The sequence below is a fragment of the Frieseomelitta varia genome, unplaced genomic scaffold (genome assembly GCF_011392965.1).
Source record: "Frieseomelitta varia isolate USP_RPSP 00005682 unplaced genomic scaffold, Fvar_1.2 scaffold_646, whole genome shotgun sequence".
In the NCBI taxonomy this organism is placed as follows: Eukaryota; Metazoa; Arthropoda; class Insecta; order Hymenoptera; family Apidae; genus Frieseomelitta; species Frieseomelitta varia.
In genome coordinates this window covers 182,654-326,832 of record NW_025110419.1, presented here as the reverse complement: position 1 = coordinate 326,832, position 144,179 = coordinate 182,654, and the positions used below count along the sequence as shown (strand labels likewise).

Here is a 144,179-nt window from a genome sequence, read left to right as displayed (position 1 = left end):
TATGATAACGCCTGTTTCATTTAAATGCCATCACGTGCATGTATTTATAGCTAGTATCTCAGTTCGTTGAACGAACTATAGTATTCTTCAATATGTAGTTCGGATTTTTTTTACCAGAAATATATTCTGTTTTTTATTAATGATACTACGGATTCGAATCTTTAGTATGGGCAATCCATACTCTTTTTATGGCCATCTCGTTCATTCGACTTAACGCCTGAACACTATTTCTCATAAAATGCAATAATGAACTCAAGCGTATATTACACTTTAACCTAAAGTCAATTTAAAGTATATAGAACTCCACCTTTATTTGAACCAAATTTTAATCAATACTCGATTAAACGAGTATCTTTGAACCTGAACTACTATTAAATGAGTGAAAATTCATTAGTAAAAGAAAGAATGAGTAAACTTCCATTACAGAAAAACGATTCGTTTATCCGAATACATCAAAGAACGAAATCGTTGGAATAATTGAATACTTAAATGACTCATTAGCTAGGAGATGATAACCACCTGTGACTCAGTATTAACTAATTCCTGCAAATACGGGATACGGTTAAATGAAGTTCTATATGAATTTCAAAAGATTGGTCTCTCGATAATATAATTCATATAAACAAAATTCTACTGTGTTGTTTCCTTGATTTAGTGATTCATTGAACATCAACTGTAAATAAACCCAGATCTTTCTACAAAAATTAAAAAGTAAATAGTCTGCCTATCTCTAACGATACTAAACGATCTTTATCCTCGAAGCAAATAGTCTTCCTAACTCTAATGATACTACCCGATCTTTATCCTTGAAGCAAATGGTCATTGTCACTACTTAATTATTAGTAAGACGACTGAATCATTAATACTTTATTAAATAGAGTAACAGCTTTTACTTGAAATTTAATATTCTTTTAATATCATTCCATTTAAAGAAAAACAAAGTTAAAATTCAAAAAATATAAAATTATACAAAATAAAAAAAAATTCAAAAAATACAAAAAGAGTTTCTTTTTACAAAATTATTATAGTTTCAATACTTAGTATTCGAATATCAATGTGAGTCACTGTACATATTTATTCAAATTTATGTCATTTTATTCATTTTAATTAAATTTATTCATTGTATTCATTGTATTTTAATTAAATTTATTCATTGTATTCATAGACTACTAAACGTTTTGATATACTAAATGAGTTGTAAACATATCTTCTTTACTTAAATTATTCAAATTTAATACCCTACTATTTTTTTTAAATCAAATAATTTTTTCAATTTTTAATAACATTATTAATAATTATACGTATATTTACATTAATTGCAATTGCAATAATTTATTAATTGCAGTATTGCAATATTTATTTCAAATATGTATATCAATGTTCAAACCTTTTAAATTAATTTTGTATAAAATATAAGTTATAATAATTTGTATTTCTCATTTATATATTAAAGTCTTATATATTCGTCATGTCAATATTTAAAAAGAAGATATTAATAGCATTTAAGCTTGTTGGTATATGCACTTATAAATTAACTTTAATGTATTATAAAATAAGGTATAATTTGTAAATTATAATTTACAAATATTTTTCTGAAAAGTCACATCATTTAATGTCAGAATATATTTATTTAATTTTACATATATTTTAAAGTATCTTTTAAGATTTTGGAAATTAGATTATACATGTTCTTTGAGAATTATACAATACAAATTTTTAATTCTATCGCACTAGAATGTTTATAATATTTTTATTAACTGTTTTCTAATTTCTTGTACAACATATAGGTAAATATATATATCAATATATTATTTTTATTTTTATATAAATAAATGAATTTATTTTATAAATCATATTTCAATTTGTTTGTACAATTTGCTAATTGCAAAATATAAATTAATATAAATCATTTCGAACGAGAAATAATTGATAATTAAGATACAACCTTTTTTATATAATAAGTTTTTCTATATAAATTTTATATATGATGAATTTTGGTAAGAGTGTAAGGTTGTAAGAAATATTTTTCGAAAATTTATAGATTTTATAAAAAATTAAAAATTATAAATATTTGAAATTTCTATCTTTCTTTCTCTTTTTGCCCTCCTCCTCTCATTTGTTTACGCGCATACATACATGTACAGTGTATAATAATATGCCCTTAAAAGAAATTATACTCATTGTTGCAATTGAAAATTGAGAAAATATTATAACATTACATCTTCTTTGTTTATTTTACAGTATTGTTATATCTAAATTAAATTATTAAATTTTGTCGAAATAAACAAAAGATATAAATAATTAATTAATAATTATTGTACATGATATTGTGTAATTAGATAAAATATAAAAAATGTATATTTCATGTAAAAAATAGATTACATTGATGATATATAAATTTTAATGCTTTGGGCATAAAAATATTTATATGAAAAATTGGGCACAAAAACTATATATCATCTTTGTTTTTTCTTATAAGGGCATGATTTCATGAATAACTTATTGCACATAAAAATTAATGAACAATACGCTGTGCATATAAACTTAATCTTAATACATTTCAAAATATGCTTTCAATCATAACTAAATATTTGTAAATTATTAGTTATAAATGTTATACATTTCATAATTTTTCAGAATACTAGAATAGTACATATATTATGTATCATACATAATATCATAATTCCATTGTATTAATTTATCGAATACTAGTAAAAAGATTTAATACAGACTTGTTTTCTTTTTGACTACGTGCTTTGCTGAACACATTCCAAAAACGCAAGGTTTCATCTCCAGCACCAGTTACGATAGCTTCACCATCTGGTGACATTGCTAAATACAAAACTCTGTACGAATGTCCAGTTAATTTTGCAACTTGAGTCAGACTGGGATATTTCCACACCAAAATTTGGTTTTGAGAATAACCATGTGTACTAACTAACTCTGAACTATGCTTACTCCAAGCCAAATTACAAACTTGAGAACCCGTATCTACACATTGCATTGGTTGGCCAGTTAACGTGTTCCAAAATCTGATGCATCTATCAGCTGTGCCACCACCAGAGGCCAAAAGGCCATGATGATGTGGAGACCATGCAATAGCTTTAACAGCTGCTAAATGTTCGGTGTATGTTTGAATAGGTGACAGAGAATGTAAATTCCATACGTAAAGACGATTGTCATTTCCACCAGAAGCTAAGTATTGATTGTCGGGAGACCATTTTAGTCCACATACTTCCTGCCTGTGAGCTCCCAAACGTCTTTCACTTACAACACAAGGAGTTCTAACATCTCTTTGCAATATTAACCTATCTCTGCTACCAGATGATAAAATTTCACCGTTCCAAGCTAATGCTCCAACTCTTGCATTATGCCCTTGTAATTTGCTTACTTGTTTGCTCATAGCTACATCCCATACTTGAATATAGCCTAAATGCGTTCCAACTGCAACTAGATTCCCTCTTTCATTCCAAGCAACTGATGTTACACTATTGCCATCACTGGATAAATCACACAGTCTAGTCACCTGACTGGTACACGCAGACCATAAATATACACAGCTACCTAGGCCAACACTGAGAACATTCTGAGAGGACCAATCAACAAGATTTAAATAAAAATCGTCCTGCAATTCAGGAGCATCCAATACTTTAAAGGGTATTCTAGAAATTTTCCTTGTCGCTTTCCTGGGAGATCTTAAAAGTTTCTGACTTTTGGCACTCAAAGGTGATAAAGAATAAGGTGAACTTTGGTCTGACACTGCATGATCCTTTGTAGGTGTAATGTACTTGAAGAGATTTCTGGTCACTACCGGCGATAATATTCTTCGTTCTTCACACTGTCCTTTCACATCTTCAATGCTTGCTCCAAGCAATTCGTTTTTTAATAGACATGAATAAGCAATGCCATCACGATTACTTTCACCATTCTCACGAGTTTTCTTTGTGACTATACCATTTCGATTGTTTTCCGATATCATTGAAAATGTTGTTTGATAATTGTTACCAGATCGTGTTGGTATAAATCGATCGAAACTATTATTCATTATTTTAGTCGGTGAAAAATACACTGACGGGTGAGGTCTAGAACTGGCTAAATTATCTATGTGGCTCTCGCTGTTTGATTTCAATAGTCGTTTCTCGTATTCGTGATGAAACATTTTTTTTTAATGTTGCTTGCTCACAATTCGGTCACATAATTATACAACATACACCCTTGTTTTCGTTTAAATCACGTAGATTATACATTCATTGTCATTTTTCATACGAAACAGTGTATTAATGAAACGAAGCAAATTGTCTCTTTAAATCTCTATTCAACGTCAACTTGGAAAATTTTTGATATGGAAGTGAAGAGGTTGAACGTAATTCTCCAATCGAAATGCTTAGTTCAAAGCACTATGTTTGGAAACAGACGGGCAAACGATTGTAAAAAACTGCACTTATCCACCTAGTGTCGTACTAATAAAGTTACAGTGAAATGTTGTTTTTACATAGTATTATACAGTAATTTATATAGTATATACAGTAATTTCAAAAACAAGAAACAAAGGCCATTTATTGTTAGTAATAGTATGTGTTTTCATTTTATATAAACAATTTTACTATGTTAGTTTCAAATTTTATATTATAATATACTATATGCTATAATACTGTAATTTATACTATAATTTATACATACATACACACACACACACACACATACAATAATTTACTTTTATACTATAATAATATAAATCAATGACATTAAACAATGTTTTAGCATTGGTTTTAGAAATTATTGTTTATTGTTTCAGATTTCTATTTTTGAAATTAAAAATCAACAGTTTTGCAGTTATTATATATAACAATAATTATATATAACAAAAATTAAATAACATTTATACTATATGAAGTACATGATCAATATATAAAACATTTTTATATATTTTATACAAGAATTCCAAATTTTCATTTGAATTATAATTATATACATATGACATGATATATATGTATGTACTTAAAGTATAAAGAATAATTTTTTCAGTTTCTTTTTTTTAGATTTATACTGTCCGTATATGTGTATTATAAGTGCGCTTTTATATTATTTTGTGTGGTTTGCATATATATATAATTAAACAGTAAATATTTTGTATTAAGTTTTAATATTATAATATTATAATTATGTACATACGTAAAATTTCTATAATTATCTAAGAAAGATAAACTTAAACTTATCTAGAAATATAAGATATATACACATGTGTCAAAACTGACGTATATATAGCTGTGTGCATACGTATATACATGTATTGTATATTGTATAATCGGACAATTTTCGGATCAGTTTTCAAGGTACGTTCTTCTAGATATTTTATTGTCATGAAACTGTAAACAAAATTTTTAAACTTTGTTTAACGAGTCAAATTAACATTGTAAAATGATGGTATTAAGAACTTCATTTTTAAAATATGTACATGTCATGTACTAACCTCAATGTCCAATTTACAACTTACATAAGTTGCGCAACTGAGAAAAGATAAAAAATAAAATGGTAATTATCATAAAAATATTTTTGTTTTTGTACTCTAAGTACAATATAAAATGCGACTGAAGCTTTATATAAACAATTTTATTCTATAATTAGAACTTAAGGGACGTTTCTCTAAGAGAAACAATCTGTTCAATGATTATTATATTATTGAGTGCATTATATAATTATATCATTACATGCGATTATTTGTAGAATTCTATTTCTGTATCAAATATTGTGTTGATTATCCATCAAATCGTCAACTAGTGGGTGATTCGAATTACTTTTGACAGTTGCAAGTAAACCAAATATCTAATGATCTTTACATTATATATGAAGAGGAAAAAAAAATAATATTCTAATAATATATAAATTTATGATTTTATTTACTAACTAGTACAAAAAACAGTATTTTGGATTAAAAATGATGTGATTTAACTTTGCTACATGTTTGGAAGATCATTTTGAGAAATAGTATATTGTATATGTCATGAGTATATATTGTATTGGTACATTTATTGATACATTTAATATATACATTATTCATACTTATTGATATATTTTTTAAGGTGTGAAAGGAAATGTAATATGAGCTGTGTAGATAATCAGATATATTGAAGTTATTTAACTTTTAATGATTCTTAAAAGTATATTTCAGTGCAAAACCTAATACTCGTAATGAATTGATAGAAAAATTAAAGAGGCTGCTAGTATTATTAACAACAAATGCTAATATGGGATGAATGAGACCTATAGATGCTTACTTATGTGTATATTAGAAATAAAAGGTGATCATTTTGAATTTGTATAAATCAGTCTGAACCATTAAAAATAATTTGAAATAAATTATTAAAAGTTAAATAGTTTCAATATCTTTGCTTGCTCATGGCATTACATTTTCTTTCATATTTCTTTCATATTGTAACTTAGAGTTAAAGGATTATTCTTTAAAATTCAGCTCTCAGAGAGCTAATTGTAAGTTAAAAATAGAGAAATAATTTTTTAATAAAAATGAAATATTTTTTGATATATTAGAAAAAAATGTTTCAATTAACAAAAATTTGCAGAAATATTAAAAAAAATATAATATCATTTATACAGTATTAAAATCTGTGATCTACAAACCTCTATATCTTTTTGAAAAGAAATTGTAGAGCTTTTTGCTTAGGCTCATTTTAAAGAATAAAATCTTTATTTTCAGAATTCACCTTAAATTTTTCATTTGTAAAATTTCTACATCATGTAACAGGTGGAAAGTGAAGATACTTTCTTTTCTAAAATTTTATAACTTCAAAGGACATAACAAAATTTTCAAGTCCACCATAGATTTAAAGATTGGGATCTCTCTTTTACACAATAATCTTTCGAAAGTTGGTGTACTATTGTGTAATCTTCGAAAAATTAATGTACTATTTTTTTTATCACTTTATCACGCTTTAAATGAAAAATACGCCACTGACATTAGAAGAATCCAAAATACACCACGAGTTTGTACGATCGCATTTGTACTTCATTTGTATATGTTTAATGTATGTTAGTGAATACGTGTGTGCGCGCGCGCGCGTGTGTGTGTTTTAATATTCATTGTGTTCTATCAATGAATATTATTACTTCGTTATCATAACTTTTTGACTCTTTTATATTGATGCAATGTCATATTGTGCACTCATTGAAAGATGCAGTTTCAAAGTCGCCAAACTGTATCTTCCAATGCATTTAATATCACAGGATAACTTTGATATAATTTATCAATTACTTCATGTCAAAGTTCATTATTATTGTAGAAAAATTACAATCTGTTTTTATGGCAAGTATTGGCTGGTTAAAGCAGAGCCAGATAAAAAGAATTCATTGTATAGGAAGAAATTATTCATAGTATTGGACAATTCTACAACATATTTAAAAACTACCGAAAATTTTCGTTTCTTAAATAATTATAAAAACATTTGAAATTTAATTGAAAATATACATTTCATAATCATAGAGTGACAAATTTTATTATTTGTAGTTTCATAACATATAACTAGTTAAATTATTAGAAATTAATTCACATCTTACAAGTAACGCAGACTTTACAACTGCTTCATTGAAGCAGTTTGGAGGATAAGCAAGGATAAAAGTATATTTATACCTTGAATTTGTTACTAAATTGGCTATACATTCATGTCAATGAAAACATAGAAAAACATGAAATTAAAAAAAACAAAGATTGCCTTGAAATCTCAAAGATAATAAGATTTGTAATCATCGCAGGTAATAAAGTAAATTTTACTTGAAACATTTTCTTGAATTACGAATAGTTCAAAATAGAAGACAATTGTAATGTAGTTCACTTAAAATAGCATACCTTATACAACTGCGAAAATTACAAATTACTTTCCTGTACACTAAAATATTTTAAATTTCTTTTAAGAAAATTTAATTAGCTTATGCAAAATAATTTATTTGAACATTTGTAAAAATAATTACAAGATGTAAAGTAATTCAACAAAGGATAGTATTCATATTAATAATAAATTTATTTATTTCGTTGTTACATTCTCTCTATTTTAATTTTCAAAAAATAGATTCTTCAATTCAATATATTCAGTTCCTGAAATATTGATATTTATGAATTAAATTTGATCACTTTTAGACACTTATTATAACATATATTTAAATGTCTAAACATTTAATTGTAAATTAATAATTTAATTTCAGGTACAAATTTCTAGAAAAGATGGGAGGTCACGGCCATGGTCATGAGCCAGAATTGAAAATACCGAGCCCTGATATATACAAAGTAGAAGATGTGCCAGAACTTAAACTGGTTCAAGATGAATTAGCTAAACTTGGGTTGAAAGACCCTTGGTTAAGAAATGAGGTTTGGCGTTATACAGCACTTCCTGGTACTTCACATACCCTACGAGTAATTAGGGGAATTACAAAGGGTATGGTAGTTGGGTTTGCAGCATTTTTAGTAACATTGGGTGTAGAACATACTTTTGGGATTACTTACAAAGGAGAACATCATGGTGATGGTGATCACCATAAGGATGGTGATCATCATTAGTGTTGCATAAAAACATATTTAGTACATATAAGAAAATTAAATAGTGTTATTAGTATTATATGTACTATAGCTTTAAAAATAAATTATAATTTGAGTTACAAATGTGTCTTTGAAGTAATTAATTTTTTTACTACTTTTAATAAATATATAGTATACAATGTTCTTACTTACAGTGTCTTGTATATAAAAGTATTTTTATTTATCTATTGCATTATACATGACTTGTTGCAAATTTTTCGTCCATGCAAATTGTATAAATGATAATTATTATGTATTAATATAAATGTATCAAATTATCACACAATATTTAAAATTACTTACATAAAATGAATTACTTACATAAAATACAACTTATCTAATAATGTATGCTTATTTAAATTTTTTTTACCATTTTGTTTTATTATTGCAGTTAGCAGCATTGATATTGATACTGTAATTATAATAGCTAATGTACAATCGTTGCATAGCACAATAATTAAAGTAAATATTGAAATTTCAAATGTTGCAAATAACCATTCATTTCCATATAATAATGTTTGATTGAAAGAATAATTATTATCTGCAAAAGAATATATATAAATTATAATTAAAATTATTTTCTTTTTTCTCTTAAAAAGACATTACCGATATAGAAAATTGATTTTTCTTTATTACGAGAAAATATAATATTAAACAGTTTTTCAAAGAAATGTTGTTCTTTAATGGCATAGTCTTCGTCTGTTATGCAATGATCTATATATTTATATAGGTATTCTTTTATTTTCAATTGATTATTAAAAATATATTCCCAATTTATAGAAGAAGAATAGTAAGTTTTTATAAAATTACTTCGTTCCTAAAGAAGTAAATATAATCAATTAACAAAATAAATATAAAAGTAAATATAATCAATTAACAAAATAAATTTTTAAAATATAAAGGTTGTTTTATACATACGATCTTCATTAGTTCTAAACTTTTGTTAAAAGTAACTCTGAAACTTTCTGTTAAGTATAAAATAAAAGTTTGTTGAGTTGTTCCTGGTAAAAGACCTTTATGTGCGCATAAATTACTTTTTTCCATATGAAATCCATTAATTAAAGTTGGCAAGTCTGTGTCTGCAAATCCATGGACTGATCTGTCATAAAATATTGAAAATATTTACAAGCATTTTTTTGCAAGCAATTTATTTTTTATGTAATTTGATCATATATATTACCTCCCATGAATATAAAAACCGTAATAATTAAATGGTAAAATAAATAAGCTGATATTTGCAATTGAACATAGATTTATAAATTCTTGCATTTTATTTGTAATACATTGTTCATAGAATATAACGAACGCTAACCACTGCATGCAATAAGTTAAAATATATATTAAGACACATATTGTGAAATATAAAATAAAATTATAATCTTCAGAAAATGTATATATTCCAAAAATCCATGGATACAGTCGTATGATCTATTTAAAATGTATAATTTAGTTTTAATCATTCAATTTTTTTTTTATTGACTTACTGTTCTATAAAAAATATACATAAGAATTTACCTGGAAAATACATGTAACTGCAAGTAATTGTATCTTTATATTTATTTTTCTTTTCGTTTGAAGATTTAACCATTGATTTGCAATAAAGCATGTTCTCCATATACTAATAGGTGCATTATCAAAATTACTATTCTTATTTATTATTTGGGCAGAAATTTTTGATACTGAATTTGTAGTTGGAATGTTAGTTTTTTGTTTATTAATCAGATATTTATTAAAGTTTTTGAAATTATTATGTTTATTTAACTCACACGCAATTTTTTTGCGTTTAGCTGTTATTGTTTCTGATGACATTTGAAAATGTTTCAATTTACTTCTTGAAAGTTTATCAATATAAAATTCATTTATAGACATATATGGAAGATCGTGTTTACATTGATTGTATATCGTTTTTGATTGTTCCCAATCAATAAAGAATATATCAATATTCCAATATTGACAAATAAATCCAAACATTCCTATAAGCTAAATTAAAATTAATAAGATTGAAATAATTAAACTAATTAAATGCAATTAATTACATACTTATATTTTATGTTTAAACACTTACTTTAGAAAAGAATACTGTTGCAGTGAATATTTTTATTACCTTTTCATTGATATCTTCAGAGAAAAGGATATATGGTATTGTTTCTTCTTTATAAAATATAAATAGATATAAGCATAAAATGACCAAACATAAAATAATTATGCTTCCTATGGTATTCATAGTATAAATAAAAAACCAAATAAATACAAATATGTTAATAGATGAAGTGTGGTGGCGTTTACTGTAGCTCCATGTTTTTATTCCAGATAAAATTAAAATTAATCCTGATAAAATCCCAATAATTATCTAGAAACATATAGTAGTATGCATATAAAATATATTTCTTTGTTATTTTCTTTTTATTAGTATTTTATATTTTTACCATAAAATGTGGATCAACATTATCATCTTTTAGAATAAATTTAATTTTATAATCCAATGTAATTTCTGTAACTTTATCAATCTGTTCATATGTTAATTCAGCATATTCAATAATTAATAAAGGAGGAAATATTTTATTTTTATCCTTTGTATTTTGAATATTAATTCTGCAAAAATTATTATAACATAAAAGTTTGTTATTTTGATAGATAATTTGCTTGATAAAATCAAATAGACAATAAAAAACAAGTAAACTTACATTACGTTTAGAGATTTCATATAACGTAACACAGATAATTCATCATGCTTGTTATTTGTGAAATTTGATAATCTTTTAAAACCACTGATATTATCAACAACAAAAAATTTTCGAACTAACTGCCAATCTAATTTATTATTGTTCTATAAAATAATTAAAATTATACATTTATATTTAATATTTTAATATTTTTATAAAATAACATTTGAAGCGCTAGTTAAAATTTTATGCAACGATTAAATATTTATATTTATAAATATTTAAATTTATTGATTATTTCATAATTGACACTCTTACCTGGTTTATATTTTTAATGAGTACAGGTAATGCATACATTAAACTACTATTGTTTTTTGTAAATGTTAAATAAGGAGACATAAATTCTATTTTTGTTTGCATTAAATTTTTAACTGCAATTTTACATTTTTTTTCAAAATTAATACCAAAATTAACATGTTCCAACAAATTACATGGAATGTTAGGTGTACCAATTGATTTAAAATAACCATGTAAAGAAAATGTTGTAACTGTAAAATTTAATATATTATCCTAAAAAAATTAATAATTTATATTACCAAATATTGTATATTTAAATAAATTATTATAAATACATATGTGTTACGTACATTATTATTCTTCATCATGCTATAATTTTGTGTAATTTGCTTACTATTTAATACCGTTGTAGTGTCATTTTTATTATAAAATAACCATATAGGTGGCTTTTGTTTTTGCATAAAGAACTTACATGCATTATCATTAGCATAAATACTCAAGACACATATATTTGATAAATGTTCACATGCTAATTTATCTTCTTTCTAAAAATACGTGTACATTATTATCTCTTTACTCTTATATCCTTATTTATATATCCTTATATCCTTATTTACTCTCTTACCTTACAAAAATATATAGCAGTTTGAAGTTCACTTCTAAAATAATAACTATCTATGTTTTTATTCTTAAACTTCACTTGAAATGCAGTTTTTGGATTCTCTTTATCAAAATAAATATTTTTGTGTAAACAATAATTCTGTATTTGTGTATAATGGTACTTTGTTAGATACATATCATTTTCATAATAATTATATTCAAAAGTTTTACATGGTAAGCATTTAGATCCATCCAAAAACGGATAAGTATTATTAGGACATGGAATGCAATACATAGCATCCAATAAAGTTCCATCTAAACTTCTATCTACTATAAAATCATTTGAGTATGATTTAAAATAGTATAAATAATTAAAAAATAATATATCATAGATTGATGTTTTAATTATTACCTTGTATTTCATTGGAGCCACATGTACACAACGTATTGTTACATGGTACGCAATCGTTTCCATCTGAAGTTACAGTAGCGTTAATACCACAAAATACACATACAGGATAACCATTTTTGAAATCAATTTTTTTACTAAATTCATTACATATACATCGCAATCCTATAAATGAAGTGATTTAGGTATTTGTATAAAATATTACAAAAATTAATTTTATACTCACGATCGACAGATGGTTTTAAGTTTTTATCAGGATCACATAATATGCAAGAAAGTGATATGGTATCAAAATATTCATTACTTTTACATTTCGATGGATGAGAAAATTCAAATAACTCTTTGGCTAGAATAATTTGGATAAAATTTACTGAATAAATTAAGAAATAGAAAAAGACATTATTTCTTATAAAGCAGCACATTTTGTATTCATCTGACATTTCTATTTGTGTTTGGTTTTCGTTCCTATGGTAACTAGTCATGAAAGTTGTATATAGATAATATCTGACATGAGTTAAGAAAATGTACATTTGCATATTAGATGCAACCATATTTTGTATTTGTATATGATTTTCGTCTCTGTGACAATTAAGAAACTAAGAAAATCTACAATAATATAAAATATTAAAATACACTGCTATTCAAAAATTATTGTATATATATTCAAAAATACATTTATATATATAGACTATGTACATATATATATTTCTCATGAAATTTATGACACATGTATATTATTATTATTAAACGATATTTATTATGAATATAAAATCTTTTTATGAATACGTATGTATGTAATGTATTATAATAGTATTAAATTTAATTAATCAATTAAATTATTCAAAACTCTTAAATAGAGAAATATTTATTTGGTGCATTCAATATTGCCGAAAAGCTAACGAAAAGTTAAATGACAATTTTATAGTTGTTTGTTATTAAATACAAATCGTTCTGTTACATGCGGATATTTCAAGAAAAGAAAAGTGGACTTGATTTACATTTCTCTTTTTTCATTCTCTCTGTTTTTTTCACTCTCGCTCTTCACTCTCCATCTGTTTTATACTCTACCTACACTATGCTTTTATGCCATACTTAACAATTTAACACTAACCTACGCTATACTTTTATGCTATACTTAACAATTTAACATCGATTGTATTACCTAACTCCTCTTTTGCTTATCCTAAATTGCCCTTTTTATTTCCTACTTATTGCTTTAATTTTTTACCCTACGAATGTATCGCATATTGCCTCTGCCAGTCTTTAGTTGTCTCTATTTGTTAGTTCTCTTCCTTCTGGCCTCCTTGACCTCGATTCTTTTTCCCATTTGATTTCTTTTAGCCATCTTTCTGTCTTTTCGTCCCTTTTGTCTCACAGGATGTCCTCTAGGTTTACCTCTCTACTTGTCACCTTACAGTCTCTCACCAAGTACTGCAGCATTCCTGGGGCGTTCTCGCAGAGCTCGCACTTTCTTTTCTCTTTGTCCTCCCAGTATCGGTTTCATCTTTCCATGCATCCGCATCTAGCGTGGGCCATTAGCTGCTGACTTTCGCCGTTTCCTGGTTTCCTGAGATATTCCGGTAGTCCTATTGTCTGGATGTGTTTGTATCTTTCATTGTACCTTGATTTTTGTATTTTGCTGTGCTGCACTTGACCCTGTATTTCCATATCTCTCCTTCTCAGGTTCTCTGCCGTTTCTTCCTTTCTTTCTTTCCTGTTTATTCAGCTCATTTGTTATTAGATATTCTTCTCTTTCTTTCATGCTCTTTGTCTTTTGTCTTTCCGCCTCCTTTTCCCTCAGACATTTCTTTACTAGGGTCCGGCCTATACTCTCCCTTATCCCCTTTTCAAAGCTTAGGGCCCTTTGCACTGCCCTTACTCTTATTTTCTCCCTCTTTGTCTCTTCTGGGACTATGTACTCTGGGGTTCGTATGTCCAGGCCTAGTATCCATTTTATGTACTTTATTTAGAGCCTTTCAACTTCAGCCCTTTCTTGGAATCCCCACAGTTCTACTCCGTACAGTAGTATTCCCGCTATCAGGCTGTCCCACAAAAATATCCTCATCTTGAAATCTTGTTTAAATTTACGTTCCCCTATCCCCCATACCTGATTCAGTACTATCCCCGCTCTTCTGGCCCTCTCCTCTATTTGCCTAGTCATGTTTCCATTCCTTTGTAAGACTATTTCCAGATAATAAACTCCTTGATTATTTCTAGTTCTTGCCCTTTCCAATTTGCATACCTGATTCTTCGTTTTCAAATATCATTATTTTAGACTTGTCTACGTTCAGCGTCAAGCCTTTCCTGTCTAAATACTTGCCTAACATCTTCATCATATTTTTTAGGTCCTCCTCCCTGGTTGCAAGTAAGATCACGTCGTCCGCGAGTGCTAAGGAGTAAAATCTTTCTTTTCCTACCGTAACTCCACCTCCAACCTGTGCCTTGCCTACTTTGCTCCTTTTCTATCTCTGCTATATATATTGTGAACAGCGTCGGACTTAAAGGACACCCCTGCCTCAGCCCGACTCTTCTGATTCATTCACCTTTACTACGTTTCTCGTTTTCTTATATATTTCCTTTACCCTCTCTATTAGACCTTTTTCTATTCTGCTCTTTTCTATATCCCTCTATAATTTTTTTCTTTGGACCGCAGCCTTCAAATCAACGAACATGGCATATACTTTCCCTCTCTTTTTCTGTGTTTCCCTTTCCACGATGTGTTGTAGTATGTATCCATTGTCTATGGTTTCTCTGTGCTGCCTGAAGCCTACCTATGATTCCGGTAGTATTCTTTTTATTTCCGCTTCCTTCCTTAGTTTTCCGTTCAAAATCGCTGCGTATATTTTATACGCAGTGCAAAGCAGGCTAATCCCTCTGTAATTTTCTAGATCCTCTGTGTCCCTCTTCTTGTGTAACGCGATTATTACAACTTTCCTCCAGTCATCTGAGAATCCTTTCCCAGCCCACACTTTCCTTATCACTTCTTTTAGTTTCTTTCTCGTGTTCCCTTTGCTAAATAACCACGCTTCGTTCCTGTGGCTTTCCTTTTTGCTCAATCTTCTTATATATTTCTCTATTTCCTCGTCTGATAAGTCCGATATAATAATCTGATTTGTTCTCGTCCTTCTCCAATTATCCTTTCGTCCGCCCCCTTCAGTAAACTCTTAAAATGGTTTCTCCATGTTTCTGTTTTCGTTGCTCTTCTTTTTCTTTCTTTCCTTGTTTATGTAAACCCAAATTTTCTTCTCTTTGTTCTCGTCTTTCTTATTTCTTGCTTTCTACATTTTTTCTTGTTCTCGCACAAGATACTGAAATCTTTTTTTCTTTTTTTGGGTATTCCCCCTTTTCTATTTTTTCCTGCCTATACTTTTTATACCATTGGTTCACTTTTCTCTTCTCCCTACTGCATTCTCTGTCCCACCAATATTTCTGCCCTATCTTCCATCTCTTTTCCACCATGTGTTTTGACTCCATGGCTTCTCTTGCTGTTCCTTTTAGTCTTTCCCAGTCCTTGTTTGTATCCTCCTCCTCCTCCTCGAATATTTTGGACTCTGTTGTCTCCTCGTCTGGTTTCCAACATATTACTTTCTTTATCCGACCTTCCCTTTCCTCCGAGTAGCTTCCACCTCTTGTCATCACCGTCACATTTAGCGGTTGATGATTCTACCCTATCTCCTACCCTGAAATTTAGTACCTTATTATAGAAATAATATTATAACTCGATAACTATCAGTAGGTTTGTATCTCGAAAACGAAGACAAATTAGCTCATAGTGTATACAACATTTTTTATTCAAAATAATCTCCCAAACACGCTGGCAAAGACTAATAGTTGAGACCCGAAACATCGTGTATACTAATATCATCTCGTTTTATGGAAAGTCATAAAATCATAAACTGAACTTATTGAAAATCATGCAAGTATATCGAAATTATCACTTTCCGGTAAATTAAGATTTTGTTATAAAAAGCATAAAAATCCTTGGCTGTGTAGCGACAGAATAAGAACTAAAAAATTTAAATCTAGAGTTATACCAAATTTAAAATGAAATAAAATTCTTTTAAAAATGTAAAAATATATTTATGACAAATGTATGTATATGACAATTAAGGAGATAATACACAAAGTGCTCGTACATTGTAGATTGATTTTATGTGTTTATACCTGGCATAAAGTTAATCCCGGTCTTCATGAACTTTCGTGAATTAATCACTTCCAGTCACAGCTCATTATTGATGAGATGCTTGGGAACCAATTGTTATGGCACTTATGACACTGGAGAACTGAAGATTAAAATAAGATTTGTTGGTCCTCCTTGCAGGTGATATTAGTAGCAACATGTAGGAATTACTTCAATAATATAGTATAATTTAATATAATATAATAATATAATAATTTAGTATATGAAAAAACATATAAACATATCCATACATATTTCAAGTGACAGACTTATGAACATAAGTCTGTAGACATTTATAATTGATTGTCTAACTTTCTTCATTTGTCCAGCTGTTGTTTGAATTTTTTAGTAACTTTGTATAATTTTTATACAAAGAATTCCAAAATTATTAATAAATATTGTTATGAATTTGAAAGATGTTCCACAATACATGGAAAACAACTAAAAGCACCTAACTACACAAAAGTATCCAAGACTTTCACCAGCAAACATCAAACCTTAACAACAGGAAGGAAGAATAATTATCACACGCCTAAGAACGGGTCATACTAAGCTGACACATGAACACAAAATCAAAAGAACTACACCACCCACCTGCACTCATTGCAATAACCATCCACTAACAATAACCTACATACTGCACGAATGCCACACCACAGAAACTCAAAGACAGAAATACGGAATCAACACAAACACAAATCCGACTTCTCAAAATGACATACAAAAAGTATTAAAATATCTCAAAAACATAAACTACTACACACATATCTAATGGCACCGTTGTCGCTAATGATTTCGCTATCGATGCATTAAAGAAAAACATTAAAGAAAAATAGAAGAAGAAGAAGAAGAAGAAAGATGTTCCATATACTAATTTCATTTAGTATATTTAGAACAGTAAAGCTACAGACAGATGTAGACTCGCAAGCTTGAGTCGAATTTTCTTTTTTTGGCATTTATTATTAAATTATAATTTGTCATTAAGTTCAATTGAAGAAAAATTCTATTGAAAAATTTTATATAATATATTGTAAATAGTTGTAATATAATCTACTGTATAATATATTGTACATAGTTGTAATATAATAGAAAAATATAATCTACTGTATAATATATTGTACATAGTTGTAATATAATAGAAAAATATATTGTACATAGTTCTACAAAATATACATATAATAGAAAAATATATTGTACATAGTTGTAATATAATAGAAAAATATAATCTACTGTATAATATATTGTACATAGTTGTAATGTAATAGAGAAATATAATCTAATACTGCACTGATTCTCTAATAACTTTATACTACTTGTAAGAATATAATAAATATTATATTTATATGCAAATTGTTTTATTGTTTTATCACACGATCTATATCATTTTTAGTTGACGGTGTGGTTAAAAACTTTAATCGTTTCTTGAATATAATTCTAATATTTTTAAAGAAAGTTTTCTCTGCCTTGCAAGTAGCAATGGAGATTGTTAAAAATATATCAATTCGACAAATATCGTTTTAGCCAGGCTATAAATTTTGATCTCGGTCTTTGCGTAGTAACTAGTATATCTTATAATTTGAACGATCGTTTAATCATTTTTTTGATAAGTATCTTTAAGAGATACATTCTATATACATCACATACATCTATATAATATATATAATAATACTCTTAAAAAATTATACGTATGTATTTGCTTGTGAATAATAGAACATTACCTTTATATGTTCAGCTCAGGATTTTAATTTGATTTAACATTGTAATATTTAATAAACTGTCTTAATATAATTCGACATACCTAAAGTTTTAAGAAATTTTTTAAAATGAACTTGATTTTTTAAAACTGTTAATTTTCATTTAAATCTTTATTTTCTGTATGTGTAATGCTGTAGAAAACATTGATCATGTAAATGCATAGAAAAAAATTGAAAGAATTTATTATCATTAATAATCTAATTTCAGTATCCAACGAAGAGCGTACTAATGACAATGAAAAATAATCGATAATTTAAACTATCTATGCTATAGTCTAGTATAAATTAGTCTATATTAGTTTATACTAGACTGAGGATTTTTATGCAAATTTATATTTTTATAAATAAAATTTAAAAAAAAAGAAACTAGATAGAAAATTGTTTTCTATTAATTATACAAGAGTATTATATTCAAAATAAAATATTTGGATATTTTATATTCTTTTGCAAATTACATACATTCTGTGCATTTTTCCATTTTCAAATTTCTTATAGATGCATAGTCTAATTATAACTTTGTAGAAGAAAAAATCATATAACATTCAACTTGGTCTTATTTTAAAATTTTTACTTTGACAGTCAAGTTTTGTTTAACAATCTGTTTTTTTTACAGATGATTTTGTTTGACAGTCATTTTTTTAAACATGATTTTACTTTATGTAACTGATGGAAAAGTAAACACATTAAAAAATTCTTTTCACGACAAAGTGTGAAAATCTATGTCCATCATAGTCTTGAAATTTTCGCTGCACGACGCATGTTCATCATTTTATTGATCTTTATCAGATCTTAATCAGATAAGAAAATATTAGGATGTCTTGAATTTTTGTTGTTTAACTCTAAAATTCGATGTTTAAAAAAACAAGTTTTAAGCGATCGTTGTAAAGGGAAGATTTCAATCTACAAAATAATAGTTTTTCAAACATTTTTACAATTTTCGTGAAAAAAGTATCCACCCTTGTATGATATAAAATCATCCTCAAAGAAAATAAACTTATGATTATCAAAGTAGAAATTTCGTGCTTTAAAATGAGACCAAGTAGATCGTTATATGATCTCTTTTTGTATCAAATTATATTTAAATTATCGACAATTTTTTGTTGTCATTGATACAGTTATGTATCCTCGTTGTATAAGTACAACACTGACAAGTTTTCTCCACGTGATTACAGAAAAAAATATCAGTAATTCCAACATTAAAAGAAGAATAATGTTATTGAGTGGTTACCACAATATTTTATATGATATTTATGTGACAATTACTTTATATGATAATTTTGGATAAATATTTTATAATAAACATTACTTTTGTGAATAACGTAGCTTGTGATTTATAGTAACTAAACCAGGATACGATGTCAATGCTTCTATTTCAACATAACGTTATATTGATCAATACGTATTTAAGCTTTTAATAGCCGTAAATTTATATATAAACTGAACTTAGAATAACGGTCATACTTGCAAAGTATATATTCTTACGTTCAATTATATCAGAAACAAAATAACAAAATTGAAAAACAACAGAAGATAGGGATACTCTACAAGAATATAATAAGTATGAAGTATCAAAATATGAAATATGAAAATTGAATATAAGACATACAAAACAAGTTTGAAGATATACAAAACAATTAGAAATGACAGAACTATTTGTATATGTGTGTGTGTACAGTAATAGTATTTTTCCTTGAATAAATATTAAATTTAAATAATATAAATGTAATGGTGTCAAATAAAAGCAAGGAAACATTAATGACAAGAGCTTTCATCTCATCTTTTAAGAAAAAGGCGACTGTATAATATAGTACAATTGTCTACAGGATATATAATGTATAGTACAATGTAATATTCATTTTTAATGTAAAACAATAGGAAAAGAAACCATCATTTTCTTGAATGATTTACGAAAAGAAAAAATTAATATCATAGTTTGGGAAAAATTACTGAATGATAATGAATATAATTTGACATTATCGTTTAAAGTTTCCTATACCTTTATATATTCATTACAACCTAATTTGGCTTTTAATATACATCATACTGTAACTTCCATTACATACTGTAACAGGATAAATTTTCTTCTCTACGTATTGTAAATTCAGCAATCGAGCATCAAGCTTTAAATTTTGAACAAATGAATTCGTACGAGGACAAAGATCGTTCGATACACAGTGGTAAAATTGGCTAATGATTAGTAAATTGATCATTGTCTTGCGTGATGATAATGATTACAGTGGTTCAGGTGCCAAAAATCCACCTCCCTTCCCTCTGTCCTCTCTCGAAGTCGTTACTTTGTCATTGTTCTTAGGGAGAGGGGCACTCTTCTTTTACTTAAGGGGAAGATCGGTGGGAAGGCGAGGAAAATCTTATAAGCTAAAATAAAAGCGAAACAAAGCAAAGTCAGCGGGAGTATTTTTTTTCAGTCTGAAGAAGTACCTAGTCGAGTGGCTATCTCTTCACAGGTATCATCTCTTCAGATATTGTAACGCTTGTTATTGTCGATATTGTTGTACTTGATAAGTTACTGAGATCGTAAGTGAAGTAGTGAATAATTTATTGTGGGGCTGTCCAAAAAGTGAAGACGTCAACTAGAAAAATATAAGAAGAAACATAAGAAACATGCCATTTTTTTTTTTTTTTTTTTTTTTTTTTTGAAAGTGATGCTGTCGTGATATTATGAATGAATGAATCTTTTTTAACGAATTCGAGCTTTAATATTACGAAATAAAATTGACTGACAAACTGGATAATAACATAACTTGGTGAACTATTGCTAGTTTAATAAAATTATTAAAACGAGCCTATAAAAAGTTGATTGACAGAATTTTGACAAACTGATTAACATACACTAATATTGGCCATTTTTGTTTGTAAGGTTCGTATGTTACCAGTGAATAATTAGGAATGTACTATGAGTTATCAAAAACTTGAATCTGTCTTTTTCTTACACGCATAATTATGATATAATATATATGGGAATTACACGATATTGGAATAAAGCGTTCTGTTATAATAAATAGGAATTGATGTCACAATCAAACAATTTGTTGTACTTTAACGTGACCCGTTTTCATTCGTTAAATATATCTCTATTAGCTAAATATATCAATCGAGAGAACACAGTTGTGACATCTGCTTAAAGAGAAATTTAATCAAGATTAATAAGTATCAAAAATATGTAAATGAATCTTTGAAATGAGTACAATCTTACAAACGATTAATATCAATCAGCCATATATTATAAATATTAATATTTGATAAAATATATACTTGATAGTATATATTTGATCTTTAAAATGGATAGTATATATTATATCGTTTAAAGATATCAAATCACTTTGAGTGTTTGTTTATATACAACTAACTACCTATCTATCTATACGCATATGACATCTCGTCATAAATAAAAAATAAAAAATAAAGCATTAAAAGATTTAGAAGAAATAGAGTAAAAATTTTATGTTCTATTTCAGGCCCAGTATACTTTTGATAGACGTGAAGAAATATGTGGGACGACGAACCAGCACCATGGGATGTCGACGAAACCCCTGCTGAACAACCTGAGGAAGGAGCTGCCGAAGGAGCTGCCGAAGGAGGTGGTGGAGCTGCTGCAGCGCCTGCAGAAAAACCAAAAGTAGTATTACTAAAACTCGAGCCACCACACTACAATCACCATTGGGTTCGCCCTCTCTTCCTTAATTATGACTATCTTTATGAATACAGGTAAAGATTTTTTAATGTAAAGTAATTAATCGATATTTTATTTTTTTTTTCAAATTGTGAATAATCTTTGTTAAAATGATAATGATAATAATTTTTAAAATAATAATAATAATAATGTTTAATTATTTAAATAGTCAAAGTTCTTTTTAAAAATAATATTTTTTCGAAATACTTCTTATTCTGGTTTCTCAAAATTATCAATAACTTTTTTAATTATTTTAAACACAGAACGAATTTTCATAAAGTTATTTAAAGTTGACAAGTTTCAGTCACATAAAAATTAAAAAGTTGAAATGTCGACGACTGTGACATTATCATTATCATATGATATTATCACATTATATCATTATTATATTATATTATCATGTAATAATCATATTAATGATGATTATGACATTATGGTTATAAAAATAGCTACTTTTCTCCTTGCGAAAAATTTGCAATAATGATGAAGCACCTCTCCAGTGTTTAATCTTGGTGCAATCTTCAAATTTTTATATTTCAATCTTCAGTCGGTTCAGCAAACAAAAGGGATTTATAATGTTTTAGAAGGATGATTTAGAAAGATTGTTTAGAAAGAGTTAACACGAAACTGAATCAAAAAATGGTGTATACTAATAACTCTTTTAAATTTTATTAAAAATTACATATTCACTGCATATTAGTTAGAGTTAAAATGAGGTTAAACTAGGTAAAAATTTATTGGGAGAGAAAGAATGGTATAGATACAAAATAAAAAGTTTAACTGTTCATTATTGTAAATGTCATATATTTGAATTTAAACAGTTAATTTAAACAGTTGATTTTCATTGGTTGACTCAAATTAGAAAATAGAGTTACCTCTTTGTTGCAGCAGTTTTCAATTATAATAAAAATGCAAGTTGCATCATGAGCAGATCTAATATCAATTAATTCAATTATTGAAAATAATTTTATTCTCTTTTTATTCTCTAAAATTTTGATACTAGTGAAATTTCGATATTAGTGTTCATTAAGTGTTCATTTAATAAAAGCTAGCAAATATTATTTATTATTAATGTTTTCAATTTGTTTATATCAATTTATTTTATAATCATCAGAATTTATGATACATAAAAAATATATAAAATAGAGAATATTTTTTTTACATAGATATTTATTATTTTATTAATTTTCTTTTATTATAATTTTATTGTAATTGGTAAAAGATATTTTACAAGACTTTCAAAGTGTTCTAACTGTACTATTACAAAACTTTCGATTCCTCCTTTTTTCCAGAAAAAATTATTACGACGACTATATTGATTATTTAAATCAAAGACAGAAAGGTATATTCCGAGAGCCTCCCAGGGCACAAGAATGGGCAGAGCGAGCAATGAGAACTTATGATCAGAAGAATACCGACAAGAGTTTCAAACGATCTGCAGATATAAAATATATAACTAATATGAGACACGATCCTAGACATTATAGTTATCATACTCGAGCGTATTATAGTTTAAAGTATCAGAAAATTTTGTAAATTTATTTTTTTTGATAACATCAATAACATTATTAATGATATATCGACAGAATCAACATATGTGGCATAGATGTAAAATACATTACAGTCGTTTCTATCTATTTGTAACTTGTAGCTCTAAAGTTTTAATAATATTAATTATTTATCGCAACTGCATGTCTACGTGTTTATATTTTATAAATTTCATGCAACGAGTAAAGTTTCAAATGAATCTCCGTATTGCAAAAGCAAAGTGAAGATATTCTTCTTTCAACAAGATTCATAATTTATATATTCGATTTTACAGAAAAATCAAAATTAATTTTAACTTCTTAACTTAAAATTGAAGCAAAGAAGAATTGTATGAAGATTTTATTGTTAAGTGTATAGACTGTATTGTAATCTTTATTGTAGAAAAAGTATAATTTTTGTCTATATGAAATAAAATATCTTTCAGTTTTCTTTTATATTAGATCAAGCCTGTTTTATATTAGATCAAGACTGGCTCATATCCCTTTTTGCGAACCAATAGGAAAAGTATTCCCTCTCGAACAAAACAAAAATTAAAAATACATAATTAAAACAATTAAAAATACTTCACATCGATTTTGTTTTAAATGAAATATATAAAACTGTTGAGAGCTCTAGTGTCTAATACATATATGAAAAGAGATTATAGAAAATTATTTGCTATAAATTTTTCTATAAAAGTTAAAAAATTATATTATATATATGAATAATAGTGGCTAGTCTACACGTGATGGGAGAGCCTAGAAAAAGAAGAGAGAAAAGCTACTCATCGAATGTTAAACTCGTGTGATTCGCGAATGAAAAGAAATTCGACAGCCCTATATCAATTAACCACACGATCTTTTTTAGCACATTATGCTTTTGTATACATGATGTTTCTAAAAACATAAACTACAATACGTGTTGATATTTGTGCGGATATAGTTACGTAAGAATCTGTAAAAATATGTAATTAAAAATATATGTTTAAAGTTTAAAACAGCGTTCCTTAAGATCAAACAAATACCATCAACATATGTTCCCGATACCCTACAATTGCGCAAAATTACAATTTACAATTACTTTGTCTCATTATATTGTAACTAAAAAAACAATACAACTCAAAGAAATGCATTTGTTCATAATGATAACCAAAACAAAATTCCTTTTTACTTACCAAATATAAAAATTAATAAATAATATTTTATAAAAATTAATAAATAATATTTTCAAGCAATTGGTCAAAAATTGGCTTAGCAACATTTTTATTACAAAATTGCAATTTATGAGTTGCATTACTTTCTTTGTAAGAATGCGATATGATGCGCTATAAAAAGAAAAAGGGACAATTGAAGTTTTATTACTACTTGTAGTAATAAACTGACAAACTGACTGATTCTCAAATACTTCTTCTCAATTCGATTTCTTTCTCAAATACTCGAAGAATCTATCACTTACATTTTAAATCAGAAACCCTTAACTCTGTTGGAAAAAAGAAAAATGCTATTTCCTATTTGTTTATTTCCTTGCAAAGTACTATATTTTGTTTTCTGTTTCGTGGAGTATACTTTACCATGTTTTACCAAAATCATAACTCGGAGAGAAAAATTTTTCTTCACGTGTTTTATTGAAATAGCACATATTAAATAATATGGGTACATTTTATGACATTTCATTATCATACAATAATATGTAATTTGAAATGTTTACTGGATCGTTCTGTTTAAAATGAAACAGTTTTCTTTTTATTTGAGAATTTCCTCTTTAATGGCAGCAACGCAATGGTGTTCAATGGATTTGCAATTTCATTTGGTTCTATTATCGAGTTAATTTTGTTTTGTCTTGATTTTACAGGCTGTGGCATACACGACTCTATATCTACGTTAGGAACTTTTATGAATTTTATAGTTTTCGGAACTGGTTTCTCCGGCAGACTTTCTATATTAGGAAATTTCTTTAATGTTACATCGTCATTGCTCTCTGAATTATCGAACTTTGTTGCGTGCCGTTGAAAAGCAATATCCGCTTGACCAAGTGTATTCCTGGCTTTCTCAATTTCAGCATTCAAGTCGATTACATCGAACAAACGATCCTGCAAAGATAAATAACAGTACGTTTATAAAATATTGTTATACACATTTGACTTGTAACGTCATTACGCATTTTTCTATTAATCTCTTGCGCGGGAATGACGTGCCACACACGTCGAGAACTTTTTGTCCCAAAATTGCAATATTTTATTTTCTCAATTTTAAGTATATTTAAGTATAACCCAGGCAAAGTAAATAATAAATTCATCACTTTTCAATAATTTCTATCCAGTGATGTCATACCGACGAGTTCAAAACGAAAGCGACGAATTATTGTATATACGGTTTGGTCACTCGTTATGGTCCGCAATCAGTTGCCAGCGCAAGTGGTTAACCTCTTGCGCTGGAATGACGTGCTGCGCACGTTGAGAACTTTTTGTCCCCAAAATTGCAATATTTTCTTAGTTTTAAGTATCTATAATTAAGTATCTTTATAACCCAGGCATAGTAAATAATAAATTCATCACTTTTCAATAATTTCTATCCAGTGGTATCATACCAACGAGTTCAAAAGAAAGCGACGTATTGTATGCGGTTCGGGTCACTCGTTATGGTCCGTAATCAGTTGCCAGCGCAAGTGGTTAACCTCTTGCGCTGGAATGACGTGCTGCGCACGTTGAGAACTTTTTGTCCCCAAAATTGCAATATTTTCTTAGTTTTGAGTATCTCTAATTAAGTATCTTTATAACCCAGGCATAGTAAATAATAAATTCATCACTTTTCAATAATTTCTATCCAGTGGTATCATACCAACGAGTTCAAAAGAAAGCGACGTATTGTATGCGGTTCGGTCACTCGTTATGGTCCGCAATCAGTTACCAGCGCAAGTGGTTAACAAGAGAATATCGCCATTTTGGGTTCTGTGTGTGTGTAAAATGATCCAAGGCAAAAATAATCAATTCTTGTCGCCCTTTAAGGATATAAATACATATAAAATTTTTGAAAATGGTTCTTTTTCTATTTTTTTTAAATTTTCTTCGTGTTACTTTATTTACTTTAGCGAACTTGCTGAACACCAATACTTTAATTAGAAATTAGGTTATGTATACATATAGAAATTTTTGTACATAATTGTTATGAAATTTTTAAAATGATTAAGAATTAAAGAAAATTTAAAAAATGGAAACTTTTTCAAAATTTTGTTGAAGCAAGTTACTGTAACCATTAAACTTTCATTCGAAATATATTTTTCCATCTTATTACTTTGTTTTAAGCGAAAAATTGGTAATGCATGCATACTATTTTACTTTAGTAGTTTTTGCATCTTTAAAGGGTAATACATACATGTTTGATCAGATATATCGTTATTTTTGTCTTGGATCATTTTTTTTTTAAATTTTATCCAAATCTCGCTTAATTCAAAAATGTGTAAGCCATAATATATATTTATGTATATTATATATATGTAACCTGCATATCCCTTCGTTTACGTCTCAGGTCAGCAAGATCATCTGCGAAAGCAGCGGCAGCTCGTTCTTTGTAACGTCGCTGAGCAACAACAAAATCATCTTCGAAATCGTCTTCGATTCCCCGGTCATACATATAATCCAAATCATCGAGGAAGTCATTGCGATATGGATTATAAGAACCTAAAGTATTTGAATGATAATATTAAACAACTTGACAAGTAAGTTGTTCTATAATTTGCAGTCAAATAGCACAATAGCATATAGTATATAATAGTAAATAATGTATGATAGTATTACAAAAAGTATTTTAACAAGTTGATAGTATTTTAAACAAGCTGAAGTTGAATAATATTTCATGGAGTTATTAATGAATTGCTTGTTCTATTTAGAAAGAAGACAAGATGATTTAGTGTCTTTTTTTAGCATCTGAATGCTATCAGTTTTCCACCTTCCAATAATATTGATTATAATTTCACACATTACATTCACTTTGAAGTATTCTATTTTGATAGTCCTGAGTTGGTTTTTTCCAAAGATGACTTTACAATGTGCAGCAAGTAAAAAAAATGAGAATATTTTTTTTCTCGAAAATTTTAAAATTCAAAAATTTCTAAAACATTGGAAAATTCTTTTCGAGATTAGATTTACCTGATTATTTTGAATATTGAATTCTCTCAGAATTTGCTGTATGAATTTTATTAAACTTTGGATGTTAGAATTAAATGACGAATGGGATTTTTTAAATCTTTTGTTCAGCCCTAATATTTAAAGTTCAAAAAAATCGTAAAGTAAGTTTTTAAGGGATTGTTGTAAAGAGGAGATTTCAATCTTCAAGATGGTAAATCTAGTTTCAAAAAATCTTTTTTATGTTTCCAGAAACATTTGAATTTTTTGAACAATTAAATAAAAAATTTACGATTATATATAACAGAGAACTTTCCTTGAGGAGAAATTAAAACAGGAAACATTTATATCGAAAAGGGAACATTTTTTAAATAAATGGGTAATTACACAACATGCAAGCAGGCTATGTGTTTAGGACACATTGGAACAATGAAATTTATTTACAAACAAGAAAGGACAAAAATACATACAGTAACGTTAGGACAATATCTTTCTTTGGGAACGTGTGCACGTGTGCACGTGTTTCTCTCTTTAAATCTTGGTATTGCGTTGTGATTTGATCCCTGACGATAAGAGGAAGAGTGGCAATAAAATAAATTCTTTGCTTAATTTTACATACATAAATACTGTACACCTTTATTTTACATAGAATTTGCGAAAAATATTAAATAAGTTGTGTTTTGTTTTCTGACTTTGATCAGATCAATTGAAACTATACATATCTTAATGTTTGTCGTTCGTTTCATTTCAAAAGAAGCATTTAAATATTAAGAGAAAGGAACAATTATTTAAGAAACGAAAGACGAATATTCATGTACAATTAGTGAAAAAATATTAAGTATATTCAAGATTAAACCTTCTGCTAGTGTATAATCATTTTAACTAACAAAATTTTACCGAAAATAATATAATTTCCTAATTTTTAATTAGACAACAAATAGAAAGTAATTCTTAACTTATCCTTCATTTTTACAAAAATTATAGAAATATAATCGAGAATGTCCAATAGAATTACATCTTTTTTCGCTAATACTGTAGTAAAGTATAGTATGTAAAATGAACTATATCTTTGCGTACTCGCTGTTGTTGCATGCGTGCGTATGTATGTTATGTGCATGTATCGATTTTAATGTCTGCAAAATATATATATATATATTATACAATTATAATTGTATAATACCTTTAATTATCATATTTATAATTACATATAACATAATAATATATGTATATATATATAAAATTAATTAATAATATAATATATATTGTTTAATCTTTTGGGTATAAAATAAACGATAATGTGATTGAAATTTCCATGACACTGCTAATGTATTTCTACTACATGAATAATTTTATACAAATGTTTCATGAATTAATCGTTTAACGTGAGTATATTGAAATCTCTTCATCTTGGTTGTATCTATATACGTACTTGTACTTCAATTTAAACGTGATTGAATGTTCAAACAGTGTACATACATACATACATACATACATACATACATACATACGAAAGATATCTGTAGGATCATCAGGAACAAATGACAGACAATCGATTAGAAAGTAAATGGTAAATAACGGGGGGATACTCGTGTCTTTCAGATAACGCGCGATACTGTACACGTAATGTACATATAAATGAAAACGAAGCTCGACTTTTCCATCGTCGTATTTTGAGTTACATGTAAATATATATCAATCTTTGTCTAGTGGACGTGTTTAGAGGACGTGTTTCTCAGAGCGTTCGCGGATGGTAACTTTCTTGCTGACGACAGCAGACGATTGTTCCTGAAGATTGTTCTCCGCGTCGGTTATATTCTCGTTGATCAACGCTCTGAGAGCAGCTGCCCTACGTTCTCTCTTCGCTTGTCTCTCCGCGAGCTCCTCCATTTCAGACTCGAGGTCGTTCAAACGGGCTTTCGTTTGCTTGGCCCTTGTCGCAGCAGCATTGGCAAGGCTGTCGTCCTCGTTAATTAGCTTCGACCACTTCGTAAGCGTCGGCTTACTCTCTTCCAATCGATCGATCTCGTCGAACAGCCTCGAACGTCTCTTGAACGTAGTCTCTGCCTCCTCGCTGATCGACTTTATGTCCTGCAGGTTCCTCCTCGAGCTGAGAATATTGTCAGTAAGTTGATCCTGCTCTTGACGCAGGCGTCTCGATTTACCCAACGTTGCCTCGACATCGTCCTCAAAGCCGATCGAAGCTAGTTTCGCTTTCAGATGTTGCGTCGTCGCTGCGACGTCGTTGGCAAAATTCTCGGCGAATTGACGTCGGCTGCGCTGGCCACGGCTGTCGTAGACGACATCCTCGTCTTCGGGAAACAAGTTGTTGGTAGCCAAAGAAGGTAGTGGTAGTGGGGTACGAACGGAAGGGTCTAATTCAGGGTCAAGGTCACGTCCAAGGGAAGTGTTGCGAGGACCAGAGAGGTCATGAACGCCTGTAAAAACCGATATCTCAACATATGTACACTATTAGGGATACACATACACATATACATACACGTAGGACGTGTTACATTTAATTAATTAATGGTATTAATTATATTGTGTATACAGGGTGATGACGACATCGAATAACTCGTAAAATATTTGTTGTACGAAAATATGTTTCAGACGGAAGTTGCGTGGCTTCCAGGGGAGCATGTAGTATTGTAGTCAGTTTTATGTTATTTTGCTCTTTTATCAAGGTATGAAGGTCACCTTCAACTTTTTAAATGGAACAGTTAGTATTTCTTCCCGAGTTCGGATAAAGCGTTGAATTCTACGTAAAAAAGTATTACACCAAATAGGATATAAAATACATCGTTACTGAGATTAACAGTCTTTTCTAATACGATGTAAAAAAATATTTTTGCTAATATCTCAGTAACTATGTATTTTATATCCTATTCGGTGTAATACTTTTTTATGTAGAATTCAACGCTTTATCCGAATTCGGGAAGAAATACTAACTATTCCATTTAAAAAATTGAAGGTTTAAAAAATTGATAAAAAAGAAAAAAAACATAAAACTGACTACAGTACTGAACATTTTTTCGTACAACAAATATTTTATGAGTTATTTGATGTCGTCACGTTACGAGACTCACCCTGTATACATACGTGTCATTTGAATCGAAATTTCTGCCTTCAAAATGCCTATTACTCTATTGCAATAAAATTACTTGCAGACTTGTAGACTGTATTCTTTAAATAAGTAAATCACGTTACCATTCGATACGTGATGAAATAAACAAATGACAAATGAAACGACAAACAATTTCATTATAATTCAATTACGTTACAATTTATCTTTTATTTTTATCCTCTATTCCAATTACAACTATTCTCTACAGTATACTTCTCTATTTTGATAGAATGAAAATAGTTTAAAAATGAATGAATAACCATAGTCGAAGTTTCCAATAGGATGATTATTTTTCTCAAATACATACACTCAAATAAAAAAAGATATATATCTCAGAGATTTGTCACTACGCTTAATAGTTGAATTCGATATTTATTCAGAGAGAGAGATATAAGTATATTTTATTTCATTTTTTTTTTCGAGTTTTTTTTTCAATGTTGATTTCTCGCATTTATTTCAGTAGACATGAAAAAAACAAAATAAAAGAGCATATAGATTGATATACAAGTGAATCTCGATAATATACAGTTATAAATACATTGGACAGTCAAAGCATTAATACCAATGATATGTTTTCATTGTCGGTAATGGTGGTATCTTGAATAAATAGTTCTTTCAAAACAAAACTGAAAATATAGTCGGTATGTAGTTGATCATATATCTAACTCTAAGTAATAAACACATGTGTTAGCTTGCTTCTGTATAATTTCAATACAACGTTATTACATTTCTGTCACAGGAATTATAGTTAAACTAAACTGATGCACCTTATCTTTACTTAACAATATACAAAAGAACAGAGCACGCAAGTAATAAGAATTACTTTATTTACACGTGATACGAACGAATGATTCTAAGCTACCTTTACTTTATATCTTTTTTCACGAGACTCTGAATTTCACTTTTGAACTTTTATGCGAAGAAAACGACGTTTAAATATAACAATACAAGTTTGTATTACTTGTACGTGTCGCAGGAGATAATAAATCATTAGACGATGCAGCTTTTATGTCACGATTTTATTTTATTTTACTGTTAGGGCAAAGATTTATTTATTTATTTTTTCTTTTTTCACGATGGTTCTTTATGGAGTAAAATTTTGTCGTGGCTGTAACAGCAGACGCGCAGTACAGTACATTCGATTCACTTCACATCGGGAGTTGGATCGGACCATGCCACTCATTGATTACCAATATTGTCGAAAAGTAATTCAGCATTTTCTTACTGACAATGAAAAGAGTTACTACATCGTGATAGTTAAGAAAAGGGGAATGAGGATGAGTTCACCCGTTAAAACCATTTTGGAAAACGACTGAAGATGTTACCGATGTCGCCGCGGCGGGCTGCGATCTCGTCAGCCAATGAAGTTCTTGGCTCGGAGAAAAGAGGTCGAGAGCTGTACTTTCGATCCAAGTGATCGACCATCGGCTTGTAATACGATTCTCCTTTGTCGTAGTTACACCCGTACACGCGTGTACGTGGCCTGCTAAGAATTGGCCTCGACATCTTCAGAGAACTTTGCTCCTTTTCTATCTGAAATTTCAACAATTCGTCATAAATCACTGTTAACCAACTGAACTTCTCTAGAAATTATTCGCAAAGAACTTTATCTTTAACCTCTTGCGCTGAAATGACGTGCCACGGCGCGTCGAGAACATTTGGCCCAAAATTGCAATATTTTCTCACGTTTTAAGTATATTGAAATATATTAAGTATATTAAAATATAACCCAGGCAAAACAAATAATAAATTTATTGCTTCTTAGTAATTTCTATCCAGTGATATCATATCGATGAGTTCAAAAAGAAAGCGACGAATTATTGTATACGGCTTGGTCACTCGTTATGGTCCGCAATCAGTTGCCAGTGCAAGTGGCTTGGTTAACCTGTTGCGCTGGAATGACGTGCCATAGCGCGTCGAGAACATTTGGCTCAAAATTGCAATATTTCCTCAGTTTTAAGTATATTTAAGTATAACCCAGGCAAAACAAACAATAAATTTATTGCTTCTTAGTAATTTCTATCCAGTGATATCATATCGACAAGTTCAAAAAGAAAACGAATTATTGTATACGGTTTGGTCACTCGTCCGTGAACCAGTTATTAGCGCAAGAGATTAAGCTTTAACACGTTTGTATAAAGGGTGGTTTCGTTGGTGACTGCACATGAAAGTAAAAAAAAATGGAATGGAAAAAGTTTATACGAACATATTTCCTATTCGACCTTGTTTTCGTATTTAAGATTTTTTGCAGTCCAAGTAAAAAATCAAAAAGTCTTCTATTTTAGGATATTAACACTTTATATACCTAATTAAATAAAAACTCAATAGTATTCTAACTTAATTTCAATTAATGAAGATCGCAATTAGTAAGAAACTTACGATTGTTTTTTCTTTTACATACAGGCACACATTTACGTGCGATTACATTTCGATTGATAATATGTGCATAGTAAATAATAAAATCGCGATTTTCCCCTTGAAACCATAAAATTCTTCCCAACCTTTAAAATAAACACGCAGAATATTTCGTAATAAAAATGAATTATTCATGTTTCACACCTACTAGTAATACGACACGCTTTATTTTTAAGATTCGTATTGTCTTTTTAGTTCATTACGGATGAAAATTTTATCAACATATTGATGAAATTTTTTGATTAAAATGAAATAAAACACGATATTAAATCATAAAATGTAACCATGTTGCATTTGAGGTTTCTTCTTTTGTGCGTTTGGTTTGTTGATAAATACAAAGAGTTTAAAGTTTATGAATCATACACTTTTGTGCTATAAATTCAAGGTTTTGAATTTTGATCTATGTTCAGCATTGAACTGATTTTATACATTTCGTGATTTTGTACACATCCTGTACAAGTAGTTGAATACTTCTAAATTATTGCAATGTAGAATACAATTCAAACAGATCTTTTTAATTTCATTTTGACGTATGTAATTAATAGATATTAACAAAAAGGATAATTACAATAATTAGATGGCTGAACACTCTGCAAAGACTCTGATTTCAAGTTGGAACGATTGAGATATGTATTTTTAGCCAGATTGAAATAGCATGTACACATTTTATGAAATATGTGCTATTTATTAGAAATAAATATAAAATTTGAATGAAACAATGTTAAACTTTGTAGAATATTTGATGAAAAATGTTTATCAATTATAATTGTAAATACAAATATAACAAAAATATTAATCTTTTAATGAAATTGTATTTGGTGCAACTCATGCACAGCAATGTATATAGTAGTGCAGTTAGACCAATGCTCGTTTGCTTCATTTCCATTCAATTTGTGTATTCATATTGTTTATTACACTAAATGAATGTTAATGCAATAAATGAGCAAATGGTGAACATCCGTTTGTTTGGTCACATTTAATCATAGTATTTAATCAACTTTTATGAAATGATATCAATGTCAGAGCTTGTTTTCTAGTATACAAATTCCTATATCAATTTAAACTGTAACCAATCGACATATTGCAGAGTATATGATGTTAAATATTAAATATTAAAATCGATTATAAAATAGAAAATAAGGATGAAAGAAGTATAATTAATAAAATAAAAAATTATCATAATATATAGATACATACATACATACAGGATATTACATTTAAGTGTGAACAGTGAAATATTTTACATGGACTTCATGTTATCAAAAGAAATTGCTTGGTATGAAGGGGGACATTATAGACAGAGATATTTCTTGCGTTGGTAAGTAACGGCACAGATTTCAAAGTCAAAATAATTTTTTTAAACAAGATCTTATATTTTTCTATTCATAATGCCAAATAATATTCACCTTCATGTCGAACAATTTTTGGAAGAACATTTTTTTGACAATATGAACTTTTTGTAAGCTATTCCACTGTTCTCATTTAAATGTAACATGCTGTATGTCAAAAAAATTATTTGTTTTTATGAGGATTATATTTTATTGTCAAAAAAGGATTATATTTTATTGTCAAAAAAGTTATTTGTTTTTATGAGGATTATATTATTTCATTATGTTGTTATTTACAAAAATTTTAATGCGATCATATTTTTATTGAACATTGGAGTTAAACGACAAAAATTCAAGATAATTCTGACATTGTCATCTAAACCTAATGTTTCAAATTCAACAAAATTCAAGTGAAAAAAAAAGTCGTACGGCGAGTTTTAAGGAACCTTTTGCAAAGAAATAAATTTCAATGTTCAAGACGAAAGAATGAATTTTTTAAATATTTTTACACATTTGAATTTTTACAATTTTCGAGAAAAGAGTATTCTCCACCATGTAATATAAAATCATCACGACTGTTAAAATAGAGACTTCATACTTTAAAATAGAACCAAGTAATGATATATTTTTTTATGAAATTTAAATTATCGACAATTTTTCATTGTCAGTAGTCACAATTATATCATTCACTGTAATCTATAAAGTACATGCAGTGTTGAAAATATTTTTACGTATATCCTTACCGAGATGAATGTTGACCGCTTACTCATTTCAATAAATGGTCAGCTCTTTTTAAAGGAGAGTGTCGGAACAGTGATTTGGAGAAGAGATTCATAATCAGTGATTTGGAGAAGAGATTCATAATCAGTGATTTGGAGAAGAGATTCATAATCATAATATTCCGCAAATGAGGAATTTTACAATTTTAAAAGGGAAATCGCGGTTTTATCTTATATTACATTTATTACTAATCGATCAGGATATGCATCTGTAGATAAACAAAAATATAAGTGAATTGTTCCTTAAAATTAAGTGCACTGAAATAAGTTATACGTATATAAAATATTATTACTGCTACTAATAGTACAAAATATTATTGAATTTTTATTCAATAATAATATAAAAGTAGTAAAAAAGTAAAATTTAATAATACTAGTAAATGTTTACTTAATTTTTACTCAATAATAGTATGAAATATTATTGAATTCTTATTTAATAAAAAATTTGTATGAAGTACTAGTATTCTAAAATAGTAAATTTCATTTTTTAATCTGAAATGCAAAATATACCTGCATCTGAGAGTTAAGGTTAAGTTTAAGTTAAGTTTAAGTTAGGATGATATCCTGCTACATGATGGAAAGGGAGCATGGGATAAAAAAGATTGAGAATCATTTCATTTGGAAATAATTCACAAAACTAAACGGTTCTTAATAAGTTGTCTGCGAAACTAAAGATAGAAAATATGTATTTACTGGAATTTGCAAATCCAAGAGTCATCCTTCTTAATTGTGAAACATGTTTTTATAAATCGCGAGAACTAAAACCGAGCGTCGTGGCGGTAAGGAGAAATTATTCAGATAAATAATAATAATAAATTTTGACATATTTTAAGATCAAAATTGGTGAGGTCTCTGTTTCTAAATAATTATTGACAATGAAATTGATAATGAGAGTTCGTGAACAACATTGCATCTGGTTGTCTTACATACGTAATATTATTTGTAAAATTTTTCGATTATTGTTATTAGTTTTGCAATTTCTATCGTGATATCAAAGTAGTAAATGGCATCTGCATGCTATCTTGTTTAAAATTTATAATTATATTTTTTTATTTGCACATTTATTTTTACATAGATATTAATTCTCCAGTTGCCATAAATATCTGTGTCATCTTATGTTTATTTTATAATATACTAGATATGTGTTTTATATTAACTGATTAATTTTACTGTTGGCATATTAAGAGAAAAATAAATACAAATTACATTTTGAGCTTACATGAATTTGAGTTTTTATGTGCAATTGAAATGTCATTTCTCTTCATTTTAATGCATTACTCAATATTATGTATTGATACAATGCTTATTGATGTATTTGTATTATTCGTTCATATTTTTATTATTAAGTTAATCGTTATTTTGTTATTTTAATTTTTCAGTTTAACGAAATATAATGGACAAATTTATCGTTTTTTATAAGAGTACAAACAAAAATATATTACGTGTATTTTAAAACAAATGTTCGAAATATGTTGTACCGATTTTATCAATAGAAATAATAGTTAGCAAAATTTTTCCTATTGTAATTTCAATTATGGAAAGTGAGGAGTTAACACAGGATGTAAAAATAGTGAGAAGTTTAAATAGGACACATTTTTAAAGACTAGAACCAACGAAAATTATTTTAACAAAAATTTAGTAATAGTAAAAGTATTGTGTGCATGTACTTTGTGCCAAAATGCTAAATATGGAGACATAAATATTTTCGTATTTCTACAACCTTAAATTAAGATACAATCAGTCATAAGGCAAATTGCCAAATTGTGTTATTTTCACGTTATAATCTTCCAATTGGCAATGCATAACAGCGTTAACTATTTGAAAGTTGGAAATGTATCTAATTAGCCATTAAATCGAAAAACTATTTTTATCAAAGTAAACTACAATATAAAATTAATAAGCTCAAGTGAGAAACACTGCAAAAAGAATTAGAAGCTTCGTAGCTATTTTATTGTAGGTATGAGCTGGCCATTTTCTAATAACATTTTGGAAATAATGATATTAAGAAGCGAAATACAAAATATCACAGATTTTTACTTGCAATAATATACTACTGATTAAATGGAAATGTAATAGTATAATTTTTGAAAACACTTATTTACTATTGCTGTTTTTTTTTTTTTTTTTTTTTGTTATTTAATCTGTTTGTTTCGTAAAATCTTTAAATAAAAAATTCTGGGCGTATTAAAAATTTCTCATTCAATATTACTGTAGAGTTTCTAGAATGACTAACCAGTAAATTGGAACAAGAGAGCAACTATAAGTTAGTCAAAAATAGACCATGTCTAATTTGGTGTCCGTGAACTGAACTGGCACATAGTAAGTACCCTCAAGTCCCGGACAACCGCCTCCAATTACAAAGTATAATATATATGACCTTATTGTTTTTCTCTCTCTTTTCTCATATTGTTTATTTATTTTTCTCACATACTTTTCTCCTAATCTAATCATTTCATTTTACACAGCAAAATACATCAAAATCAAGAAAAAAAGCAGTAATTTTTGTTATGAAAATTTTATCACAGGCATCATTAAATTGACAGGATATCTATAGCTTACATTAAAATATTGATTTTTTTTATGTGGAATATCTAATTTTTATATTGAAAATATAAAAATATAATAAAAATAAACAATAGTGAAAAATTATACATTGCTTTAATCAGAATTTTATTTAAAATGTATATTTTAAAAATAAAATACATTTGATATATTAAAATAATATCAATCTGTATTTAAAATATCAATTAGTGTTATAGCAATATGTAATAATTATAACAAATATTATATAATTAATTTATGCTTTATGTAGCTATAAACTTGTTCTATTACATAGTGTTAATTTATATTTTACTCAAATATTTAATTAACACAGTATACAATTTTTATACTATCAATATGTTGTGAATACTTTATTCATGATTATTTATAATAATTATAAAAATAAAATATATGAATTTCCCTTAACATCTTTAAGAATAATTTTCTTTTTTATGTTTATATTCCACACTTTTTGAAAAACTTAAAATTATATAAAATATGTAGTGCAAGTTATTAATTATTTCAGTTTAGAAATATAATTTCACAGAACTTCGATATATAACGAATAAAAGTAAAAGTTTTGTAAAGATCTTATTTTACTTCTTTTCCGTAATTACTGTTTTTTAATAATGAAAATTAGTATTATACGAATCGATAGAAGTGTTCAATGTCTATATTATGTCTGATGTTTCTGTGATGTTACAGAAACAATATAAACAATATAAACAAAAATAGAATTAACAAAATAGATTACGAGATCTTTGATAATATATTAAAACAAAACTAGGAAATGTTACAACTATTAAATTATACGAATAGTATGTATAACATACAAAACTAAATCTTACAACTTCTTTCTAATACAATTAGAAGACGTGAAAGGCATGAAATATTATATTTAAATTTTCTCAAATTAATAATATAGTTCAGACATTTAACCATCCTTGATTAACACAAGAATATACTTGTATACTTTCTATAGCAACAGATAATACAGTAACTTCTATTCTCGATAAAAGTTAAAGACTGTTCTAGATTAATAATATTAAAATTTGCAGCATATAATAAGTATTTAAATTTAGTAAGAAATTACAAAATAAGTCATGAAAAATTAATGTCATTAAATTATCCAAACAATTATTTAATTATTTTATCTATGTAATCATACTTATTTAAAAAATTTTATTTATTTAGGGAACACACATCATGCTTGAAATAATAATAAAATCAGTATTCTAAGTTTACTGTAAAACATATTGAAACTATAACATAGTATTGTAATTACGTGTCATAAAATAAAATTGATCTGTCAGTGAAACTTTTCCAAATTGGAAACTATTTCCAATTTATAATTACTAATGAACAGTTATCAATAAATCTAAATTCAATACTTAATCAAATACTTAATACACAAAACTACTTAAATAGTATTTTTGCTGTTGGATTTATCAAATATGGAAAATATCAGACATTTTAGAAATGCTTATTGAAACACGATAATTATAAAAATTCTCATTATTATTTTTATCGTTATTTTTATTACCATCATTATTTTTATTATTGTTAATATATCGTTGCTAGTATTATTAGTGTGATTGTTGTCATTATTATTAATATTTTGTTAATTATTAATTTTATTATCATTTATATCGTTATTAACATAAATCTTAGAAAAGGCTTAATTATTTATCAAATTATGATGCATTTTCTTACGAACTTTAATTTGAAACAAAGAGTAAGTACATACATATATTCAGAAGATGAGAGTGCGTTCGTTAACACGTTACGTAAGAACTACCAAATTTAGCTTGCAGGCATAGTTTTAAAATAATGATATCGATTTCAAAATCATTTCAATTAAATCATCCTTTCACAGTTTACGACAAAGATAGTGATTTCAGATTTATTAGAGATTTTTTAATCATTACTAACATATTTCACAAACACTTATATTACACATAATGTACATAATTTTCAAGCATTAATTATAATAACTAAATAATCAGATTTTAATTACAATATAAAATTGTTAAGAATATTAGAATGAAAATTTTAAACCTTTAGAAAATAACAAGTAACGAGTTCATATTAATGTAGAAATATAAAAACACACAACTAAATTAAATTTCTTTAATTCTTAATTACTTAACTAAATTTACTTAGCGCAATGCAGATATAATAGATTTAAACATCAAGAGCTTAGTAAATTGCTGAGATAACTTAATAAACAAATAAAATAACTTAATGACAAATGCAAATTAGGCTAATAAGAAAAAAAACCAGAAGTAGAAATAGAGAACAAATTTTTTTATTTTACACATATCTTCTGGTTATAACTTTCAACAAAGTTACAAAGTTGCAAAACAAAATTTTGGAAATAGAGAATTATAATTACAAATTGTAATAATATATTCACTAATATATCCAGCAAAATAGATACCATAGTCAATCTTCACTTTTCAACTGAACACTTTTCATTCAAAGATATTTTATTGATTGCTCAATTGTTATTCAAAAAAATTTTAATTTAATTTATATAATTCTAACAGACAGTACACAAGCATACATAAATACAAAGAAATATAAATGGCATGATAAAATTACAGTATCTTGTACCTGAACTTACAGGGTATCCTATAAGATGTTACGTGCTCGGAAGTAACGACACGACTCTCGCAGACGTTGTAACGCCCGTTATTTCCCACTCCTTTCGAAATCTACCCCTTCCACTTTATTATGTTTTATTCGTCTAATACGTATTTTCTACTAATCTACTAATACTCAATAAATTGAGAAAGTTATTTTCATTGTATTTTTAAATACTTACATCATTATTAGTTTTACCTATGTATCATTTCATCATTATATTTATCATGACATCTTTATAGATTTTTAATAATTAACAACAATTGTGAAAATAAATTGATTCACAATATTTTTGTGTATTTTCTAGAAATGTTACATGCTATTCAAAAAGCATTGTTATTAATAAATTTGATGATTCAAATCTCTTTAATTTCATATATTGTTATTAATTCATATATATTATATGACATATATAATAGTAAATTCTAGAAATACCTGTTTTTCTTCATCAATTTGATTTCTGTACATTTTACTTTATGTTAATAAAAAAAATCATTTCTTACATGGTAAATAAATAATGACACTTGATTATTCATTATCGTTAATTTATTGTTAAAAGAAATGTGGATTTCTTTTAAATTGTGTTACCGTGCAATTGCAATAAGCTATATTTTGTTACAAAGTATTTTGAATGACAAAAGTCCAATTTTAACGACAAAGGGGCTCATATGTGTCTATGATATATATGTATATATATGTATACTTTTATGCATCTTTTAAAATCAGCGTATGATTAATACTCGCTATATGTAACTTAATCTGTGGCATTTTACACGCTTCCTATTAAGCAAAGTACGTATAAATTTACATACCTATTGTGATAGCAAGTTAAACGTCTATTAATAATCGTACATACATTGCAAATTTTCCAAGCAGATGTTACAAGGCGTGCGCATATTTAAATATACGTTTCAGAGAAAGGAACAATTTGCTTCAAAAGTTCAGCTGCAATTTGTAATAAATTTTGTACTCGCTATATACGACATAAATTTTATACAAGAACATATTTCCTTTTCACAGTTTATTCATTTGTTCTCCTAAAATTTCGTGTCCATCTTTATGTAATTTAATTCATTTATTAGTTATTTTAGGTATAACGAAATCAATATAAATATATATTTTACATATATGTATTAAAATTCTATTTACATAATACATGTGTACATATGTACAATCAATCAGGATGTGATTCTACATGTAAAAATAAGTTGAGAAGAATAAAATTTTTCTATATGGTGTTTTATTTTCGAGAAAATCGACTTGGAAAATTTATTAAGTCACGTATTAGGTATACTTAAATTTAGCTAATACTGAATGTGATAGGAAAGAATTATTATGAATTATTATCTTGTATGCAAAAATGAGTAATAAATTTACTGCACAATTTTTTCATTAACTGCTTCATCTTGAAGAAAATAGATTGAACATGTTTCGTTAAAAGTTACCTTAAGGTGCACATGTACTTTGTAAATTTTCAGACTTGTTCTCGAAACCAAACATCTTACAAAAAAATTTTATTCTATGTTTACTTACTTTTCGTTACCTGTTTTAGAATAATCTAAATTAGTCTAAATTAATCTAAATTATAATCTAAACCTAATAAATTTTCAAACTCGACGTCGCCCACTATTTATATATTTCAATTAAGGGCTTGTACAATTGTAAATAAGTGCTTATTAACTTAAATTATACAATTCAAAGAGAATGTGAGATCGAAAAATGAAATGCGGACATATTAATTTCTATAAAGCTAAACAGCTGAAAGTACTAACATAAGTGAATACTTTGAATGTAATTTTGAACGTAAAATGACTGATGTATCACGGTAGAGCGTTATTATACAGAGTGTATTATGCTTACTGCGGATGAACAAAACTTTATTAATTAACATGGAGTATCTGAAGAAAAATTATTAATATATATAGCTAATATTTGATACTCATTGATGAAATATTATTAATCCTTATTTGATATGGATGGGTCATAGATGACTGTAATAATTTTTTATTATTACGTTACAAAAATTTAAGTTATTTAATTTGACTTTACATCTTTTTCTGATAGATTGATAAAAATAAAATTAAATCAAAAATTCCAAAATTGAGCAATATAAATTATAAATGATACCAGTCAAGGGTAAATGGATTTGCTATTTTTTGCAAAGTTTGATTTCAATGATGAATTCTGAAATGAATGTTTATTTATTCAAAGCCACACAAAGATGAATTTCCATTCGTTTCATTTTCTAAACAATTTTCTCATATATAAATGTAAAAAGTTATAGATTATAAAGTTATTAACATTTCATTTCCCTACTTAAAATATTGTTAAAATTATTAAAAAGATATTAGTATATTTATGAAAGTTTTTCACACAATATAAATTTTTTAAATGCTCTAATTAAAAATGAACACCGACATCTGTGATTATTTGTTACATTGTACACATAGGATGCCTAATTTTAAGATATTTAATTTAACTTAACGTTTATTGAATCGTCAAATTTCTAACTCAAATCTCAACATACTTTTATACTATATGCGAAGATGAGTCAATAAGTCACATATCCCCTCTAACTTCCGTTCTAAAATAAGTATGTATGCTATAGCTGTGCCTATAGTTACTGCTACGCAGCTACATGGATAAAATATTGTTGTTAACACGCAGTAGGCTTCACCTCGTTTTGCGTCATTTGTTATATATTACAATATGTATTAGACGTGAAACATGAAACGATGCCATATGCATATTTTCTTTTTTTATAGTACGACGTTACTCGTTAAAATAAATTCACTGAACTGCATTCTCAACGTAATCATTCGTTATTATAAATTGTTAATAAAAATGACATAAAGTATGAGTGATCTAATGATAGGGTAACACTTTTCACGATTTTTCAAGTACTTGCGATAATCTGACAAAAAAATGTTATAAACAAAAGTTGATCAGTTTCTGATTGGCTATACAGTGCAATAGAAAAAATTTCAAAAAAATTTTTTTTCGTTAATTGTCAAAGTCACGTTTGTTTTTTTTAAATGGCACTTTATTTAAAATATATTTTTGACTTGATAGTATTGTAGCTCGTATTTAGACGAATTCAACAACTTTTTATACAAGGACCTTCGAATGATCTTGAAGGCAAAGAAATGAAACAGAAAATGACAATCAGCATGAATGGGTGACAATAACTTGTGCTTATTATTAAAACTCGAAATCACATTTAACTCAGGAACCTTGAAAATTTTTCTTAAAAAGGGATCAATTTAACTTTTGACTGTAATATAATTATTTTCTACATAAATTATAAGTATTATATGTCACAGACTTAGAAATTACATGTGAACAAAATTACAAGTTAAACTAACCGTGCAAACGTAGTTTCATTTTATAAAAAATATAGAAACTGCAGTATTTACTGTTGCCTCAAATTAATGGGGACTATAAAACAATAAAACTGTGAAATTAGAATTATTGATTACTATAATAGAAAAAGTAATAGAAAAAGTTTTCGAAAGTATTGACCAAGACTATCACCTGTTGTGCATCACTGACCTTATCTGAAGATTGAGCAGGGAAACAGGTCATTATAAGTTGAATCCTCATCGTGTGCACATCGATTAAACATTCGAAGTGAATTTTTGAATAATATTTCCGAATATTCTAATTGTTTAAACATTAACTAATATTTCTAATAATTTATTTGTAACGATTAAACAATTAAGTTGAATGCCGAGTTGCTTGTAAGCGATGTAATAGAGGCTGAATGGGATTAGGGGATATAATTGATATCATAATTACAAACTTTAATGTTTGTAAAACGATGTCAAGCTAGGAACTACGCAAGGAACTTCAGTTCACATTGTGCAAATTTCTTTTCTTTCTCTATTTCACGGTCTAAGCTGGACTGTAGGGACAATTAGTTGACAATTAGCGACTAGGGACGTCATGGGATGCGTGCGTCTTAACTTTAAGTTGCGTTTAGTTTTTGTTAATTATAAGACAGTCAATATCTGTAAATTTAATGTAAGCACATTCTATGGAATGATACGCTTGTTGCTATAATATATGTGAAACAATTTTTATTTTTCCCTTTAAATGTGTAAAATATTTTAAACCAATTATAACTTGGTTGTAAATATTTTCAATTTAAACTTTGATTTGTATTTAATATGTTGTGCTTCGGTTTACTTTTCATCGGTTTTTTTCTTAAAACTCCGTTTGCTGTTCGTTTGCACAATGATAAGAAATTATGAACATTTCGCAATCGTATACCAAAAAGAGTTTCTTTTCTTTTGTTAAATAAATTTGTTTTAAAGTAAAAGAAGAGTAACCTCAACGTGATGAAACCAGGGCAATCATTATTATTTGTGATACAATTACTCGTTGCATTACTGCGATGCAATTATGAATTACAAATAAATATGAAACAAATAATATGAGCTAATCGGCTACGATTACGATTTAGTTTTTATGTAATTAAAGGATTTGTTAAGTTGTCAGGGAGATTGTTGATTCCTAAAATTATAGATTAAATTTTTTCATGATAACGTATAGTGCATTTTTAAATATTGTAGACGATCATAGACTTTGGTGGATATTTCATAGACTTTTTCTATGTCTCCTTTTTGATTAAATATCAGGTCCATTCTAAATATATTTCGTCCCTAAATAAATAAGAAATTAATAAATTCAATAAATGAGAAATACGAATAGAGCTCTTTCTGACACACATATAAATGCATAATAAAAAATGAAATAATTTTAGACACTAATCTCGTGTTTTAGACTCTGGAGATACAATTAAACATTTTGCTTGTATCATTTTACTTGGTATAATTACAGACGAGCCTCACATTTCGATATTGAAAGTTTGACAACAGTGTAATGGGTCTCAAAAATCATTCTGGCGCATTCACTAGTTCCTCAGCTTACCGTTATTTTAACGTAGAGTGCACTAAAAACCAATGATTTTTTTAGTATGTCGGTATTTCAGATCACGGGCCACGAAAGTTCGTAAGATGCAATGTCTATTCATATGCCTTGTCTGTGGTCACAGTATACAACTTGAAACTGAAAGTGGTATTAAATGAAAATTACATATTTTTATTTACATATTAGAAATTTTTAAAAAATTATTTAATTAAGATATTGAACAAGTAATTTCATTATAATTTATTATTGTATGTATCATACATTGTTATATGATACAGACTTAAAATTAGGTTTGGGTTAGGTTTGGGTTATACAGTCCACATGTGACTATTGACATTGTATCATTCGTAAATAAATATATTGTTTTATCAATATTAAATTTTATATTTAAAGTGAAATTTATTTAGTTTTTTTCAAATGATTTTGTTTTATTTTAAAAAGTAAAATAAACATACTACAGAAAATATTTTTTGATTTTAAGAATATTAATATTGAAATAAATGAAAAATATTTTGAAATTTTTTACATTATTTGATTTGAAATAAATGTACATACATGTATTCATATCACGTAATGTCAAGAAATATTAATCACGTTTATATAATGTTTTAATAGTCTTAAGAAACACTGTATAAATATAAGACTTATATTTTTAAAATAAATACAGAATTTAATTTCTCTATTTACTATAATGTTTAACCATTAATTTAATAATTTCTTTGTCTACTGTATAATGTTTAACTAATGTCTAACTTTGGAAGATGATTATAGTAGAACATAAACTATACACTTTATGTATTCATAATCTTCTAAAATCTTGATTTTTGAATTGTATTATTTTTCGACAATATTAATTTTAAGTAAAGTTTGTTTTTAAAGTTTATAATTTTATAAATATTAAATAGATAATAAGTTTTTATAAATATTAAATAGATAATAAATTTTTAAATAACTAGAATGTTTCAGCAAAAATTATGTAAAAAAATACTTCCTTGTATACCAAAATGTTATTGGTCAAGGGTCAATCAAATTTCAAATGATTATACGAAAGATGGAAGTAGTAATTCTGAAGCATCAAATACAGATCAATCTAAACAAGACTCTTCACAATGTTCATACAAGACAAAAGAAGTGTTACATTTACTTGAAGAAGCTGCAACATTTGAAGGTGTCAAGGATAAAAATTGGATGACAAGTCCATATCCTAAAGATATCCCACTAAATTACAATGAAGATACGAAATCAAGTATTGATCCAAAAAATACCTCTGTTTTATTATTTCCTGGTCAAGGTACCATCAAAGTTGGCATGGTTAAAAAATATATGGATTATCCTGGTGCTAAAGAACTTTTTCAAATAACTAGTGAAATAACTAATTATGATTTATTGAAACTTTGTTTGAATGGCCCACAAAAGGAATTAAATCGAACTGAATTTAATCAAGTTGCTACAGTAGTATCATCTTTGGTCGCATTAGAAAAAATTCGAGCAGAAGATCCTAAAGTGTTTGAAACTTGTGTTGCTACAGCAGGTTATAGCGTGGGAGAGATAACTGCTTTGATTCTTTCTGGTATTATAACTTTTGAAGATGGAATTCGATTAGCATGGACTAGAGGAAAAGCTATGCAATATGCATCAAATTTAGTGCGTCAGGGAATGTTATCCGTAGTTTATACGCCAAAAACACATCTTTCAAAAGCATGTACTGAAGCAGAAAACTGGGCAAGGGACATAGGTATTGAAAATCCAATATGCAGGTAATATTTTATTTCCAAACTTTAATAATTAATAAGTAATGGAAAAAGATATAATTGTTAATTATACAATTTATAATGATTTTAGGACTGCTATTTTTCTATGTACAGAAAGAAAAATAGTAGCAGGAAATGTAGAAGCATTGGATTATCTTGAAAATCATAAAACACAATTTGGTCTAACTAAATTGTCCAGATTACCTGTATCAGGAGCATTTCACACACCATTGATGGAACCTGCTTTAAAGGCAATTGGTAAAATATTGGGTTCAATAGAGATAAATGAACCTAGATGTAAAGTATATTCTAATTATAAAGCTAAGCCATATACTAACTTACGATATGTGAAAAAATACATATTGAAACAAACTGTATCACCAGTCAGATGGGAACAATGTTTGCAACAGATATACAATAGGCCTGACGGAACACCATTTCCTCAAACATACGATGTAGGGTCAGATGGAAGAATGAGAACCATTTTAAAATTAGTTAATGCAAAAGCAAGTAGATCATGTACTGTAATTTAAAATATACTCAAAATCTCGTTTTTAATATATAATTTTTCCTCAGTTTTCGTTTTATTTTCTCATTTATTAATATGTACATAATGTTAAAAGAATTATAAATAAATTTGTAAAATGTAAAAATTGTAATATTATATCTATATATAATACATTTAAATAATAGTAATATGCATATGGTTATATTATTTAATAATAAAGTAAAAATTTATATTCTGTTATACAGTGTATCCCATATGTGGGATGATTTTAAAAGTAAGTCGAAAGGAAAGAATAAAACTTTTTCATTTAAAGCTTCATTTTTGAGAAAATTGAGTTTGAAAATTTATCAAATTTATTGGAATTCATATTAAAAACATATGAATTAATTTTTAATGTAACAAAAAAGAATAATTAACAAATTAGTCTATGCAAAAATAAATAAAAAATATAGAATAAAATTTTTAATTTAAAGCTTTATCTTCAAGAAAATAGACTTTATGTCGTTAAAAATTGATACATGATTGATATATTTTCAAATTTGATTTCCTCGAAAAGCATCTTACAAAAATTATATTCTATATTTTCGATTTAAGAATAAGCTTCTATTAATTACTCTTCTGTCAGATTTAGAATCAGTTAAACTCAAGTATATCTGATAAATTTTTAAACTAGATTTTTTTTCAAAAATTAAACCTTATGTGAAAATTTTCTTTCTTTTCGATTTATTTTTTCATGTGGAATCATCCCCTTCCTAATTGTACTGGGACATACCGTATAATTTTGGATGTGTGCGATTTATTTGAGTATTTTTTGTATAAAAACATTAATATTTTTATATCGAAAAATCATTGGTTTAAGAGATTCTTTGTTTAATTTTATGAAATCTATCATATGAAAAAGTCTTGTGTTTATGTTGTCCTTGTCTTTCATGCGATAAGCTTTTAATACTAATATTAAACATTAAATTATATGCATAATTTTGAATGTGTACGCGTAATTTTGATATGACAAAATTTATCTTGAAGTATGTAATAACATGCATTTTTTAAATTTTTATTCAAAGATGACTATCTTTTTTATAACTTATAAATAATTTATATTATAACTTTTATAACTTATAAATTTGAAATTCATTACTTTACTAAATCATTAAAAATTCACGTAACTTTATTTTGTAATTTTGTCGGTTACTGTTACTAACATAAGCAAATATTAATATATTACCTTTATATCAAATTACTTAATTTTCTCAATAATTGTATTTATCATTATTTTATATTGTTGCTATTTATTTTATTATTAATATTTATATAAAACACGTAACATAACATAATTCACAACATAATTCACGAGACGGATGAAAGAGAAATAAAAAGGTTTTGGAACACAGGAAACATAGCGTTGTATGGTTACAGTTGTAAGTGAAAAAGCGGTATGAAATTGAGATTGTAATTTTATTGTAACGTAAATAAAATATTATAACATTATTATGAAGCTAGTAAGGTACGTAAATTAATATATAATTTATAATAATAAGATGTAATAAAATGTTTCTTACATAAAATTAAAATTGTGTGTGATCAATTAACTGAATTTGTAAAGATTACTGTTGTATGGCATTTAAATATTTTTTCAATTTTTAAATAATGTTTATAACCATTTCAGATTTTTAATGAAACTCAGTCACGAGACTGTAACAATAGAATTGAAAAATGGTACTCAAGTACATGGTACTATTACCGGTACGTCAACATAACCTAAAAAAAAATTTTGTATTTATTTTTTTATTAAAACTTAATAACATTTGTTCAATATTCACTTACAGGAGTAGATGTGGCAATGAATACGCACTTAAAAACTGTAAAAATGACAATAAAGAATAGAGATCCTGTACAATTAGATACATTAAGTTTAAGAGGCAATAATATAAGATATTATATATTACCAGATTCATTACCACTTGAAACTTTACTCATAGATGACACACCAAAAGCAAAAGCAAAAAAGAAGGAAGCTGCACGAGGTTCGTAAATATGATTATTAATTATTCAGAAGTATAAGATATTATTTTTTGTGTTATGAATATAAATATTGCAAATACTTTATGTATTACGAGTACAAAAATTTATTAGTTTATGTGTCAAGTAATTCTATATAAGAAATATACATAAAAATATTTTTAATTTTTCAATGAGTAAGAACTTGTCACTCATATGATTTGAAATTATATTGAAATTCTATTGTTTGTTGTTTATACTGTATATTTTTATTTATATATAATTGAATATTATTAAAACAAATAGAATAAATGAATTCTTTGAAAATAATTATATTGAATAGATCATATTTTTTCAAAATTTTTTAAAATTTTTGTTGAAATGAAATTTGTAAACAGTGTTGGTAGATTTTACATAAAATTAGTTAATTGTTCTATTTATTACATTTCTAACATATGTTGGTCTAACATAAGTGATCTATTAATATATTTTTTTTTATTTATATATATATATACATACAATTTGCAAAATACAATTACTCATTTTTCAATAAAATTTTATGATTTTTATATATTTGATTAATAATCGTTTTAATTTTGTAATTATTTCATCAATGTATTTAAATATATAAAATATATATTTTATATAATTACACATGATATATACATCATGTATAATTCGTTTATATTTATATTGTTTTTAGGAGCAGTACGTGGTCGAGGTCGTGGTGGACGTGGTACGAGAGGAGGTCGAGGAGGACGAGGGAGAGGAAGGGGTAGACGATAATTATTTACGTGATTATAACATATTTAATTGAAATGATTAATTCAATTTTTTGCACTTTAAAAAAAATATTTACATAACATATTATATAGTATGAAAATAATTCAATAAATTGTAATACTTTTCTGACATCAGAACTTTTAATTATTACATTGTTATGGATGTTATTATTGAATATTTAGAAATATTTCTTTTATGTAGTTATTTCAGTATTTACTACTTTGTTTTGTGCATACTTTTAATTAAACTAATTAAAGGTATTAAATATGTATTAATTCGAAAATTATATTTGTTAATTTATAAATATAAATTTTTGATCTTAAAGAAAAAGTTTAAAATATTAAAATATTGTCATATATAGTATTCGAAAATCATTTTTATTTTTTTTTTTAAATTGTATCTAAATATATAGTAAACATTTTCAAAAAATTAGAAATAAGAAATGGAACATTTGAAAAAACATCATGCAAATAGTATTTGATCAATATATACTAAAGAATAAGGGCGTTTTAATGAAAATTCTTTTAAAATATTTTTTTATTTTTAAAAATTCTTATAAAAGCTACTATCTTTTAAATCTCATTCAAACAATCCTTTTTAAAATTAACTAACTTTATTTTCAAATGATAATAATAAGGAATTTGATAAAGTGTCAAGGGACAACATCCATGGTACAAATGATTCTAATTATACACAAAAGCTATTTGCACAACTATCCAGTTTTCAAATCTTTCTATTGTAGCATTTCATTACAACTTTTTATACAAGTTTATACAAGTTTTTATATTTATAAAAATATATATTATACATTAATTATAAATTAGATGTAGGTACCAAATTTCTGAAACTCGAAGAATTAAAGTCACTTTTGGGGATCTCGCGCACGGATACAGACAACGTACGTCTGCTTCTGAAACAGGAGAAAATTGAGAGCTTTCTTTTTTTTTTTTTATTTTATTAGTCCGAATGTCTTGTCTGCAGTACCCTGGGCCTAGAGTGCCCTTTAACCTGCATAAAGATTGATATTCGTTTGTGGATATTTATGTGGTTTGTTTGCATGATGAGGTGAGGTTAGGCTTGCAGGAAAAGTTTCAAATAACCTGCAGGTTCCTTGATACAGTTTGAATCTGAAGGTTTTGGTTCGTTAGGTTAATGCGTGTTTACGTAATTTGACCTTGATTTTGAGTGGTATGTTTTCGACTTGATAGTTGCCTGTTTCCCTGATGAGGAGATTTTGATGGTTGTTGTTGTAGGCCCCAGGTAGTGAGTTTTGAATATACTGCTTGATCGTGGGGATGTTGGCTAATTGGAGCTATGCTACGGCTGTGTCCCTCTGTCTATTGAGAATGATTCTAAGGAATTTGTTTTGTATGATTTGTATTTTATTGATGTGCTTTGGCAGCAGAGGCCCAGACTTGATATGCATAAGTAATTATTGGTCTTACGCATGTTAGGTACAGTAAGATTTTGATGTTTTTCTTGAGTTTGCTATTTCGGGCTATGAGGATATATCCTGGATAGTGCTGGGTAGGCAAGAGTAGTTCTTTTTTCTATGGCTTGTGAGTTTATTGTCTAGCGTTATTCCTAGGTAATTGGCCGTATTGGTCCATGGGATGGAGTGTTCATCGATCAGCAGTTTAGCTGTGACTTGCAGGGGTCTGCGGGAGAATGTGATGGCCTGAGTCTTTTTTGGGTTAATTTTTAGGGAGAAAATTGAGAGCTTGTATGTCATGTCGGTCTTATATAAAGCCGACTGTCTGTGCCCTTTCCAATCACGTGATTGGGAAGGTAGGTCTATGTACTGTTGGACCGGTCAGTCCCATAAAGTAATATTCGCAATTATTTTATGGGCCACACCTTTTATTTTTATTGGCCCTGGTCGTAGGCCCAAAGTCAGCAGAACGCGTCCCCTACATCACTAAAAGAAAAAATAAAGAAAAGAAAAATCTTTGGTTATTTTGGATATTGTTCCAAAAAATACTAGTTGAATATGAAATTTTAAGGGGATCAGCAAAAGATAGGGAATAAATATGAAATTTTAGCTTCCAGTATTTATTATCTGTACATTATAGATCACAAATAAACTTGAATTGAATTTTTTAAATAAAACATTTATTGTTTTCTGAATTCTATTTTTTTCTTTATGTTACGTTATCTATATTGAATTTTTGAGCAATACAAGTACATATTTTTTATTTTGTTATGTACAAAGAAATTTGAACTTTTAGTTTATAATTTATTTACATATCGATACTAATAAATATAAAGCCAAGTTCACGGGACATCGTAAGAATAGCAGTCAATTTAAGTTGTCAATCCTGTTCATATTATAGTTTTGACAGTTGGCAATTGTGTTATTGAAAACTGCAGTATATGAACTGTGCAAGTAACAATAATTGCTACAGTAATATTTTGTTGTAGTGTTTGTATTTAGTTTATTTTAAGTAATTAGTATAAGATTTAGTGAATTTGAAAAATTATTTAATGAATTAGTACAAGATATAACAACGCGTATCATTTGTACATTAGTGATATTTGTATTATCGTGAACATTTTTTCGATTAGCTCACCTAACCAAATTTCCACATGTTTTTTTGTTTACTAACTACCAAAACTAGCAAAAATTAAAAATTTTAATAATTACATCCAATGCACTTTGGAAATAAATTAAGATGAGTAAAAAACGTAACCGACAACCAGATGCAAATGGGGAATTAAGTGAAGGTTCAACAGATTCTTGTAACGAATCCAATACTACAGGTTAGAATTCACTTGTTTAAAAATTTTTAGTTTCACAATTCTTATTTCTTGTTACATTAAGGAAATATATATTTTTAAAATTATATATATTATATAATTATAATAACTTCTTTTATTTATAGAATTGAAAAATAATGTCTTAAAAAGTTAATTAGTAAATTACACTATAATGAAATCATCTAGTGATTGAACATTTATATATATAATCGAAATAACATTTATATATATAACATTTATATATATAATCGATTAATTATAATCGAATTCATACTAATGAATATCAGTTATTCATAAAAATTGACGATATATATATATATATATTAAAAGAGATAGAGTAAAAGTTCATAATTATTTATATATTTGATGTTCGATAAATTGTGATGGTGTTAGGTTAGTGCATAAATTTTGTCTGCTTTATTCTTAGAAATTTTTTTTAATATCATGAAAAATATAACATCAGTAGCACAGTAGATTAAACAAATCTTTGTATATCTCTTTCAACCAATTTATTAGGACTTACATTATTATATTACTTGATATGATAAAAATGAAGAATCTGACATTTGAATAAAAATATAAATAACAACTAAATAAAAGTTAAATAAAAAATCTGTGTATACATAAATAAAAAGCTGGTGAAAAGTTTATATTTATTTATTATAATTAATGATTTGCATAGTTGGTTTTGAATACCTTTCTCATAAAATTCTTTAATTTTTATAAAAATAATGGTACTATATATTAAGTGATTATATATCTGGTAAATTTAATTGTATTTATTTCTAATATAATTTTTTTTTCTTTAACAAAACTTATATTTAACTAATAAACACTAATATATTTGTTTGGTTTTTATGATTAAAATAAGATTTAAATTATATTTAATATTATAAAAATTCGGTGACAAAATGGCAGTGTTAGCAAATTATCAATAAATTTGGCAATAATATTAATTAGTATATAGGTATTAATATAATTAATTTTATTATCATTGAAAGTTTAATATTGCTCAGTTCTTTAAGAATCTTGTTTCTCCTTTTTTTTCCATTACAATTTTTGATGTATATATCCAGTTTATACCATGAGACTAATGAATTTTTGTAAAATCTGTTTATTTCTTATTTAGTTTATTAATAAAAGGTCTGTTTTTACTTATGTAACTATTATATATATATATATTTTTTTAATAATATTATAAATAGTTTCAAATACATATTAATTTTAAGGCTATAATTTTCATTTCAACCTTAATTATTCTTGTTTGTTTATTGATCACTATTTTTCTAATCTTCTCTGCTCAAACCTATTTAAAATATTAATATATCAACAATTTCTTGAAATATCTTTACCTGTTTTTCTAATTCCATTATTCTTTCATATGTATGGATATAAGTTTTATTTTACATTTAGTATTAAAATACAAAAATGACGGAATAGTATTATTTGAAGGACTCGGAATTCAATTAGTATAAGTCACTTTATTAAAAATGATTTATGCCATACAAACATATTTTTCTTATCAAAATCTTCAGTCAGTTATAATATTATAATAATTATATTATGATAATAATTATACCATAACTGAACTATTTAGTCAACTGACATATTTAATAAGAAAAAGATAAATTATTTCCAGTGAAAGATGATGCTGATTGATTTCTGGTTGTTTCATTGTTTCTATACATCTCTGCGTATAGGTATATACGGTCCTCAATTCTCTTGTTTATATTAAAAACATATTTTTAACTCACCTATAAATTATCATAGTTTTTTAAATATAATTTTAAGTGTATAATTTAGATAAGTATACATTAATACAAATAATGTAACTAAATATTCTTAATTCTAATATGAGAATTTTGTTGGAAGATGACAAAATAAATGACATAAATAAAGTTATATAAGTTATACAAAAATAAGAAATATAGGCTATCATTCTAAAATAACATAGGTTCAAAATTTCCAAACCTTATTATGAAGATTTTTTTGATCCATTGTAAAAGGTAATTGTTTCTAGAATTTATTAGACTAAATATAAGCATAGCTAAATATAAGACTAAATATAAACATAGATGAGCAGTAGAAGTGAGAATTAATTCTGCTGTCACTGTATTGTTTGAATTTTAGTATAAAGAGATTTTTATTTTTTTGAATACTATAAATTGTAATGGAAAAAATTGAATAATTTTAAGGCTTTAAAGAGTAATTTTAATGACTTGCAAAAGATGTTTTTTAATAATGTGATGTTCATATACACAAGTGAGAAATTATCATAAAAAATAATAATTAATAATTTTTAAAAGTAAGATTTATATAGAAAATTTACTGTAGGCAGAAACCTATTAGCAAACAATAAATAATAATATAATAAATTAAATTTTTATTTATAATATATTTAAAGAAACAAAAGTTGTTATGTTAATATTTATAGAAATAAAAATAAATGCAATGTTAATATTTATAGGTAATAATTGTCCACATATTCCAAAGGCAGTGAATTTTAATAAAATTAAGAAATGTGTTAATAAAGTGGGAATTAGTATAGAATGTTCAATATGTAAAAAGTGTAAAAATTCATCAAAAATCGATGATGAGGTATAAACTTAAAAACTTTTTTTGTATTCTTTTTAATTTATTAATAATATATTTCTAAAGTGAAAATATTTAAAATTTAGGAATGTGTAACAAATTCAGCAATACTGATTTGCTTACAATGTGGACATCAAGGTTGTGGAAGAGAAGAATGTGGTCATGCTTTGGAACATTATAAGAAGCCACATAGTGATTGCCATGTCATGGTTGTTGAAAGTCTTTATTGGAGTGTTTGGTGTTTTCAATGTGAAACAAAGATTAATGTTGGATATAAGTATGTGTGAAAGTAAATTTATATAAATTTACTTATATATAAATTTATCCTATGAAATCCCATCATAATGAAATAAGTTAATAAAATATTTATTTTACTTTAGATTTTAAAGTCTTTTTAAAATTTTAATTAATGTCAAAGGTGTTGATAAATAAGCAGTACAAATATTTGTTTTAATTAAAAAAATAAGTAGTTGTAAGATATTTCCATCAATTATAGACTAAGTAATACTTTTCATTTTTTAGAAAAAAGCTTCAAGAAACAGTGGAGTTTATAAAAAGATCTACTACAGTAACAAATTTGTTACAAATTAAGACGTCAGTAACTCAACATCAAAAAGAAACCACAGATATAGATAAAGTAGATAAAGAAAAAAAATTGCATAATTTGCCGAAAGTAGGGGTATGTATTTTAATAATTTTAAGGATAGGGGGTTGATGAGAGGAGAGGATATTCATAAATGAAAGGCCTAACCAAGAGGTACAGGAAAGAAAAAAAATTGGGGACCACTTTTCTAAATTATTTATCACTCGAAAAAATATTTCAGACAAATCTTTCGCTACGTTTCGAAAAGAAGTAATTTAGTGAAATCGACTTGTTTGTAGATAGGAGCATTTCAGAGATTTCAAGATCAATTTTTTTAAAATGAAACCCTATATTTTTTTATACACTAATCAATGCATATTTTTATTTCCTAAAAATAGTATTATATTCTATAAAATATTATAATTGAATTATATTCTGTAAAATAGTATTATGTCGAAAACCTATTAGTTTGGGAGATATTTTAATTTTAATTTTATAAAATTAATATTCGTATGTTCATATTCTGTGTGTTTGACGTGAAAATATGACGAAAAGAAAGAATAACATTTTTTCGCCTAATTTTGAAAAAAAATCAATTTCAAATATTTTTTTTATTTAAATATTTGAATTAAATTTCCTGATTGAATAGAAATGAATGACAAAAATACAATCTTTTTATTCAAAGCCTCGTTTTTGAGAAAATTCAATTTGGAAATTATTAAGTATAGTGAAAAGCATAATTGAACATATAATGATGAAAAATTGTCGATACTTTAAATTTATAACTTCGTAAAAGAAAACTATTTTAAAGTCTTTTACTTTGACTGTCCTAAATTTTTTTTTTCAAAAATATTTTTATATTATGTGGCGAGAAGGAAAGTAAGAATTTTTATAATATTTTTTTAAAGTAAAATTCCATTTGCTACATGAAATGCTTTAAAATGTTAAAATACTTGAGAAAAAAACGAGTTCAAGATAATAGCAGTTTTACGTTTTAAAATAAGACCAAATAGATTGTTATGTGTGTGTTTAGTTTAGTTTATCATTATACTTGTCACTATACATGTATCAAGCAAATTTTAACGAAACATTTGTAGTGCATTTTCTTGAGAATGAAAACACACATTTTTCAATTATTTTTGTATGTAAAGCAGTGTTCATTATTATTTACTCCAGTATGAAATTAGCCAAATTCTCGAAATGAATAAAAAAAATTTTGTTCTTTCTTTTCGACTCATTTTTATATGTAGAATCATCTCCTACTCGGTTGTTTATGAATTGTGGAACATCCTGTATAATAATAATGATAAGTATAATACAAATTTGTTTTATTTTAGGGTTTACTGAATTTGGGGAACACCTGCTTTTTTAATGCAGTTCTGCAATGTTTAGCACAAACTCCTTTCTTAGTCAAAGTTCTTGATGATTTACGTCTTCCTGGACAAAAATTCATTTTACCAGGAGGCAAGCATAAATTTGCTAATTCAGAGGAAGTTGATCTAGTAAGTTATTTTTAACATATGCTATTAATAATGTTGCTGAATATGTGACAAAACGTACCATTGAAAATTGAAATGAAATATTATAATAATATATTTCTACAGTGAATTCTTGAGAAATATAATTACCCTAAATAAATTAAGTACAAAATATTTTTTTAATGTAAAATAGATCTGTCAAATAATATTTGTAGAAATAATATTTGTTTACATTATAATTAGTTGTTATTAATAAAAAAATTACGCAAAATAGCAATTTTTTGTAATATTTTTTATTTTATAGCTTTTTTTATAATTATTATTTTATTACTATTATTTTTCTATGTTTATAATTATAATTACTAATCTATGTTTGTTTTATATTGACTATCTCAAATTTTTCTATTGTCTTTGGAGATATGAAAAAATTTTTTTAACAAAACTTATTCAATACAGAGGAGGCTATAATATGACAATAATAATTTTTTCATAGAAAGAGAGGTTTCAGAGATCTCAAAATCACTCCCATTTTTAAAAATGAAATGATATATTTTTTGATCCATTAATTGATGCACCTTCATATTTTCTATAAAAAAAAAAATATTATTATTAATCTATGTATGTCGAAAAATTATTAAGAGATAATTTAACTAATTTTATAAAATCTAAAAGCATTATTTGTATTATCATACAAGATATGCATTGTAATATGTATTTTTTTAATAATATATAATTGTAATAATATTATACCATAAATAACTTGCTGTTATATAAATTATTTAAATATTATTAACAAAATATTTTTTAGCCACCAATAGAGGGTGTTTTAGAAGGCTGGGGAAGTTTTACCTCAATTTTATACAAAACACTTACAGAAATGCAAAATACTGATGGACGCCAATCTTATCGACCATCAGAGTTATTAAACTCGTTTAAAAAAAAAACAATGCAATGTATGGATGGAGGACAACATGATTCGCATGAACTTCTTAGACATCTGCTAGAAATAGTACGAAATGAAGACCTCAGAGTGAGTATATATTTTATTTCATTCTAATAATATTTTTAGTAGTGATTTATGTTAAGAAACAAAAAAAAAAAAAAACAAATTAAAGACCTATTAAAAAATATTATGTCAAAAAATAATGTGAATTTTTTATTATTTTTTTATCATTATTATTTATTCTCAAATGCTCGTATTGTTAGTTTTTATATCATGTAAAAAATTATGTAACATTTCATTTAAAAAATTGAAAATTATTTTTGGTTTTTGAAATATATTGTAAATACAAAAAATTGATATATTTTATTATATTGATTACAAAATACCATATTTACAATAATGCCGTTTTAAAAATTAATTTATTGACAATTAATCTTTACATTTGTAACATAACACTACAGATAACAATATTATTTTGTTGTTCGTAACAATATTATCATATTATCAATAATTACATTAACTATATTTTATTAACTATATTTCATTAACTATATTTTATGAAATTTTATAAAATTAAATGAATATTAATTTATTTATTATTTTATTGATCAAAAATTAAAACATGTATTAATGCGAAAATATAATTTTTTTTAGAGGTATCAAAGTATAATTCTGAAAGAAGTTGGCTTGAATGAAAAAACTAAACCAGAGGCTGTAGAAGAAAGTCTCAAATCTCGTGTAAAATTCTATGGAAATCAGGCTAGTTCAAGATTACTTGGACCAGAACTTGTTTTTCGTGGAGTTTTGGTTTCAACGTTAGAATGTCTGGATTGTCATCATTCTTCACAAAGTACAGAGCCTTTCTTAGATCTCAGTTTGCCGGTTATGGCCGATAAACCGCAACCACCAGTTTTGAAGTAAGAATAATTCTTTGAAATATATGAGAAAACTAAAATTTGTGAATACTTCATTTGATCTTGTTGCCTAAAATATTATAAAGATATTGTATATATTTTAGAAATTAATATTTATAATATTACAATGTTTAACTTAACTCTTTATATCGTAACGATGTATAGAAGTATCGTTTTATGTGAACTGTTTGTATCATTTTAATATAACAATAATTCCTTATGGTATTCAAAAAGATATGTAAGTTAAATATTTGTGGTTCGCTGAACGAGAGTATTTAAATATCGCGTAGTACTCTTATTTTTTCCGATTTACCATTTTAAACGTATAGAAAAGTCTTCCTTATGAATATCTATTTTTCGAATATTTTGGTATTTAAATATTATATTATCGGAACAAAATGTCTGTTAATAACTGGAAACTCGTCTGCTACTAGCAGATATTCTATTCTGCTAACTTTTGAATATTAAGATATTCGAAAAATAGGAATTCAATTAAGCAAGGCTCTATTGTATATAAAATTATTAGAAAATTTATTTTCCTTTTTTTTTATGTTTACAACACGTCAGAAATCATTTAATGACACAAAAATTTAATTAATTAATAATAAAACATAATAGTTTCATAGTAATTGGAAATCCCGGTGTACTTTTTTGAATACAACGAGCATTAATGAGTTAGGTTGCCTATTTAACATTCATCTATAAATAATATATGAGGTCCGTACATTTGAATTTTGAATATATGAATTGAATGTTGAGATTTTATATTTGTTCACTATTTCTTCTTAACAAATATCTCAATCAGTTATCGAGGTCTTTTATTTTATTTAAAATTGAATAATTCCATTTAAAATATAATAATTTATTTTTAAGAATAGTAAAGCTATTTTAGATTATAAAGATAAAATACTTATCCTGCATATTAGAAGGATTTATTAGGGGCACATGATTAAATGAGACATTCACTTTAAAAATAATATTAATAGAAATAAGAATAAGAATGGTAATAAAAATATATTATTAATTCGTTATAACTCTTTAGAATTTTATAAATTATTAAAGATACTTATTTAAATCAATAGATGCATGCATTATATTATATTTTTATTATTAATCTAAACATATTGTTATTAATATTAATCTAGTAGAATCTATTTAAGTACACATGTAATATTTAAGTACAATTTCTGCATGTTATGCTAATCGACGAAATAATAATTCTATCTGAATAACTTTATTACGCATGTATTTATTTAAGAAGAAAGAGCAATGGCTTTGAAGATACGTTTGACATAGTCGGAAATAATATTTCACATGTACCTTCAAAACATCAATTGAAAAAAGAAAAAAAAGCTGCCCGAAAAAACCGAAAAAGTAAAAAACAAGACATTCGTAATCAGAATGATACTTTTATATCCGACAAAAGTAATACCGTTGAAGAAAATAATGGCGTGCTTGAATCAGGTAAAATATCTTATATTTTTTGAACTATCACTTTATATTGATGTTTGAAAAATAATATTTAGTTTGACTAATATAGCTTAACATTTAGCTTCAGATAAATATCTGAATTGAAGAAAACATTTGCATGAAAAATTGTTTTTCTCTTTTATATCATAGTGATTTGAGCATAGCAACAATTTTTTGTAGAAGAGAGTGATGCAGATGTGGAAGATAATGCAGAAATAGAAGGTCTTCTTCCAGAAGTTGGTGAATCAGGTTATAGTTCAGAAAAACAATCTACATTAGCAAGCCCAGCTTCTCCATCAACTGATACAATGAAAACCACTACTGAAGTACCATTAGATAATTATTTACAATTTAGTACAACAAATAATATTTCCTTAGTACAGCTTCTAAATCGTTTTGATACAAATTCATTGCCCAGGTATTATTAATTATAAGTAAATCAAATTGCTATTTATTAAAAAAGATATTTAACTCAATAATATATTTGCTTCACAGTCCGAGTTTAAATGTATGTACACCAAATTCATCACAAACAAAAGCTTTAGATGCTGTAGATAGTTCTGAAAGTTTGGAAAATGAAAGTGGAATCCAAACCAGATATTCTGTATCTACTTCTTTAGCAATGAGTTCAGATTTCACGAGTCCAGAAATTCCAACTGTTAATTTTACGCCGATTACGTTAAAAGAAAATACAAATTCTACTTCAAATATAGCAAATGGTGAAAGTATGGAAGATACAAAAGAAAATACTAGTTTAGATTTAACGGAGTCTGTTAATCATCACATCAAACAAGAAGATTCTACATGCAATCAATGGTTTTGTAGAAATTTATTTTACTCTTTAAACTTTAAATTTTTATATTTTATTTTTAATTAAATATTATACATATATTAAATTTTATTTTTATGCTGTATAACATTATGTTAAATATAATATATTTTTATAGTTATATATAGTTATATATTCGTATAGTTTTATGCATATATATATATATCTTAATTTTTGTATGATATTCATTTTTATTGAAGAAACTAAAATTTTATTTTATGTATTTATGTAAAATTTAGAAATTTAAAAATAATTTTATGTAAATTATAAAATTATACATAAAATTAGTGTTCTTTTAGGTGTTAATTTTTTGTTAGTTATCATTATATTTTTTTATTATTTATAATTTTTTTTTATTTGTTATGTTGTATTACAATTAAATATTTCATCATTATATATATAACTAAAATATTAATACGTTGATGTATAAATTTAAATGATTTAAAGTGATTTAAAATGATTTATATTCGTTTTCACAATAGGAAAAAGGAAAGGAGAAAAACAGAGGAACATTCAAATGACATTAATGGCGGAATTGATAACATCACTTCTGGAATTTCAAAAATAGGAATTAGTGGTAGTCTTCAACAATCGCCTACTAGATATTCAACCAAGGAAGGAGAATGTTCAATACAATCTTGTTTAAATCAATTTGCAGCTTTAGAATTGATGAGTGGTAGCAATAAAGTTAGGTGTGAAGCTTGTACTGCCAAAGAAAAAAAGGTATATTTTATATCAATTCAAAACTACAAAGTATTTGTTTACTGAAAGTATTTAAAAAAAGCAATTTACATTTGATAATTAAGATTTTTATAAAAGAAAGGAATATTTTTTTATTATAATTTAAATAATGATATCTCGCATATTAGTAAAATTTCATAACTTTTAATATTCTAATTGATTAATTTAAATTTCGAATATTGTGCATTAAATATATGAAATGATATATAAAAATTTTAGTTTTCAATGTGAAAATGTAAAATAGTAAAGTGAAATATGTTTTTCGTGATGTTAGGTGAAGCCAAATTGTAAGATGGTATGCACCCCAAGTACGAAACAATATCTGATTTCTCGTGTGCCTGCGGTTCTAATCTTTCATTTGAAACGATTTCAAGCACAACGAGTCGATTTCCGAAAAGTAACGAGACATGTTTCATTTCCAATATTGCTTGATTTAGCACCTATCTGTAAAAATCATAAAAAAGCTAGAGTTTACGCACTTTATGGTGTTGTTGAACATAGTGGAACGATTCATGGTGGACATTACGTTGCTTACGTAAAGGTAATTGTCTAAATATTAAGAATTTACTATAAATCAATTTAATATGTTGTTAAAATAATACTATTACACTTCGTGACAAAATAATAGGACATTTTCAATAAATTTTGAATTTTTTTTTAGTCACGATTACCACTAACATCAGATGATCCTCGATGGTCGTTTCTGCCAGCAAATGATAATAAAGATACGCATGAAAGTTCATATTCTTCAAATTCTGAGTCTGAGTCTGAAGAAGCAGCTGCAGCTCCTTTATCAACAATAGAACCACCCCCTGGTAAATGGTATCATGTTTCGGATTCTAGGTATGTAAATTTTATTTATACATATATAATTAATTAATAGATCAAACTATAGTATGGGAAAAATTATTTAATGTGAAATAATAGATTGTGGATACATAAATAATATAATTTTTAGAATACTACATTGTTCTTATATATTTGTCAATATATTTGTCACCTGTACTTAGTATATATATTAGAAATTTTATTTGACGTAATTATCTCCTAAGAATTTTTTGCATATTTATAAAATTCCAAATTTTTTATAAATTTTGCTATTAAAGAAATTAATATCTTTGAAAATTCATAAATATTGCTTTTTATGATATAACTTTATTGAGTATGTTTGTAAAATAAAATAAATTTATATCATCTTTAGTTTTACTATCGGAATGCTACTAATTATTGTTATACATACAGTTAACAACTTAAAAGAGTTAGCATTTTATATGGATACAGGTGAATCGAATTTGTAATCATAATTTGATTTTATGTTTCAGAGTAACGGAAGTCGATGAAACAACTGTGTTACAAAGACAAGCCTACCTCCTATTTTATGAAAGAATTCTTTGAGCATTTTTTCAGAGCAGATCTTCTTCAGTCCTTGTTTGAAACATCGACGAAATTTGGATTTTGCATCAATGAAATAAATCGAGTGAAAAATAATAGAATGAATTTTAAAATACTATAAACTACGATTATTTATATTAATTGTGAACAAGACTATGATTTATTTCTGGAGTTTACGATTTCAATATAAAATGTCGAATTTGTAATTTGATGAGTATGTAGGTTACTAACTATCCCAAGTGGAAATTTTTATTAAAATTATTTTTTATTTTAATTAATTATATTTTAAGAAAGTATGCATCATTTTTTACAAATTAAAGAATCTATTATACTTATAGTATAATAGATTATACTACTATACTTACTAGAACATTATTATAAAATATTTATTTTATACTCTTCCATTTGATATAATAGATGTTATTTCTACTTTGATACTGCAATCTTTCAAAATCTTATAATATTAAATTATTAAAAAAATTTTAAAACGTTAAAATTCTAAATATCAAAACAGTTTGAGCAAAAATGAAATTTATGCTTAAAATAAATAATTAGTTCGGGAGTAATGTTTTAATTGTTAAATAAATAAAATAATACCTAGACTTCTTAACAGAATTGTCCTACGTACAATTATAATCAATAAACTAAATGCAAAAATCCATATTTCATATTTACAAACTTGAAGTTTCTTTCTCTAAATGTTAGCCAATTGACGTCATTTTATATTTTTAAAACCTTTGTTTATAAACCAATTATAAATTACTATTTATGAATAAAATAAATTTTAAACAAAACATTAGAAAAAAATAATTGTTGCATTAGTACGTATTTTATAGTTCAATTCATCATATATTACTACATGTTCTCTTTTAGATAAATGTAATTTAAATTTTGTGCTCTTGATACTGAAACGGTGTTATCTTGATTTATTTTCAATATAGTCCAATTGTTTAGAATCATGTATATATGTGTTCCAATTGCATTTATATAAATAAATTACTCTTAAGTATAATTATTATAAATTTCTTATTGATTTACTTCATTGATTGATTAACCCATTATTTTGATACATCATATCAACTATGTTGATATATCAATGAAGCAAGGAAAATTATTTTTACTAATAAGTTTATGTATAAGTTTTTATAAGATTTTTATGTATAAGTTTATTTATAAGATTTGTAAGAAAAGATAGGTGGTCTTCTGACTGTTTTCAAAGAATAACAAAAGTGTGTGTGAGAAAAATATTAACATAAATACTCTGATATTTCCACTTTCATGATCAAGTTTATTATTGATAGAATATGAACATTAATTACTTTTATAATAAAAATGGTTTTAAAAACTTTTTTTCTTATTGAATTAGTAATAAGACTTGTCTTATTATTAATTTTGATGTTTTTTTTTTATATAATAGTATGAATATATTGTCGAAATTAGTATTAGTATTTATATAGTTCAAATTAGTTAACATTATTGAATATTCTATTGATATAATTATTGAGAGCTCCGTCTTTCTACTATCCATGCTTTTATTTTATTATAGATTATTTTATATCGAAACTGCCACAACTCGAAAAAGTATCTTTTGGAAGAGAACGAAATAGTTTCTGAATAAAATTAGAAATTTTGTTAATCAAGAAAACAACACGAATTAAAATGAAACGCGATAAATTCTTCAGATGTATTTCTACACCATTTTGGCTTGGAAGAAAAGTGCAACAGAAGCTTATCAATTGCTTATGAAAAATTATGCTGAATTTGCACCATCGGAAACAGTATATAGGAATTGGTACCGACAATTCAAAAGTAGTAATTATGAGGTTCACGTCATACACAAAAATTCGAAAATGCACAACTACAAACTTTATGAGAAAACTGTTCAAATTTGTTTGCGAGTTTGTTATCGTTGCAAATAAAAACAAACATACTGAGAGGAATGGCTCGCTATAGCATTTCGCTCTTCCCTTATCTCCGCGTTAGTATAAACACATCGCACCATTCTACTAGTCTCACAGCTCTTCTCTCTACTCGCCGGTATTTTTGCCGGCATCTTCGCCATCCTCGCTGCTATCTACGCCGCTCCACTATAATCTCCGATTTAGCTAAATTTAAAAAATATCGAAAAAATTATTTGTACGGCTGCGGTGGGAAAGAATGCACAAAATGGAAATTAATTTAATAGTGAAGGAACCAGCAGACTGGGTATGATCCGCAGCGGAAAAAAATTCGCCGTCAGTACGTTACATGATATTTTGGTTTGAAAAGACTGAGGGTAGCTGCAACATGAAAGTATAAAAGAATAAGTTATGAACTAGGAAACCAAATACTTAATTTTAATTAAAATTTATTTATATGTTTAAAATATTCCAAATACTTTTAATATTTCATATTATAAAATTTTGGTTTATAAAGTTTTAGTTTCTTTCTCAATTATGTTTAAAAAAAACATGTTAAAGAACACAAACAAAATTATAAATAAATGAAAATCCGTGAGAAATTTAAATTGTTACTCTTAAATTTCTCAGCCTTTTTGCGTAAACAAATTTCAATATATGATACAAATAGTTTTAATTACAACTTTGCTATTTTGATGAGTATAATTCTCATTAAGAATGTTTTAAATTGATTAAAATATTTGAAAATTAAAAAGTTTCATTATTGCAGAAATATTAGATTGTAAATATTAGTTAATTGTAGGAGTCAAGGACTTTTTTAATTCTTTGATGTTCCAACTACTATATTTGTGCCAGAGATTCTAATTCTATATTATTTATAAAATAAAGCAATATCATTTGCTAATAGAAAAGTATTTTATTTTTTATTTATTTTTATTTTCTGGTCGATGTCATGTGTAGTATAAAATGTCATGTGTAGTATAAAATTAATTTGAGATCAGGCAGTTTTTGAAAGAGAAATTCAATATCAATGGTCTCATTAATTTGATGCCACCCATGAGATGTGTATAATTAATATACATAGTTTTACAGTCCATAGATTTATATATTTGTTTTATATTTATATTATTTATACTTTCGCATAATGTTAGGTTTTGTAATAATTAAGATAATCTATATAGTTTAAAATATAGATAACCGGTAAATTATGAAAAAATTTAATGTTAAACTTTTGAGATATCCTTTCCAACAGAATACACAAACTCAAAAAATAATTATAAATCAAATATAAAAGAATAAAAAAGATTACAATTAGATAAGATTAGAAATATAATATAACATAAGATAACAGTTCATATACTTTTATAAGAAAAGTGATATAAACAACAAGTCACAGCTAGAGATAAAAATTCAACCCTGAGCAAAAATGTATAGCGATTTAACTCATTACATCACCTGATTTGCTATTCATTAGATAAAGCTATCTCAAAATTTTAATGTTAAATATGTCGTAAATTATTAATGTCTATGTGCAAAATCATACAGTTCTTATTAGAAAATAAATAATTTGTTTACAAAAATATTAATTATATAACAAACATTTGCTTAATCTTTTTTTAAAATTTTGTATGATTGAATATATTTTTTGAATGTTTTAACATTTTTTACCTATTGATATATTCGTTTAATAAATAAAAATTAAATAAATGTACGAAATGATTTTCTTATTCCATTATTGGGGATACATTTTCAAAATAGCAACACAGATTTCCACTGCATCTGTTTCAAATGGATGAATTAGCATAGCGGTTCTCACATGTTCCTCAGGAAAAACATTTGACAAATGATAATGTATTTTTGCTCTGATGTCGAGAAAATCCCTTAACATGTCTGGCGGCATAGCTGAATATAAGGGAGATATATGGACATTTAATTGTGAATCTGAAGCACCCAATCGTTGATTCGATCCTGATGGTAAAGTCATGTTTGAATTATTTGACAACCATGCTTGGTAAGAATCTGGCGCTGAAGCAATACGTGTTACATGTTGATGATGCTGTCCTCCTTCAGTATGGTCCCAACTAGACAATTGAAACGCTTATAAAAACATTTTTCTTACTTGCAATTTCTGTTTAATTGAATCTTAAAATCAATATCGTAATATTACAATCGTAGAAAAAAATAAAAACTCACTTCATGCCAACTTTATAGGCTGATTCGTTGCTAGAATGTCTAGTTAAAGATCTGTGCTGTGCTGTAGAAGATGTTATTACAGTTTGCTGTGATAATGAATTTATTTGAGATGTTTGTTGATATTGTCTCAGCTGGTGGAGTCGAGGATCGTAGACTGGATTTAAAGTCAACTGTCTCTGCAATTTTTTATGTATATTTGGTGGTTCTGTTTCTGGTTTATTCATTCTTCCTGTTGACCGGCAGGGAGAACGATAACCTAAAATTGAATGAAAATGAGTTTTAATAGAAGCAAATAAATATAAGAATAAATATACAAATAAAAAAGGAAAGCTTTCAGTATGGTGACAATAGGAAGAGGGACTTATATAACTGTATTTAGGGGGAGAGAGGGGGAAGGGGATATACAAAAATACAAATCTGAAAAAATTTTTTAAAGAAAATGAACAGTTTTGCAATAAATAAAGTTTTTATTTCATACTTAGCATTATGGGAACCAAGATTGCTCCAAGTTGCATGAATTTGTCACTTAATCTTTTGACTGCGCCCAGCGCCTACAGGCGCTGGGTGAGATTTTTTCATTTAAGCTAATAACGCCATTAGACGCCAATCATTTTATAAAGAAGAGCTTGAGCAGAAATAATATATAAATATATCTCGCAAAAGATGTAGATTTGATGTGCTTTGTTTCTGAGTGTTCCACAGTCAAAAGATTAAGCCTACTTAAGCTCGTCTATGTTAGGTCATGTCTATGCTATCTGTCTAAGTCATGCAATTTATAGCAATCTTGGTTCCCATAATGTTAAAGTGATGTAAAATAAAAACTCCATTTATTCCTAAATTGTTCATTTATTTCCTAAAAATATCTTTATCAGATTCTCTTCAATGCCATCATTGACTAATAATGCAAGTCTGAAGTTTTTCTAGAAGGAAATAATCTAGTATATATATAAGGAAATAATCTAGTATATATATAATTTATTAATACATAATTTCAGAAGAGCATACTTTGTCAAAAATATTAATCGTCGTACATCTTACCTTGAGAACTTGTGGTAGATGGAACTTGTGACCCATGTATAGTAGAATTTATTGGTTGTTCAAGCATAACATTTTCTGCTGATCTACTTTTTGTAACTGAAGGTAACGACTGAATAGTAGTAGTTACCATTGATTTGGTTTTACAAAGTGGTTGGTGCTGATATGTATTGGAAGATATATTGTTTGATGCAAATACACTTGGATTTGAACCTTTTACTTGAAGCTGCTTTTGCACATGTTCTACTAATTTCTCTGTAACTGATTTCTGAGGATGCAGGCCTCTTTCAGGATGTCGAAATTTACATTTATTCCCATAAGTACATTTCTACAACGAAAGAGATTAGTTTTCATTTGTTTTTTATTATTTTACCTTCTTAATGATTGCTATTTCTAATAAATCCTCTAAAGAGAATTAACTATTCTTTAAATAATTTAATAAAATATATGCAATATTTAACATACTTTCGCATATGGGCAAGGTGGTGCAGGATCGGTTTTTTGAGGAAAAGTTTTTAAAAAATTATCTAACGTGGGACCACTTCTACCTAGTGGATCATCTGGTGGCATAAAACGATCATTTACAAAGGTATACATTAAAATTCTTTCTTCTATAACTTTTCGAAACTCTGGATTTTCCTGTGCCAAATCCCTATAATTATCATTGCTGACAACAATACCATCAATTTCTGCTGCTAGTTTTAAGATATAACGATCATCGTAACAAATCATTCTTTTGCCACCAACTAATCTAAAATAGAAAATTAAAATTGAAAATAATAACTATTTAATTTTATTTCTTATAAATTATTGTTACTATTGCTTTAACAAAGTATTATTCAGAGTATTAATTATTAATATTTTCGTAACATGTTTAGACAGTAAATAAATATTTATAATTAAATACTTTTGAATATGTTTCACAGTAATCGCTTAGTTTTAAATATATTTTCTCCAAATATGTTAAAAATAGTAAGGACCCAAAGTATAATATTTGCAAGTTGCAAGAAGTTTCTTTTTTTGAATCGAATTTTATTAAAAAATTTTTTAACTTCCTTCGCTTTTCTTCAAGGTGTTTTTAAAGCTTTTTCAAAACCAAACAAATACTGAAATAGTATGTTGTGCTCTATAATATTAATAACATTAAAAATATCTTGTGCTATTGTATATTTGGTAAGTTTTCTGTAGCATAGAAATTGATTCACTATTTCGTTATTTTTTATTCAAAATAAAACAAAACAATTCTATTACATAAGCTTTATCGTTAATATCAGTTGATTCATCAATTTGTAAAGTAAAATGTCGTTTGAAAAGTTTATGTATGAAGTTTGAAAAACTTTTTTCATGTTTTTCTCAACATTATCTGAGATTTTTAATTCTATTCTTTTATTGTAATCTGAATGAAAAATTTTCGTGGTTTTCTTTTTTATTTTTAGTATTTAGTTTTATTTTATGAAATTAACAAATTTAATATTATTTAAATTGTATATCAATTTGCTTAATTTGTACATCAACAATGATGTACAAATAATCTTCTAACATAATTAATACTTTTGAAATAATCTTTAGTATTTGAAACAAGATTAGAGTGCTAGTAAAATGGCATTTTAATTGAACAAGAATCATTGCGTTATTGGAATCAAATAAAAGACAGTGTGAAATGCCATTATTAATTACTACTTCATACATATTTTGCTTAATATCATATGTTGTTTTAATAATAAATTTATTTACTATGCTTTATTCTGATGTTGAAAATGTTTTTAAAGTTCATACCAGACTTGGATATAATAATTACTGAAAATAGAGATGTTGATTATAGTGTTTGTACAAACATTTTATCTGTAACTTGTACGTAATAAAATTTGTTCAAGTATAATTTCCTAGGTCCTAAGTAGCTTTTAGCGTGTCGTACTTTTATAATTTCGTGAAATGTTAGTTAATGATCATCAATGAATATTAATGACTATTCTGAGAGCATGTCTACTTGAATTTTATGCCAATTTTGTTTCGTTTGTTTCCATTTATGTGTGTTTCAGATATTAGTAGTCAATATTAATTACTACATACTTTTTTATGTTGCTGCACGTTATGAGAAATTGTTACGCTAAATTGAATTATTGTTATTAATTTATAATTTATTGATATACAAACCTAGATGGAGTGAAAACTAACAAACGGTCCCTTTCCAATTCTCCTAAAATTTCTTGATCAGCGATAGGATTATCAATCCTAGAGGTTTCCTTCCTCCACTTTGGTACAAACACGGTGATTTCTTTGTGCCCTCGAGCCTTAAACCAGTCTACACAAATTTTAATTCCTCTACAAGAAAATATTTCATTGTTTCCGTGGCTCATCGCCACGTTGCTTCCATCAATTACAACAGATCTAAGACTACTGGAGCATCCACTGTTTTCGCTAGACATGAAGTCAGTGTCTGTGACGTTATCAGCCTCTTCTGGCGTGTCGACTGATTTTTGAGAGCAACTAGCACCGAGTTTTATCAACTCGGCCAAAAGTTCATTTTGTTCTGGATCTGGACCCAATTTCTCTAGCGCTGTCTGAAGTAAACGTTCCGTATATCCAAGTTTAAGGGCGAATTCTACTCGAGCAGTGTACCCTAAGAAACAAATGTTTAATTATTTTAATAATACACGACGATACCCTGTGTAAAGTTAGGGTTAAACATATTGTGAGAATATTAATCAATAAACTGAGCAGCGATTTCAACTGAATGCTATATACATTATATAGAGATTCAGGCAACTGTGAAAAGTATCTTTTGTTTAATTGAAGTTAGAAAAGAATGTTAGAGAAAAAAGATGAAAATTTTAAAATAAGCCACGTTGGCATTGACGATCATATTTCTTTTTTTGGCAAATGTAATAATGTATTGTATTTTGCACTTGCATTATTTTTTTAAATAGAAACTTTTTTTTATTAGGGTTGATTAGCTTAAAAGCTAATTAGCTGATTAGCTTATTCTAATCTTTAATTGTGAGAGACAAGGACAAGGATTCGCGAATTTGTTTTCCTCATCAAAATTGAAATTAAATATATTTTATCAATTGTCAAATTCATCAATTTTCGATCATATTATTCCAATACTTTTTTTACATAGAATAACAAGCGAATTTGACGTACGCAAAAAAAAAGTATATTTACTTATACACAGATTAACAATAAGTAGTCTATTTTGAATCTTTCATCTATTTTTCTCTAGCATTTTAATTCTAACATTCTAATTCCAACCAACAAAAAGACGTCTTTTGTTGCATGAATCACTTTGTATACAGCTTTAAATAATGCTTTGAACGATAACTAGCGAAAGGATTCTTTTTTTTATAGGGGATTCTGATATCAAAAGTTTGATTTTGAAACCTCAATATATATAACACTTTATAATACCTATTACTGTTTATATACATGAATATATACAATACTTTGAAACTTCAATATATATAGTACTTTATGATACATATTACTGTTTATATACATAAATATATACAATACGTTGAAACTTCAATATATATAATATTCTATGATATATGTGACTGTTTATATACATAAATATATACAATACTTTGAAACTTCAATATATATAGTACTTTATGATACATATTACTGTTTATATACATAAATATATACAATACGTTGAAACTTCAATATATATAATATTCTATGATATATGTGACTGTTTATATACATAAATATATACAATACTTTGAAACTTTAATATATATAGCACTTTATGATACATATTACTGTTTATATACATAAATATATACAATACGTTGAAACTTCAATATATATAATATTCTATGATATATGTGACTGTTTATATACATAAATATATACAATACTTTGAAACTTTAATATATATAGCACTTTATGATACATATTACTGTTTATATACATAAATATATACAATACGTTGAAACTTCAATATATATAATATTCTATGATATATGTGACTGTTTATATACATAAATATATACAATACTTTGAAACTTTAATATATATAGCACTTTATGATACATATTACTGTTTATATACATAAATATATACAATACGTTGAAACTTCAATATATATAATATTCTATGATATATGTGACTGTTTATATACATAAATATATACAATACTTTGAAACTTCAATATATATAATATTTTATGTTATCATAATATATATAATATTTTTTACAATTGGACAAGGCAAAGTATATACTGATAGAGACGAGTTTTAAAATTTCATTATTTAAAATTAAATGATTTTGAATCATGAATTTCAAAGACTTAAAAAAATCACATCTACACTGAATGTATTTTCAATATATGTATGTATCAATCGATGGATAATCATTTATTCATTGTTTTTTCATCAGTTAAGATCGCAAAACAATTTCCAATGCATTAAGTTGATGCGCGAACGAATCTGATCGTGAGACAAAGTCAGGAAATACCAGAAAGTAGAAAGTATGTGAAACTCGATGCGAAATCAGGAAGTCACTAATTGTAAGAAACAGGTAGGTACAAAAGATGTTATAAAAGCGTCGTAATTGTAATTATTAATGTCGATTTTACAAACAAGCCTAATGTTTAAAATTAGAAGATATCTTTAAATTACAAGCAATTAAATTATGTGTTATGTGTATTACATAATTACATAATTAAATGTAAAAATAAGACTACTGTTATTATTATGAAAATTTATTTAAGAAGCATTAATTGAAAAAATGTTAGTGGAATGATTCAAATTTTTTCGTTGAAATAAAAAAAGTGAAAGATTTTAGTGATGTTGCGGATTATAATATTTTTAGAAACATTAATTCTTACACATTTTTACACATAAAAATAAAAGAAAATGAAGGAAGAATGAAAAAAATTCATGGTACGAAAGATTAATTAAAATTAGGTTGCTTTGAGGAAAATTTCGTGATGTTGCCCATAACTCTGGAATAATTATGTAGCAACATGATTTAATGTGCATACACGTACGTACAAACAATTTGAAAATTTTTTAGTATTCGTCTTTTAGATTCAGATGATTGGCGAAATTAGAAAAAGTTTCTCTCCGATTTCAATGATTTTTGAATGTGTTGCAAATATCGACATTTTGAGCAATTTTTTCTTGATACATGTAACCAGCGGTCAGATTCAGTTTCCAAGATGTTCACAAAATATTTATTTAAAAAATTTTGCACCATTAAATCCTTTAAAGCTAAAGCTATTGAGTAAACTAACAACTAACAGAGTATGTAAAGCATAGATAAATAAAGAGATAGAAAAAAAGAAAAATTCTGAGAGGTTTGGATATTTTGTTAGAATTCCATTACATTCCATCGAGTGCTAAGATATTTATATATTAAAAATAGTAAATCTATTATACTCTATGAAAACCATTATATTACATTTGGATATAGGGCAAAGGATACGTATTTAGTGTTTGAGAAGTTTAAGCTAGGATAAGAAAAAATAGAAATAAATGCTATATAAAATGTGTTGATAGAACATCAAAAAACTGTGTATTTTCAAGATGGCCAAAGCAGTAAAATTGTTGAGAAAACAAAAATTGTAAAGACTATACTAAAAATATTAAATTTTTGAGAAATAGTAACAACTTACTGTTACAATTTCGTGTAATGTTTATATAAAATATTGAAGTAACGAAAGAATAGATAAATTTCTTTTTCAAATAATCATGTAATAATAATTATTTGTTTATATATAAGTATTATAAATATGAAATTTAATAATAATACTACTCATAGTATATATGGTTTTTCGAATAATATCACTGAAATATGATACAGAAATGATAAAAAATAAGCATACGACAAAATTATAGTTTAAATCAGAGCTATCTACAAAAACATAAGAAGAATTTACACTCTGTCTGCATATACACTGAGGCATAATTAGATACTAGAGCTTTATTAGAAAAAGACCTATATTAATAATAACTATGATGAAAGAAAATTAAAATATTGCCAAGTACTTGCCTACGTGGAGATTACATTATTACAAACTATTGATAAAACCATGAGCTAAAAATAAATACCATATATTTATTAATAATAGTAAGAAATATAAAATATCTAGTAATAAATCAGTGATGCAACGATTACTATCAAGTAAAATTAATTGAATTTAGTACGCTAAACTTAGAAGCTCAAATAAAATGAAAATAAATCTTACTTAAAAGTACGTTAAATAAATAATACAATAAATATCGAGATAGTTCGAAGATATTGAGTTTTGAAAAGGAGATTTTTGAAATAGAATATGAGAAAAAGTATTAGTACATTTGACAAAGAGGATTAGTTAAAAGTTTGATAGTTAGCAGGAGAACATTTAATTTCTACGAGTTAGAAAATTTGTGCTTTAAAATGGGTCTAAAATAAAAGAAGCAGGTGCACAAGGACAAACTCACCGAGGAAAGTAGTAAGAAACCGGATCTCGACATCATAGACTCAAATATCTATAATGGCCTGTCACATAAAGAAGCTTAGGATCTTCGGTTGGAACACACGAAGCATCAGTGCCAGGAGGGGAGGAATTCCTAAAATGTTAGAGAAATTTGTGATAGGTGTGTGCATGATGTCATGATAAAAAGTTTAAATATGACTTTAAAGTGCATGATTTTAATGTACTGTATATTTAAGAGAGGTTTGAGGAGAAGTGATGACTATACTCATCCAAGGCAAAGGTTTCAATTTATGTTTACCGACAGATTAGCACACGTGACATAAACCTATTGTCGATCTCCACATAGGTAAGTACAAAGCTTTTTCGAGATAAGCTTACTTTACAGAATACAATATTACCGATATAATATTAAAACTGATAATAATATATATTATCTTGATAAACTGTTAAAGATTTATATTTATAATAACGTAGTTAATTTTATTAAATCGTTGCTGTTAACAATTATTGTTGGGTTAATGCTACTGGTAAAGTATGAACTCTTAATACACTTGGAGTTAGTCAGAGATAAATGATTTACTTTTTACAAGGAAATTATGTACCTGGACTTTGAACGGGCGGACTTTCTTGTACCGTGACATATTCTGCAAATTCAGCAGCCAATGTATCTGAAGCAGTCCGGGACACATTTGAGTGACTTGCAGTAGAAACCTATATACGATTTGAAATTATGCTATTAATCGACGATAACACTGCTCAGCGCATACTTTGCGTTGCAATAGACTGCAGATTTTTGTGCAAATAATAGATGTAGATTTTTGTGCAATAATAGATGTAGATTGCACATAATAGATGAAAATATTCAAAATATAATAACTATGGTAGAATTTAACAGCTGAATCAAATCTTTAGTTAAATCCTATTTTCAATTGCCCTTTCAAAAATACGTAAATTCTATCTCAGCATGAAAATCTATTAATCTGTTAACAAGTGATTTTCATAGAATTTTGTTCCTTAAACACAAATACAAAAATCATTTTTCTCCATTGTCCTCAAATCTTGAGAAAATTAATTTTGAAAGAAAGAGAAACTTTTTTCACGGAAAGTGATTTTATAGACTTTTTTTTCAATATGTTTAAACAATCAAAAAGATGCCTGAAATAATAATATATAAAATTTTGTGGATATTTTTTAATTTGTATTAGAAAATTTAGTCTAGAGGAAAATTTAACTACAGCAGATAATGTAGAAACCACAGTAGATAATATAGAAACCAGAAAAAAAGAAAGGTGCAACACAAATTTTGTTTTTCATCAAGAAACTGAAATAATTGTGTAAGACACGAAGTACTGCCACTGATCCTCAATGTCAACGATTTCTCGATATTCTTTTCTATTCGTTTCATTCGTCAAAATAAGATTGCATTTATAAGCAATGATTTTTAATAAATTACTTGTTATTTTAAATTATATATCAAAATAAAAGATGCGGCAGAGAAAGGAGAAATTGTAAGCATAGGTTTATTTGAAATAAACGAAAATAATGATATTGTTGGTCTTAATACATTATAATACTCATTTAGTAAACATGAAACAATTGTCAAAAACAGCGTATATTCATTGTGAAAACATTTTATGAATGGCGATTCTGTCATTGTCGTACAGCGTTTATTTTGAGCTTGTTTTTACACTCTGCGTTAGGGTAGTGTACTATAAGCTCATGCAATCAACAAATGGGTTAAGAATTTTCATGAAACCGGTTTAATTTTAAAATGAACGTTTCCGGATGTTCGAAGAAATGCAAGAGCTTTAGAAGACATTGAACTATGTTAGTCAAGGCTGCTATTGAACATAACCTAACATGTTCCGCTCGTACTTGGCTTTGCATATTTCTGATAGGTCAATTCGTAGAATATTACGTAACGATTGTTACATTTAAATTTTTGCCTATAAATATAAAGCACAAATTATTCAAAAATTGCAGACTAACGATTTAGTTGTTCGAATTTTTGTGTGCAAATGCTTTTTTTAGTGAGACTAAAAACATGATACACAATTTATCCATGCCATTTCATCTCAGGGAATTTATCGTAATATATGTATATGAATAAACAGAATTGCCGATATTGGTCGTCAGAAAATTTAAGAATGAAATACCAGAGACTAAAGTGACTGTTGAAAGCAATCTCATTATTTAGCATAATTGGCTCGTCCGGAGTTTCGACGAATATTTCGCGCGAGCTGTTTTCTAAATTTAATTTACAAATACTGCTGTTTTCGAAATTTAAATATTTATGAATATTTGAATAAATACCTGCAATTCCACTTGTGAATGAATATTTGTAGATCCGACTGAATCTTCAGCCTCGTAATCACTATCGTAAGAAGAATCTTCAGCGTCAGCAATATTTTCAGTTTCTAGGACGGTATAATCTACGTATTTCTGAAAGCAAAATGAAACAATGTTTTTCAGATTTTTAATACGTAATAAATATATTTTATTCATAAAATTACTATTTACATTCATTCTTCTTATTATTAGTTACAATCTTTTAATTTATGGTTTAAAATTATTGTTCAACACGAGTATTATTTGTCTGAATCAGATACTAAATAAGTAAAAGAAAGTCGTATCATCGTTGTATCAAAATTTATGTGTTAAATATAAAAGAAATGCAATTATTATAATTATATTAAATTTTCCATTATTCAAGTATTTAAATACTTTTTGTTTATTAAATTTCGGATATATTTAAATTTTATGCAAGGAGAACAGTAAAATAAAATTATTCATACAATATTTAAACTTATTGTTAATGCTTTTTGCTCTTATACAAACTATGTCCGATTTAAATGGAAATAGGATCAAATATACAGGGTGTTTCATAACACGTGGGACCCACCTCGGGAGCTGATTGTACGTCTAAAAACAATGAAAAAAAGTCATATAAATACATGTCCTATCTGTTCTTTGTTTACGAGGTATAATGAATTTTATAAACAGAGCAAACTCGATATTAGACTTCCTATGCGGTTTATGCATGATGGAGCTCCGCCGCATTTTAGCCGAGTGGCTAGGCAATTTTTAAATCAACACTTTGCAAATAAATGGATTGGTCGTGGAGGTCCTATTGCATGGCCTGCTCGTTCTCCATATTTGAATCCATTAGATTTTTATTTGTGGGGACATTTAAAATTTATTGTATACGCAACATCGATTGAACATGCTGAAATACTACGAAATAGAATAGAGCAAGGCTTCCGGCAAATTCGAGAAACACCAGGAGTGATAGAGAGAGTAACCAGATCGATGACAAGACGCGTGCAGGCTTGTCTTCAACTGCAAGGTGGTCATTTCGAGCATCTTTTGTAAAGGTAAATTAAAACAGAAAGTTCATTATATCTCATAAACGGAGACAGATAGGACATGACTTTTTTTCATTGTTTACAATCACCTCACGAAGTGTGTCCCACGTGTTATGAAACACCCTGTATACCTAGGAAAACACAAATAACACGAAAAAATGTTTCAGAGAAAAATTCAGACTATTTGCAATTCTTTTATCTATTTGACTTTGCGATGATTTCGAAATGTCCTATGAAGATCATATTAAGATTTTTAAACGAATACATCCATTTTATTATTATTTATTACTTTTAGACGTTTATTACTATATATTCCTTTTAAACGTTTTCAGTACATTACAAATAGGTAAAAGCGCTGCATGTATCCTCCTTCATATCATGCAACTTTTGTTTAAAATATTTTTTCGTATTTTGTCAAATTTTTGGTTTTGTCAGTTTTCAGTTAAAACGAACATATTGTACATAAGAAATATTGTATATACAACATGCGAGCGCGCAAAAAAAGAATGACATGTGGGCGTATAGATATGAATTTTGCATAGATCAGAAAATTAATGCAAACAGTTGGTAAAAAAACAACGAAGGCAACAGTATGCGAGTTAAAGGAAGATTATTTGTTCACGACATTTTTAATTTTTAATTCCTTTTTTATTTTATGTTTTGTTACGAAAATGATTTCCGGTTCCCTTTGGAAAATCCCATTCTACGTTTGAGAGCTTGCCTGGAATCAAAAAGAATATTTGGAAATAAAACATGAAAGTATTTCAGTTGCTCATACTGACTACAAAAGTGGGTCAACTTGTCGGAAGACCACTCTAACATGGAACATAAGCAATGGACAAAATAAAAAAAAAGATTGGTCGGACAGCTTCTTTTCTTCGTTTAAATTATATTAAAATTTTTTCTAATCATTTTGTGTTATAACGTACAAAAAAGCAACTATAAATTGCAATATAAAAATTAGGTTAGTAAATTTTAAGATTTCGACGGTAAGTATATTAATTAACTCTCAATTTAATTTGTCCCTTGGTGTCAAATTTAAAAATATAAATAATTAAATAAGTATAAATTCTTTTATTGGCAATATGTAGATTAATTGTGTAAGATCTACACAAAGAAATCCTACTCTCACGGACAAATCATGTGTAGTCAATTTCGTATCGTGATCTCATTTCCTCTAATTCTGTCTAATGTTTGATCATTTGTTTTAGATTTGTTTCGTTTATATGTTTCAAAACACTAAAAGTGCTTATCAAAGGACTTGAAATATTATTTGCAATTCTGATCTTGAATTCTTATATTTTGTTATCAAAATTATAAATTTCTTTTCAGAAGAAAAAATAAATCGAAAATACAGAATAAAATTTTTCTACAAGATGCTTCATTTCCGAGAAAATTGAGTTTGAATATATTTTGTTGAGAATTGGTACATATACATTTGATAAATTTTCAAACTCGATTGTCTCGAAAACAAAGTATCTTACAAAAACATTTTATTCTTCATTTTTTTTTTTATGCTTTTCATTCTAGTATAATAAAAATAAAAAAATTTAATTTAAAATCTTTGAAAGAAACAAATATAGTACTGTCAAAGTAAAAACTTTATGCTTTAAAATGAGCACAAGATTGATTTTTATGACTTATAATTTTTTATTAAGAAATTGTAACAGTCTAACAATAAGTGGCGATAACTTTTCCGTTTGGCTTAGTATTCTTCTTCACTTTTGGTTTTTTACGAATTGTATCTTCAAAAAACCGACTAGTCGTTGATAATCGAGTTATCCTGGGAACAGAAATTTATTTATTCTGCACTCACAAAAAAGGATTTTTAAAAAATCATGGAAACACTTGATTAGTATGAAAAGTTCGAACAGGGAAGAGGGATAATCAATCATCACTGCAGTCCTATCTCGTCTCCTAGCAAGTGCAGGTCCTCAACTACTCGAGTCATCCGAGATGTCTGCGAAAAATGAGATAAAGAGCAGAAGACACTGATTTTGTTTAATAAAATGTATAAGATACATTAAAAAAAAAAAACGAATCCATGAGTATTATAGTACTATAAATTTTTCTCTGTCAGTAGAAATTGAAAATTATCTGTATGTTATATTTACTAAAGCACTGCTCTACAAATGTCAAGATAATTTAGTTAGGTTAGGTTAGGTTAAGTCAGCTTGGACTGAAATTCGGCAGCATCCCCTCAAAGGAAGTGAAAATTTTCTCCACGTAAAAAAAAAAAAAGAAAATTAGGTCAGGTTAAGTTAGACTTAGGACTTCCCCAACAATTAATAGGATTAAATTTAATTCTTGAAATTTTATTTCTATATTTCTAGATTCTTATTTCTAGATTCAATTGTTAATTTCAGTTTCTGATCATTTTCTCCTTTATTTCAAAATTTGATGTTTCTTTGATAAATTGTAATTTCTATGATTTGCAAAAACTAGCAGAAGCACGAGCATTGCCATTCTATGAAATAGTATTATTTTTTGTTACAAATTCCAAAGGTATTATTGTAATAGCAAAGAAATAAAAATCTGTTTATATACTGAATTACTATTAGTTTAATCAAATCCATAAGTGAAGATATCGCATATGTCGTCACTGTTTCTTGAAATTACATTATTGATTAGTTTCGTTTGAAACAAAACAATTCTTTGTACTATATGCACTACATGTAATTATGTATATGTATTACTTTGTAATGATATACAATTTTGTAATGATGGACAATTTTTTCTGTCATATTAATTCCGAGAGGCAATTCTTTTTTGATTCAACAATTACGTCGTATTTTAGATATATATTAATATTAATATACATATTGTCTTTTAGTCGAGTTATTGTCAGAGAAAAAAAGCTACAGATTCTTTAAAAAAAAAATAATTTTTTCATTTTTATTGGTTTTCGTTGTTTTGTTTCAAAGAATGATTAAGTCTTTTTTTCTTTCTTTAAAGAAAGATCATATTGCGTATGTTATTAAATTAAAGGTTTGATTCATATCTTCAAAAACTATCGACGTTGCCTTTATGATCGATTTAATTTTTCTTTTTTTTTTAAAGATATGGTCTTCCTACGGATATTGCTGATTTGGTCAAGTCAATCACTTATTAATCGAGTCAATATATAAGTTAAGGAAATGTAATTCAAATTCGTCAAAAATTGCAACAATTTTTACGTATGTTTACGTTACTTTCATCTATTGCGAAACGCACCAATTATAGAAAGATGTGATAAACCACGTTCGAGTGACCCGATAAACTACACAAGTTTAATAAAATTAATTACGCCCTAATAATAGTGTAAATAGTATAAAAGAATCGACTTTTCAAAATTCGTTCGATAATAGATTTCTCGAGCCAATTCTTCGAGAAAGTTGTAAAAAAATTGTAAAAAAAAATCACTTTCAATGGATGAATAAATGTGCATCGTCTGAGACAAAGCACGCCCTGAGGTAATGTAAGCCAGGCAAAGTTCATAAATGAAGCTGCAAGTTATGTGTTTCGTGTCGTGTGTATATGTGACTATGCATATCACTTCGAAATACAAGAGAGAGAAAAAAATCGATATTTGTTCAAATGAACTCGACTTGGATTTTGAGTTCTAATGTCGTTGTCTGCCTTGCTAGAAGAGTTCTAGCCAATCAAAATTATATAATGTAAGAATGTGCAAGGCCAATAAGTGCTTGGCTGGGCGTGTGGACCGGTCTGGGTTATAGCAGGACATGTACAGTTATAGATGTGCAAGTTGCTTACTAAGACAGTTAACTAAGATCGAGACTTGAGTAGTTGACGTCCACATTCAGCCACGAGGATTAGGCACGTGTAGACCTTGTCACGACCACCCCCCTCGCCGACAAATATTAATCAAACTCACAGTCAACAACATTATAGGGGACATATATTGTAATATAGAACATTCGATTTCCCGCGCGAGACATTATGTTGAGTCGACAGTGAAAATTAACCTCTTAGGTACGACTGGATTTTGCGCGGGCTGTTTCTCTGTATGGCAGAGTTTGACGCGAATTACGCGTAAACAATACAGCACTGCAATGTGTAACGGAAAGTCACTATAGTGGCGTATCGTACCTAAGAGGTTAAAAGCAACCTAAAAAAGTTATTATTAAGGAGAAGAATATCGTGCACACACACTAGGCTTGGACAAATCAATAATTGTTTTCAAATCGAGATACTTGGAGAGTTTGCGTTTCAATGTGTCTAGAAAAAAATTAATGCTAACTTTCGAAAAGATTTTCTTGTATTTGTTATCTCGGACACTTATATTTTTCTGAGTATAAATAATTATACCATCCACTGACGTTAACGAATTTTTCATTACTGTAAAGTGACTTGTATCACTTTCGCAATAAACAGTTTATAAAAATTATTGATTTATGTTAATTTTGCAGGATGTGCTTTACTGAAATATTTGATAAGACATATTATATTATTCAATTTAAGAACATTGATGAATAAATTATACAATAAAAATAATCTATATACATTGTATTTCATGTAAAAGTTTTAAACGTATAAATTCAAAAGATTTTTTATTATAATTAATATTTATAAAATACATAAAAAATAACAAAATTCATTAGTACATTTTGAAACATAAGTATAAGTAATTTATGTAAAGCATTTCATATTCGGGCATTTTATTTTGTTTTAAATTTTTTAAATAAATATGGTAAATTTGGGGCATATAAGGAAGCAAATCTATCATATCTTTATATTTTGCTATAGTAACAGGACAAACACCTGCGCATAAAAGCTCCATTTTTATTTATGAATAATATCTTGGTTTTCTTTTCTTTGATGACAAGTCCAAATTAGAAATTCTGCTTTTGTGAAACATTTTGTAAGAGATATCACGATGAAATCTTATTCACAGAATTTTTAGCCAACTGACATTAACGAATTGCTATTTTTCATTACTGTAAAGTTATTTGTGCCATTTTAAAAATAAGCATTTTTATCATTTCTCTAATTATATCCAAACTTTTATCAAGAAAATTTCACTGGTTTTTAACATATTGATTGTAAATTAAAATAAGAAGATCATGTAAAATTTTAATTAATCTAATTACTAACTTCACTTTTTAAAAAGTGACTTTATAGGAAGTCACTTATTGAAAAGTCAAAAAATGACTTGTGCCACTTTTAAAATAAACAGCTCGATTAAAAAAATTATCTTAATCTAAAATTCTTATTCACAAGAATTTAGATGCAATCGAAGAAAGAATCTAGGTTCAAAAAAATTGCTCAGAATTCTTACAAATTTCGATTTGATGTATTTGTATTTTTTATTTACATTTGTGATGTATATCAGGAAGTAACATTTAAACTTTGTTCATCTAAAGTTGAAAGGCCAGATAACTAGAAAACTTTTTAAGAAACTTTTAAGAAACATACAAGAGCAAAAAACCATTTATACAGTGCTTTGTATAATGTGCTTATAATGCTCGGGTTAATTGCAATGAAGTGTCAAGGTGTCAACACAATACAAGAATCATTATCGGTGACAAAATAAAAACATTAGACAAAATTATTACATTTTAAATTACACTCTAAATTACTTGAATTATTACACAAAAATATTTTGTTGTACCTTGTCTATGAAATCCCAAAATACTAATAGCAGAAAATGTGTCATGTAAAAGTGATAACGATAATTTTGATCATAGTAATGTGCTTTGAAAAATATCACTCTCTTAAGAACCCTTAATAATTATGCATATTGTTATTTTTTGAGTTTTTTAAATAAATAAATTTTTACAATTTGAAAAAATGTCTAATATTATGTCATACACTTTATGGAAGTAGATGAATTTTTTAGTAGTTGAATTTATTAAGCATAAAGTAAAAAATAAAATCGGATTCACGAGAAAATTTATTCAGATTAATTCGGTACCCAAAGGGTTAATGAATAGGTGACATGCGTCATCCTATTATAATAAATATGCATTATTAGTATCCTAAAAGTTTGAAATGTACTAAGTATTCGGTATACTAAGAATTCGCCAGGTCTATGGAATATAAATTGTGTTATTCGTAATAACATTATTGGACCATTTTTTACTGATTAAATTGCCAAAAATATGAAAGTTTTATGATTGATGAACCTATTTGGATTGTTGGAAGATATTTCGATATCTCAAGAATTTCAAATGTGATTTCAACATGACGAATGTCCGGCTCTAAATGTAACTCGCTCAAATGTTTGATGGTTTGCACGTTCGACAAATCTAACTCCTCTCTTCTCTGGAGTAAAATTAAATCAACAGTTTATGACGACGTTCTAACAACACCGGAAAATACAAAAGATTATATTAAAATAGCACGTGCTGATATCAATAAGGAAATTGTAAGAAACGATAGAAAGTCGTTATTATGATAGTTATTTTAAGAAATATATTAAAATTGATGGACATCATTATGAATATTTGTTAAAATAAACATTTGAACATTTGTTTCAAATAAACATATGAATATTTGTTTCCTTCAATAATCATTCTATTTTCGTCGTTTCATTATTTTCATTGATTGTTTTTGTATTCAATGACTTTAAAGAGAATGATCTTGAAAAATTCTTTTTGCCTATCGTCACATTTGCTCTTTTGAACCAAGTACTTTTCTCTTCTGATGCTTTTTCCTGTCATAAAAAATAAGCGAAATAAGATTAAGTAGGTTGTACATTAACGATATGTTATCCTATCACAACAATCAATTGGTCATTTATCCGTAATCGTGATTCCTGAATCAAGCAACTAAATATCTACAAAAATATCCAAAATAATGTATTCTTCACAAATTGGAAATTACAAATAAATTCGAGCAAGATAGGATAGGTAAATCACTTTCATCGGAAAATCCAAGAAGCGTAACAAAGCCATAGAAATCATAAGACCAAAAATACCATGGGCTTCGAAAATCAAGTATATATTTAACTGTCACCGTAGATAATCGACTCATATAGAAACCTGTAATAAAATACTGTATCAAACTAGCATAATTAATCTTAACACTCCCTCATATATCCAACAAGCAAGCTTTTTCAACTAGAGCGACTTGCCAAGTGTGGCCAATCACTTAGACACCAAATATAACAAGTGGCCGCTATATCATCCAAAATAAGTTCTAAGAACTGAAATTGCTAAAATTTTATTCATCAAACTGTACATTGCAAACTCCACTCTATACGCCTATATTCAACCCAGAATTGAGCAGTAAACAATTACTTTGTAATCGCAATGAATGATTAAATAGTAAAGATAGTAATCGTGATCATTAATCTAATACTTATTCTAACCTAATAATTATTCTAATAATTCTAATAATTCCAAACTCCATTTTTATTTTAATTATGTAATACCCATTGATACATGTTTAGCAACAGTACTTGATACACTCAATAAATAATTTATAATTCATGGTAAATAATGACATTAGTAACATTTTACAAGAAAAATCATGAATTAAACATTAAACACTGGCATACAAATTCATGCAAAGACATATAAAAACTTATTTTAAGAAATTTTTTAAAAGAAGAAATTAATATTTCCTTCAGTTAACGAGTTAATTTTTATAAGTAACTAATAAGAGAAGATCTATAAATATAGTGCTTCGCTCTCGTGACTGTCATGTTGTCTAGAATTTTGTATCTATAAACTTATACGCATATAGGTATAATTCTATTTTGTTTCCTCTTTAATGCTGCAAAATAAAAATAAAACATCAATTCTTTTAATTCTAATTGTCCTATTGACTCTGTCATAATTGGTCTAAATATAAAAATTTATAAAACAACATTATAAAAAATTCCATTAAGAAACCCTAGTCAGGTATATAGAAAGGTATATAGAATTTTTGACATATCTCGAATTTAAATGTCAAAACTTCGGTTTTGCTAGGATTTGATCTCTCAGTGGTCTTTCTTTGGTTTTCTTTTTTTTTTTTTAGTTGGAATCGAATAAATTTGCTGAATAAATGAGAAAATTAAAACATTTTTTTCTCAGTTTATTAGTTTTCTACACGCCCCCAAAATTTTGATATTTAAATTGCGATACCCTGTATAATAAACGTGAAATATTGATATGTAAAATGAGTATTGAAATTCGTTTCGTTTCTGTTTCGTTCATAATCAGTGTACGAGAGATCAAATGTGAGTGAAATTGAGAGAAAGGTTCGTTCGTGAATTCACTGACCTATACAGGTACCGATATAATTCAAATTGATTTTAATGTAATCAATTGTTTATACATCATAAAAATTATAAAAATTTTAATTTCCTTAATGCAGTGCTTAACTCATCTGTCCTCTGTGTTAATTTAAATCTCATAAAATGTACATGAAATAAGTAAATTAAATACCTAAACACCTGAGAGTAGATTATATACGCAATTGAATAGAAATTTAGTTTATTTACTGTTAGCTAAAAAACTGCAATTTAACTGTCTATCTTTTTATTGCATTGTTTATTATATTATTAATATTATTTTATTAATCTTTCATCACTGTCTTAATTTATTAGATGTTAAAAAATAAATTAAATTAAAAAGAATGAGGGATAGTACCTTTTATATCTGTTATTTATAGTATTTTTTACGTGACGATAATTCAAATAGACACATTTGTGTGCAACAATTCTCTTTAGCTGATTGAGTTTTCTCCAAAGTGGAAAAAAAAAAAAATAAAAAATCATTCGAACGCGGAAGATGTTCTGTTTCATTGTCAGAGAGAAAATATTTTGGTGTATATATGAAGATATCTGGGTAATTTCAAGGTCAACTCTTGAGGTCTACTTTTTTAAATGGAATCATATATTTTTAAGGCAGCGATTGACATTTTCTGTAAAACCGCATTAATTTATATATAACGAAAAATTATTATATATTTAATTTTAACTTTAATTTTGTAAAATCTGTCATACGATAAACAAGATATTCTCATGTTCATATTGTCCTCATTATTCATGCAGTAAATTTCATAAAATTAAAGTTATAATTTGTTAATATCTATTAAATTATAATATATATTAGTGTTTTTTAACATGGATAGGTTAATATTTGTTTATATACCCAAACAATTAATGGGTCAAAAAATAAATCATTCTATTTAAAAAAATGGGAGTGATTTTGAAATCTCAGAAACTATGACATTATATACATTAAAATATTTTCCTGAAATAAAACATCTTTCGTTCAAACGACTTTTTCATATCTCTTTTCATTTTAGAGAAAATTCAGTCACTTTATTTATATATGGTAATATTATACAATGATATAGTATATATATTCCAAATGAAAGTTGTTAAAAGAATAAGCAAGTAAAGTGATTAATTTTAAAATAAATTTATACTTTACACATCAATAATTCATCAATAAAATAAATATAGAAACAGTTTTCTTTCATCTTTTAATATTACTTACTGTTTATTATATACTGTATTATTATAGTATATATCAAAAATGATAAATTATTTTATCTTATTTTAAAGATAAATTATTTTATCTTATTTTAAAGTATTTTTAATCAACAAAAATTTATATTACTGTGTCTAGATCTAATCTAAATTGTTATCTTTAAAAATACAAAACAACATAAATTGTAAATGACAAATTCTGATATCGTAATTTCTAATCTTCAAATAATAATATATAAACAAATTGTTTTAAGAACCAAAAATCAGAAGCATTTACTAAAAGAATTTACCTTTCCGGCGACAGTCATATCTCCTTCCACGAATTGTAATCGATCGTATCCTTTCGCGTCCAAAGACCTTCTCGAATCCGTACAAACACTATTATGTACACAAATCATACACACGAGTACGCGCGCGCACACAGTGCAAAGCACGAAAGGAAGAAAGATGGAAAGAATAAGTAGCTTTCACAAATACATTCCAGGCTTTGATTAAAATACGTCGATCGAGGTTAATACCTTTTATATGTATAACAAAAATCTATAACAATCTATTGAAAAAATCTGTACAGAAAGAACTATGAAAGTCCAAAACACGCTTCCGGGATATTCCGTTAGATCCTGGAACGGTATCGATGTGCAGAAGAAAGCAGGACAAACTCACGACTACTCGCGGCGACGGCCGGTCAGTGAATGGAGCAAGCGAGAGCTACGACGTCATTACCCCCACTACTATCCATGGTCTCCAAGTAATGTCGTCATATGCAGCGATAGCCACGAACGAGGTGAAATACCAATTACATAGTTTATGAACAAACGAAATATGTACCATTTAATTGTATCTTATAAAATGAGGTTAGAATTATATTTGAGCTTACTAATTTCGAACGTTTCTTGTTTTTATTCAATATCATACGACAGAATATATATGTACATACGTCACTTTAGTATGTAAAAGTGTAGTTTTAGTATGTGTAGTTTTATATTGGCTATGTAACTTTCGAAAAGTACCAACGTTAACATAATAAAGTAAATAACAAGTATATATTAATACTGAATGAATAAAAAATTATATTAATGTTATTAATAAGATTTTCGTCCGTTTATGCAGTATTCAATCATTAACTTATCAATGACAAGTGCTTGCTAAATATTGAAAAGGAAATGACAAAATAACTGAAAATTTATTTTACAATATTTTCATGTAAATTGCAAATTTTCCTTTAAAAAATAACATACTTATTATACTTAATAACATCTTTTATTAGAGTACTAGAAATGTCTACGAAAATTGATTATAACAATGTAACATTTTAATATTATAAACAATATAACATTTTCGTATTGATTATGTGTAATTCGCGACATTATTGCAAGTAGTAAGGAATTACATGTCTTATGATCCGGGTTATATCATATCATGATATATTAAAAAATATATTGATATACAGAATCTTTATTTTCTAATTTTATCATCTATTAACATTAATTTACAAAATACATACTAATTAATTACATACACGCAAGATTGATGTACATAGTATTATTAAACCAAAATATATTTGGAAGTATATTTATATATGTATATGCTTAATTTATTTTTATATATGTATATGCTTAATTGATCTATTTACCTACTTACATATCCTTTAATGAGAAATTTTTTTGCGAAGTTTGTCATTATGCAGTAGAAAATTAAATATTATATGCAAAATTGATGCAATCATCTAAAGGAAAGAGCTACAAGCTTTGCATATTGTACATTAGATTAAGTAAAAAATTTGCAATATTTACGTCAAATAGATAAATTGAAGAAAAGCGAAGATTAATAGCATATATCCCAACTACTGGAAACTTTTATAATCATCTTTAACGATAAAAAAGTTTATAGATTATAAAAATTTTAATTTAGTATAAATATTGAATCAAAGTAGTTTCCTTATTTTAATGTATAGAGTATCCCTTTGAACTCTTTTTCGACGCCTTGCATATAAAAAATAAGATATTTATAAATCGCTCATAGTGGAGTGACAACATCATGCATAGCATATCGCCATGTCCACGCTCTTGCAATTTCATCAAACTTTTCACGGTCGTTCATGTACATTTCACCCAATTCTGGTTCCATACAGACCTGCACATTTTATATTTATTAATATTTATTATTAAAATGTAATACTATGTTTTAAATATTACTTTTTAAATATCATACTAAAAATCATAACATATGGTCGCACAATTCATTTACAAATCTTTGTGAAAAATAAATAAATATAATATTTGTTAAAATATTATTATTCTTTAAATTACCTGACAATATGGGTCCGTTAGTAAGCTTTGAACACTGATTAACACCTTCGAAATTGTCAATGCTAATGACCAATTATGATGTATTGAGTCTATACCAACATCACCATGTCTAGAAACATTTGGATGAAGTATTTTTGTAAGAAATCTTACGACTGGTGGATACAAGGGATAACTGCAAAAATTTAAGACGAATGTGAAAAAAGAAGTTTAGAAAATTGAAATTGAACAATAATTATTTAAATATCGGAAACGAAAGTGTTTTTTTAATCTAATATCTTTTTTTTAATTACAAGAATGTAACAAATATTTGATAATTTAAATGGTATTTGGTGATCAATATCCTGCAGGTGTTTTCTTCAAAGTTTTCAAGATTACGAAAATTTTTTTAAATTGTTGCACCGCATACCTCATGACAAAATACATTCAGATATGATATGACTTTCAAATGACCTCAAAAGTGAAGTTAATGAACTTGAAATTCATACCTGAGAAAAACACAAATAAATCTGAAGAAAATATTTTTATAACATAACGAACATCTAGATGACTTGGTCAAGAAATTATGTTTTTTTTTCTGTGTTCAAATATTTTTAAGTTGCGACGAAAGTTGACCGAAATTTTTAAATTTTCGTACACTTTCAATAATAAAAGCACATATCTATACATACCTGCACGGTACTTGCAAATAAAGATAAAATAAACCTCCTTCGTATGGACTGCCCACAGGTCCAGTTATTGTAGCTTGCCAATGACAACACATTTGATCCAAAGGTGTTGCTTCAATACCCTCAGGAGGATCTATCCTTAAACTTTTAAGTTCACTGTGTAATCGATTTTTCCTCCACGAATTCTCTTGAATTCTTGGCGATCGGGACCTCAGACATGTTTGTGCTAAACATGTTCTACAAGGTGCTGAAGAAGCCAGAAAGTCATAAACTTTATACCAATTTTTAACATTCCCAATAGGTTTGTATAAAGGCCATCGCAATTTAACATTCTGTTGCCATTGTTGTGACGTTACATGTGTTGATAATAAACCACACCATCTACGGCAAACATTTGCAGCTGACCAAAGACTAACATCATCCAAATGTGAAAAAACAACTAACAATACTTCAGGCGGTAAACTCTCCATTAATCCTGGTTCAGAAATAGATTCACACTCGACATGTTTATAATTTGTTAACATTTCTAATCGTTCAGACAGGTTACACGATTTTGACATTTCTCCTATATTATTTTGTACTTTATAATTCCAGTGATAATGCTGACGATTTTCCAATTCCTTAACTCTTTGGAATGGAACAATGTTATGTAACGATCCATCTGCCACAGACGCAGAATTGAAAACGGATTCTTTACAATCTTCATGACGAGTGTCATTGTTCCCGTTACCTATATTTTGCACATTATCAGAATGAACATTGCATGGAAGCTGTACATTTTGAGTTACAACTGTTGCATTTTTAGAACTATTTGCATTTATACTATGATGTACTTTCGGCATAACTAAAATATTTTCATTCTTTAAACTAGAATTTTGTGCTATGCGACAATTTAAACTAGGAATATTTGCTACATTTGATACATTTAAAGTTGCATTTTGTGGAGAATTTTGTTGTTGTTGACTTGCTCTTCTTTCATGATTGTAATAAAGTTCTGTTGGTTCATCATTTCCTGAATCTTCATCATCTGTTTTCTACATGTAAAAATTTTAAAAAAAGAACATTAAGTATACATACATATATTATTTTTTTTTTGTACCATTAAACTTCATTTATTCATATAAAACATAAAACACAGACAACTGAATCTTTTCATTTTCAATTAGTCATAAAAATGTTCGTCTAAATTATATTAGAAGTAGGTGATAATGCAATAAATTATATTAAAAAATAAGATAATAATAATAAAAATAATATTCTATAATCAGTAATTCAAAATATAATCATTGAATATAAACTATGAAAAAAAAAACTTTTTTTCGTTGTGTGAGTTATAAAAAAAGATTTTTAAAAATCTAACCAAAATCCAAAATAGAATGAACTTTCGATAAGTTCAAGTCATTTTTCATCAAATTATTCAAAGTTCATCAAATTATTTTTCAATATAACTAACAATACGATTGATATGCAGCAACTGTTTTATACAATTATTGTTGTAGAAAAATTGCAATTTGTTCTGAATCTAAATTTGTTTCTACAACTACTGGTCAATTAGAGTAGGGCTTGTCTAAAATGTAATCTATTATGTATTTAAATGCAACATAATATAAATATTAATTCTGATTATTTTCAAATTCTGATTACCCAAATAAAATAATCAGGTATTGTATCATCTAGTTACATGATATCTAATTATATGTTATACATAATAAATGAAGTTTTATTATGAATATGTAAGCATAGTAAAAACATATGTATGTAATATGACATACTTCACTGAAAATAGGAACTTGTAAAAGACCAATGTCATTAGGAAACAAAAATGCATGACATGTTGGACAAACAGGTTCTCCAAAACATGGTCCATAATATCCATTGCAGAAACAACAAGTGATTGTCTAAAACAAATAGGTAAATTAAAATATTCCTACATGCAATACACAATTTTATATCAAAAATTATTATATTAACCCTTTGCATTCGTATCTTTCAAAAAACGATTACATTTCATAGACTGTAATATAATAATGATTGAATATAATAATATTTATGTCAGTACAATTATCCGATTCATTCCAAAAATGTGTGTATATAAATTATTTATAATGCCAACACAGTTGGCATTCCAAATTATTTTAACGAAAGCAATATAGCAGAGCTACTATTCTGAATGCAAAGAGTTAAATGTATTATTGCAAAAAGAAGTAAAGAGATTTAATTGTTAGTAAATATAATAATTAAAATAAATAATAATCAACAGTCCTACTCCAGTATTTTGATATTACACATATTATAGAAAAAAAGCGATCTTACATGAGGTTTTAAATGAAATGTGAAAAGAAATGAAAGATGAAAAGTAGGATATATCTAACCCACAAGACGAAAAACAAAAAGACGGTGAGAAATTATAAACAGTATCGCTATTAAATACAGATTACAAGATACTTGAATTACTTGGATTACTACAATGAAGCAAACTCCAAGAATGAGGACGTGGTTGAAGAAGAAAAAAGTGAAACATGGAACGGAGTAAACAGATTCAAATATTGCTCAGACTATAAGAAAAATATTGGGGTAAGGAAACAATAAAAGAAAAAGACAAGAAGCAATGGATAAGAATAAGATACGAGAATTATTGGCAGAACAAGGAGTACAAAGTTGAGAATTATTATATTATATTATTATATATATTAGAAAGGCTAAGAAAGACATGGATTACATATAGTGATACAAAGAGATAAAGAGAATAATTAAAACTTTTAGAATAATTAGATTTCAGATTTTTTAGATTAGATGACATATTATTGGAAGCGGGAAAAACTCTTACGAACAAAAACAAACGAGGATCTTACGAACAAAGATACGTGAGAATAGTTATGCGAATGTGTGAGAAAGTCAAAAAGAACAATAAGAAGAGGATGAATGAAGGAAAGAAGGAAGAAATAACAAAACGTAAACGTAAATAACAAAACCAAAGATAAACAAAGACAATATGTAGAATGAGATACAGCAAAATGTCGATTATCTGATTATCTGAATGATCAATTTATTCGAAAACAATTACCTAATTACGTAAATAAAATATTTAAACTATTAGATATTACTTACTAGCTATTAAACTAACTTACTAACTAGATATTAAACATATCTAACAATGATTATATTTTAGAACAAGTATTTTTCCTGCTTCAAATGCCCCGTTTCAGTGTTTCGTTTCGAATTTAATGCATATTTGCCTAAAGTATGGTATTATATTTAAAAAATAAATTAAATATTATTAAACGTGTAAAAAAAGAAATATATTTAATTTAGCTAAGAAAAAATTTATAATTAACGATATTAAAAATAGTGAATCAAAATTATTAAAATCTTGAAACTTAGATAGATATTTTCATGTCCATAGAAGTTTGAAAATAGCAAATGATCACTTGCAAAAATGAAGCATTGGTGTATTATTATGAGATTTATTTATCCAAAAGAAAGTTCTTAAATTAAATATCAAATTAAACAATAATAGAATTTTTAAAATATCTAATGATTATTAGAAACGTATTCTTTTAGATGGACATCTTTACATGAACATCTACATTTGGATATTGTCTAATTTCTATCAATATGCTCAGGAATTTAGTTCAGACTTATTATTCAAAAAACCGCTTATCTGAACGAGATTGTCTCCCAATTATGTAGTTCGGATAATCGACAGTCTACTGTACATCCTATAATTACTTTGTAATGTGGAATGTATAATATATTAATATTATTAATATAATTATAATATTATTAATTAATTATAAAAACATTTTAAACTACTGAAATCACATTTGTAATGTAAATGATCAATAGTTAAGGAAATATTTATTATTTTTACAAATTATAAAAGGTATTAGTTTTTTACTTTCTTTAATGTCAATAAAAAAATTAGCAAGATAAAGTATACACTTGCTGACAAAAGATAAAAAAAAATAGCTTAGTAATGATAGATACTTTAACTTTAATTTTATAAAATCTATTGTAGAAAAAACGAGAAAAGACAAAACTATGTCCTTGTATATTTTATAAAATTAAAGTTAAAATATCTCTTCTAAATCAATAATTTTTCAACATACATAGATAGTACTTTATTATAGCGAATATGTCGAGTTAGAAGAATATATAGTTCTATTTAAAGAAAAGTTGCATTTGTATTTTCAAAATTTGTATTTTCAATTTATATTTTCGTTGCATTTATAAAAAAAAAGTAAATCTGCAGAAAAAAAATCTTTTTATACCAATTAAGTTTCTCTTAGTAAAGATAAATATACTTTGTGTACGTGAAAATATAAGTATACTTGCACAGTAAGTACAAGTTTTATATATTATAATTTCAACTACACATTTTTCATACGTACATAATATACAGGATGATCCATTTAAGTGAAACCACCTAAGTATCTTTTCGAATTGCAATGATGCAAAAAAATATTTTTTGCCCAACATGAATAATATCGGAAGACCAATAAATTGATAAAAATATTTTTTTCAGAATTTTCAAGGTCATTGATGGTTTTTTCCATGCAATTATATATATATATTTTTTATTGTATCGTGTAGCTGATAAAAAATACGCTTAGATATGTAAAGAACATGACTTTGAAATGACATTGATATTCAAAAATTTAAGTTTTTCTGAAATCTTAAAATCTTAAAAAACACATTAGTAGCATAACATTAGTAGTAGAATAGTTTGTTGACGTTTAAACAAGAGTAATTTCCTTTCACGCAGAGCATGTGAAGAAACTTGTTTCTAAAAAGAATCGAAAAGCCCACTTAGAGTTCGCTAAAAAGTACATCGAGTGGTCGAAAGTATTATGTAATAACGAGTGTAAATTTAACTTATTTGGAAATGACTTTAGGAACAACATACGACATTCTGTTGGTCAATGATTTAATTCTAAATATTTGAAATCAACAATGGTAATAAAACAATATAATGGAAATGTAACAATATGGGTTTGTTCCTCGCATAATGGTACTGGTACACAAATAGAAGAAACATTGAATAGAATTGTATATTGTAATATTTTCGTATGTCGTATGATTTTAAAAGGAAAAATGTCAACGAGATGGCTATTTCAAAACGATAACGACCCTGAACATTCTTCTAAATTAGGAAAATTGTTAGTGATCAATTCAATTATTAAAGTTTTTTCACAAATAAAACGGAATTAATGGAAAAATATGGACTGAAGTACCAAACGACTATTGTATTCGATTAACCGAATCAATGCCTCACAGATGCCACGCAGTTATATCTAATTGTAAGACAAGCTTGTCCAATTTCTTTCCTTCCGCGAGTTCACATTTCCCCTTCTTCCTTTTTTTTCTAGGCGCTATGCAAGCCCCACTCTCTTTTAATCGAACCTGTCACCACGTGTAGACTAGCTACTACATGTATAATAGGTAAAACCAATACATATGAAATGCGATTGTAGAATGGTACACAATAATCAAATTGAAGTGCGATGGTGAAGTTCGTGTGATGTGGTGGGGCCTGTGAGTTATCCAGAAGGGAAAGAAACGACGGAGAAAAGTAAGTATGGAGAGGCACGAGTCACGGTGGCTCGTGAATTACCAGTTGAATAGGCCTCTAAAGGATTTCAAATATATAAAACTATATAAAAACTACAAATATTTACATTTTGTTAAAAGTGATTATATAGAACAAAAAAGATATATTGTTTAACTTCTGTCACAAGTGTTTTAATTGACGTTTATTTAATTATAAATTATAATTACCAATTATAGCCTTTATAGAAATAGATTTGGAAATATTTACTATATTCTGTTCATCTATGATTATCTGTTATATCGCGCTATTCCATGAAATGAGAAAGTTTTTATCTTCTGTAATTATAATAAAGTCATGTAACATTTTCTTCGGGATCATTTTAAAAACTAAAGATTCTATTTTCAGAATCAACTAAAATTTTTTGTTTTGTTTGCTTTTCTATATCATGTAATCGGTGGAAAAATGAATATGTCTTTTCTTTTTGAAATTTTTCAAATTCAAACTCAATTCTCACTTATTCCACCAAACTAAGACAAGTTATTTAATCAAGACAAGTTATTTAACAATAATTTCATCCTTCTTTTTACAATATTCACACATCCCATTTTTTCATATGCAACCGCCATCTCAAAAATAATACCTCGTCAAATACATCAATAAACTCATCCCTAATATAGATACACAAGGCTCATCTCTAACTGATTTCAATAACATATTTTACTAACTTAAACTAAATTCTATGACAGTCACGAGTTAAATCTAATCTAGATCGCTTGATTGTCAGATTGTTGTTCCTTTTTGGAACAATTTCAAGTATTATATTATGGGAAGTATCGCATGAATTTAATTATAACATTCACTTTAATTTAAGATTAGAAGAAATTAAAGATTATAGCCAATAAAAGGGCAATTAAATTTGAAGAAAATATAAAAATAGCAGAACATGAAGTTTTAGTTAAAAGAAAAGAAAAAGAAAACAGGATTGATAAAAGAAAAAAAAAAACAGTAGAGAAAATAGTATCAGGAATTAAATATAACCAATCAGAATTTAAGGCAATACAATGTAAATATATGTAAGTAAGATATTGACAAAAACTATAAGGAGAACTTTTTACAACATTATTTAGCTTACATCTCTTAATTTTTGTTTCTTCAACAATATAATTGTTTTTTCTTCTTTATTACTAATAATCAAATTATTTTCATAAATCCTGTGATTTGAGTCTATTTTTTAGAAGAATATTCTTTTCTAGAAAAACACAGAATAAAAATAATAAAAAATGATAGTAATATCAGCTGAAACTCAAGTTACTCACTTAATTCAATCTGAAGCATTCTTTTTCCATATTTCAATTTATCAGCTGACCAATTAAGAAAAAATTAATCGGATCACTGATCCGGAAATATGATTATTCGGATCTCAAAAATAACACAATGCATGTATTTTATATAAAATGTATATCCGTATGTACATCAGTGTCAATGCATCTTCCAATTCTTAATGAAATTAACTACAATATTGAGAAATAATTCCTCCTGTATTTAGTTTTCACTTGAAAGTCTCAAACTCAGGAACAATCTTCAACATTTATTTACATACACAGTTATACAGGTGAGGCATTTTCGAAAGGCATATTGTTCCAACAGTATTGTAATATTTCTATAAGCTATTTTCTCAAGGTCTCGAACTTATCGTTCATTCTCAAGCTTTTTCGAACTTGTCTAGTTCATTTTACAATTCAATCGGATCAAGATCTAGTGATTGAGGCCAATTCATATTTATTAAAATTGTTTAATTTTCTTTTTCTTCTAAATAACTTCTGTATAATTTAAAAAAATACTTGGAATGATTATCTTATTGCATAATCAATTTATTACTAATTAGATCAGATAGAATAGCACGTTCTAAAATTTTTTTACAATCTTCTTTATTCATTCTGCCATTAATTTGAACCGAATCACTTTGCTCAAATCCAGAGAAAAATAACTATAATAGAGCCGCTTTCATGTTTAATAGTTGGGACTAAATAATTATGAACTAATTTTTCTGGTACTGATCGATGAACTAATTTTAATTTTATGATTTGCTCCGAATAACTAAAATTTGGATTTATCTCTCCAGACTCTTCTTCAATCTTTCACTGAAAAATCCTTGTAACCAAGTTTTCATTGGTATCTTCTTTTTTTGCTAATGATAATAACGGTTTTTTAGTAATACGATCAATATGTACTGATTGTTTTGAAAGAGTTTTGTTAACTTAAATTTCAGGTGTCGTAAATATTCTATTTCTTTTACTTAATAAAACATAATTATTTTTTTTTAACATTATGCTGCAAATAATAATTTGCCCAATTTGAATTCATGAAAAACAGAAATAGAATAAATTTTATGTGGGACAGTCTATAGGTACCGAGGTCGATATCGCTATTACATAAACAATTTCTCGACAATGATTAATACAGCGTTAATCGTTGATTAGTCATATCTGAGGCAGAATTTAATATATTGTAATCAAAGTTTCTTATTAACACTTCAGAAATTAATAAAGACCTGTTAAATTAAAATTTTATGTTCGGGGTTCTCTCCTCCTCCCCTCCATCCTTTCAAAATGTTGTTTCATTCTGATGAATAAAGATCATATCATATTACATAATGTATTGTGCAAAAGTCTCATTAATATTTTAATAATATTCTTATTAATGTTTTTAAAACTCATTAAATTAAGATGTTAAAATTAAATTAAATTAAAATTTCTGATAGGACGGGATACAATGTTACAATTAATAAATCATTTAAGGCTCTTTTTAATCATTATTCAATCAATAACTATAATATAATCTTTCCATCTACTTCTATTCATGTCATTCTTTACAGAAATCCACCTTTTTTTATCTCACAATCAACTTTTTCATCTCAAACAGTTTTCTAAACTTTTATTGTATTACATCTGATAATTTCTGTATCTATCATAGGATTGCCTTTTAAAATCTGCAAAGCTGTGATTAAATCCACTCCTGATTAAACAAATTGAAAACAAAACTGACTGATTATTGTAAAATAATAACGTAATTATAACGTAATAATAACAAGGTAAACAACAAAATTAAAATATATAATCAGCTTCTTTCTAATATGCAAACACAGACAGTATCATTTTCCTCCATACGCGTAAGTAGAAAGAAAGACTGTTCTTTATTAAACAATTTGGACTCGCTTATAAGAACAACAAGAAACAGAAGGAAGTTTGTTTAGAGAGTGAAAAAATGTGAAGGAAGAGATCTAGACAATCTCATAGATAAAAAAAAAAAATATATCTGCTCTACGGAATAATTTATTTAAATTCTTTAAAAAATCAAATGCTACGTTTCGGATAATCTTTGAAGCCACAGCAAGACACAATCGCTTACTTCCTTTTCTTCCTCTAATTAATGAAAACTTTATAATATCAAATGAACTTGATAAGCTTAAGAAACTTCTTTGCCTTCGCTCATTTAAACACTACTAACTTATCCTTTCTTAAGCAAAAAATTGACAAATACATTCCTTTGTCCAAGTGGATACCAATTTAGTATAGAAGAAGAATTCACTATATTCTCAGAACACAGCCAAATTCATATGAGACATAAAAGACAAAATAGAGATTACAATTACATCAAAATTATTTCCAGAATAGCTGCATTTATCGACATATGTTTCTTTTCTCTTCATAGAAGATAGCTAAAATATTTCCTATCCAACAACTGAACAAATTAGATCTACTAAATCTATTGACTAGTTATGTATCAATTGTTATTTATTCTAGGTAAAATACTCAAAAAAATGTATTTTAAAATTTCCACTTCATTATCTAGATTAATATATAATATCATAATAGAGCAATAATTTAATTTCAGAAAATATCATTCCAACATCCAGTAAGTTGTAAGAATTCATAATATTCAATGTAAACTATTAAATTATCTTGCTCATTTAAAAACAAGACAAGAAAATAATTGTAGAAAAAACTATCCTCAGGACTAAAGCAAAACATCTGTGAAATAAAACTTGCAAAAAGTACAGAAATTAAGAACAAAAAACTGCAGAAATTAATTTTACACTGCACACTCACCTTACATTAAGCTATGAATAAGTAATTATTTTTCCAATGTCAAATTAACAATATTAATAACTCTAGAATCATCAGAACACATTAGGCAATAAATATAGCAAGTTAGAGCAGTATTACAACTAGTGACAAACATGTTAATTCATAAATAGTTTGATTATATTAAATAATTCAACAATAGTTTGAAATTTCAATAATAATCTGTAACAAACAATTTCATACAATAACAACATTTTTGGAATATTAATTATTCACAAATGGAAACTTAATATTTTTAAATCGGATAAAATGATCAGTTTAAAGAAAATCAGAAATATTAATGATATTTCAAAATTAATCTCTAATGTATAAACATGAAGATAATAGTGTTAACCTTTGAAAATGTACAAACATTTAATATGCGATATTTTTTCAAATAATTAGTTCTAGCACAATAATATGTATTATACTTTTAGAAAATAAAGCTACATTTTGCAAGAAAAAGAAAATGATTTGTCTGAAGCAAACATTTTACATTTAAAAATTTATAAAAGGTATAAAAAAAAGTTGTTTAAACAAATAGTTACTACAATATATGTAAATGTCAAATATTCCTGAAATAAAATTCAATAAACATCATTTACACAAAGTGATTTGTCTTAATACATGTTGATTATATATGTTAATTCTCAAATTGAAAAAAAAAATAATTTGTTTTAATATATGTTAATTCTCAAATTGAAGAAAAAAAATAATTCTATTTATTATTTAACAGACTTACCGAAAAATGAAATTCAGGGCAGGGTACATATTCAACTGGTTCTGCAAATTCATCTTCTAAATTTAAATTTTCATTATAAGTACCTTCTTTATGTACTTTTTCCTTGCTCATATGTGAAGAACTACCGATTACTTTGTCACCAGCCATATTTGAATCATAACAAATATAATGTTTTTCTACAAAAACGTATTAGGTTATCCAAATTATATATACGCATACTATAATCTTTACCGTATAGTCTTATATTTTTACATTAATAATTATTCGATCTTTGAAAGTAAACAAATGTCAGTATTAAATGTCACTAAGTACGGCGTTCTAACAAAACTTGCAAATACATATGAATAAGAACAATAAAATAGCTATAGTCTATAGTCTATAGTTCTGATAATGAGTTCCGACTGTCTTCAATATTCAGAATCTAGAAGGACAATTAAATATTATATTTTGCACCAATATAAATCTGAAAATAATTTTGCTTATTTACAAATATTGTTTCTGTTTTTATTTATTTTATATACAATATAATATTCTACAAATAAAAAAATATTCTACACATAATATATAATATATGTGGATATACATTTTTTTCTGAATTAAAAGAAAATTTATTACTTTTTAAAGTATATACACATAGCATTTTTAACATATGAAAATTTTGATGAAATATAAATAGTTATTGAAAATAATAATGTATTTTTAATCTATTATGTATTGTATATTACTGATATTAATATATTATTTTCTTATGAATATCTAAAAAAATGATTCAGGTGATATAATATTATTTATGTTTCTAATATTTTTATAATGTATATACATATGTCTATGTACGGAACTTATTGTTAGTAACTTGAAATATTTCGAACATTTGTAGTTAACATGTATTCAAACTAATGTAAATTTTATAAAATATGTATATTTCAAAATTGGATTAATTAATTGTAAATACTTTTTTCTAAATCCGAAAAGTAAAATTTATAAAAAAATATATCTTTATTAATGTCTACATTTTTTCATTATGTCTGATTGAGAAAAAATATTGTTATATAATATTTCTGTTCTGCTTTTTGTATTGGACATCATAAAGCACTTTATTCAATGATATTACTTTAACAGGTTATGAACAATGAATATTTTTTATTTTCGATTTGACCATTATTGCTTTCTTTATTATTCTTCATTTGATATTTTCATTATTGGTATTAATTTTTACAAACATAAACACTGCATTTCTTTTTCTATTTGTTATCTTTTCTACTTGTTGATTTTATAATATTAGGCATATTTTTCTGGCTACTTTAATAAATTTTTTACTTAAGCATCAACATTAATCAGCATTATATTCGCAAATCATAAATGATTGACGACTTAAAGATCTATTTGTGATTGGTGGAACGTTTTCATTGGTTGAATACTCGACTTTTGTCATGTGATCGTTCCCTATTTATGTTAATATCAGTGATACTGTCTCGAAATCTTGTGGCAAAACAATAACAAACTGTATTTTACGTGTATTGAATCGTATGAATTTTTAGTGCATAACTAAGAAGGGTGGTACAAGAATAAACAGCAGTATATATTTTTTTGTCTGTAACAGTTTTTGTTAAACCTGGGGAAAGGTTAAATTACTACAACATCAAGATCAGAATATTTTTTGAGTCAATGTTGTTGGCTAGGAAAAATATTTTGCTGACGAAAGTCATGGTCGTTTAGTTTGAGGGTGGTGAATATACTATGTAATCCTGTACATTAAGGATTGTTATTGATGTTCAAAGTATGCAAACCAATGAATCCTCATATTAAACTTTATTATTTATATGAACTATAAAGTGAATCCGTAAGCATATACGGATTCTAATATATTTTCCCGTTTGGAATTATCCAAATTAAATTTAATCATCAAATGAATTTTATTTAAATATTTAAGATTTTAAAACTTCACATAGACTAAACTATTTAGAAGAAAAGCAAACTGGTAAGATTCTTTGATCGTATATTAAATAATTAAAATTATTTATATTATTTAATATAATAAATTTATAATTTATCTTTCAAAATAAATATCTCAGTAAATTCTCGTATTTCAATAAAATTTTAGTTTTTCGTTTATTGATATTAAGACTTATCAACAGGAGAATCTGAGTACATTGAACTATTCTCGGAAATAAAACTAACTCAATGGATAGAATAATAAAACAAGAACCAAATCAAGAAATGGGTCCTTCATCAGCTTCAGTACCAATACCAGGAGGACACAGAAGTACCAGGGGTGTATATGAACAATTTTCACCATCGCCATTAACATCAATGTGGCCAAATAGATCAGACCACATAGAATCATCATTTAAAGCAGATGCTGATCAGTTAGATGATTTTTTTAAAACAGAAAAGTGGGAAGATGATGACATACTACAAGTGGATAAAGCAGATCTTATTCAAGGACCTACACTTGCTGAATTAAATGCAAATGATGATACTCTTCTTGGAGATTTAAATTTTGACGACTTACTTTTGCCAGAAGAGAGAGTTCAACCGTTTAAAACGGATGCTAACGTAGTTCAATCGGTTGGACCGTTGTTTAACGATAACAATGTTGCATTTGCTCCAAGTAGTTTTCCACAATCTGGATCAACATATCGTAATATTTGTCCTACGTATATAAATGCACATGGATTCAATTTGAATATAAATATCAATGTTACTGACAATTTGGAGACAATTAGTCCTAATGCTTTTCCAAGTCCAGGAGCCAGTAACATTGCAGGTTTATATGTAACTTATGTTTTTTATAATTTTAATAATTTCATAATAAATTTGGTATTAACGTAGTTTTATTTGACACATATAAAGTTATAACTAACAAAATTACTTACGTTTTATAATAAAAAAAAAATGTAAAGTTCAAAATTATACAGATTATAACTATTGTATAAATTATTATAGCTATTATTATAACTGTAATGTATTTAAAATATTTTAAAGATTTTAAGACTCTAATAATTAAAAAATTGTGTTTGAGGGTATATATATTATTTTAATGTTTGTTGAAACAAATAAGATATTTTTAAGCTAAAAATAATGTTTTAAATAATTGTTTTAAAGGTAGTTCAACTGCAAGTTCTTCAACATCTCTACAGCCTACAAATAAACCTAATGGACAGTCTGCTCTTCATGAATTGTTAATGAGACGATGTGAAAATTCTTTTGATAATTCTATTCATGGTCAGATGGATGTTGGATGTGCAAATAATAAGTCAAAAGTTTCTAGACTATCTATGTCTGCACCAACTCGAACAATGGCACTAGACCAAATTTGGGCTCGTAGAGAACCACGTCCACATTTATTAAGTACTGGGAGCCTTGGTGTTGTTGAAGCTGGTTCAACAAGTAGTTTAAGTACTGGGGGTGCACTTAGCCCAGATCCACTTTATCATATTGATCCCCCTAGTCACGATGAAGGTTATGAAGATAGTGATGATGATAGTGACCACTATGATGATTATAGTAGTGATAACGGTACTTTAATGTTTATAAATCATGCTATTATTTATAATGCATGCTATTATTTATAATGTCTTAATTAAATTTCATGTACTTTCATATAATACAATTAAACTCATATTATTTGTAGATACAGGTGGTAGTGATGGTGAAGATCAAAATACTGGAAGTAGAATGGGAAGTGGAAGTGTGGATTCAAATCGAGATAATAAACATATTAAAAAAGAACGATATTTTTGGCAATATAATGTTCAAGCAAAAGGGCCAAAAGGACAAAGGCTTGTTGCAAGAACGCGTCTTGAAGATCCACATATTTTAAATGAAGCCACGGATCCTGTTTTTAGCCCTCATTGTGCCCTTCGTGGAATTAAACACAGTGGAAAAGCTCGAAAAGGCGATGGAAACGATCTTACTCCAAATCCACGAAAATTGTATAGTATTGGTCGTGAATTGGATAAATTATCTCGTATTATTAATGATATGACGCCAGTTTCTGAGTTACCATTTACAGCAAGGCCCAAAACACGTAAAGAAAAAAACAAACTTGCATCAAGAGCATGCCGTCTAAAGAAAAAGGCTCAACATGAAGCAAATAAAATAAAACTACATGGCTTAGAACAGGAACACAGTTGAGTATTTGCAATTATGATCATATATAAACCAGCCAGTTTAACTCAAATTCAACTTTTTTTTAAAAAAATTAAATAAGACAGAAAATTTTTAAGATGAAATAAATTAGGATAATTAAATTTATCTAATATCATTATAAAGCACTAAAGCATATTTCATTCTTTAACTTCAAACGTATATTAAATTATAAAATTAAAATTAATGTACAAGATGATTATTAACGGAACTATGTTGAAATTGATTACTTAGAATGATTTTTGAAATAATTTATACATTATTGTAATAAATATACATACACTTTTATAGTAAAAGTAATAATATATAAAACCTTTTTTTTTTCTAATTTCAATATTTTATTTTAATATTACAGGTATAACAACAAAAAATGAAATATTAGAAAATTTTATATATAATTTAAAAATATTTGATGAATTGTAGCGACAACTTTCTAAAAATAGAAACAGTAATTTAATATATGAATAATTATTGTTGCAGAACGTTTAATTCAAGGTATATGCCAGGCTAAGCAAACTCTTGCTGCGAAACTAACAGAACCTAATCCTGAAAATCAAGAAGAGTTAACGCGTCAAATGGAAAAATACTGTAAATTGGCTACCAGTTAGTATTTTTAAAATTTTTATATAAAAATTGTATAATTTGATACACATTGTGTACATCATGTTGAATATGCATAATTATGTAAATGTATAATATTTGTTATTTTATTTTACTAACATTTTTTAAATTTAGTTATATTGAATTTTCATTAAGAGAGATAGAATATTATTTTTATTGCTTATATTTTTCATTTTGTATTTTATTTTATGATTTATTTAATAATTGCATATCTAATGATATCCTTGATAAATTATATCCTTGATATATCATTTTTCATGTTAATTTTTGTGAATGTAATAATAATTTCTAAATTATAGTTAGTAAGTTTCTTTAAGGTTTCTAATAAAATACTTATAACTTATTTAGTTTATATACATTAATTACAACAATTAATTTCCGTAGATTTTTTGATGTTCTTTAAACAAATTTGAAAGTTATTTAATTATTTAAAGTATTTCACATACGATTCGAATTCTACATACTAACTATTTCAGAAAAGATTGATTTATATTTCATGTTTTTTGTCCTTATGTTACAGAGATACGAATAGCAAATCATTCGACTGAATTTGTCAATAAAGTATTGGATAAAGTACGTTCTGGTGTCCCTGATGGTGGCATTGATGATTTCTAATACACACCAGTTGTTTGTTAGAAATGTTCATATGTGCGCATAAAATATGCGAGGAGGAAACGATGTGTATAGAATATTAAATTCATCGTAAATTATGAATTGAATGCTTCACATGGAAATCGAAACCAAAAATAGAAAGTAAGAATATTAATAATTTGATTTTAAATATATTTATATTATTTAAAATCAGTTAACAAACAATAGATAATTATTATCAGTGTTTTGTAGGATTGGTTGCAAATAATTTTATAATATAGCATACATTTGAATTTTATGTAAGAGAATATTATTTTGTGATGCTATTTACCAAGTGTGCAGATATTGGTTGCACATTTCTTTTATATACAGTTATATACGTTGCACATTAGATTTTGCTTAAAGCTGTGATAATTTTGTTAAATAATTATCAATAAATTTTTTTATAGAATGTATGTAGTCTATATGAAAGCAGTACAAAAGTTCAATTATTTAGAATATTAATTTAATTGAATAATTTGAATAATTTGAAATGTACCATCGATTCTCTCTCGCTAAGACGCTGCATTCCTATTTCCTATTTCTGCTTTTTTCTCTTTCATTAGATGTATATACTTTGTGTACGTTTTGTATATGTGCGTATGTGTATACATATATGCATATGAAGTAAAAAACAAAGCGCTAATATTGCAATATTATTCCATATAATTATTATGAAATAGAGTGAAATGTGGAAAAAAATTCCCGTCTTCTTTTCTTTTGTCTTTAAAACACAAAAAGAAAATAAAACAAAAAAATTAAAGTACATTTTCTATGGCAATATGAATTTTTGTTTGCCTGATTAATAAATTATAGTAATAATTTTAAAGTACAATATAAAACATTGTATGTTTTTGTGTTTGATTTATGAATGTACTTTATAAATGTACATAGTATTTCCTAATTTTTATTTCGTGTATTATTTTAATTTTTCTCATATTTCAATCCCGAATAATATTGCGAATTTCAGCAAATTTTCTTTTTTAGTGCATATGTATATACTAATTATCTTGTATACAAAAGCTTTTTATGATACATGAAACATTTATTAAAAAAGCGATAACACTATTCTCATATACTTTTCATGTATATATATATATAAAGAAAATATTAATTTCATTAAAAGTTTAAGATAAAATATTATATTTTCTTCATTATTATACTTCATTATTATTATACAGAATTAGTAGTGAAGTAGTTACTAGTAGAGTTATAAGTAAAGTTTTGCTTTCTTGTTTTATAAATAAAATCAAATTTCTAATTATACTGGATACTTGATATACTGAGAAATCATGAAAAATTATGACCTTCATTTAACAAGATTCATTGGTAGAACAATTTATTGAATTGTCATATTGAATTTTGGACAAAATTTCTCATACATTTTTTTTCAAATAAATCTTTATCTTTTTATCTTCTGTTTTGTAATAGAATAGTTTAGTTTTTATCAACAATTTATTACATTTTGCATTAATTAGCTTCTAATGTAATAATGAACAAAATATAATATTGAGATAATAAGGCAATATTAATTTTTAAATAATTATATAAATTATTTGTAAAAACTTTTTAAATTTTCACTAACAAATTTATATCTTTCTTTTGGGGGATGTTATTTTATACTTACAACATTTAAATACCTTGTTTGCATAATGTATAAAATATAAAAAATTGTTTATTATATTTAAAAAGCTTCCCCAACATGATATATATATATATATATATATATACACACACATATATACATACATATATACATATGTATGTATCCATGTATGTGTATGTGTGTGTGTGCGTGTTTATGCGTGTATATATTACTGAACATAATTTTGTTTCGTAGCTTTTTCATAGTTTTTAAATACATGTGAATATTTCACAGTACAATATATATTTTATAAAAATATTGTTATTCCTTTAAAACACTTAATGTTTTTATATATTTTTAAATATATATACAATGAAATCATTTTAGAATCAATTCAGTATAATGCAATAATGAAATAAATTCATACGTATATTTGATTTGATACTGTTTTCGAGTTATAGAATATCGCAATAATAATAACGAAATTTACAGTTTTTAATTTAAATATGTATAATCTTCGTAACTGTTCTAAAAATACTTTTAATATAATAAATTAATTGAATATAGTATGACGAAGTTGACAAAACAAAAAAGCTAAGAATTATGCATCTATAAGATGCGCATTATATCGAGCTGTAACATATTTATTTTAAATATCTTGTAAAAATAATAGACATATTTTTTAAAATATAAGATTGTTTTTAATTTCAGAATAGAAATTTAAGTTGAATATGCGTTTCTTTGAACTAATTTCATTATTTTTAAATTATTTTTTATGTGAATTATACCCTGTATATATTATATCTCCATTTGCGCTTATACTGTAAAAAATATATCTAATTTATTTGGAAACATTGGAATTTTGTGAGAGTAATATAAATTATCTTTTTTGTCTTAAAATGACATGATATAAAGACATATATTACATAATGAAAGTAAATTTTTATTTGAAAATTTTGCTTTCAAAAGAAAGAAAATTATTTCAAAATTTGAAATAAATCAGTATTTTGTATATAAAATGTTATAAGCTTTTATTTCTATAAATGTGATAATGTTTATTTAAAATAAATTTGTAATAAAAAATAAGGAAATAACATAAAATTCAATATCATAAAAGACCACAAGTGAGTTTTTAATAATTTTTAATAATTTTAATAAAAATTTAATATTTGCATCAAATATTTTATCTACAGTCTATTATGTTAAATATTACTTGCTTACTAGAAAGTGTTTCCAGATAAATCTGTTATTAAGAGGTCTTTTCATCGTATAAGCGAGGATCGGTTGATTCGTTACTTTCAACATGAAAATCGAAAATACAGAATAAAATTTTTTTGTAAGATATTTTGTTTGGAGAAAGTCGTGTTTGAAAATTTATCGAACATACAGGAATTTGACTAATTCTAAACGTAACAGAAAAAAATATAAATGACAGAAAATTAGTCTGCGTACCGAAATAGATAAAAACTGTGAAATAAAATTTTTTCATTTAAAGCTTTATTTAAAAAAAAAAATAGACTTTGAACATGTTTCAAAAAATTGCCTTGATATACGTACTTGATAAATTTTCGAATTTAGTTTTCTCAAAAACGAAATCTCATATGAAAAAATTTTATTCTTTCTTTCCAACTTATGTAGAATCATCTCTTCTCCGATTGTCGATGTTGAGACATCCTGTGACACTTTAAAATTAGTTTTAATATTGGAAAATACATATTTTTTATGATTTTATTTGTTAGTACCTAAAATTAATGTTAATGTTTGAGTAGCTTTCCAAAGAATTACATAAATTGTTTTTTTTTTACTATTGATATTTTTTTATTTTAATTTATAATTTGTAAAATAGCCTCTATAGTTTAATAGCACTAAAATTAATGGAAAGTACTCTCATATATATATATGTATATATTTTTATGATTTTCATGTAATTAAAGTAATACTGTTGTAAATAATTGCACGGATGAAGAGTAATTAGAATATTTTATTTTATGTAAATGTTATAAAATGTATGTCAAAATTTAATTTATTTAGTTAAAGGATAATTAGAATTTTGTTATGTTATCTAAAAAATTTTGTTATGTTATCTAAATATTCGAAAAAAACTAAAAAAAATATTAATTTGAAGTAATCTATAAACAGGTTTACTAATTTAAGATGTATCTCCACTATTTAATATTGATTTGAGTGAGCAATCAAATTCTTTATAAAGAAGGTCCCAATATAAGGCTGACTTTTAAGTAAAGTTTTACACTGTGATAGGATTTGTAATATTGATAGTTTAATGATTACGAGATAATGATTAATCATTTATAAAATATTTAATGTTAAAGTAGTTACTTCCTAGTAACATTTTTAGTTAAGAATGTAGATTATAAGATGCTTGTTACATAACTTATAAAATTATTTTCCGATAAAGTGCTTTCTCGTGTCAAGTTTTTTTTTCATTAAATTTTTTTATTATTACTACATAAGTATTTTATTACTTGCACTAACATTCTAAATATAATTTTTGTATAAGTATTCTGTTATATTTATTTTCATTACAATTTATATATACAGCGAATTAAAACTGTAGTAAGAACATTTATATTAAATATTAATTAATTTTTTGAACTTAATAATAAATTCATGTTTTATTTCCAAAATTATATAACTATATAATTATATAAAAATAAATGTCAATATAGAAATTATATATCAGTAGCTTCAGTATCACAAGTTTACCACTCTGCAAACATTTATTTAGAATTATAGAACTATTTTACAGTAGTGATTCTTAGATGGTATATTATTATATGAAAAATACATTATGATAAATGGAATATCATTAGGAATGATTAATTTCAGATGAGGTAAAACAAAAAACAATACATCAAACTAAAAGTAGTCAACAGACTAGAAACTGATTTTTCATTTTAAAGCAATGAGTCACTATTTCAGTATTATTTATTCAACGTCACAAATGAAATTCCCAATGTTATAATAAAATTGTTTTAATTACATAAGTAATATCTCTTTTCTTAGAAAAAATTTACTTCAAATTTAATTTCGATCGAATGCTTTCTACGTGTTTTGAAATGAATAATGATCATTCTTATGAGAAAAGATAGATTCCTTTTCGATTTGGACGAGTTGATTGTGAATCATGTTTAATAATAACTGTTTGATTAATAACTGTTAATTGAAACATTTAAAAATAGTGATTTTATAACTTTAGAAATTTTATTACTTTCTATCTCTTATGACTTATAACTTTTGGAACTACATATGTGCTAACAGTTAAATTGACTTCTTATTTTCATATTATTCCTTCAATTCTTACAATTTTTTCTGCATATTTTGAATTTAATATAAAGTCAATTTCCCGTCATAATTAAAACAATTTTTATTTGAAATAGGACAAAATGTTATACTATTATACTGTATTATTTATTATAAAACGCATATGTTTTGTATAATCGCATTAACAATTTTTTATATAATCTCTTTATAACTCTTTTAAAGATCGTAAATTAATTACAAAAAGGCTTCAGTAATAAAATAATAATTATTCTTTTATATTTCTGTTTCTTTTCTTTATCAATACAACATTATGAACATTTAATGTTTCACAATGAAATAGTGACCATTAACTATGTAATCAGATCTCTTCCCTATTGGTGTCATAGTCAAATCTTGGATAAAGCTTACCAGCTAAATGTTACGGCTACAACTTAAAGCAACCTTAACTCGATCTATTACTTTTAATTAAGGAATATTTTCAGTTTTCGATATATTATTATAGAAAATATATTATTAATGAATAGAGCACGATACTTTATGGAAGAATAAATTGAAAATGAAACATTTTTGTAGAATTAGATTCCGTTTTCGAGAAAGTAAAATTTGAAAATTGACTATGTATATGTATACTTACTAATCTAGTTTTTGTTTAAAAATTAAAATTTTATTTAAAAAAATATTTATTATTTTCAATTTATCTTTGCCCTTGGCAATTTCTGCATATGCTATATTTTAATAATAAATTTATTTCATTTTGAATTCTTTTAAAAGAAAAATTAATATTATTCAAAAAAATGTTTTTTAAATAAATTAACATTCTGAATATAACATTTTTCGAGATCATATTCAATAAAATCAAACGGTCATCTATATCTTTTCTGTTAATAGGACATTTTTTTATTTAATTATTAATTGCTTAATAATATTAAATAATAAAAAGTCACATATATAAGAAAAAAAGAAGTATACAATATGTGTTTCATTATACATATATATATATATATATACTACATAGTCCAATATATAGCCTAATATTACGGAAAATTCAAATGATATGAATAATTTCAAACAAAAATCATAGAATATTACATGTTACAACAAACACACTATACATAGATAAAAAAATAAGTACACTATGTCTATATTTACAAATATTCAAGGTTTAAATGAAATATTTTATTAATCAAATCTTTTTATTTTATTTTTTATTTCAATGATAATTTAATTTTTTAACAATTACAGTTAAATTAATAATTAGAAATATATAAATATTAAAACAAAACTGTTAATGAATAAGCTTATATATTGCATCTATTTTATTATTACATTTGAATAGAATGTGGTTTTTTTGAAATGATAATATATATATATGCATTATGTTTTCTCATAAATTTTATATTTGAGACCATTCAAATTATTCTACTGAATTTGTATTTTTACGAATTATATAAATATAAAAATTACTTAAAAAGCATAATTTAAGAACATATTAAGAATACAAAGAATATGATTTTTTGCAGAAAGATTTTTTTTTTCGTAAATTCCAGAACAAAAAATTTTCACTCTCAACTTTTTTTTTTCGTATTATTAAATGTAATGAGAATATGCTCAAATTAGAAAATTATCTGAATTTATAAAATGACATGATGTGAAGCGATTTTTTCAAACAATAAAAGTTAATAGGACAGAAAACAAAAATTTGATTCTTCATAATTTTACAATGATAAAACATTTATAAACAATTCATTGAACAATAGTTCAATTTTTCATTCATTCTAATAGTAGAAATCATTATCGAAATACAACGAATGTTGGAAAATATATGTATAAGGAAATTGGAATTTAGCGTCTAGAAATGCGATCATTATGAACATTAGCATAACCTACCTCAATATAAGCCATTATATTTAAGCATGGATAATGTATTTATTTTATTACATGCATGAATAATATATTTATTTTGTTATATGATATAATATATAATGCATAATATATTACTTATACTCATGCTTAAAAATGATATACAACATTAGCATAAATTAATTGATTATAACAAATCATGCTTTCTTTTCATATAATATAAAATGGAAGAAAAGAAGTATAATTCTTTTTCATATACAGCGAATAATATTTGGGCATTAAATATTGAAACTGTTATAATTTTCTAATTAATATTACGACATTTTGAATCTTTATCATCTAAGCCTTATATTTGAAAATATCATACATCAAGTGCTTTCCGAGGAATCCTCGTAAAAGAAGGAAACTTCAATTTTTAAATCCATTGCAGTTTTCATAAAAAATTTTTAAATGTTTTTATATACTGTGACAAATTATAGCATTTCTATAGCAAAGGGACTATAGCAAGAGGAGTATCCTCACTTATCTACCCACTGCGCGATGTAAAAATATTTTAGAACAAAATAGGGATTTCAAATTGTAAAACGAGCCAAAGTTTATTGTTGTACGATTATTTTTATAAAATTACAAGAGTTTATAATAATAAATATTTAGTGTCCGAATTAATAGGAGTCACTCTATCTACATAATATTGTTTCCCATGTATATCATTAAAATGTAATTGAATATTTTTTTACGCTAATATCAAATCTAAAAATCACTGATTCATCCTTAATTTTAAGCATGAATATTTAACGTTGAATACAAATAAATGTTTGATATTGTATGCTGGAATGTGTTGTTTATGATAAGCTATTTTCTCAAAATTACATAAATAAAGATACTTTATATTGAAAATAATTTGTTATATGTTTTATTTAAGTAGATTGAATACATTATATGTCCCAGTAATAGTCTTTCCATTTATTACTTATGACTTATAATTATAAAATTGTTGTATGATATTTCGAAAAGCAAATAATAAAATAATGGAGTAAACAATAAAAGGACAACAACAGCAATAATAAAATGTATTTATTAACGTATGTCTGTGAATCACATGTAAATTTCTTCTACAGCCATCAAAAAATCAAACGATATCCATTGTAATTTGTGTCTGTACTTATAAATCTACTACATTTATTAAATTATTATATTTTTTTTCCTAAAAGTTTATAAGTTTTAATATAAATCATTTATTCTTATTTATAAACGAAAATGATAATAGATATCTGCATATTCTTCGTCACTTTTGAAATTATATTCGTCCCTTTGTTAATTACTTCCAGATGTAGATAATTCTTGGCTGCATTCCTCTTTGACATTCGTTAGCAAAGAATGATAGAAATGACTGTTTCGTACATGCTATAACTTTCAACCATCTAGTCCTAAATTGAGAGTGTGTCTGTGCAATAACTATAGTATTCTGCGATGATACGTTACTTCTGTTAAAAAAGAAAATTTTTTCAAATTGAATCTACATTAAAATTCTTAATTTGTTATTTTTACAAATAACATATTAAATTAAATACAAATTAATTTAATTCTCATATGAAATAATTAATGATACAGTTTTGTTATTTTTCAGTAGAATTGTTTCTGAAATAATCTTTAAAAATATTGTTATTTGAGAATTTTTTAAAAAGAAGCTCAAAGCTGATTTTTAGTACTTTTATACTGATTATGAATGATATACACGATTTTGAAGAGTTGATAGATACGTTTGAGCAATGAATAATGAATTTTGAGATTGTTTGACTGACATTCTGCATGATTTTTAATAATTTATTTTATTTTAGTTTTTCATTTTACACTCTTTTATAAAAATTATTGAAAATATACATTTAAAATAAGGTGAAAAGAAATAAGAAGAAAATATATGTCAAGTGGAATCAAAAGCTGGACTTACCATTATAGTGTAAGTGTATATGTGTGTGTGTGTGTGGCTGTATGTTATGTATATATAATATTTCGAAGACAAAAATTCTGTGGAAATTAGTATTAATTATGAATAAAGTTATTGCTAATTATTTTTCTGATTGCCATTACCGAAATCGCTTCTTATTAAAACCACTATTATTGTTTATCAGAATTTATTAAATTATTATTTATTGATATTCGATAGTTGACAATTGTGTATTAACCAGTGATATATACCTATACAGAATGATCCTCGCAACTATGGAAATCTAGAAAAGTTCGATTGACATAAGAGGATTTACTTTTTTTACATAGGATTATTTTCTTATGAAAAACGCAAATGCAGCTTATTTTTCAAATGAAATGTATTCCATTTATATTTTTATACACAAATTACATTACACTTTTATATATTAACCGATGAAAAAACGACATTTTCTATAAAATTTTCTGTAAGAAATAAGGTAATAACTTGTGCATGTTGAAAAATTATTATAGTTTAGGAACAAAATACTCAGATCTTCTGATCCGTGGGCGTTAGACAATTATTCAGAGAGAGATTCTCTGCTTCTCTACATCCCGACTTATGTTTCAGCTCGAATCGAATCTAAAGCAGCATTGAATATTTGATTTTCAACGCTTGTTCAACTGTTGTTTCATTTAGGCATTTCATTTCTCTTTCTGTTTAACCATTTTTTAAATTCTTTAAATTTATCTTTATTCATCTCTCTCTGAAAGGACAACATAATATGTACACCAAAAGTTTACGGTCAGAAGTGCCGTGGTAAGGACGTGATACACGTGTATCATACCTCTGCGGCATTGCTATTATAATGGAAAATTATACATAGATTGATTTATCAGGCTCGAACGTCATTTTTCGAAGGTCTCTAAAACAAACATCTATCTAAAGAGTACTAATTACACATACATGTATATATTTTTCTATTATACTTCTATTTTAAAAAAGGAAGTTATAATATAATATAATATAATAACTATATTAACTATATTAATATAGTAATATTATTACCTATTAACTATGTTAATATATTAATATAGTAATATATGAACTATATTAAATATAGTTAGAAGTTATAGATAGATAGATAGATTTATTCCATTCTTACTTTATACATAGTTTAAGAATATATATCACATTTTATCTCCCCACGTTATAATTGCACCGTGTGTCTTTAGTTTTTTTGGGGACCTTGTGGCCCTCGCCTCCTCTACCCTGCTTCTTCTTCATCGTTCGCCATGCGTTCCCCTGATTTCCTCTTAATGTTTCTCTCGAACTCTCTCATACTGACATAGGTCCTTTACTTTTCCTCTTAGCACTCCTATCCAATCCTTCCTCTCTCCTTCACTTTATTCCACTCTGACACTAATTCTTGATTAATTCTTCCTTTGTTAATCTTCTCATTTCTACGCAAGATCATGCATGTTCCAGATTTTCCATGCCTGCATTGCACAGCCTACAGTTCTCTTCTTTAAATTTTGTTGCCTGCCCTCCCGATGTTGCCACAACCCATTCTCGCCCACTCTTCTTTATCCCTCCATTTTACTTCTTTGTCCTCCCAGTAGGTCTACTGAGACCAGTCCGTTTCTAGATCTTTGTACTCTGGACAGTACCTTGATCTATTAATTTTGCCCCAGTCTTTCTGTATTATTTGGTTCCTTTTGGTTTTCCACCATCCACTAGCTTTCTTTCCAGGTTGTCCCCTACATCCTCCCCCTCCAACAGTCCAAATATTTTTCCCCTACGTTTCTCATTGCCGCACTAACTCGCTTATCCACTTCGTCACCCGTTTTTCACTTTTTCTTTTAAACACACCTTTGGGAGTCTCTCTTCCTGCATCTTTGCAATGTTCACTAAATAGTTTCAGGCTCTCCCCTTTCTTCCTTCCTGCTTCCATTCTCCATATATAGTCTGGAATGTTGCTGCTCAGTCCTATTGCCATTTTGCACATCCTCCCTCTCATTCTTTCTATTTCTGCTCTTTCCTTCCAGCCCCATACTTCTATGCCATAGAATGGACTTGCACAGTACGTCGTATATGTATAGTTTTCTCCAGCCCTCTTATTCCTGCCTGCCTCATTATTCCCCACGCTACATTTGCAGCGATTCTGGTCCTTGCAGCTCAACTTTCCAGGTGCTTGTTGTATGCGTTTCCTGATGTAAACCAAAACCCCAAGTATTTGTTTACTACTTCAATTTCTTTTCTGTTGTAAACCAACCATTTTTCCTTCTTGTTTCTTCTTCCCCCTTTTCTAAAAACCATAATCTTTGTTTTTTTTTCGAGTTAATCTGCAAGTCCTTTCTCACCGCAAATTTAGCTAGTGACGCTAACATTTCTTTCAGGCCTGCGGCATCATCCGCTACAAGTGATACATCATCCACGTACTTTAGTGCTAAAATTTTCGTTCTTCCTATTACTGCCCCTCCTAAATTTCTTTCTATCATTTCCTTTTCCAGGTCTTCTATGTACAGATTGAACAATGTAGGGCTGAGTGGGCATCCCTGTCTCACTCCCCGGTCCGTCCTGAACCTCTTGGTGAGTCCCTTCTGCGTGCTGACTTCACTAGTCGCATCGGATAGTCGGCTCATGATCATGTCTAACATCCTACCACTTATTCCTAGTTGCTTCAGTTTCTCCGTCATCTTCCGTCTGTTGACCATGTCGAAGGCTGTGCGGAAATCCACAAAGGCAGCATCTAGTTTCCCTCCTTTTTTCCTCAGTTTGTTACCTGTAAGTGAGTTTAAAGCAAATAGGTGGTCCCTCGTCGCTCTTCTGCTTTTAAACTCACATTGGCTTTCTCATAATATCCTATTGTTCTCCAGCCATTGCCTTAAGCCATTGTTTCGCCATCATTGATGTCAGAATTTTGTATCCTACATCTAGTAATGCCACTCCCCTGTAGTTTCGCATATCCTTCTCGTCCCCTGCCTTGTGTATTGGAATTATCCTTGCCAGTGTCCAGTTTTCGGGTAACCTACCTTGGTTTCAGATACTTTGTATTGTTTCATGGAATACCCTTGCACTTTCTTCGGGTAACCCTTGAATAAACTCAATCTTTATACCGTCATCTCCTACTGCTTTGTTTCTCCTAATGCCTCTTATTAGACTTTTTAACTCCTCCCAACCTATGTCTTTATTTAATTCTTATTAGACTTTTTAGCTCCTCCCAACCTATGTTTTTATTTAATTCTTATTAGACTTTTTAGCTCCTCCCAACCTATGTCTTTATTTAATTCTTATTAGACTTTTTAGCTCCTCCCAACCTATGTCTTTATTTAATTCTTTTATATTTTCGACATCTTTGTGTCGCCCCTCTCTCCCCATCTCCTTGTCCTGCCAAATTTGCAGTTGTTCAATTTCATGTTCTTCTTGTTCAATTTCACAGCCCAACAGTCGACAAAAATGCCTCAACCAGTCCTCTTTCTATATTTCTGTCCCTCTCACCCTTTTTCCTGGCCTGAATTTTCCAATGTTTCTCCAAAATTCCGTTATTGTTCGGCTGCTGTCTACTTCTTTCCATTTCTCTTCTTGCTCTTGCATCTTTTTTCTTTATAATTCCTTCAATTCCTTTCTCTTGCTTACCAATTTCAGTATATCTTTTTCGACTTCAGGTAGGCTTTTAAATTTTTCCACACTTCTTTCCTTTTATTCTCGCACTCCTTGTCGAACCAAGTTTGCCTCGATTTTATCTTCCTACTCCTTATCATTCCCGCCATCTCCGCTGGTTCTTCAATCATCTCGTTCAATTTTCCCATTTTTTCCCCAGGCTTTAACCCATTCCATCCCACTTTCCACAACTGTAATAAATTTCCCTCGAATTCCTGGCTTTTATCTTCTTTTCATATGTATTGGGTCTCTCCCTCTCTTCCTCTGTTCTACCTTCTCTGCACTCATCTTCTGTCCATTGCACCATGATCGGCAAATGGTCAGATTCTGTCCTGGCTACTACTTCCAGGCGATCAATTAAGTTCGCTCTCTCACCCTCCTTGACTATTATACAGTCGATCGTTGAGCTTGCTTTCAATTCTACATACGTTACCTTCCGTTTAGAATAGTCCACCCCATCTCTTGACACATACTCAACAGCCTCCTTCCTTCCCAGTTCAATACACTGCTCTCCGAATTTCTATACCACTCGTCTCCTTCATATTTGTCTGACCTTCCTTGTTCCTTCCCAATTCTGGCATTCCAGTCCTCTACTATTAGTATCCTATCCCGCTTTCTTTCTATTCCCTCTATTAACTCTTCTAAGCTACTTCTTATTTTACCCACTCCCACATTATTGTACACCGTTATCAGTGTAACCTGCTCTCCCGCTACCCTGCCCCTAGCTACCAGTCCTAGTATTCCCATTCCTCCCCTGCCCTCCACTTTAAGTTCTTCTTGATGCCTAGAAATTGTCCACCACTTGCTCTCGTTTTGGATCTAATGGCGGCTTTCGCGGTCCACCGAAATCGCTCATCTAGTTTCCGCATTGATTCTTGCAAATCTTTTTTCTCAATCCACGTCTCCTGTAACACAACTAAATCAAAGTCCTTAATAAAATCTGTAATTTCTTGAATCCTGCCCATCCCCGCCACATTCCAAACTACCATCTTCCTTTCTGCAAAAGCTTCCTTTCTCATATTCAAAAATTTTATTTCTCTAATTTTTCTCTCTTTTCATCCCATCTCCAACACACTTTATTAATTTCATGTATCCTCTTTTCACTTTCCTTCCCTTTGCTTCTAGTTTCCTGGCCTGCTCCCATATCATTCTGTGTATTTCTCTTTCGCTTCTGGTCAAGTTGTTGTCTTTCAGGGGTCTTCTGTTCCTCATTACCCTTCTCTTCACTTCTAACGTTCCCATTTGCTGTCATTATTATTATTAGTGTTGTTGTTTTTTGTATTCTTTCCCAATCCTGTTACTCTTATCACTTTCTCTCCAGCTTTACTTTCCTCCAGTTTCTTTTTCAAATTCCTTCCTCCAAATTCCATTCTTTTTATTATCAGATTCACTCTCCTTCTTGATCGCTCATTTCTCGCTAGTATCATGTCTATCGATTCTAATCGCTTTACCTCTTCTTTGCCTTTCGTTTTTACCATTTTTTCCACCTTTCTTCCAGTTTTCGCAGCCATTTTTCCTCTCTCTGCCTTTCCGGTATTCCACTTTTCTTCTCACCCATCCTTTTTTCTACCTCCGTCCTTGATTTCGGTTTCAATTTCCTTCTTTTCGGTTTTGGCTTCGAGAGCCGTCACTTTATTTTCCAGCTTTTCAATTCTTACTTGCATTATTTTCTTCTCAGTTTGCTACTTCTTGTCCTTGCGTTCCAGTTGTTTTCTTAATTCGGCTATCTCACTTGTTACCAGTTCTCTTGTGATTGTGTCTCCCGCTTTTATACCTTCCATCATTTCTTCTTTCAACCTTTTTAAGTTCTCCTCCATACTCCTGCCTTGATTTTTCAGAAATTCCATTATTTTGTTCTGTCCTTCTCCTTCTTCTTCGCTTTGCCCTTCGCCTTCCTCCACTCTTTCCTCCTTTCTTCCGTTTTTTCGTTTCTCGGTTACCGGCTTTTCCCTCTCTTTTCTCGCTTCTTTACTACGTGTTTGCACCGTTTTCCCCGTCATACAACCCCCCTCCTTATTACTAACAGGTGATCTCTTGACTCTGTCCTTCCTGTCGAAAATTTCCACGAAATCCTCCAGGTTTCTTCCACTTTGCATTACTACTTCTTTTTGTCGTTTGTTTTTGGAGCCTAATGGTTTTCCCCGTTTCTTCCTGTCTCCCTCTTTTTTATTACCCTTCGCTATGGTAAGAGGCTCGATCTCTAACTTGTCTTCAGTTAAGAATTCATCGCCTGAATCTGAGATGTCGTTTACTCTCTCACCGCCCATATCTTCTTTTTTCTTGGTTCTAACCTCTGATCTCACTTATTCTTCCATTTTTCTAGCTAATTCCTTTTTAACGTCCTTCCACTCACCTCTTAATCCCCTTTTAACGTCCTTCCACTCACCTCTTAATCCCCTTTAAAGCTCGTCGTTCCTCCTTTACCCTTATTCCCTTTTTATGCTCCTTTCTGATCGCAATCTCTACTTATTCTTTTCTATCCTGCACCTCGAATCCACGCGCCTATCTACTTAGAAGTTATATTATAATATGATATAATAATAACTATATCAATATATTTACTGTATTAATATTAATATATTAAATATGCTATTATAGAAATATATCAACTATATTAACTACATAGTAATATTATCACCTATTAACTATATTAATTTAACCATATTAAATATAATTAGAAGTTATATTATAATATAATATAATAATAACTATATCAATATATTTACCGTATTAATATTAATATATTAACTATGCTACTATAGAAATANTACTATAGAAATATATCAACTACATTAACTACATAGTAATGTTATCACCTATTAACTATATTAATTTAACCATATTAAATAGAATTAGAAGTTATAATATAATATAATAATAACTATATCAATATATTTACCGTATTAATATTAATATAGTAACTATGCTACTATAGAAATATATCAACTACATTAACTACATAGTAATATTATCACCTATTAACTATATTAATTTAACCATATTAAATATAATTAGAAGTTATATTATAATATAATATAATAATAACTATATCAATATATTAATATTAATATGTTAGCTACAATTATATAAAATATAATGTATTAGTAGTAATATATTAACTGTATTAGTATTAATATATTAACTATATTACTATACATATTAACTATATTAACCATATATAATATTAATATTATTACCTATAATATTATTATCTTATTACCTATTAACTATATTAATTTAACGATATTAAATATAGTTAGAAGTTATTATTATAAATGTCACGTAGTTATGTAAATAACTTTTAGAAACTCAAAAGCAAAGTGGCTATGTAAATAACTTTTAGAAGAAATTCACTTGTTCTTTCTGCCATGTTGCATTATAGTATTTATAATGTGTTACAGCCCTTTGAAACAATTTATTGGAATTTCTTTCCTTTTTAAAAACGATACGTTTAAATACTCGTTTCGAAATAATTCTACTATACCATGTACATAAAAAAGTTGAAACGCAAAGCAAATCTGTCGATTATTTTCTTTCTTGCTTGCAGAGCAAATGCAAATATATGCGTGAAGTGTGATTGGGAGTGGAATGTGCGATTAATATCGTATAATATTATTCCAATCACGTTTATCATAATCATGTAATTGCTCTATATTTTTTGCGAAGAATGTCTGATTCCTTAGTAAGTTGTAAGTTGGATGCTGTATCCTCAAGATAGTCCATAGTAAGCATACTCGGCAGTCACTACAAATTTTGGACGCGTGTCGTGAAGAAGAGGCAGTAAGTGATACAATTTTGACTTCGTTGACTATTGTCACTGATCCATAACGTTTGTAAATATAGGATAATGAAGAAGTTGTACTTGTGTCTTTTATTACAATTATGTGCCATCACCATCGCACAAAAGACTATACTGGACACTGCAATTATTAGACATACCTATCGTAAATATCGTAGTTGGTTGTCGCAAACTTATGGTACGTGTATATTTGATGTTACGATCTTACGTGCCAATTTTCTTTCGTCATTTTGGACCTATAAGATCCAAAAAAATGGGGTTTTGATTGTTTTGCATTTTTCAAGAAAATAAGCTACTAATTTTCCAACAAAACAGAAGGAAAATACATTTCTAATCTAAAGTTCTCTTTCGAACGTCATTTCACAGGTACGAAAAATAATGAACAAATGATTCAGCTACGGAAAGAAAATAAATTTCAAGACGAAGTTCCAGCAGACATACCGTTTCCCTGCAACGTAACAGGTATCATGATTCCCATTTAAAAGTGAGATGAATGTTATCGTTTAATTTATTTATTTGCATCTAGTGTAGTGAATAAAAGTACGTATAGCAATTTCAATGTTTACTTACAGTCTTGTCCTGTTAATTTTACTTTTTCCATTTTCATTTGCAATTTCTTCTTCTAACAGTAATCTGAGTTATATCCTATCCTATTATTATAAGAGTTATCCATCACAAGTATCTCTTACTCGCATAAATTTTCAATCTTTTCAAACGCGAGATTTGTTTCGTATTTTCTAGCTGTATTAAACATTATACAGGGTGAGTCTTGTAACGTGACGACATCAAATAACTCATAAAATATTTGTTGAGTGAAAAAATGTTTCAGATAGAAGTTGCATGAGTGAAAAATAGTACTGTGATCAGTTTTATGTTATTTTTCTTATTCATCAAGATACGAAGAGCACCTTCAATTTTTTAAATGGAATAGTTAGTATCTCTTCCCGAATTTAGGAAAGATATTAGGAAAAATATATTTTTACATGTATTAGAAAAGACCGTTAATCTCAGTAACTATGTGTTTTAGATCCTGTTTGGTGTAATACTTTTTTATGTAGAATTTAACGCTTCATCCGAATTCGGGAAGAAATATTAACTGTTCCATTTAAAAAGTTGAAGGTGATCTTCATACCTTGACAAAAGAGCAAAATGACATAAAACTGATTACAGTACTATTTTTCACCCTGGAAGCCATGCAACTTCCATCTGAAACATTTTCTCGTACAACAAATATTTTAAGAATTATTTGATGACGTCATGTTACGAGACTCATCCTGTATAATATATAATACGTAATCATATTTTTCATGTAAATTTATTTGTACAATGAATTCCATTAATATTCGGACAGTAGAAATTGAAATTGTTATAAGCTTCCAAGTTCTTTCAAAATGCATCGTTTATGCATATTCTAACATGTTTTTGCACTGTCTAGCCAAGTGAGGACATTTTTTTTTCTCGATAAAACGTCATAAATTGTCATTAATATGCAAAAATGTTTTTTTTTTCATGATTGAATTTTTTTCATGATTGAATCTACAATGAACTTGAAGATTGAACATATTCAACTTTAAGTATTACGCGTTACGATTTCTTGAATTTTTATCATCGAATTGTAAGCCTATAATATTCAGAGTGCAATAAAATGATGAAAAGAAGATGATCATACATACATACATCAAGTTTTCGGGATCGTCGTGAAAACATCGATCGTTGCTTCAGTCTTCAAATTCATTGCAGATTATGAAAAAAAAAAAGAAAAAATAAAAAAAAATCTCGAAAAGAAAATCTTCATCTTATCCGTTAACTATGTGATGTAAAGATATTTTAAAATAAAACAAGTGAAAAATTTTGAAAGTAAAAACTTCTAAAAAGCTTTAAAATTTAAAGTTTTCCAAGTTTATTACCAAGCGATTTCTTTTTTTTTTTTTTTTTGTAAGATTATAACAATTTCAATATTTAGTATCTGAATATTAATGAGAATCGCTACATGAGACGTTTGATATTTAATAATAAATCGAGTCAAAATATATACCCGGTATTTGTTTGAACGAAGGTTCAAACAACTCACGTTTATCTCATCACAAATAAGGTATGTATACGATCATATCTCGTCTGTGATCTCACGCAGATCGTCAGCATTTTAATGTTTTCTTAGGTGGAAGGTCTTCTGAAGTTCCCAAATCAGTTCATCGTTTGAGACCAGGAGACATAGATGTCATTGCCGCAATGGGCGATTCTACGACAGTTCCGACAGCAGTTACCGCAGTTAACCTGTTACAATTGCTGGTTGAAAATAGAGGGATATCAGCGAGTATCGGCGGGGAAGAAACATGGAGGAAATACCTGACGCTTCCTAATATTCTTAAAGTTCGTTCATTCCTTATAGATTTGTCACTGTCGTACGAATCGAATATGAACAGCTTTCTCACAGTTGGATGTTCTTGCTCATTAGGAATTCAACCCGAAATTAATAGGCTATTCACTCGGAGATTCTGTAAGTACTGAGCCAGACGCGCAGTTCAACGTCGCCGAAACTGGTGCAATGTCCAAAGACATGCCTTTCATGGCACAGCATCTGGTTGAAAAGATAAAAAGTGACCCGAGGATAGATGTGAATAAAGATTGGAAGGTTCGTACCTTGGAGAGTATGAAAATATTATATAGCATTTTATTTATTAAATAAGCACACTTGAACTGCTAATTAATACTTTAACGTGAGCATGAAATTGGATAAATTATTATTTTCTACGAAATGTGTAATTTCATCTCTTGTTTAATCATTCAAGTAACACTCATTTTTATGTCTTGCAGTTGATTTTGTTGATGATTGGGTGCAATGATTTCTGTAGCAACATATGTATAGCTCCTTCTCCGTGGTCTATATTAAAAGAACATGAAATTGAACTAATTAACACTCTTAGAATATTGAGAGATAATTTGCCACGAACTTTCGTTGCTCTTATCGTGCCACCTCATATGAGGGCAATTGCTGAACATCATCGACAATATTTGTGGCCGTGCAGTACGATGTCAATCATTGAGTGTCCGTGTTTATTTGCTTTGCAATTTCAACATGGAAAACTGGAATATTATGAAGTAATAAGAAGGTTTGTACAAATCTTTTCTAATATTTTGTGTCTCATTATGTCAATTTCAAGCATTTTATTACAACATACTTTACATTCAATTTTTATTTCCCTTTTGATTCATAATTCACGCACATGTGGTTTTAATTCTCAATTAAAACTTGTAATATGATTATCAAATTTTTCTGTCAAGGAAGAGAATTTTATAGTTTTCAAGTCATTTGATATCATTTCCAACACCAGCATATGTATGCAGATGTAACTCTTTTAGGTGGCAAGAATTAGATAAAGAAATTGCCAGTTATCCAGAATTTTATAGAGATGACTTTATTGTGGAAATGTTACCAGTTCTTATAAATTCAATTATACCGCTAGCCGAGGATGGATACCAGGATATGTCGTATTTAGCTGTTGATTGCTTTCATTGGAGTCAAAAGCTTATCGCAAATTGTAAGTAAAACAGATGAACGGTAAAAATGGTAGGTAAAAACTATCTTTTATGTTTCAAGATGCAAATGGTATATGGAACAATTTGTTACAACCAACTGATAACAGGACTAACTGTTTGGACGGAAACATATTTAAAAGATTCTTGTGCCCCACTTCGGAGAATCCATACTTGACGACGCATAAAAATCAACAAGAGATTGACGAGGCTTGTGATTAAAAATATCTAGGACATGTTTTTAGCTTGTTATTCAATCAAAGATTTTTCCATTACAATCATTTACTAATGTATATATTTATGTATAATAGATAAAAAGAAAGTTATTTTTCTATATTTGTTCGTTCTTGTACATCATAATTTTTTTGAATTAATAATATCGATGGTGGTGAAAAGACGCCTTCATTTTATTTGTCAAAGTACATGCAGATAATGTGAGACTCGACTTGAGTCTTATTCAAGAGATACTTATATTTGTTTGTTTGGTGTAATACAGGGTGTCCATAAAGTTTCTTTACAATTTCAAAAATTTATTACAAAGGCAATTGATGAGATATCTTCATCAAATTTGTTCTATATATCTCGGTGGTTATCAAGGTTTTTATCACATTGCATTTCAAGTATCCTGTTGATGAATAAAATACTGTTAAATGAATCCCTTATAAAATGGCTACTCCTCGAGAGAAGATACAGTGTGTATCATGATTTATCGAAATCAAATCGGATCTCCAGACTTACAATCTAAATTACAAGCGAAACTTCAGAATTATAAGTATGGAAGAGACGTCCATCAATTCGTGGATGGCGCAAGAAATTTATGGAGACAAAGACATTGTTCGATAAAGGGAGGAGTGGACGACCAAAAGCATCTGTGGAAAACATCGATCGTGTAAGAAATCGAATACCGTGTTGATGTGCTTCGTGCAACTAATTGTGCCCATATAGAGGTGTATTAAATAGGCAGAAAAAATTTAAATGTATACATGTCATTTTGTAATAATTTTCACTTATCTGTCTTTTCACTTTTTTTTGTAATAAATTGTTGAAATTGTCAAGAGACTTTATGGACACCCTATAATACGCGAGACAGGCAAATGAGGCATTGTAGTATTGCTTCAGTTCTTAGTATTATAATACAAAGCGAATAAATGATTACATAGCATATTCGTGTAATGTCAAGCATCGTGCTTAAGACCAAAAAAAATCAGATTTTAGTTTCGAAAAATACAAATTCCTGAGCATAAAATTTTGAAGAGATGGGGAGGTGAGAAACAAGACCCAGATACAGTACACTATAATCCATACCAGAATTGTGCAGAATTACAAATAAATTACTTCATGGATTATAATTATAAAATGATAATTCAATTACATCGTATTTCATTTAATTGTAATTTGTAATTTATTCAATTTTTCATTCAATTAAATTATAATGTAATTCGTAATTCAAATTTCTTACTGAATTAAATTACGCGCGAATCAATTCGTTTTTACAGTTGAATTATAATGACAATATGCAATGTATTTGAATCAGAATTTAAGAGGCAGAGAAATTCATCTTAAACAACAAACATAAATTTAAGAAGGTGCCTTCTGTTAATTTACAATGTATATTAAAGGAAGAAATGACGGTAATTGCCAAATGTTACTTAAAAAAGTGAATACGAAAAATTAAATGAAACATTACTTAAAAAAAAATAAAAATTGAATAGGTCAATAATATATAGAAATAATATAGAAATAAAATAAAGCATTATGTGAAGAAAAAACTTAGAAAAAACAGTGTTCTTAACTTTTTACTAATTATTTGCAAGATACATTGATTGAAGTCATTAATTTGATAACAATTATCAGTCAATATTAAATTGATTTTAATAAACACTTCTTTCAAATATTTTATCAGTAAGATTGCTTAATTTTGGAAGGTTGATCATTGTCGCAAAAGAGAGCATTTTTTCTACAGATCCAGATGAAAGGAATGGTGTATTGTATTTAATAAAAAATTTTAATTGGTCCATCAAATAGAGGTATGTATATCTTGCGATTGATATACAGAGTTCGGCGATTTTGTAATTCTAAGTAATTCTAATATATTATATTTCAATTATATTGCAATTCAATTACACTCGTAATCAATAATTGGCAACTAAATTAATTAAAAATTTAATTATGTAATTTAGTTACAACCTAATTAGAATGGAAAGCTATAATGCATCTTTTTCTTAAATGTAAATGGAAAACTATAATGCGAGTGTGCTGTTTGGCCTGAAGGATTAATTATGAAAATTGAAGATAAAAAAACAGTAAAATTTATGTTTAGATATTGTAAATTCCACTGATTGTGAGAAGAGTGCATATAATTTCCAAAATTTTTCTCATGGAAACCGTAACAGGGAGAAATATATATTATAAACTTTTAAATGCCACGATAATAGTTTATTAAATAGAATTTAATAAAAATTTATAAACAATTTTATACAATCACTTTTTAAGTTTCTTTTTTAAGAGGGCTTTTCGCTTTTTCTCCAAGGCTTCCATACGCATGTCTTCCAAATCTTCCATCATACCTAAAAACATAATTTCGTTTTATTACTTTTGTAAATAATTATAACGAGCAGAAAGACGTACAAGATGCTATAAAAGATTAACATTACCTATTTTAGTGTAGTTTAGTTTAGTTACCTATTTTAGTAGATACATATTCTTCTTTGAGCTGTTGTGCAAAACTGCTTTCCATAGCTGTGTCGTCATCATTATCCGCATGTTTATATTTATTTTTATCATAACCGAATATTTCACTTATATATTTACTATAATCTTCATTTTCATCTTCTACTTCATCGTCAATAAAGTCTTCAAGTTCAGAGTCATAGTCTTCGTCTTCTTCGTCTGTTATACGACCTGTACATTTAAGTGTATAAATTATTAAGTATTTTATTAGAAATAGAAGTATAGAATCTCTCTCTCTCTCTCTCTCTCTACACACACACGCACGCACGCACGCACGTACGTCTGTATGTTGTTATTAATGAAGACGTCAAATTTAAAAGAATAATATTAAATTGAAAAAAAATTTTCAATTATCAACATATTTACGTTTGCAGAATAATTAATCATCTTCTCTAACTTACAATTAAATAAAGTAAAATATAAAATTTCTTACGTTTATTATTAATTAATAGCTTCTTCTGTTCCTTCAAATGAGGTATCTGTCTAGATTTGATTGGCTTAAGATCTGCTGGTGGAAATTGTTTTATTTTATCGTTCATTCTTGGTGGTATTCGAGATTTTGTTGCGTTAGTTGTTGAAGATTCTTTTTGTAAATTTTTCAATAAATCTTGTTTTTCTGAGGTTTTCACTTTTGATATCGACTTTTCAGTTTTCGGATTTTTCGTATCTTCAATTTGAGTTTTAGTTATCTCCAATTTCTTCTTTTCTTCTTCGATAGCTTGTCGCATTTCTTCTAACTTTTTCCTCTCGGTTTCCAATTTTTTCCTTTCCTCTAGAAGTATATCTCTCGCGGATTTATTTGTTGTGACTTTATTAGGATTATTAGCTTTATCGACAATTAATTTTTTAGAAGTTGAACATTGCAATCCTGTTGGTTTTGAAGGAATTTTATTCGATGCTCCAGACACTGTTGTCAACTTTTCAGGTACTTTCGATATTTTGTTGGAACAGTTGGCAGTATTACGACAATCTTGTATTTTATTCGGTTTGTTAATTGTATTAACATTTCCTTCTTTATTATTTATATTACCAAGTTTATTTCGCTGTTCTTTTCGTTCTCGCCATTCTCTTTCTTTTGCATATTCTTTCATTTGTTTTTTTGTCATCAGCCTTTCTGGTTCATCATTTTTTAATTTAACATCGATAACAATCGGCTCGTGCTGTTTCTTTTCAGCAATTTTCAGAAGTTCACTGAAATCGATTGGTGGTGGCATAGGTTTCCTTTTAACTTTCGGTTTTTCATCTTTCTCTTTCTTTTCGTCTTTAACTTCTTTCTCAGCTTTCTTTTCGTCTCTTAATTCTTTTTCTTCTACTTCTGTTTCTGTTCCTTTTATAGAAATTTTCCTTTTTCGACGGTTTTCTTGTTGCGAGACTTCTTGTTGTTTTAAGGCTTGCTTTACTCTGTCCTGCAATCATAAGCATGTATAATTTTAATTAAACTGTAGTTGTTAGTTACTACAATAACAAAAATAGAAATTATATTACACTATACAATTAAATTTAATTCCTTCTGGTAATCTAGTTTTATTATATACAGGGCGTTCACGGATTTATTATACTAACTAGAGGTACTAGATATCGTTAAAAAAATTTTAATTTATAATTTTGTAATTATAATTCACTTTCTTTGAATAATTTATCACGTTGTTAAGTTTTTCATTTATTAAATATTTCACAAGTATCAGAGATAATCAAAACAATAGAGTATCAAACAAATAAATTGACAATACTGATTAAATGCGTTAAAAATTAGAAGAAAAAATATTAAATTTAGATTAGATATTAAATTTAATTCTAAGAAGAGATGCGCATTGCAACATTTATATCATTATAACCAGACATTAAAATGTGTATATGTGAATATAGATGATCAGTTTTAATCTATAACTAGAAATTAATCGTAAATTATTTGTTATATAAAAAAACATAGTTCAAATAGGAAATGAATAGTTTCGAGGTAACACAATGCAGTGTGACTAGTTAAATGCGTAAAAGTCATACGATTATCATTTCAACTTTTTTTTATATAAAATAATCCATTAAATAATACCTAACATTCCCTATAAAAACAAAAGTATTAACTCGAATTATTATAAAAAAGTATGTCGAATATTAGTTTGGAAGATATTTTAACTTTAATTAATAAAATCTATCGCATAAAAAACAAGGAAACGCAGGGATAATGTTTTTGTATTTTTGGAAGATAAAGTAACAGCGAGCAGAGAGAGAAAAGAAATGTAGAAAAAGAAGAAGCAAAATACTGTGTCAATCAAGCAGAGAAGACAAGAGCTATTTGCTTGATTAGATTTTCTTCCTTGAATTTTCTCAAGATTGATTAACCGATGAGTAGAATTCATAAGTAAATACATGTATATGTATATATATAGTTACAGGCAAAATTGAGTGGACAGGTAATGGAAATAGATATGAATTAAATTTAGCCAAAGTACTATTGCTACGTATTTAAGTTCTATATATTACATATCTTTATGGTATGTAGATTATTTAGCGAATGATTGAAATTAATATTTACATTGGTGTTGAAATAAGATATACTTGAAAAAAAAATTAGCAGATTGTCGAGGGACAAAAATAAGTGGACACTCGTTTGTTTCGTTACTCCAAGGCAAAAAATGTAAACAAATGATGTGAAGTGTTACTCTCATTCTTACGCTCTCTGTGGTATCAAATTAACTGTTTAGTTGTTTTCTAGACACTTTGTGCAAGACAGATTGTTTGTAAGGGAACAGCAGTATATCAACAAGAAAAGAAATTTCAAATCAAATTCGTTATTTGATTATATCGGACTGCCGCAATCGATTAAGTTGTCGTGTGATAGCAAAAAAGTTTGGTGTTTCCAAAAGTGGGGTAGAAAAAAATTTATAAAAAAATACTTAGTACACAAAACTGTTGAAAATTTAAGTAGTCGTGGACGTAAACGTTGTACCACGCGAAGGAAGATCGTCTAATTATTCGTAAATGTCGACAAAATCCAAGAATCGCATCGCGAAATATTGTGGAAATGTTAGAATTAAATGTATCATCAAAAACAGTACGACGTCGGTTGCAGGAGTTGAGATTAAGATACTGTAAAGCCAAATGTAAGCCATACATTAATCAAACCAATATGAAGAAACGTTTAGCTTTTGCTAAAAAATATGTAAATATGCCAATATCATTCTGGAGAAAAATAATATGGAGTGACGAAAGCAAATTTGAGTTGCAACAATTGAAAAAAAGCATTGTGTGTAGAGAACAAAATATGAAGCATATAAAAAGCTGTTCATTATGCCAACTGTCAAATTTGGAGGAGGGTCATTAATGTTATGGAGGTGTTTTTCATGGAATGGAGTTGACAGTTTGGTACAAATTGAAGGAATAATGAATACTGACGACAAGTATATTGAAATAATAAACGAAAATTTAGAAGAGGCAGTTTTAAAAATGGGTCTCGAAGAAGAATTTATTTTGCAGCAGAACAACGACCTAAAGCACACTGTTAAAAAGACCAATAAATTTGTTGAGGATTCAAATATTAAATTGTTGGAATGACCGGCACAAAGTCCGGACTTGAATCCAATAGAAAACTTATAGAGTGTATTGGACTCAAAAGTGCCATTAGAAAAATGAAAGAACAAGAACGATTGTTTTAAGAATTTGCAATTAGCATTTGAAAATATTGATAAAAATTACATTAAAAATCTGATAAATAGCATCCCATAACGTTTAGAAGCAATTATTAAAGGTGGACATACTAAATATTAATTTTATATTTCTTATATATTTTGTTACATGTCCACTTATTTTTGTCCTTCGAAAATCAGCTAAGTTTTTCTTTAAGAATGTCTTATTTCAATACAAATGTAAATATTAATTTCAATTATTCACTAAATAATCTATGTATTACATGTCCACTTATTTTTGTCTCTCGAAAATCAGCTAAGTTTTTCTTTAAGTATTTCTTTTATTTCAATACAAATGTAAATATTAATTTCAATTATTATTCACTAAATAATCTATGTAGCCTAAAGATATATAATATACAAAATTTAAGTATATAATAATAGTACTACTTTGACTAAATTTAATTCATATATGTATGTATATATGAATGTACATATTTACATATACATATATTTATATACATATACGTATATATATATGCACATACAGTCAAGGACAAAAGTAAGTGGACAGATGATGAAAAAGGATATCAATGAAATTTAATCAATATAGCATTGTAATTACATGTATAAGCTTTATGTAATTACAATGCTACATTGATTAAATTTCACTGATATCCTTTTTCATCATCTGTCTACTTACTTTTGTCCTTAACTGTGTATATGTGTGTATATTTACACACATATATATTTGTACTTTTTCATACCTTTGTAGATGCTATGTCTTTTATTGTCTTCTTTCGGCAGTCATTGAAAATTGTTTTCTGTGGAGCCGTAGTGTTATATTTGCTCATTAACTGATTATAAAATGCAGATGCTTCCTGTGAAACATAACCATAATCGTCTTCATCAGGTTGAGAAGGCCCTAAAAACAAAAAACATTCAACAATTACAACAATTATATTTCTGTATGTTATTCGTTTGGTTATATTTTTATGAAATATTCAATTTTTTTGGTCTTCAATTTTTTTACGACACGATACTAATTATTTTCAACGCATTATTTCTATCATGATGAAAGAACATATTCAATAAATTTTTGAGAAACTCACACGGAAATTGTCTACATTGAACGGTTTTAAAAGTAGTTCTTAAAGTACCAGTTCTCAAACAAATTGGCAATGTGCTCTTCATACATCAGTATGAAAACCATTAAGTTTAGAAAAATAATTTAAATGTGAAAGTAATTTATTTTTGGTATGTAGATTAGTTAGATCAACTTTTAGAAAACTCATAATTACAATCTCTGTAATTACATATATATGATGATGTGTGAAGTTCAATCAAATTGTTATGAATGAACGTTATGAAGAAAGGAAGTAAATATATTTAATAACAATTTTCATTGCGATTAATTGAATCATTAATTCTATACAAGACAATAAAATTTTTATTTATTTTAGATTGTTGAATTATTCAAGAAACAAACTGCGGCATGCATTAAATCTAAGAGATTTTAAAAGATGAAAACCTTGCCCAAAATTTAATTCAACAAAATTAATAACAAAAATCTAAATAATGAGAAAAAGGTAAAAAAGTAGAAACATAAATATATTTTCCAGAGTAATTCAGTAATATTATGCAAGCTAAACACTATAAATGATTCGCTAATGAAGGTCCAAACGAAAGTACAATACTGGAAAAAGTTTAGTTGAAAAAAACACTTTCAACGTGTAAACTATTCTGTCTAAAAAAAAAACCATCGATTCACGGTTGATAAAATCAAAAAGATTACTGTAAGTTATTTCAAAAGAAACTGATAGCCGAACAAGAACTACAAATATAAAATTTTAATTTGGTGTATTTATTAGTTTCTGGAATATTAATAAAAAAAAAAAGTTTCAATACTATACATTGAATTGATGTCTAAACATGTACATTAGTTAATATAGATGTGGTGCCAAATTTTATCAATATATTCTTCGAATTTAAATAAGAAAAAAAATATTATATGAACATAGGTCGTTTAACGCTTTATTAAAAGATTACAAGCAAAAATACGCAATTGGAAAAAGGGTAATGACTAACGCAGTTACTGCAATACAATGGTGAGTTCTATGCATAGGAAACTTTTAAAGTCATATAAAACAAGAATAAATACGCGTATAAACTGATGAACAAAAAATTAATGATCCATTCGTTGATAAAAATACAAATAAAACGCTGTCAATCTTAAATTGCTAAAGACGATAATTATTTTGAAATGGAATATTAGTTTCATCTACGAATTTAGTATTAAAGTTAGTATTAGTAATCATTGAATTAGTATTAATTTAATGATTGTAGATGGTAAACAGAAACTCATAAAACTACATGCAAATATTGATTAATTTTTCTCTTCTAATTTTTTTAAAATTTTTAATAATTTTTTTAATTTTTAATAATTTTTTTAAATTTTTAATAATGTTTTAATAAAATGTTCTAAACAAATTTTTAATAATTTTTTAATAAAATGTTCTAAACAAATTTTTTATAATTTTTTTAAATTTTTAATAATTTTTTAATAAAATGTTCTAAAACAATCTATTTTTTTCTTATTTAGATTCACAGAATCTATTAAGAAAGTAACCTTGGGACACCCTGTGTATATATAAAATTCAGAATTTAAATAGGAACATCTTTCACATTATATTTATGTTTGCATATTTTATATGTAGAGCGTTATTTTTGTAACATTTTAAGGTCATCAGTGATACTTTAAATCTTATATTTTTTTCATATCTTTATGGAGTATAAAAAATGAATGATAATAATTGTTTTGTTCCAATCATTAAAAAAAACATTAATATTTCCTAATGTTATCGAGTTATTGCTCGTTCAGGGGTCTGTTGAGACCGATCGTTCATTATGTTTATCAATTATTATATTTAATTATTAATGCTTCATGATATTTTGAGTTACATTATTCGGTTATAGAAGAAAACTGACAATGTTCGAAGATTTTCAAATCGTATTTGTCCTTTTCTGTAATAAGAAGCTTAAAAGTTTAAGAAAAGTTTAAATAAATATCATAACGTGAATATGCTTCCCCGTATAAATCAGCAAATAATAATAAACAAATAAATAAAATTAATAAATAATAAATAAATAAAAATTTATTAGGAAACATTAATGTAAATTTTTCCAGATTAAATAAATGTAATAGAACAGTTATTGAATTTTATTTTTTATGCTCTAAGATATCGAAAAAATATATAAAATTCTATTTAAAAAAAATGTTTAAGGATCTTGAAATATTATAAAAATAACCTTGACGAAAAATTCATTGCACTATCGTCAGATGTATCCCCCCCCCCCTTCCCCCTCCCCGTACATGAAATAGTGCAACTTCATCTCAAATTTTTAACAAAAAACCACAAAAGATTGTGCATTTATTTAGATGTTCCCATTAAAATGATGTATATAAGGTAACCGGTTTTAGTTTATAAATGTAAATTACTGATAAACTATCAGTTAGATAAAAAAATAGTTCAGATAAGAAGTGAATGGTTTTAAGATCACACAATTTGGTAATTAATTTTTTTTGTAAATAAACACACAGATTGTTTTCTTAAATGGAATTGTATAATTTTATACACTGATCGATGCAATCTATACAATTCATTGTTTTGTATTCATTATTAAGTTATTCATGTCGATAAACAATTAGTTTCGTTATTATCAAAATCTATCATATGGAAGATGAGAACAAATAGGATCTTTATAGTTTTGTATTCATGTTGTCCTTGCTTTTCATACGATAAATTTTACAAAATTAAAATTAAAATATCTATTAAATATTAAATATATCTATTAAAAATATTTAATAATTTTTCGATTTAAGTAAGTCAATATAATTTTGTAACAAATAATGAACTGCATCGATCAAGACGTTAAAAGCTATATGATGCTTACACACATGATGCTTATATTTATAATTACAGAAAAATTAATTACACGAGATTGTAATGCCTTGAAAACCATTTACTTTCTGTTTGAATAATTTTTTTATGCAATGGATAATTTAGCAACGATTCATATTTATGGATTAAAACTAGTTTGTATGTTAAAACTAGTGCCTATGTATATTATATTGTATAATAATACAACTTCCACGTATTAATGGCATAAACACTGGCATTACAATACTTCTAATACAACAAAAAAACAGCTAATTTTAGTAGAACATTTGTTAATGCAGAATTCAGTAATATATCAACAGACATGAATATTTAAATGTTCTATGATACTGGTCACAAATCTGTAAAATTAAAACAAGAGGAAGAAGAAGAAAAAGAAGAAGAAAAGCAAAAATTTCAATTCTGACCAATAATAAATTTTGACATCAATATCTGTAACTAGAAAACTAAAAAGAGATTACCACTATTTTTTGTAGACAAAAAAAAAAAAAAAATTCTTTTAATACCGTAATAAAAGTAGTGCGAAGGAAAAGAAATATTTCAATGTTTTGTTGAAAAACTAAAATTTACAAATCATCCTACTAACATTTACATAAAATGAAAAATAGTACAATAAAATGTACACTGTGCAATAGATTCCAATTCCAAAATTACAGAGTAAATCAGCTAAATGGAATCATCTAAATATCTCCGTTATTTTTTATTAAACTTCTGAGGTATAAGCCTCAAAGTTGTACTATTTGAAGAGACAAATGAACTGTTAGAAATATATTTTTTTTCAATAATTATTTCTTTAAAAGATTTCAAAGTTATCATTCTTTTCTTTATGATTATAAAAAAAAAAATATTTCCAGCGTTACATTTAACCTTTTAAAATAGTGCAACAATTTCTCAAAAATTTAATAAAAAATAGTCGAAACATGATCTCATTTAACTGATCCATCCTGTGACTTACAAAGGATAAGATGTAAATCCAATGTGAAAATATTTTGAAGTCAAATAATAAGAAAAAACATAAAGTATGCTCAGGTAAAAAAAGGCAATATAGAAGAAACAAGAGCAAATGTTAATGTAACACTCAATCAATTGTTTCACAAATTTGAAACATCAACAGATTGATAAATTATAATAACATTCTTATTAATTTCTTACAAGAACAAAGCACATAATTGCATTTACAATAAAAATGAAAATAGCAAATAAAAGTTTTTCCCATTAAACCAAATAATAACATACTTCCATTTTCAAAAACTGTTTTGAGAAGAATAAAAAAAAAAAAAAAAATACGCCAATTCAATAAAATTACGAAGGTACAATGGAAATTTGCACAAGTTGTTCTAAAACCAGACAAATTTTTAACTGAAGTAATAAAACTGATCATAAATTTTATTAAAACCATTTAAAAAACTATTAATTAAATAATTTAAGCCAACTTAAATTGCAAGAGAACTATTCCACAATTGAACAAATTTATTAAATAGTTAACAACATTGAGAAAAGTTTTGAAGAATACAAAATATGTTCTGCTATCTTTATATATATAAGTCAAACCTTCGACAGAGATTAGCATATGATTTTACTACATAAAATTAAACAAAATTAATATTTAACAAAATCTTCTATACAATTATTCTAATTAATTCAAATTCTATTTAAATAAAATGTAAAATAAAATGACAACTTTTCTAAAATATATCTTATCGCATTTTATAAGGAAATATGCTAAATCTTATGTTGTCAAATTTTTACAATCCCATATAGTGAAAATATACTATTAACTGTATTTACTATTAATAACTGTAATATACTATTAACCGCAGATTATATTGCAATTTTAACATTGTATAAAGATTTCTCAGAAACATCAAAACTCATAGGAATTCTTGAGTAAGACAATTGAACAGATTAAAAAATAGAAAATTAAAATCAATGTAAAACCAATTTATATTGCTTTTACTATAAAACGTATTGTGAACATGTTTATTATTTATTATATTTATTATCAAAACAATGTAAAATATCTTAGTATACATTTGAACAAGATCTAAATATGGAAAAAAAATAAGAATAAATAAAAAAAAAACTATACTGGATATTAAGATTTAAATCTCCATACTTTAGGACAATAGCGGCTGCTCCAAGATATATAAAATTCTTTATAAAAATTTTAAAGCAAAATAAAAGACATAAATTAGAAGATTCATAATATTATATAAATTTAAAAAAATTTGCAAGTTTCACACATCAGAAAACTAAAAAAAGCAAAGTCATTTAACCTATTGAAAACAAAATGGAAACAGTACTGAGTATTGCCTACATTCAAATAAAATTTATATGAATCAAATTTGTTGACTAGTTCAATAAAGCTATAAATGTAATATAGATAATATAATAAAAAAATTAATAATATCTTAAATAATGATACACGTTACATAACATCTTTTGCTCAATTTTATCCATAGAATACAGTGACATAATTTGGCTGTTAAAACCTGAGTTATCTTATATAATAGCAAACAAAATCAAATTTTTGACCAAAATAATTTGACCAAAAATAATAATCAATTTGGAGTCTGTATCCCATAGACTACTCTAGAATTATAGTTACTCTGACCTTAATTGCTTGGTATCTTCTCCCACGTAAATCCACAAAATCTCACTGCCCTGTTGGACGGTGGAAAAGTAAGAAGGTTGCGTTGATTGCATATATTCATACTCAATTACCTGTGGGCAAAAATACTGCCCATTATGAATACAGACTGATACTTTTAAATACTCATTAATATGGAGATCATTGATCATACAGAAGATTGCATTACTTTTTTTTTTTGCAGAACTTACATAGTAGCTTAGATACCCTTCTCTCAATGCATTTATTATCAAATTTATAGAAAACTTTGTAATGACAATTACAATAAAACAAAAAAAAAAAATTGAAGACTTAAATTCCTACCTATACCACATATACTATTTACATTTTAAATAATATTATTTATAATATTTGTGTTAACTATAAACAATAATATAAATTAAATATTGCAAATCTATGCTAATTAGTATAATGTATTAAATACAAATATAATAAAGAAAAATCTATTAATTTTTTTGCTTTACATTATCTATGAAAAAAAAAACATTCATAGATTGACACTTACTTAAATTAATGTATTATGTTAAACACAAAATATAATAATGCGACATAGTAAAATGTACAATGGAAGTTAATATTATGTGCTTTGATCATTAAATAATATATCAAAAATGTTTTTTTCTTAACTTACATGTTCCAAAGCTTAAATAACGTTTGTAAAAATTTATGTTTCCAAGGATAAATTTTTCATTACAACTAGTATATTTTTTTTTTTTTTAACTAAATTCTAAGAATTTTCACTTCCAATTTTTCAAAATGTATGTTTTTTTTTACTTATGTAATAACATTTCATACCTGCCATCGTAACAGCTGTGTTCTCATTGTCAATTGCATCTGGCAATACAGATTTATTTGCGGCTTTACATACTTTCAAATGTTTATTTATTCGACTTTGGGCCTTGTGATCACGAAGTGATATTAAATTCTAAATAAAATAAGAACAATAACAAAAAATTAGAGATTTATGAACATACTGAAAAATGTTTAGAAATTAATTACAATTGTACAAAAGTTTAATACCTCTCGTTTTTTCTTTTCCTCTAACGCCTTCAGTCGTTCTTCTTCTTCCTTCCGAGCTAGAAATTTTTTTATATTTTCCGAAAGTGATTTGTTTTGCTTGCTTGACTTTTTGGGTGGAGCGAATTTTGTTTGATAACAAGCAATTGGCTAGAAAGTACAACGTATAATTTTATTAAAAATTATAAAATCATGAAATTAAAGAAAGATTAAAAAATGGAAATATAATAACCTGCTTATTATTTTCATTTTTCTGTGCCACACTCAATAAAGTTCCAAAATCCATTTTAATAATAAAATGAAAAGATACACTAAATTATATATGTTACGAGACTTTTTCCACGCTCACATATTCAATTTACAATTCATTGTACTTATTTGAACTTATTGCTCAATCTTAAAGCAAGTTGTCACTAGAGTTACAATACAAAACTGATCATACGTTCCAACGATATAATAGCAACTTACGACTTAAAATAAGTTAAATGTAAAATGCATATATAAAACCACACTGTAATCTGACAGATGGCATCATAGTATTGGCATTTGTAGCGACCTCTACTTTGAAGTATTTATACTTCAACGATATCTATGTTCATTAAATTATATATTTTGTTATATTGATAATATTTTTATATAAACAACTAAAATTAATTACGGAGTTATTATTTATTTGTAGTATTGTGATATAAATTTAAATTACCATCTACTAATAATCACTACACATTTGTAGTGATTATGGTAATTTAAATTTATAATTACTAATAATTTAATGAAGATTAAATAATGGAAGTTAAATAACGAATGAATAATTTCTACTATGGTTACAATATTTATAAGTGTCTGTAAACATTTCCATGGTGATAATAAAATTACTAACAATTTTTAAATATTCTATTGTTTATATTAAATACACATCTCGACGAAACGATTTAACATAGAAATCGTTGATCTAAATACTTCAAAGTACAGATCGCTAAACATTGACTAATTGAAGGGATTGTAAGTGTTGATGATGATGCGAGGATAATGTAGGAAATGGTAATGTGGGTAAGGTGAGGAAAGGTTGTGCGTTTCAGAGTCGCTGCCTAGACTCATCAGTGGGGCTGATGACAGCGACCCCTTACCCCAGACGCTTGTTGTTGTAACTACTCGCTAGATTGAATGGGCATCCATTCTAACGGTGTTCCGCACTCCGTTTGCTTAACATCGAATATCGATTGACTTCGACGCTAGGCACACAGCCACTTGCGACTTGTACAAGTTGGTGTTCGAAACTCGTACTCGAGGAACTATAGGTCGCTACATAATCATATTTAGTCAATGGTATCGGCATAGACAATAGGTAGGCACAGACTATAAATCTTGCATCATATAAGACTTCATACACAAACGAGGTATAGAATAGATATGATGCCCAATGCATTTTTGTGTTACACGCTTAGAGCGTCCCTTATCATCTTCTTGTCACATTTTGCCGTATCGATTTAGATTGATTTTGCCACAGACGAGGTATATGAATAGACTTCGCATACAATGTATTTTTTTCGCCTCACGATTTCAGCGTCCTAGAGATCCTTTTACCATTTTCGTTGCACATCTTGTCGTATTGGTTCAACCAGGTTTTACATCGCAGCACTACTAGTGACAAGAATTAAAATTACAAAATGTAAACAGTTGTCAGACCTGTTTCGAGAATCATTTGCCACAGACGAGATATATGAATGGACATTGCATCTCACGGACTTTTGTGGCCCGTGACCTGAAATACCGACATACTAAAAAAATCTTTCTTTTAGCGCACTCTACGCTCAAACAACGATGAGTTGAGGAACTAGTGAATTTGCCAGCAATATGATTTTTGAGACTCATTGCAGTATCGTCAAACTTTCAATACCGAAATGTAAAGCCCGTCTGTGATTACACTAAGTAAAATGATACAAGCAAAATGTTTAATTGTATCGCCAGATTCCAAAACACGAGATTTGTTTGACTACTGAGATGTGATAACTAAGTTATAATTGGTCAAAACATTTTACATATTTAAAGAAAAAATAAAAATTGTTTCACGTATATTATAGCAATGAGTGTATCATTCTGTAGAACGAGTTCACATTGAATTTACAAACATTAACTATCTTATGATTGACTAAAACTAAACATTGTACAAGATTCTTATAAATTATTATAAGTTAAAAATTTTAAATAACACTTAGAAATATTACAGAAAAGAATTTATCGTCCAATTGCAGGTAAATAATTAAAAATATTAGATAATGTTTAAACAACTGGAATATTCAGAAATATTATTTAAAAATGCACTTTGAAAGTCGATGTGTACACGATGAAGGTTCAATTTATAAAGATCGTTTCTCTTCTCAACCTTCAGGTAAAGTCAGTGATGGTGATCACGGAAGGTGATAATTTTTGTCAATACTTCCAAAAACATTTTTTCTCTTCAGTAAAACTTGCCGGAATCGATACGACAGAATGTGACATGAAAATAGTAAGGAGGTCCAAGACCCCCCAATCGTGGATCGAAAAAATATATTGTATGCAATGTTTATTCATATACTTCGTCTGTGCCTGTATTTAAACGTAGAGTGTGCTAAAAAAAAGACAGTAATTTTTTACTGTGTCAGTATTTCAGATCATGGGCCACAAAATTTCGTAAGATGCTTGGTCTATTCACATATCTCGTTTATGCCTTAGCCACAATTTGAAAATCTTTATTAACATATTTTTTGAAATGCAAATGGTACAGTACAGTATAATAAGAGCTAGGCGCCTTAAACGAATGATGGGGTCAATTATAATATTTGTTAAATTTTATTAAATTTTCAGTATCGAAACATGAAGTTAGTAAAAAGTGAAATCATTCTAAATCAATAAGAGCTTCATTTGCAATTCGCGATAGCTTCGCGAATTGCTTCCTACGATTCTCGAACGTAATCGATATTCCTGATTGTTGTAAATTAATTATGGGATAATGAAGATATCAAAGTCAGTGAATCTTGCACTCTCTTGGCTGTTCTCTGGATACCATACAACAATCGAAGATCTAAAAATATAGGAAGGCGCCAGACTTCGC

General features: G+C 27.0%; 13 protein-coding genes and 2 long non-coding RNA genes across 24 annotated transcripts; 8 read left to right on the top strand and 7 right to left on the bottom strand.

The window, feature by feature from the left end:
* Nucleotides 1-2,399: 2,399 nt before the first annotated feature.
* LOC122534861 (fizzy-related protein homolog) lies at nt 2,400-4,415 on the bottom strand. Its single transcript, XM_043665876.1, has one exon. It carries the CDS (start codon nt 4,157-4,159, stop codon nt 2,699-2,701), a length of 1,461 nt encoding a protein of 486 aa, XP_043521811.1. The 5' UTR covers nt 4,160-4,415; the 3' UTR covers nt 2,400-2,698.
* A 3,815-nt stretch (nt 4,416-8,230) lies between these two features.
* Nucleotides 8,231-8,665, top strand: LOC122534862 (NADH dehydrogenase [ubiquinone] 1 beta subcomplex subunit 3). Its single transcript, XM_043665877.1, has one exon. The coding sequence runs from the start codon at nt 8,231-8,233 to the stop codon at nt 8,561-8,563; it is 333 nt and encodes a 110-aa protein (XP_043521812.1). The 3' UTR covers nt 8,564-8,665.
* A 21-nt stretch (nt 8,666-8,686) lies between these two features.
* Nucleotides 8,687-13,173, bottom strand: LOC122534859 (meckelin). The gene is made up of 13 exons (XM_043665874.1): nt 12,777-13,173; nt 12,554-12,715; nt 12,167-12,471; nt 11,892-12,086; nt 11,563-11,814; nt 11,266-11,408; nt 11,008-11,173; nt 10,647-10,931; nt 10,097-10,561; nt 9,762-10,009; nt 9,500-9,680; nt 9,188-9,398; nt 8,687-9,122 (listed from the first exon to the last, which is right to left on the bottom strand). The coding sequence occupies exons 1-13, from the start codon at nt 13,099-13,101 to the stop codon at nt 8,899-8,901; spliced, it is 3,162 nt and encodes a 1,053-aa protein (XP_043521809.1). The 5' UTR covers nt 13,102-13,173; the 3' UTR covers nt 8,687-8,898.
* A 7,621-nt stretch (nt 13,174-20,794) lies between these two features.
* LOC122534880 (flightin) lies at nt 20,795-24,157 on the top strand. Of its 2 annotated transcripts, XM_043665910.1 has the most exons (4): nt 20,819-20,949; nt 21,265-21,268; nt 21,961-22,210; nt 23,468-24,157. In XM_043665910.1, exons 3-4 carry the CDS (start codon nt 21,993-21,995, stop codon nt 23,709-23,711), a joined length of 462 nt encoding a protein of 153 aa, XP_043521845.1. In that variant the 5' UTR covers nt 20,819-20,949; nt 21,265-21,268; nt 21,961-21,992; the 3' UTR covers nt 23,712-24,157. The 2 variants fall into 2 exon arrangements, with proteins under 2 accessions (XP_043521843.1, XP_043521845.1); XM_043665908.1 differs by lacking the exon at nt 21,265-21,268 and having other exon boundaries at nt 20,795-20,949.
* A 1,150-nt stretch (nt 24,158-25,307) lies between these two features.
* Nucleotides 25,308-40,766, bottom strand: LOC122534865. Of its 3 annotated transcripts, XM_043665887.1 has the most exons (4): nt 40,626-40,749; nt 32,272-32,479; nt 27,200-27,378; nt 25,308-25,791 (listed from the first exon to the last, which is right to left on the bottom strand). In XM_043665887.1, exons 2-4 carry the CDS (start codon nt 32,450-32,452, stop codon nt 25,423-25,425), a joined length of 729 nt encoding a protein of 242 aa, XP_043521822.1. In that variant the 5' UTR covers nt 32,453-32,479; nt 40,626-40,749; the 3' UTR covers nt 25,308-25,422. The 3 variants fall into 3 exon arrangements, with proteins under 3 accessions (XP_043521822.1, XP_043521820.1, XP_043521819.1); XM_043665885.1 differs by lacking the exons at nt 25,308-25,791; nt 27,200-27,378 and adding an exon at nt 28,240-30,257 and having other exon boundaries at nt 40,636-40,766; XM_043665884.1 differs by lacking the exons at nt 25,308-25,791; nt 27,200-27,378 and adding an exon at nt 28,240-30,257 and having other exon boundaries at nt 40,626-40,748.
* Nucleotides 40,767-45,633: 4,867 nt separating this feature from the next.
* On the top strand, nt 45,634-47,984 carry LOC122534872 (probable malonyl-CoA-acyl carrier protein transacylase, mitochondrial). Of its 2 annotated transcripts, none has more exons than XM_043665897.1 (3): nt 45,634-45,734; nt 46,544-47,344; nt 47,430-47,984. In XM_043665897.1, exons 2-3 carry the CDS (start codon nt 46,545-46,547, stop codon nt 47,869-47,871), a joined length of 1,242 nt encoding a protein of 413 aa, XP_043521832.1. In that variant the 5' UTR covers nt 45,634-45,734; nt 46,544; the 3' UTR covers nt 47,872-47,984. The 2 variants fall into 2 exon arrangements, with proteins under 2 accessions (XP_043521832.1, XP_043521834.1); XM_043665899.1 differs by having other exon boundaries at nt 45,648-45,731.
* A 1,207-nt stretch (nt 47,985-49,191) lies between these two features.
* LOC122534873 (probable small nuclear ribonucleoprotein Sm D1) lies at nt 49,192-50,716 on the top strand. Its single transcript, XM_043665900.1, has 4 exons — nt 49,192-49,350; nt 49,513-49,589; nt 49,673-49,870; nt 50,548-50,716. Exons 1-4 carry the CDS (start codon nt 49,337-49,339, stop codon nt 50,628-50,630), a joined length of 372 nt encoding a protein of 123 aa, XP_043521835.1. The 5' UTR covers nt 49,192-49,336; the 3' UTR covers nt 50,631-50,716.
* A 192-nt stretch (nt 50,717-50,908) lies between these two features.
* LOC122534874 lies at nt 50,909-52,570 on the bottom strand. Its single transcript, XR_006308010.1, has 3 exons — nt 52,073-52,570; nt 51,462-51,979; nt 50,909-50,945 (listed from the first exon to the last, which is right to left on the bottom strand). It is a non-coding gene; the product is annotated as an uncharacterized LOC122534874 (long non-coding RNA).
* Nucleotides 52,571-52,985: 415 nt separating this feature from the next.
* LOC122534871 (ubiquitin carboxyl-terminal hydrolase 45) lies at nt 52,986-64,421 on the top strand. 2 transcript variants are annotated; one of them, XM_043665896.1, is made up of 14 exons: nt 52,986-53,387; nt 55,852-55,982; nt 56,063-56,253; nt 56,499-56,655; nt 57,897-58,061; nt 58,846-59,067; nt 59,635-59,897; nt 61,156-61,358; nt 61,545-61,782; nt 61,860-62,180; nt 62,676-62,916; nt 63,209-63,475; nt 63,596-63,777; nt 64,257-64,421. In XM_043665896.1, exons 1-14 carry the CDS (start codon nt 53,300-53,302, stop codon nt 64,327-64,329), a joined length of 2,742 nt encoding a protein of 913 aa, XP_043521831.1. In that variant the 5' UTR covers nt 52,986-53,299; the 3' UTR covers nt 64,330-64,421. The 2 variants fall into 2 exon arrangements, with proteins under 2 accessions (XP_043521831.1, XP_043521830.1); XM_043665895.1 differs by having other exon boundaries at nt 61,153-61,358.
* A 3,506-nt stretch (nt 64,422-67,927) lies between these two features.
* On the bottom strand, nt 67,928-89,526 carry LOC122534863 (probable ribonuclease ZC3H12C). The gene is made up of 8 exons (XM_043665878.1): nt 88,962-89,526; nt 78,193-78,321; nt 76,482-76,590; nt 71,607-72,072; nt 69,918-70,203; nt 69,456-69,780; nt 68,418-68,673; nt 67,928-68,305 (listed from the first exon to the last, which is right to left on the bottom strand). Exons 1-8 carry the CDS (start codon nt 89,067-89,069, stop codon nt 67,957-67,959), a joined length of 2,028 nt encoding a protein of 675 aa, XP_043521813.1. The 5' UTR covers nt 89,070-89,526; the 3' UTR covers nt 67,928-67,956.
* A 711-nt stretch (nt 89,527-90,237) lies between these two features.
* On the bottom strand, nt 90,238-102,473 carry LOC122534864. Of its 4 annotated transcripts, none has more exons than XM_043665882.1 (6): nt 102,396-102,473; nt 102,063-102,238; nt 93,418-93,543; nt 91,649-92,679; nt 90,981-91,152; nt 90,238-90,804 (listed from the first exon to the last, which is right to left on the bottom strand). In XM_043665882.1, exons 2-6 carry the CDS (start codon nt 102,207-102,209, stop codon nt 90,688-90,690), a joined length of 1,593 nt encoding a protein of 530 aa, XP_043521817.1. In that variant the 5' UTR covers nt 102,210-102,238; nt 102,396-102,473; the 3' UTR covers nt 90,238-90,687. The 4 variants fall into 4 exon arrangements, with proteins under 4 accessions (XP_043521817.1, XP_043521814.1, XP_043521815.1 ...); XM_043665879.1 differs by having other exon boundaries at nt 102,294-102,461; XM_043665880.1 differs by having other exon boundaries at nt 102,315-102,447.
* Nucleotides 102,474-103,478: 1,005 nt separating this feature from the next.
* On the top strand, nt 103,479-108,259 carry LOC122534875. 2 transcript variants are annotated; one of them, XM_043665902.1, is made up of 6 exons: nt 103,479-104,040; nt 104,198-104,829; nt 105,168-105,581; nt 105,703-106,194; nt 106,692-106,814; nt 107,353-108,259. In XM_043665902.1, the coding sequence occupies exons 2-6, from the start codon at nt 104,244-104,246 to the stop codon at nt 107,445-107,447; spliced, it is 1,710 nt and encodes a 569-aa protein (XP_043521837.1). In that variant the 5' UTR covers nt 103,479-104,040; nt 104,198-104,243; the 3' UTR covers nt 107,448-108,259. The 2 variants fall into 2 exon arrangements, with proteins under 2 accessions (XP_043521837.1, XP_043521836.1); XM_043665901.1 differs by having other exon boundaries at nt 103,482-104,040; nt 105,697-106,194; nt 107,353-108,258.
* A 15,173-nt stretch (nt 108,260-123,432) lies between these two features.
* On the top strand, nt 123,433-127,445 carry LOC122534867 (phospholipase B1, membrane-associated-like). The gene is made up of 8 exons (XM_043665889.1): nt 123,433-123,556; nt 123,620-123,753; nt 123,942-124,037; nt 125,734-125,945; nt 126,031-126,207; nt 126,390-126,685; nt 126,936-127,114; nt 127,174-127,445. Exons 2-8 carry the CDS (start codon nt 123,624-123,626, stop codon nt 127,329-127,331), a joined length of 1,248 nt encoding a protein of 415 aa, XP_043521824.1. The 5' UTR covers nt 123,433-123,556; nt 123,620-123,623; the 3' UTR covers nt 127,332-127,445.
* A 2,085-nt stretch (nt 127,446-129,530) lies between these two features.
* LOC122534866 (protein SPT2 homolog) lies at nt 129,531-141,625 on the bottom strand. Its single transcript, XM_043665888.1, has 7 exons — nt 141,321-141,625; nt 141,092-141,238; nt 140,867-140,996; nt 134,230-134,387; nt 130,273-131,245; nt 129,792-130,010; nt 129,531-129,676 (listed from the first exon to the last, which is right to left on the bottom strand). The coding sequence occupies exons 1-7, from the start codon at nt 141,372-141,374 to the stop codon at nt 129,591-129,593; spliced, it is 1,767 nt and encodes a 588-aa protein (XP_043521823.1). The 5' UTR covers nt 141,375-141,625; the 3' UTR covers nt 129,531-129,590.
* Nucleotides 141,626-142,910: 1,285 nt separating this feature from the next.
* LOC122534879 lies at nt 142,911-143,931 on the top strand. The gene is made up of 3 exons (XR_006308011.1): nt 142,911-143,340; nt 143,478-143,640; nt 143,731-143,931. It is a non-coding gene; the product is annotated as an uncharacterized LOC122534879 (long non-coding RNA).
* The last annotated feature ends 248 nt before the right edge of the window (nt 143,932-144,179 follow it).

Excerpts from the sequence above, each read along its gene's own strand:
- LOC122534861 (XM_043665876.1), bottom strand. The coding sequence starts at position 4,159 with ATGTTTCATCACGAATACGAGAAACGACTATTGAAATCAAACAGCGAG.
- LOC122534862 (XM_043665877.1), top strand. The coding sequence starts at position 8,231 with ATGGGAGGTCACGGCCATGGTCATGAGCCAGAATTGAAAATACCGAGC.
- LOC122534859 (XM_043665874.1), bottom strand. The coding sequence starts at position 13,101 with ATGGTTGCATCTAATATGCAAATGTACATTTTCTTAACTCATGTCAGA. Across the intron at positions 11,409-11,562 it reads TCATTAAAAATATAAACCAG|AACAATAATAAATTAGATTG; the intron begins GTAAGAGTGTCA and ends ATTATTTTATAG. Across the intron at positions 9,399-9,499 it reads GTTTAGAACTAATGAAGATC|GAACGAAGTAATTTTATAAA; the intron begins GTATGTATAAAA and ends TTACTTCTTTAG.
- LOC122534880 (XM_043665908.1), top strand. The coding sequence starts at position 21,993 with ATGTGGGACGACGAACCAGCACCATGGGATGTCGACGAAACCCCTGCT. Across the intron at positions 22,211-23,467 it reads GACTATCTTTATGAATACAG|AAAAAATTATTACGACGACT; the intron begins GTAAAGATTTTT and ends CCTTTTTTCCAG.
- LOC122534865 (XM_043665885.1), bottom strand. The coding sequence starts at position 32,452 with ATGTCGAGGCCAATTCTTAGCAGGCCACGTACACGCGTGTACGGGTGT. Across the intron at positions 30,258-32,271 it reads AGCCCGCCGCGGCGACATCG|GCGTTCATGACCTCTCTGGT; the intron begins GTAACATCTTCA and ends CGGTTTTTACAG.
- LOC122534872 (XM_043665897.1), top strand. The coding sequence starts at position 46,545 with ATGTTTCAGCAAAAATTATGTAAAAAAATACTTCCTTGTATACCAAAA. Across the intron at positions 47,345-47,429 it reads ATTGAAAATCCAATATGCAG|GACTGCTATTTTTCTATGTA; the intron begins GTAATATTTTAT and ends TAATGATTTTAG.
- LOC122534873 (XM_043665900.1), top strand. Across the intron at positions 49,590-49,672 it reads AGTACATGGTACTATTACCG|GAGTAGATGTGGCAATGAAT; the intron begins GTACGTCAACAT and ends ATTCACTTACAG. Across the intron at positions 49,871-50,547 it reads AAAGAAGGAAGCTGCACGAG|GAGCAGTACGTGGTCGAGGT; the intron begins GTTCGTAAATAT and ends TATTGTTTTTAG.
- LOC122534871 (XM_043665895.1), top strand. The coding sequence starts at position 53,300 with ATGAGTAAAAAACGTAACCGACAACCAGATGCAAATGGGGAATTAAGT. Across the intron at positions 55,983-56,062 it reads CATCAAAAATCGATGATGAG|GAATGTGTAACAAATTCAGC; the intron begins GTATAAACTTAA and ends TTTAAAATTTAG. Across the intron at positions 62,181-62,675 it reads GATTCTACATGCAATCAATG|GAAAAAGGAAAGGAGAAAAA; the intron begins GTTTTGTAGAAA and ends TTTTCACAATAG.
- LOC122534863 (XM_043665878.1), bottom strand. The coding sequence starts at position 89,069 with ATGATTTGTGTACATAATAGTGTTTGTACGGATTCGAGAAGGTCTTTG. Across the intron at positions 72,073-76,481 it reads TCCGCCCGTTCAAAGTCCAG|GGTACACTGCTCGAGTAGAA; the intron begins GTACATAATTTC and ends TTTGTTTCTTAG. Across the intron at positions 68,306-68,417 it reads GCCTATAAAGTTGGCATGAA|TTGGGACCATACTGAAGGAG; the intron begins GTGAGTTTTTAT and ends TCAATTGTCTAG.
- LOC122534864 (XM_043665882.1), bottom strand. The coding sequence starts at position 102,209 with ATGGCTGGTGACAAAGTAATCGGTAGTTCTTCACATATGAGCAAGGAA. Across the intron at positions 92,680-93,417 it reads AAGTTCCTATTTTCAGTGAA|AAAACAGATGATGAAGATTC; the intron begins GTATGTCATATT and ends TTTTACATGTAG. Across the intron at positions 91,153-91,648 it reads TATTTGCAAGTACCGTGCAG|TTATCCCTTGTATCCACCAG; the intron begins GTATGTATAGAT and ends AAATTTTTGCAG.
- LOC122534875 (XM_043665901.1), top strand. The coding sequence starts at position 104,244 with ATGGATAGAATAATAAAACAAGAACCAAATCAAGAAATGGGTCCTTCA. Across the intron at positions 105,582-105,696 it reads TGATTATAGTAGTGATAACG|ATACAGGTGGTAGTGATGGT; the intron begins GTACTTTAATGT and ends TATTATTTGTAG. Across the intron at positions 106,815-107,352 it reads ATACTGTAAATTGGCTACCA|AGATACGAATAGCAAATCAT; the intron begins GTTAGTATTTTT and ends CTTATGTTACAG.
- LOC122534867 (XM_043665889.1), top strand. The coding sequence starts at position 123,624 with ATGAAGAAGTTGTACTTGTGTCTTTTATTACAATTATGTGCCATCACC. Across the intron at positions 124,038-125,733 it reads GTTTCCCTGCAACGTAACAG|GTGGAAGGTCTTCTGAAGTT; the intron begins GTATCATGATTC and ends ATGTTTTCTTAG. Across the intron at positions 125,946-126,030 it reads CGCTTCCTAATATTCTTAAA|GAATTCAACCCGAAATTAAT; the intron begins GTTCGTTCATTC and ends CTTGCTCATTAG.
- LOC122534866 (XM_043665888.1), bottom strand. The coding sequence starts at position 141,374 with ATGGATTTTGGAACTTTATTGAGTGTGGCACAGAAAAATGAAAATAAT. Across the intron at positions 130,011-130,272 it reads GCTATTAATTAATAATAAAC|GTCGTATAACAGACGAAGAA; the intron begins GTAAGAAATTTT and ends TTAAATGTACAG. Across the intron at positions 129,677-129,791 it reads ATATGTATCTACTAAAATAG|GTATGATGGAAGATTTGGAA; the intron begins GTAACTAAACTA and ends TTATGTTTTTAG.